General features: G+C 40.0%; 2 protein-coding genes across 2 annotated transcripts; both read left to right on the top strand.

The window, feature by feature from the left end:
• The first annotated feature begins 12,386 nt into the window (after positions 1–12,386).
• MTMR12 (myotubularin related protein 12) lies at positions 12,387–45,930 on the top strand. Its single transcript, XM_005152007.3, has 16 exons — positions 12,387–12,557; positions 21,166–21,220; positions 22,470–22,606; positions 24,287–24,359; positions 25,574–25,704; positions 26,330–26,423; positions 28,957–29,080; positions 30,194–30,269; positions 31,745–31,851; positions 33,996–34,120; positions 37,229–37,307; positions 38,906–38,976; positions 39,981–40,153; positions 40,923–41,090; positions 41,964–42,125; positions 43,135–45,930. The coding sequence occupies exons 1-16, from the start codon at positions 12,498–12,500 to the stop codon at positions 43,708–43,710; spliced, it is 2,211 nt and encodes a 736-aa protein (XP_005152064.1). The 5' UTR covers positions 12,387–12,497; the 3' UTR covers positions 43,711–45,930.
• A 17,259-nt stretch (positions 45,931–63,189) lies between these two features.
• Positions 63,190–101,065, top strand: GOLPH3 (golgi phosphoprotein 3). Its single transcript, XM_005152008.4, has 4 exons — positions 63,190–63,641; positions 86,057–86,188; positions 94,709–94,823; positions 98,003–101,065. The coding sequence occupies exons 1-4, from the start codon at positions 63,429–63,431 to the stop codon at positions 98,425–98,427; spliced, it is 885 nt and encodes a 294-aa protein (XP_005152065.1). The 5' UTR covers positions 63,190–63,428; the 3' UTR covers positions 98,428–101,065.
• Positions 101,066–102,180: the final 1,115 nt, after the last annotated feature.

The raw sequence follows: 102,180 nt of genomic DNA, 5'->3' as shown, positions 1-102,180 counted from the left end.
CTCTGTGTTATATCTCAAAACCCCAGATAACACAGTTATCATACACAAAAGAGAAATACGCACAGCAAGGATTTTCCCCTCAGTTCTCGCCTTAGAGGCACAGTTTTTGAAAATATAAGCTGTTCTGTTTTGAAGCTTTTTGAATCTCCAACTTGTCTGTCTAGTTTATTAATGTCCTGTGTGTGAGCAGTGTTGGTTTCACATGGATTTCAGTACAGGGGTGTTGCTAGAACTTGATGTTTTTGGACGCAGTGTGTCGGCTTCTTGCCCTTTTATGAAATTCTAAATTCAGCCCTATAGGATGAGAGGGGTTCATTTGCCACTTCTATTTTTAGACCAATTTCACTACTCAGAAGTGATTTAATAGTACTTAAAATTGATATACCTCGCAAATTTCTGAGAGTTGGAATCTAATTCAAATATTCCTGCAGCAATTTGTATGTGTATTTATAGTTTTTGATGCTGGTTGAATATCCACTGATCATTGGTCTGTTAAGTATTCACACTTATCCTGGGCTCAGCTGAAACCATGACAACACTAAGCCAAGTTCATTTCTTTATTAAAAAATTAAGACTTGTTTGGACTACCCAAATGGATTTTAATAGCATAGCATTAATAATAGAAGGGGAAAATAAAGCAGGCACAATTTGCAGTCCGGTTTTTTTCCACTTACATTGTAGGTTTACAAAGTACAGTGATAGATTCAGCAAAAACAGATGTTTTCCTTCTGTTTGTTGTGGTTTGGTTTTTTTTTTCTTTGACAGCTGTAGGCCAAAGAGCTTTCGACCCAAAGGCTAGTAGATTAAATGTCTCCTGAGAAATTCCCCTATAAATTTTCTCAAGAGCATCTTTTCCGTTCACTGTGGTATTTCTCAGCCTTCTTAAAATGAAACAGATACCTGGTCTTTTGGGGGTGAATTAAAATCCCAGGAGTGTCATCTATAGGGTTGTCAAAATGGTTTTAATTTATGTCCAATTGAAAATCAGGTTTCTTTCTGTAAATATATGTTAATTTGAATTCTCACACTTTGTTCCACTTTCTCATACGAATTAACGAAAAGGGCCATAGTACTGAGAGAAACTTGATGTTCTTTATTGAACCACTTCCAGATGTTTTACTATGCATTTTAAGAAATGCTGCCCTAATAATAATTGGCAAGTGTAAAGTTCCTGGTAGGGTGAGGATCATTGTCTGTCAAGGGTGCATGATGGTAACAGTGCACATTTTAATATTTAACATATCCTTACCACATCTGTGTTAGCAAGGGTGATTGTTAACAGTCATCTTCTTTAATTATTACATGTGTTTTCATGAACTATTTTGCAAAGCCATGGTCATTAGTCTTTATCCTGAAGCCAGTGATTCATGTATTGCAAGGTAGTTGAAAGCCTGTCATCTTCTAGAGGCTCAGCCTAGCTTAAATTCTTGCACATAATATTCTACATCAGTCCTATTTCAGATTGATAACTTAAATCCAGAGAAACACAGAATGGGGTTTTGAAGTTTCCTGTATTTAAAAATCTAAGATTGCAGAATGCAAAAGCTGACAAAGAGAAATCACATTCTCTACAGTAAAAGGTTACTCTAGAACAGTAGTAGTAGACGAAAAGCCTCGATTCTACATAGAATCACAAACCTTGCATGTTATATAAGCTTTTTATTTTCTGCATGTTGTATCATGTTCATATTAATTGTATGCATAAATGATTAGGAAGTTCTGTACAGAATATATCAGACAGCCTTATCACAGACTTCTAGCACACACTTAAATTTGCCAGTAATTTGCTGGTTGTACAAGTTAATGTTTTTTTACTGAGACATTAAGCTGAGCTGCATTGCTGACAATGCAAGTCAGAACCATGTGGGAGAGATGAAGGTGCCTGGGGTGAAGGGGTTTATTGTCATTTTTCATGCTTCCATGGTACATACTGCTCCAGAAGGGGACGGTAACTTCAGTGTGTTTTGTAAGTGGAGAGGGAATAGAGTAGACTATTCCCATTGGAAGGGACCTACAACAGTTACCTAGTCCAACTGCCTGACCACTTCAGGCCTGACCAAAAGTTAAAGCTTGTTGTTAAGGGCATTGTCCAAATGTCAAACACTGACAGCCTTGGGGCATCAACCACCTCTCCAGGAAACCTCTTCCACTGTTTGACCTCCCTGTTGGTAAGAAAATGCTTCCTGATATCCAGTCTGAACCTCTCCTGGTGCAGCTTTGAACCATACCCATGTGTCCTGTGACTGGGTACCAGGGAGCAGAGCTCAGGGCCTTTCTCTTCCCCTCCTTAGGAAGCTATAGGAGATCAAAGGGGTCACCCCTCAGCCTCCTCCAAACTAGACAAGCCCAGAGCCCTCAGCCACTCCTCACAGGACATTTCCTTCCAGTCCTGTCACCAGCTCTGTTGCTCCTCTGGACACATTCAAGACCTTCACATCCTTTTTAATGGTGGGTCCCAGCACTGCCCAAAGTGCTCCAGGTGAGGCTGCACCAATGCTGAATACAGTGGGAGAATCAGCCCTGCTGACCAACTGGTGATGCTGTGTCTGATGCACCCTGGGATGGGGTTTGCTCTCTTGGCACACACTGCTGACTCACGGAGAACCTGCCGACCTGCAAGGCTGCTTTCCACTCTTCTCCTAATCTGTGCTTACGCCCAGCATTATTCCATCCTAGGTGCAAAATCCAGCATTTGGACTTGTTAAATTTCATCTCATTAATGATTTCCCATTGCTCCAATCTATCTAGATCTCTCTGCAAGGCATCTTGTCCCTCAAGAGGGTTAACAGCACCTCCCCATTTGGTATCTTCAGCAGACTTGCTAATGGCGCATTCAACTCATGCGTACAGATTGGTGATAAATATATCGAACACAACAATGTGTACATGACTTTCCCCTTATTTCTCATACTGAGCTACTATATTTCTGTGGTATCAAGCATGTCAGCAAACATTTTCTTTCCCAAATGCATTGTTTCCAATGCATCTTGTTTGAAGTCCATTATAATTTTGGTGGTTTTCTGCAGAACAAGGACACACATGTTTTAGCAGGAAAGCATCTGCTTTTCCCAGCCTTTCTCACTTTGATAGTCAATCACTTCAACAGATGCATTTTTCCAGTGAAAAGAAATAGGTTTAGCGTGAAGATTAAGGAGAAGAAATGAAAACAAAAGTCATTTACAAAAACCAAAAATAGTGATATCAGAAGAACAGAGCTGATTAAATGGGTCCAACTGAAGAAATAAATGAGGAAGGCCATTAGAGATCTAAAAACTAAAGCTAAATTAATAAGGGAAGAAAAGGGACATGATGTAGTAATACAGTCAACTAGAAACTACAAGAATAGTGCAAGAAAATTAAAAGAAAGGCTCTATTTGATACAGAGAAGACTCAATCCAGTATGTGCTTTGCCACACATGAAACAAAACTGCTCCACAATAACACAGAAGAAATAAGGCAGTGCCAGCTGATGGAGGGGGTTGAGACTAAAATGGTTAGAGGCAGATGGGCTGAAGTGTTAATAAATGTTATGTGAAATGTCACTGCAAATGGGCTCGGAGGAATGGTGAAGGGAAAGATTAAGAGAACAGACTGAACTTCCATCCTACTTCACAGACAAAAGAGTGCATCTAGTGTCTGTGCCTTGCTCCCGTGCATGTGCTCCATCCCTAGCAGTGTTCAAGGCCAGGCTGGGCAGCATGGTCTAGTGTGAGGTGTCCCTGCCCATGGTAGGGGTTAGAACTGGGTGATCTTAAGGTCCTTTCCAACCCAAACTGTTCTATGATTCTATGTGAATGAAGAGGAAGGTGTTTGACAGGGTGTGACGACACTTCTCCAGACACCTGGAAATCAAAATGAATGCTGCACGGCCCATAGAAATGTGCTGTTTCAGGCAGAAAATCAACAGACCCATCTGGGCTGATACTTGCATCTCTGTGTGCTCACAGCAGAAGTGTGCGCTGTGTCATCAGCAACAACTCCCATCTGGAAAGGCAGAGTTCCCTTTCACCTTGCTGTCACAAGCACGAAGTCAAAATTGTGATGTTTCAGCCACTTCAGCTTTCTATTGCCAAAGAATGCACTTTAATACGATTTTGAGACAAATAAATACAAAAGATGCAGCAAAGTTGCCATGGCAGCAAAATCCTGTGTAAAATCTCTGCATAAGAAGAGAGCATTGATTAGAAACAATATCAGGAGTACCTCATGAATAAATTAGAAGCAAGTACTTCTGGGGGTAAAGAAATAGAACATTTCAGAGTAGGCACAGGAGAAGGGAGAAGAGAGATTCAATTTGTCCCAAGTCACTGGAGGGCTGCAAAGAAGAAATGAGCTATGGAAGCTCTGTGAGGTAGGGATTCCCTCTGAGGAAGGCAACCTGAGAAGGAGGTTGTAAAGGAAGACCTGGTTAAGGTGTGTTAAAGACTGTATATGGGAAATACTTGAGAACAGGAGGAGAGGAACATTTCAGATGCAATTTTTGTGTGAGGAGATCGTGTGCCTTCTTGCTTTCTTGCTTCCATTTCTTAGGAATCTTCTCGCAGCTGCTGCCAAGGGTGATTTCAGGACAATAGAATCAGGATCAGCATTCCTCATATGGCAGTGGTAAATCATAAACCAGGATGCTGGATGCTTGAAATAATGTCCCCAGCATGTTCTCCAGCGTATCCAAAAGCATAAGATGTGCCAATTTATAAACAATGTGACCGGTTCAGAACTCCTATTACAAGGGTAGCTAGGGCTGAAGAGTTTCCCAAGGAGCAGTGAAGTAGAATGAGAGAAAACAGACCTGAAAGCCAAGGGCTTGGAACAGAGTCCATACAAAAAACATCCACTACCCCCTGCTGGTTTATATATTGTCCCTGAGGAATAATCCTGCTACAAATGTCACCCACGCACCAGAAAAGAACAGAAGATTTAAAATAACTTATTTCCTTGGAAAAGCCTCCTGGAGTTCTGGAAGTGTAGGCGAGTTCTGGAGTCCCCGAGATAAATGCTTCCAAATACCCACCCAACACCCAGGCATGCCAAATTCCCATGCACACATCAGCGTGAATACGTCTCAATTCTAGAAAGTTTGGTCAAGAAACTTTCCAAAGGCCTGGAGCTGAAAACCACAGCAATTCTGGAGAGAACTCTTCTAGCAAATCAAAGGCAGTTGCTAACAGGGAAGAATATGTGGGTTTCTGAGATTTCCTTTACGAGATCTGCTGCTGAAGTTTGCTGCTTCAAAGGTTCCTTTGTCTTAGTCAAATAAAGGTTTACCTTGCTTAGACAAAGGCTTTTTTGAAGTCATGTTTGTGTTTTACTATTAATTTCTGCTAAAGACCATGTAGCTTTCCTTAAGGAGTAGGTTTGTGCCTGTTTCTTGAATTATCTGGGCTGGATTTTTTAGTTACAGCAGCTGTATGGGAGTTGGGGCAACAGCATGAGCATTAAGCTGAATGGCTTCTCTCAATACCCGGCATCTATGATCCATGACTCACACATGCATTTTTCATTAGGAAATCAAAGCCGAGAGTATGTCAAGGGCCTGGTAGGCAGAGTAGAACAAGCACATTTTTTACTGCAGTCATGTGCTAGATACAATTTTCACTGCTAAAGGAAAGAATAAAAGCAACAGCACAACACTAACAAAACCTTCAAGTCTCTATATGTACTTCACAAAGAGAATAGGCTACTGTTTAGTCCTAATACCGAGTATTCCTCTCTATGGATATGCTAGAAGCTGCCTGTCCTGCTGTACCCTGTGACTCTGATGCTGGATGGTTCTCCTGACTTCTCCCAGAGCAGAAGCCCTCATGCTCAGTAGGAAAGAACAGCTATTTAACTACATGGACCAGATTCCCATTTGGTGATGGGTAGCCCATGGGCTTTCTATCTACACCATCCTTATAGACATTACACGTGCAGAAAGAATCAGGGCTACCCAAGTAACTCCAGCAAAGACCCCTTGGCAGCTTTTTCCACCATCAGTTTAGGGTCTGGCATCCAAACTGGGAGATGAATGTTGCTCTTTTCTTCCCAGAGGTTCATTCCAAGACAGAGGAGTCAATTTGAGCTCTTTGATATCAGGAGGACCATACAGCTATTTATCATTATTTTGTTTTGTAAGAGCTGATGACCCTTAGCACCTCCATTTGGGCTGCAGGTTGAGAACTGGAGCTGAGAGGCAAACCTTGGTTGAATTTTGCCTCACATCAGCCATGGTACAAGCTTTATCCTGATAAGGATGGGCTTTGGCTCACCCTTTGGGTGCTGTTAAGGAGAAAAATTTCTCCAGCCTGAACTAATTTGGATTCACAGCCTTTTGGGGAATAAAAGGAAGAGGTTCACCACACAACAAAGAAGTCTTTGTGTGCTCACAAATAAGTAATTGTGTTTGCTTTCAAGAGAGCTAAAAAAAGGTGGGGAATTTCCCTGTCTCTTGTGTTCTTGTTTCTGACACCTATGCTTCCTTGAATGAGTAGTGTTAGTTACTCACTTCCTCTTCTCCCACTTGTAGCTAAGAAAATGAGGTGCTATTATTTGCTATTAGATGTGATATGCCTTGTTCCCTCAATTTTCACAGCCCTCATAGCAATACTTTGTTTTCCATCCTCAGGTTTAAACTATGTAATTACCAACTGCATCTCTATGACTCAAGTAAACACCCTGTTTTGGGGTGTGTTCTCAGCAGTTACTGCCTCTGTCCTACTCAACATTATGTGCATGTTAATTCAGTCCTGCACTCTTCTGCGTTCATGCCCCAAATGACAGATCAACCCTCCTGGTAAGATGTGGGATGCCCCATGACCTTTCTACAACCTTTTACTATGTACATTATCACTTGATCAAGATTTAAACTTTCCATTTGCTCATTAGCTCCAGGAGGCCCTTGTGGAACAAAACCACTTAGAAGGTAGAAACACAATTGCAGTAGTCTGTATTGCTACCCCTGAAGGAACTGCTGTTTGCCATCTGAGTCACTAACTGGCCACACTGGACCTCCTAAATGGCTTTACTTAAGAAATAAAATGCATCTGTTCATCCACCTTCAGGGAGGAACTGGGCACATTGTGGTCCAGGACTGGTGAATAGGATACTGCAGGAGTCAAAGGTGGAGGTTTCAGCTGAGGACAACTAGTGTAGAGCTGCTTCTCCTTTATTGGGGGAGATTCACACAAAACCTCCTCAAAGAAACCAGGTTCTCACAATAATGAATAGGAAAATGCTGAAAAAAATGGAACACAATACAATCAGTAAAGAAAGAATACTGCAACAACGATAAAAGATGAAAATTCATACAGAACGGCATTACACAATCCCTGACCATATACTTAGTAAATGAGAATTAAAACAAATGGTTATATTCCACAGCTCTAAATATTACCTGTTGTTCACTATGAAGGTGCCAGACTATAAAGGATGAAATCCAAACCAAGTTTGGAAATTAACTCTCAAAGGACACCTGAAAGTACTTGGAGATGAAAATGTCAATGTGAATCCACTGCTAAAACCATCATCTTGGAGCCCTTCTTTTATGTTCTTTTTTTTTTTCTTAATAGAATACTTTTAATTTGCATAAAGCTAATACATGACTTTTAGTAAGAAATTACCTTAACCTGTGTAAAGCAGAGATAGCTGTGGGCTGTTTATAAGCAGGCTGATTTGCAATACCTTCCCCAAAGGACACTGCAGTACGTTCCTAATCTCCAGTGCTCTTCGGTACATTTCAGTAACCTGACTTCCAGCTTCATCTTAACTCTTCTCCATTTCTTGCATACTGATTTCAGCTGCTTTAAGGTGGTCCCATACTGTTTAATATACTAAGCCCTAAAGTCAACAATAGAAAGAGGGAGTATCAGACCCCACAGACATGGCCAATTTCTGTATACTTGGGCTAAATACAAGACTTCTGGGACACATCCTACTTTTGGAGCAAGCATGGCCAACTGTGATGCTCTGGGAAGTGCCAGACTAATTATGCATATGCTAGAGAAATACTCAGATTTCTGCTCCTAAAGGCAATTGTTATTATAATGCCCAAACAAATGTAAAAAGAAAAAGAGTAATCTTCAAAATATACCCAGGTAGCTTTTTCTGGATAAAAAGAGAGGAAACATTGACAAATGGTAATTTTGTGGGATTCTCTTTCCAGCTGCTATTTCAAAATCTTTACTTGTCTTACCACTGGAAGTGCATTTACTAAAAGCAGCCCCCAGACCTAGATCCAGCCATGATGAGAGGTTGAAGGGGGAGCACAGCCACATTCCTGCCAGTGATTTACCACCCTGGAATGGAAGCTCTGCACACATTGGTGCCTTTGCAGGTCTTCAGCATGTCAAAGACTTCCTTTATATCCTTCAAAAAGAGGAAATAGGGAGTAGAAATTCATATGTAGGCATGCAACTTTGCTCAGTGCTCAGGAATGGCTTTTAATACTTTAACTCTTTACTCCTGCCCAACCTACACCAGAGCATCCACAGTGATCTGCAACCTGTGCCCACCCAAGCACCCCTGGGACTCTCCAAGGCACTGAGGTTTACACAGCCCTGGGGTCAGAAAACCTGAAATGCGGTACAAGGCTGTGTTCAGTGATCTTTGCCAGCTGTGCTGCAGATACTGCCTGGGATAATGCCTTATCCAGGCTACTCACTTCCCAGAGCCAAAGCAAGCCTGGAGCGTAGGACTGCCACAGTGTAAAATAAGAGGTACAACTTGTAGTTAAGAAGATCCCTGAAAGCCAACTGATAGGAAAGCTGTGAGCAGCTCCTTTTGTGGCTCACCTGCACAGGTTCCCACAGAGCCTGGGCACAGCTGAGAATTCAGCCCAAAGAATTGCTCAAATTAATGGCATGTAGGTTTTTAAACAAAGCAATCTCTGTTCATGGGAACAGTAGAGCTGCTCTGTGAGTTCCCTTCCTGCAGGTGGCTTTAAAGGTAAATGCTGTAATTACAGTTTTAGAAGAAAAGGCAACATATCACTGAAACGCCATGTTCTGTACCCACCACAGACAAACTAGCACTTGACCTTTAAAATGCTTTACTCTTCTACATTTGCATGACTGTCATTGACATACATCTAAAATTGAAAAAATGAAATTACATAATTTTATAAGTTCACTTTTTTTTTCCTTTATAATGGACAGAAAGTCATTGGCAGCATGGAACAAGACTTCCTATGTAGAAGTAACATGGAAAGATAAATCCTGTTACTGCATCATCCCAGGAACTTCAGTTTGTTGCAGAAATGATTTTTAAGATAGTCTTTATTAGTGAAGAGAACTATCCTGAATGATACAGCATTGAACCATCCTATTTCCTCATGGGGATGGGGCAATTCACAGAACACTGCAAAGTAAATATGCTGGAGGGAGGGAGCATGTGAAAATAACAGAGAAGTTAATATACAGATCAATATATATTAACAGTAGATGGCTATAGGGGGAGTGTAAAGACAAGGCAGGGAAGGAGGACAATCAGAAAGGCCAACTCTAGCCCTGCCAAGCCAATTTCCTGAGTGCCCTGAGCACTGAGCAGTCTCTTGAGGCTGTTTCTGAACAAGTTTATTTGGGTACCCCTCTGACCTTCATCATCTCCCTGTTTCTGCATGGGGATCCACACAGGTTGGGTGTCTGGGCTGAAGTTGGCTTCTGTGAGTACTCCTCACAGTTAAAAGAGAAAGGGAGAAAGTTGCACAGGGGTATTTCTGAGGAAAGGACAAGATCACCAAAGCCCCTGGTGCTCTGTGATGCATTGGGGCACAGTGTCTGGGTTGCAGCTGCCCTCTTCAGATGCAAATGCACTTTTCTGAAGTAACTCAGACGTTAGATAGCTTTATTTGGTCCCTTCCAGGAAAGATGAACATGCTGACAAAGTGAGGACCTGAACCTGACCCCCAGATTACAGGAAAAAGGCTTCAAATCCCTTCAGCAATGGGTTCAACCTGGCACATTTGGCAGCCTGGGGAGCAAATCCTAGGAAGGAGCACCCCCTGTTCATTATTAGGGACTATGCAGACATTCTGCTGATGCAGAATAGCATTTTCATTCCAGTTTTTTTGGATGTAGAGCTTTTTTTGATGAGATGTTGAAGAATGAATTCCCATGTGCTATGTGGGAATGAAAGCTCCTTTTGCACTTCCCATTGGAGTCAAGACTTTGGCTTGGTGTCAAAACATCCCTTCTTCTTTGATACATGCTATGCCAGTAAGTAACTTATAATAAGTATAATATGCGCCAGTAAGCAATATATAATATATACAGTAAGTAATACAATCTGCTGTAAACTTCAGAGTGTGCTTAGAGGTAATTCTGCTATTGTCACAGTAAATTCAGACACTTGGAAAGACTTTTTTTTAATAGAGATATTCTCTTTCTTTGTGTATTTATACTACACTAGGGTGTACAGAGATGCCGTCCAAGTCTTCCCCTCACCCTAGATTTACTTTTGACCTATGCAGCTGAGGCCAGATGCTGTGTAGGGGGAAGATGTGGAAGCAGCTGTGGGGTGAAACATGAGAGCTCTACTGCATAGGATCCCACACCAGGGCTGCCTTTGTTGTAAAATTACTGATGAAACCCAATCTCTGAGTTTTCCTTCAGGCTGAAGGTGGCTCATTCCGAAGGACATCTCTTTGCTTGAGTTTGAGACTGAAAACAAGGAAATCGATTTATTCCTGATTCAAAGCAGTCATTCTACTTTTATAAATGCTGTCCTGTGACTCCAAGTACCTGTTTTTCCTTGTCCTTTAGTTTTCCTCAGTTTGGGTTTGGAACGAGGTTAATAAAACAAAGTATTACAACAAAAAAGGGGAGGTGGAAGGTAATACAAAATGTGCTTATCATTAATATTTGAAGGAGCCATTGATTTCCACCGCCTGTGGTTTACTGACATTTGTAAAGTATGTTTTATTTTTGTAAAAGTATTTGCATAAGGTCTACCCTGTAAGCAAATTGTCTCCTGGCCTACCATTCATCATTCAAATTGCTGGGTAGTCCTGCTGCAGTGCTGCAGGCAGCTTACAATATTTGCATTGTTCTGTAGCCACATAAAAATTAAGCTTTCTAAAGTAACCTAGATACCTGGTAAACCTGGTGTTTATTTACAGTGCTGATTACACAGTGTCCAAAAACCACATTCCAGGGAAGTCACGTCTGTGACACTTTAATAGACATCAGGCAGAGGACTTCTTGGGGAGTATCAGCAGGCAGGTTTTAGAGAATTATTCCCTGGAGAGCTCACTACATGTAATTTTCCTCACACCTCTCCTAATGTTGCTAAAACTCAGCATCTCAGTGCTTTATGTGGATTTTACTTAACACTGAGTTTTCACCTGAGCATGTGTCGGTACAAGATGGGTGCTCTGCAGCTAAGCAAGAATCATGGAATCCTAGCATGGTTTGGGTAGGAAGGGACCTTAAAGCTCATCCAGTCCCAACCCTCTGCCATGGATATAGACACCTGCCACACCACCAGGTTACTCGAAGCCCCATCCAGCCTGGCCCTGAACACTGCCAGGGATGGGGCAGCCACAGCCTCTCTGGGCAGCCTGAGCCAGTGCCTCAGTACCCTCACATTAAGAACATTTAACCTAAATCTTTTTCACCTTAAAACAATTCCCCTTTACTCTTTTTCTACAGGTCCTTGTCCAAAGCCCCCTCTCCAGCTTTCTTGTAGCTCCTTTAGGCACTGGAGCTGCTCTAAGGTCTCCCCTTAAGTAGCCTTCTCTTCTCCAGGCTGAACCAGCTCTCTCAGCCTGGCTCCAGAGCAGAGCTGCTCCAGCCCTCGCAGCATCTTTGTGGCCTCCTCTGGACTCACTCAAGCAGGTCCATGCCCTTCCTGCGCTGCGCGTCCCAGAGCCGAACACAATGCTCGAGGTGGGGTCTCAGCAGAGCAGAGTACGGGGGCAGAACCACCTCCCTTGACCTGAGCTCGCTCCAGCCTAGCACTCAGTTGGTTTCTGGGACGCGGGCGCACACTGCTAGCTCATGTTCCCACCCCTGACACATACAGGGACACCTTCCCCTGGACCAGGATGCCGGAAGCCGCAGGTGACATTGGGACACCTCCACAGGTGCTCCCTGGAGCGAGCGCATCCATCGGGTGCGCAGCGCAGACCTCGCTGTGCTCGGACACCGCGGGGACGGCACAGCCCTATTGCGGCGGGGGTACGGAAAACAGCGCCCCCAGCGGCCGGGGCCGCGCCCCTGCCAGCCCCCCTTTCCTCCGGCCACTGTCCCGCCTCCTCCGGGCACTCCCTCTCTAGGCCAATAAGAGCAGAGCGCGCTTATGACTGACAGCTACTCTGCCCAATAAGAATGGGGCGGCTGGGCGGTGGAGCCTAGAATGGCCGGCGGCCGCGGAGGAGCGGGCAGGCACTGGGCTGTGGGCGGGGTCAGTTACGTGCGCCGGATACCACCGCCCGCGCTGCTGTGGACCCCTGAGGAGAGGCACTGGGGAACGGTGGCGGTGCTGCCGCGAGCTCCGCGGGCGGACGGCAGGCGGCCGGAGCCATGTTGGGCAGCGGTGCCAGGGCGGCCAAGCCCTCCTTCGTGTCCTACATCAGCCCTGAGGTGAGGGGTCGGAGGGACTTGCGCGGCAGCCCTGAAGGAGGCGGGCGGTGGCGGCTCCTGAGGGGTGCCGGGAGGGAAGGGGCCGCGGGTGAGGAGAGGAGGGCGCGGAGCTGTCAAGTTGCCTCAGCCCCGACGGGTCCTCCGTGCCCAGGCAGAGGTCCCGTCAGGGCCGCGGGAGCTGCCGTGAGCGGCCGGGCTGGGCGGGGGGAGCTGCCGGGTATGCAGCGGGAGTTTTCCATGGGGAGTTGTGAAGAGCTGCTTGGGACGGGACGGGAATGTGGTTGGAGCAGGGCTGGTGTGAGCGTTGTTTGGTGTGCTGTTTACCCAGGAGCGAAGGGGAAGCGTCTTGTTTCTCCGGAAAGCTTAAAAGATGTATTCGGCAAGTCATGTGTAAGCTGGTTGTTTTTATGGTAGTTCACTTGAATAGTTTTGGTAAGCAGCGACCACATGTCATCGTGACTGTTCATCTTGTAAGGTGGCACTCTCCAAACCTGTTTTTCTTAATGTGCCTTAACATCACTTCATGCCCAGTGTGTGCTCTGTGTAAAAGTCCTCGTTTTCACTAAAGCCCTGCGTGTCTTTCTTTAACGGCTCGATGCTGAACTCTTGGCTGTGCATACCGTTCCCACTGTTCTTCCTGTTGTCCTTTCACTTATTTATTGAAACTTACATTGGCAGTTTGACTAAAGTGGTTTTGGACTCGATTTATTGAGGTCATGTTGTTAGCAGATGGTATTAGATCAGTATTGTTACTCAGGATTCCTCCATTCTTATTCCTGGCAAACAGCTGTTTTCTGGGAAGACAAATCTGCATGAAAACTTAACATTTGTGGGGTTGTTTTTAATCCCCTTCCTAGTTATTTGTAGTCTGTGTTAAACTGGTTCTTCTTAGTTGTTCAGTTCTCTTGACAGCCTCCTAATGGGGAGATTTTGGCTATCTTGTTGACTAGCACAGTTTGTCACTGATAGGACCTTGAAGAACCTGAGGCTTTTGTTTTTCACCGAGTCTGAAATAACAGTGTAGAGTTGTTTTATCTGTAGTCAGCTATGTTGTTTAAAACTTATGTCCTTTGATAGCAGCTCTGGTTTTATATGTTGTTCAGGCCTGGTGACTTGTTTCTAGTTTACTTTAAAAGTTCTCTATCTTCCTTGCATTTCCCAGTGAAAATGAATGTAAAATGATAGCTACAAGTATTTCTGGAGTCAGCAGACATAGTTCTGTGTGAAGTCAGACTTTCACCTTAAGAAAGTACATTGCACAAGTATGCAAAAATATATGTGCTCAAGGGACTTAATTTTGTGAAAGTAAGAACTTCTGTTGTTGATCTTACTAAAAAAGACTTCACCATTTAAACAGACTGGAGGATTAAAGCTTGCTGTGAAAAATGTCCAGTGGGAAAAGGTACAAATATATGTGTAGAGCAGTAAGATACTGAATAATGGAGAACTTTAACTTGATTGTAACTTCAGTAATGTATCTCTTCAAATATGGTGGTGATGGCTGCTGGAGGAATAAGAAGGGTATTTAGTGTTGGAAGATGAAGCTTGTAGTGAAATGTCCTGATGCAGTAGAGCTTGCAGTCATTCACTCTGTATGTGTTCATGCTTCTTTTAACAGTCTCCTTTATACACTTAAATTTAAGAATTTCATGGGCTCTTGCAGTAGAAGCTTTGAAATACAGATCTGACTTCTACCACAGAATTGGTGTCTCTCTTGCACCTTCAAAAGCCAGGTGAAACTGAGGGCTGATGACAATAACAAGTAAAGCATGTTTAAGTCTTTTCTCTGTTGGGTGTTGTTCCCTTTTTGACAGCCTATGACTGCCTTAATGGGGTGGTTACAGAAAGCTGAAGACCAGTGGTTTTTATGAGGATTAAAACCAAAGCTTTAGATGTGTGATGAAACCTGTGAGGCTACTTGGGGATCTGGAAGAAGCATGTTGGTTAGATATCCTAAAATAAACAGAAGTGAGCATCTCTTAAGGAACTGTATTCTGTAGGCACCTAAGAAAATTAACTTTTTGAACACAAATTTCCTGCGCATGTTACCTTTCTTGTAGCTGAGTTTTAAAATTTCAGCAAGACTAATGGAACAGTGGAGATACTTAATGTGTTACATGGAATGTAGTTTGGTCAATCGGGAACTTTCATCAGGATAGGGTAACTCCCAGGTGCTTGGGGAGGATTATAGGAGACAGGTATGTTCAGTGTGATGCTTCCTCTATTAGACTCTGTAAGAATGTGAGAAACAGCAGTTCAGGAACATAATGAGCTTGAGGCTACACCTAAATAGTATCTGTGTTAATGGTCGGTGAAATTATGGAGCCTTGCCTCAAATCTGTTTATACTTCTGAGCTGCAGCAAGTTTTTCTCTGCAGTACAGAGTAATATTCCACTGTTGCACTGTAGTCCTCATTGCTTGCAACTTCCAGATTCTTTGGGCTTGTCTTTGTTTGCTTGGAAAGTTGCTTGAGACCTTAAACTGCTGCTTCTAGGTTAGGGGAGCCCTAGAATAAGAAAATGGATCAGGCAGAGCTGAGTTTTGTTCTAACTCCATTTTCTGTTCATCATAAGATACCTGATGGGATGGGATACATGAGGGACACATGAGGTAATGCTCAGAAAAATAAAACCAAGTTAGCTTCAAGCTGTTGTTGGGATTTGTTTGATTATGAGAAGAAACAGGAACTCTATTCATATTAGTACAGGCAAGATGGAAGTAAGGAGTGAATGGAAAAATGCTGTTTGTTAAAAGAACGAAGTAATTTCTGCTGTGAAACACCAGAATGTCTGGAAAAGCAGTGTTTTTGACATCTCACTAAGTAGAACCTAGTTATGCTCTGTTACATGGAACCACAGATCAATCAGTGGTCTGTTGAGAGCAACACTGTAGGATGTTGATATTAATGACACACTTCCGCTCAGGACAGACTTGGCTACCCTGCAGGAAGTGGGGTGAATGCTAGGCTAGAAAGTCAATGTTTTGACATGTCTGATCACAGACTAGGGATATTTGTCTGTAGAGGCATAGAAACAAGAACCAGTGAATTACTTCATGATTTCTAGCTCTTAATATTTCAAAACTGAAAGCATTTACAAGGCAAACAAGCTGGATGATATTTTCCTTAAAATTTTTAATTTGAGTAAAATATAGATATTAAACTTGATTTGAAGATTAGTGCTACTTTGTGCATGCATCCTTAAGAGTTAAATCCTTCATGTTAATTCTTATAGGATATTAGTTCTTGTATTAGCCCTTAATAAAAATTTGTTCCGCTTCATGCTGTTGTCCCTGAAACCTGGAGTACACCTCAGGCTGCTGAGTTGCAAGGGTAACTTTCATACCTCTTGTGCTTTGTCTCTTAAACTGGATATTGCTGTTAGCTCATAACCGCTGAATTCTTGCTTGTGAATCTTGGTGTTCTGTAGTGATCACTTTTAAAATGGGATGATGCCCCTCCTAAATTGGAGTGATGGAACTGAAGGATGACATAAGGAGTAGGAGTTACCAGGGCAGACAGCTGGGCTCAGGACTGACATGGGGGAAGCTGGGCATTGATGTCAGAGGAGATGGACAGTACAATGTGAGGAAAGAGGAAAGGTAAAAGATGAAACAGACATGGAAAACATGTGCTATGATCTAGCGGACTATTGGATAATGGAGCTGTGAAAGGAAGGAAAACAGATTATTTTTAGTACTTTAATGGAAGTGTAGTAAGTATCTCCTCTGGGTTATATGACCCAACATGGGATTAGGCTTGTTTGACCAAGACAGAATCTTTCAGAAAATATGAAGACTGTATTGTAGTTTGTTTCTGAATACAAACTGTATGCTAGGCATACACACAGGTATTTCCTCTTTTACATAAAATTCCAGTGGAACTGTTAGACAGAAGCTTGATTTATTTTACTCATTAATACTTTATTTGCTTGTAGGAGCACTACAACCAACTTGCAAAGATTTCAGTCTGCAGTTTGACTTTTACAACAGACAAAGATAAATGTATGGTTAAGAAAGCTATCTCAGACCTCTGTTGCCTTTCAGTGAAGTATAAGTAAAAAAGAAATGAATGTTCACAGTAAACCTCACCATGGTGTAGAGCTTCCCAATGCAGATATTTCTTGTGGAAAACTGTATAACAATATTAAAATAGCCTGTGTTCTCATAACACTGCTGTTTGCTGTCTGCCTTGAAAGAATGTGTTTCAGACAGCACTCTTGATATGAAGAAGAGATAACTTGTTCCTTCACTACTTGAATCTGATAAGCAATGTTTTTTTTCCCCCAGTATGTTTACTAAAAATCTGGTTTTTATTGTTGGAATTACCTCTAGCACAAATGTCCAGCTATGACTAAGTGATGAGGTGGGTTCAGAGTTTACAGCATATGGTTTGCTGCAGCAGACTGTATCCATGGGCTCCCTGATGAGAGTGGTGAGCAACACCCCAGCATCAATAGACCTATATACCTCTTCTGTAATACTGATTAAAAAAAAAATCCTCTGAAAAGATCTGGATTTGGCATCCAGGGAATGTTTTCCACTTTTTACTCATTTTGTGGCTACAGTTGTTTACCTCCTTGTGGAGTGGGAGGTGAGAAACTGCTCTCAATTGCGGTAAGGCTCTAGGACAAAAAACAGGACTCATTTGAGATCCCTCTCCTGCCCTGACTTTCAAGACCCTTTTAATATAGCTTAACTGCCACTTGACCTGACTGCATTTAACTTCATGATGTTTCACAAGTGGTGGCTCTCTAAGGCTTCAGCACTTGGGGAAGACAAATCTCCCGAGACAGACTTGGGGAATATATTTTAGCTCCTCTAAATATATTTTTGGGGTAGAGCTGAATGTAGTCTCTGGGTATTGGAAACTGTTATTCCCTGTACTCAGGTAAAAGCCAAGAAGAAGAGGTTTTCCTTTAAGAAAACACTGCCTTTATTGAACCAGAGATCTGTAAGAACCATGGTGTCTCCCTTCCCTGGCAATTGCAGGTTTCATAGTGCAATTAGCTGATGTTCATAGAATCCTAGCATGGTTTGGATTGGAAGGGACAGTGAGTTCATCCAGTTCCAACCTTCTGCCATGGATATAGACACTTTCCACAAGACCAGGTTGCTCCAAGCCCCTGTGTTCAACATGGCCTTGAACACTGTCAGGGATGGGGCAGCCACAGCTTCTCTGGGCAGCCTGTGCCAGGGCCTCAGCACCCTTCACAGTAAAGAACTTCTTAATATTTAACCTAAATCTCCCCTCTTTCAGTTTAAAGCCATTATCCCTTGTCTGTCTCTACAGACTTGTAAAAAGTCCCTCTCCAGGTTTCTTATAGCCCCTTCAGGCATTGGAAGCTGCTTTAAGGTCTTCTCGAAGCCTTCTCTTTTCCAGGCTGAACAAGCCAAACTCTGTCTCCTTACCTGAGGTGCTCCAGCCCTCACAGCATCTTCATGCCTTTTCTGGATTCAGGCAGGCAGGTCCATAATTTATTGGGTCCCCAGAACTGAATTTAGTACTCCAGGTGAGGTATGAGAATGGTGTAAAGTTGGCTTGAACTAACAAGAATGGTGCATTATGAAATAGTATGGTTTGACACATCATCAGCCTGCAATTTTGGTATGATTTGGTACTCTGTACTGTTACAGTTGATAGTAATGGGGTGTTGCTCTATTGCCTACTACTGTTTGACAGCCTGTAAATAGGAATGTAGAATAAGCTAAGTGCACAACTGCGAAGTATTTCTGAGAAAGAGTTTTGTAAAACCTTTGCAAAGTTGAGGTTTTTCTTTCTATAACTTCAGAGGCAATCCAAAATCCAAATTTTCATCATTTGTGTGGTGTCATATTCATATCTGCTTTTAGTTGTTGACTGTTAGTGGTGCTTCCTGTGTTGTATCTTCAGTAAGAAGTGCCAAGATGCTGCTTGAGGCATTCAGAACAGAGAAGCTACAGATGAATTATCTAGAGATGTGTGTGGCTTTCATTTGGTCATGCATGGAAAGCACTTGCATGCTTAACTTCAGCAAATAGTCAGAGGGTGACCTTTCCTGAGGTCTGAGTAGATTTAATGGCTTGTGGAAAGGGACAGACTTGCTTCTGCTGCTTCCCTTTCTTTTGTTTCTGTGCTCATCTGACCTGTTGATGAGCCAATTCTGCTAACAATAGGCAATAACAAAACCAAATGTAGCACAAGGACAGATTTTTCCAGCTGATTTTACAAATGGAATTACCTCACCATGTAGTCAGACAAGGGTGAGTGAGTACAAACTGTGGCTGAATAAAGGAGTCTTGAGGATGCATTTTAGTATCTGCTGGCTCTTAATCTGAATATCTGTGTTCCCCCCAAACTGAAATCTATTAGAACAATAAGGTTGAAACACAGTGGAATTTTTAGCTAAGTTTACAAGTTTCCACACAGCTTGCACCAAATCAGGGCAAGTTAGCAACTTTTCTTCATGAAGATCTCTGCCTTCTTTTTTTTAAAAAACAGCAAATGCAAAATGCGACATTAGTGACATTAGTAGAATTTAATGTATTTTAATATCTTCCCTTGGAAAATGAGCAGCATGGATTCTTCGGCAATGTTCATGGCTCACATTCTGGCTATTCAAAGTGCATATTTATGAGTCATTTAAAATACAGTTTCATTACAGGAACATAAATGCTAACTTTCAAACAGAAGTATTCTGGAGTCTTGGCTTTTGGAAGCTGTCATATGTTATAGGAATTATGCATATAGTAAGCACTTCAAGGTCTGTGGGGTTTTGTCAACACGGAGTGAAACTGGATATTACAAGCTGATCTCTGTTTGACTGAGGTCTCTATGCTGCTGCTATGAGATTTAGTTAAACTTCTAATTCCTTTCAGAAGATAATCAATTTAGCTTGTAAGCAACTTGTTCAACATTATTTGCCTCTGTGATATCAGCTATAGAAGCTTCATTGTATTTTAACAAAGGGATGTAAGCTCAAAGAACTTACTTGGAGTAAAAGTATTTTTCCCTCAGGTCTTACCTACCAATGCTGCATAAACTGGTACTCATGGCAATAAGTACAAACATTCAAGCAGTATGTACACATAAGCAGTAGTTATTACATGCCTTATATCTTCTGAAGTGAAAGTTACTGGAAAAGCACCTAGTTAGCATACTGCTTTACTGTTCTCTAGCAATGATTGTTAGCAAACAGTTTGTGAGCAAATAGTGTTACGTTTAGTTGCACAAAAATAGTGAAAGAAGAAGGCATACCAATAAAGGCAGTAGTAAATCCAGTTTAGCTTAGAACTTTGGTTTTACTTAGAGCTTCCAGTGGTGAAGAGGCAGTGATAAACCTGCATGTATTTCTTTGAAGGCAGCAGTGTTCAGCTTGAGCCATGTTTTCATAGTAGTTTATTTGGCTGCCAAGCATGAACTTTGATTAAAATTCACAATATCCAAACTTTGAAGTCCAAGGTAGTAAACTGTGTCGGTTTCTGCCTTAGCTGCCAGCTGTAGTTACAGATTTCTTTCTTCACACTACCCCCTCTTTCATTTTATAACCTTTGCCTCTTTCCAACCTGTCTTGAATGTTTCTGCTGTTCTTATGACGTGGTTTCCTGGTGGTTTTAGTTTTGCTATGCAGCCTGCAAGCTTTGTTTTGGGTCTTCTGAGTGATGGAGAGCAAGTGTTTATATGAATGGGAAAGGGGAATTATTTTTATGCTCACAAAAGCCTTTGTTTCCTTGCATTTAATCCAGCAAACCTGTTATTGCTTATGTCTCCTTTCTTTTCTTGATTTGCAGTATCTGAATCTCAGTATTGATGGCAAACTAAAATTACTGTACTTACTGCTGTGGCCCCAAGGGGGCTTCCAGTTAACTAATAGTTTTCCAGAAAGACTTCAATGCATGTAAAGGCATTACTAGACTTGGAGAAGGAAGTTCTGAACTGTCTGAGCAGGAAGGGTGTAACATGTCCTTTACTTTAATAATCTTTCAGCTGGAGATTATAGCTCAACTATCAGTGCCTTAAGACTAGAATAAGTGGTACTGAGAACTTAGGTTTGTTTTGTGGAATGTGTGTCCAAACTAAAGGATATCCTGTGCTGGTTTTACCTCTTGACTCTGAGATTCTGAAATACCTTTCCCTATAATCTTGATAACTTTTGTACTTTGACAGCAATAATATATGTAAGAAAATAAAAAACAGATAGTGAAAGATGAAGCTTGAAAAACTGTGAAGGATACCTTAGAAACAAATACTAAGTGTGGAAAAGCTTAAGAACAAACTGTGGGTACTAAGTTTATTCTTATGTGTGCTGAGAGAATTTAAGAATTACTGGGAATGCTTTATTTCTGTCAGTTACTTCCACACATAATGCATTTCCTATTTATGTGCACAGCTACATGTAACTGACACTGTGGTTATCAAACTACTGACTTCATTGTTTAGGTAGTAGTCTACTGATCTGTAGTGGAAGGAACACATTGTGAAATTATTTCCTTAATTTAGGAAGTTTTTCCTTTGTTTTAGTTTGTTTAGTTTCTAGAATATGAGGAATTTAAGCGGGAAGATGCTATTATGTTCAGCATGTGTTGAAGGCACAATCTTTGCAAAGCAATAATTACTTTTTCTCTCTTTAGGAAGTACACATAAAGGAACCCATAGAAAAAGAAGTAAATCCTCACTTATTACCAGGTAATACTATATATTGTAGTATTACAATTAAAGAATAAAAAATCAATCATGTAAACAGTATTTAAATATTTCAATGTCTGCAGCAAACACCTAAGTGACATCAGTGTCCCAGGCAGTAAAACAGAAGGTTTGATGTAACATGGGTTACACCATAGGGTGGTGTTTCAATGTGAGTTGAAACACATGGGTCAAAATGTTTCAAGTATCTGTATCTACATACATGTTGAAAAACTATAGATTTCAGTGTTTGAGTAAAGCATTTTCAAGTAAGTTGCATATGGAGAACTGTCTATACTTCAGTTAGCCCTGTTCTTAGAAGATAAATTTGGGTGGTTTTGTGTTTTGTGGGATGTTTTTGGATACTGAAGGCCAGTAACTAGTGAAAGCTTACTTTCTAGTTGCTTTGCTTTCACTATGGGTTACTTAAACTTTTTGATGTGTCATTCACTGTTAAGTTTTTTTGTTTTGGTTTGTTTTTTTTTCTAATTTACAATTCTTTCTTTTAAAAAATGTTTTCAAAGATCAGGAAAGATAATGTTACTAAGATAAAATACAAGTAAAAGTTTAGAACAAGCTAGTATTGTTATGTTGTTTGGTTTGTTTTGTTTTGTAATGGGAAAGACCAAGAGACTGTCTGATTATACCTCCTAGAATCTGGTTTTAATTTCTTAAAATTGAAGTTCACTTCCTGTTAACTTAAAGATTAGAACTGCAGACTTGTGTTTGAGGAATTTAAAATAGCCCCGGGACATGTAAAATAAGCAATATTTCCAGTCAAAGCTATGAAAAACTAACTGTGATAAAGTTGTAATAATAAAATCAAATGTTTCAGCATTCTTAGAGCTTAACAGTAAGAAAAATTGGAACAGTTCTAAACTTGTTTGACTGTATAAACTCCTCTTGGTGGGGTTTGGGTTTTTCTGAGTACACACTCATATGGCTGGTCTTTGCAACTCCATGTATTGCTCTCCTACCACTTAGAGCAGTCCATGGTAGAGGTATTTCTGGTTACAGAACTAAGTGCGTGCAGCTGAATGGTGTTCAGTCCATCTTGAGTAATACTAATAACCTGGAAGGCTTTCAAGGTACAGATTCCAAGAGCTGTCTCTTAATCTTTTTGTGTAACAGTGATGGAATATTTTCTCATATAAGAAGCTGTGAGGAAGTTAGCGCTAAATTTAAGGTAACAGTTTAAATAATTCAATTGTAAATGTCAGTTATGTTTCATGTCAGTGTTTCTTTTGTACAGGTGAACTGCTGCTTTGTGAGGCAAGCACAGTATATAAATATATACAAGAAGATGGCTCAAACCGTGGCACCTATGGAAAACTTGTGTGCACAAACTTCAAGATTGCTTTCCTTGATGATTCTGCTTCAGATGATAATGTAGGAGGACAAGTCTTCTAATTATGACCAAACAGGCTCTGAAGACATGTAGTGTCTCTGACTAAATATTCCTTATATAAGGATACAGAATGAATATAGCTCTTTAAAACAGTTTTAATGGGTGCAGATTAATTTTAATGGCCTGCATCTGCTTGATCTGTGCAGATCTTTCCTCAAACTATAATAACTATTTAACTAAGAACAGTGCAAGCCTGTATTAGGCATATTTTATATAACTCTTTGTATCTTATGCATTGGTAATTTTGTGAAGATTAAGTTAAAAGAATGGATTGTTTTGAAAAGTAACGGTTTATTTAAACCTGATTTCTGATTGCTTGTCTAGTGCAAATTGCAGAAGTGTGAATGTTGTACAATATGTGTCTGAGTTTAGGCTACATCTGCAGAACCATTTCAGGGCTACACAAGACTCAGTAAACTCTTACTCAATGGAAATGCTCTATTTAACTGTTTGTGTGGCTCAGTAAAGCTCTAAATTATTCCATCCAAAGTCAGCAGTTGACTGCAAAAATTTAAAAATCAGATACTGTTAACCTGTCAAACATTAAAAAAGTTTAAAAGTTTCCAAGTCTTAGAAGTGAGTTAAATGTTGTTTCATTTAGGTGCTCAAAGAGAGCAGTCAAAGGGGACTGGTAATGCCACACCTTTTTTTGATGTACTGAAGTATCTGAAACAGATATCTTGACAATGAAGAGGAAGGTGATTTGATTGTAGTTGGAAGTTTCTTGAGGTAAAATTTCAGGGAGATTAAATGTTACACTGTGGCTTCTGCAGCCAGATACAGATTTTTGGACCTGCAGAGCCTTTTCCACACATCACATGAGATTTGTGCTAAAGTCAATAGTAAAGTCAACCATGGTAATTTCTGTTCCATCACTAACTTTAAATCTTGGGTTTATAGCATGTTAAGTCAACTGTATTTCACTTAACAGAAGTTTGGTATTAACTGTCTGATTCAGAGTGCTACAGATGCGGAAATATCTTGAATGTGGTTAACTCTGTTCACAGTTGTCTCCATGTAAAGTGTAATTTGCTGATGTAGTGTACATCAACCTTCTGGTAATAATACATACATAACTATAATAGATAATGTAGCAATGTTTAATTGTGGCATCACTCAAATGTCATTTTTAAACTCTGAACTCATGGAATTTTGAAAGTGAGTGGAGCCCCAGATCACTTAGCTTGCAAAATAGTAGGTAAAATAATTTACCCAGTCATAAATCTGGCTGTTATGGTATAATATTCTTGGGATACTTGTTCTTTGAAGAGGATTTCTATTTCCTGCCAGCTTCCCATAGCAAGGAAACTTGTCATAAAAAGGCTTGCATTACATCAGGTTACTTTATTTCCTGTTTACTGCCTTGATTCTAGTTTGAAAAGCAACTCTCAATAGAAATTTGTGCTTTGAAGCTATTTGAAAAGTTAAACTCTACATTTCAGCATGTCTGAGACAAAAACTGGATCTGCAGTTTGTAAACTATGCCTATGTGTAACCTGCATCTGTTGGTATTTTAACAACTGTTCTTTAGTGTTCTGCCTTAACAGCTTGTAAAATAAGTAGTTCTGACATTAAAATATGTTCTGAACACATTATGCACTTGTGTTAAGGTGCTACTGCTTAGTATTATGACATTTCTAACAACCTTTTTCATGTTCTAGGAGCCGCAATTTAAGAATAAGATTGTAGGAGAAAATGACATAACCCTTCAATGTGTAGATCAAATCTATGGAGGTAAGTCAGCTTTCTCCTCTTGTTTTAAAGTGCCTCAGACTTCTAAGTGTCTTGTAGTGTTGTACTCTTTGTATGTGTACTTCCTTATTAGAAATCTGATAGAGTGAACACTGCAGGGACCAGGATTGGGTAGTCTAGTAAAGAGAGATGCAGACATATTTGACAAAATGACAGAGATATAGAAGAAATTATCCCTAATACATTCTTAAAGCTACATTTTTATTATCTTGTCGGGATAGACAAAACTATACCTTCAAAATGCCATGCTTCGAAGAAGAGTGTACTGTGGAAAGTCTCTGATTAAGGTTGGCACACAAGGATCTTCCAGTGTGTTGACTAATCCTATAAGCATGGAGATGTTAATTTCATTTGAGCAATAGCACTGCAGAGAAGTACAGATAGCAAATTCCCAAACAATGTTTTGTTTGTTTAAAAGAGCTTTGTTTTATGAGATTCATGGTGTCTTCAAAATAGCAAATAAAATAGAAAATGAGGTTTTAATTTATAATTAAATTGGTGAATGTTTTGCAGCAGGGTTTACAGGTATGTCTGTATTGCTAAAACAAGCTAAATGACAATGGGGCTGGTCATTTGTAAATAGTAGCAAAGGCTTTATTGAGAAGCCTGACATTGGACAGGTGTCAGAGTATTTAGAGTATGTATGAATGATGGTGTGGATTTGTGAAGGAGTGGTCTAGGGATTGACTGGTGAAAACTGGTTATAAGACACTGTTTAATCTTGTATACAGTGGCCTAGCTGGCAGCAGTTGAAGTTCTGAAATTATATATTCTCAAACAGAAGTGAACAAAGGGCTCTCCTGGGGGCTTACTTTGTGTTGGCTTAAAAAAATAAGTGCTTTTTAGGAACATGGAAAGATCTCAGTTTGTCATTCCTTTGGGTAGAACTAGTAAAATACGTTCTTTGTGCATCCCAGAGCTTTGAACTTACTATACAGGCAGGATGTGAACAGAAATAATCAGCAGCTGGCTTGCTGCAAATTTGTTTTCTACCTTGCAGGAAGTACCTTGAGTTGGTTTAAGAAAAATAAAGTATATTAGCACGGAGCTTGTTGGTGTGTGTTATAGGGTGCTTGTTTTTACTTGTTAACACTTGTGTTTGAATTAGTTTCTTTCAGAATTTGAAGAGTCAAGCAGGATTAGCTTTATCAGCAGATAATCTTTCTGGTATTTACTTAAACTTTTTAATTTTGCAGTTTATGATGAGAAAAAGAAACTTCTAACTGGACAACTGAGAAAATACCCAGAGAAGTTAATTATCTACTGCAAAGACCTTAGGGTATTTAATTTCTGCCTGAGATTCACAAAAGAAGAGGAAGTGAAAAGAGTAAGTGTAGTAACTTAATTTTTCTTTCTTAAGCTTGGTGTTGAGCATTTAGTTGTGGGGTGAGGGAAGGATGAAATTCATTGAGAGATCCATTAACGTGTTTTCTGATCATTCCCTATTGAGAGAGGAAAAAAAAAGACTGATTTCTAGCTGACCTTCTTCATTAAAGATTGATATGTATAGCAGCTAAAGATTGGATGCGCTGGCTTATTGAAGAAAATGGGAGTACTATATGAAATCAACTCAGGCAAATTTGTAAAGCTGTGCTTTGTGGTATATAACCTTATTATTTTTAGACTTCAGCATTTTTCATGTGAAAACAGTTAGTTTCCTGATAACTGAAGTTCTTTTGACAGGTTAATTTGAGCTTCAAACTAGAAGTCTACTGCCTGTGTTTAAATAATGATCATTTTGGAAGTTAAACATGTTTAATAATACATGCTGTTAAGCCACATAGGTATAGTATCTTGCAGGCAATGGAGAAAGTTTTCTAAAAATCAATTTTCAGCTGTTGGGAGTAGAACCCATTGAACAGTTTTGTTTAAAACTGGACTGGTAAAAAATGGTTTTTTTATGTTGATAGTCTTGCTCTGGTTTTGGGTGCTAATTTTTGGTCCTTTCCTAGATTGTCAGTGGTATACTTCACCATAGCCAGACTCCTAAGCTGCTTAAACGCTTGTTTCTGTTCTCTTATGCATCAGCTGCCCCAAAAAACACAGGTAAATATTTTTTGTATTTTTTATTTGTCTTTGTTGCATACTGTTAGTTCCTTAAGCAGTCTGGGGTGCTTAGTAGCTGAGTTTGTGTCTCTGCTCTGCTGGCAGATGGCCCTGAGAAGATTGATTTTTCTGTTGCTATACATTGTTAGATGTGCTGCTAAAAATCTCTTAATTTCTACTGTTGGTTTCTGTGTTCTTCAACATAGTTACACAGAAAATTTCCAAGCAAGAGTAGCATCACTGGACTGAAAGCTTACATATGTGCAAATGTGTTTCATGTGCCTCTGACTAAAGTCAGAGCTTCTTTCTCATCTAGGAAATATTTTGCGTATTTTATCAGTGTGGGTTTTTTTCTTACTATTGAAGTGAACCAAATGTCTTGCTCTTAATTCTTTAATTATTACATTTTCAGTGTCATCTGACAAAGTATTTCCCTTTTGCTTGTACTTACAAGTGATCTGCTTCTCCTAGGCAACTGCAAAAAAAAAGCACATAGGTTTGCATAGCAAGATTTCATTAGACATTTGACTTCCTCTTATAGCTAACTTATTACATAATCTTCCCACTTGATCAGTCTTGGCTGAGTAGTATAGTAAGCTGCAAAATTCAAGATAAAAAGTTGTCAGTGCACTTTCTAGCATTTCAAAGTTCAGATTTCAGCTGAAGTAATAGCAATATGTTGAATTAAGAACCTGTTTCGTAATTCACTAGGAACACCTATTCCTTTCACAAAGGGAAGTTTTGATGTACCCAAATTATTAATCAGACACTTATAAAAATATGTCAAGGGATTACAGGACCATTGAGGTTAAAATAAATGTGTGGAGATCATGTAGTCATGTTCCTGTCCATCTGCACCACTTTGGAGTAGGTTTAACTGTGGCAAACTTGCCAAGAAATGTTTAGTTGAGTTTTGAACACCTCCAAGGACAGAGGCTCCACAACTTCTCCAGACATCCTGTTTCATTATTTGACTGTCCTCACAATGAGACAGCTTATGTTTAAATGGGATTTGCTGTACTTCAGGTTGTGCACAATGCCTTTTGTCATGTCATTGAGTACAACTGGATCTAGATCAATCTTCTTTATTCTTCTCCCCTGCTTACACCCCTAGTCAGGTGTTTATACACACTGAAAAAATTTCTTGGCCCTCTGTGCCCTTGCTAAGCCTTCTCTCCTCCAGGCTGAATGATCATAGGTCTCAGTCTTTCCTTGTATCAGGTGCTTCCAGCCCTTTGATGATAATGGGCTTACTCTGTACTTGGTCCAGCAAAGTCTGTGCCTGTCTTGTACTGGGGAGCCCAGCCCTGGACACAGCACTTCAGGCAAGGTCTCACTAGTGCTGATTTGAGAACAAAAATCACCTCATTCAGCCTGTAGGCAATGGTTTTCCTAATGCAAGCCAAGAATTCATCGTCTGCCTTTGCTGCATGGGCATATTGCTGGTTCAGGTAGTTCCTGCAGTCTTCATCTGTAACTGGCTTTCGGTTTGAACTACAAATGTCAGAAAGACTGTAAGCTTTTCCAGGTATAGAGTAAGTAAATGTGGGAGAAGCCTAGTCTTAATGTCATTGAAGTGTTGTGCCAAAATTCTTTCATATTTGAATAACTTTCTTCAGTAATGATTGCCTAGTTTCACTCTTTATGAAGTTGTTACAGGACAAACCAAGTAGACTTTAGAAAGTGGGGTTTATACCTTTTAAGGCCTGATACTCTTAAAATCTTAAGTTGTCCCTTAGAGCTCATTAATAATACTTGGTTTCCAGCTATAAATTTTTCACCTACTATATCTTGTTGAGGTGGAAAGTTTCAACTTGCCATTGTACCTTCTGTGGAAATTTTAACTCTGTTTGGTATTTCTGTGTTAGCTGATGTTGCAGTAAACTTAATTATGATGGGTGTCTAAAACAATTGCACTTACTCCATAAATTATATGGCTATTATACAAGATCTGAAGCGAAATCAACCTGCTGTTGTTAATTCTTGCTGAGGTGGCTAAATGGAAATACAGAAATTCTCAGCTGAAATGATTGAGACTTAAATTGCTATAGTCAATTTTCTTATCAAGTGCCTGAAATGTTCTATTCAGTGCAAAATTCCTATCCATGATAAAAGAATGAACTTTAAATGAAATGCAATACCTGAATTGCAGAAGGGCTTTTGGTATGATTACTAATTCTACATTTAAGTCTATGTTATTAGATTAGATGCCAGTCAGCTGCACTAGTATACAGGGGCATTTGCTGCTTATTATCCTGGCTTTTAGGCTGGAAGTGAGGACAGCCTCAACTGTATTGAAGTTCTCTAAGAACAGTAAGAGAAACTGTTCCTGAATTTTTTAGTTAAAGTGGTATTTGACAGAAAGATAAGCTGTTAAAGAACAGACAGAAGCAGTGTGTTACACAAAGGTGTTTTGGCTTGGGTTTCTGTAATAAGAGATCTTGCTTGCTTCCCTTAATGAAAACTAACTACTTGATATAGGAATGCTTTCTTTTTAAAGTTCCTGATAAAGTTAACATTATATGTCTGATAGATGGAAGAAACCAAACTGTAATGTTTGATACTCTGGAGGACTGGCGTGATGAATTGGAGAGGACCAAAGGGAATGTGAAATACAAAGTAGTGACTACCAATGAAGGATACAGAGTCTCTGAAAAGTAAGCTTGCCCCCATTAATTGTGAGCTTTGGACAGAGGTCTTATTAAGACTTGAAAAAATCAGTGCTACTTTTGAGCATTATACAATTGTTTAGGGTTTTTTTTCTTTTAGGATCTGATTTCCATTTTTGATTTATGGGACACTTTTGATTTGGGACCTGAGGAGATGATCTTACACAACCTGTCTTACAGCAGGGTTAACTTCAACATCAAGTCAGGCTACTCAGGAATAGAAAATACGTAGGTTTGATACCTAAACTTCTGTCCTACTTACTGGTTAGGATGACATTTTCTCAGTCATGTACCTTTACTATGATAAAATTTTAAGTTAGATGCACTTGAGACTTTCTGTTTTAGCTGTGGGACTGAGTGGGGGAAAAATGGTTTAAAGCATGTCTGCAGAATGTGCTGGTGGAAGTTGTGTTGCCTTTGGTAGAAGGTTAGAGATGTATGCTTCTACCAGTTCAGCTAAGTAGCGTCTGTTTGTGAACCTATTAGAATGTATACAAGGTTTTGTGTACTCCTGTTTAATAGTCTGATCCTGAAAGGCTACAAATACCTTGGAAATAATGACCAATTTTCAATGGAGTCTTAAATATTTATTCTAGAGTTGTCTTGAGAGACCCAAGCTGAGGTTAAGTACTTATCTTTGTTTCTTTTTGGGCCTTGAACATTAATAGTGTTGATATTGGAAATTCATAATAAAATTACATTCTTTTAGTTGTGATGTGAACGGCTTAGAAGGCATGGAAACAGAACTAGTTCTCTAATACTAAAAAAGGAATCTTTTTGAAAAACCAAGTGACAGAACTGAGGTGGTATTAACAACCAATGTTACAATTAAATGTAGGACTTAATTGCAGGCATGGGAAGACTGCAGTTAAGCAGGTAATGTTGCAGTGAAAATAATGAAGAGCTCAAGACTGGAAGAAACCTTATCAAGCTGAAAGTAAAGGGAGGGTGTTGAGGGCAATATAATTATATTGTAGGAAAGATTATTGTAGCAGTAAGGTGAATATATAATTAACGTGGGCTAGAGCACTCTTCATCAGTGAAATGAACTTTGAGGTTCTTTGTTCAGTTCTTAAGTGCAAAAATCTTCTGTTTTCTTAGGCTACCTTTGTATTTTGTTGTTCCCATATGTGTTTCTGAAGAGAGTATCTTGAAGTATGAAGGCAGAGGCATTCCTGTAAGTATATATGTGTGGCTGAGGGTAAGAAATCTTATTGAGAAGACAAAATTCCAACTAGCATTTTAGATGTTGGTACATATTATTTTCAAAACTTGTTTTTTACAGCTCACACATATACCTAGTCATCTATGGAAAAGGAAGCAGATGGTGGAAGAAGTACTCAAAGTAGTCTGTATTCTCTTAAGCAGTACAAAACATATGTATGGTTCACAGTGTACATTTACTTACAGATGTCTAATGTCCTATAGTCTACACATACTAGTAGTCTTTCTATCCATCAGCCTGTTTTTCATTAGAGTGATTATTGATTGGCATCTACCTGGGTCAGGATGTAGGGCTTCAAATGCTGTTTGAATACTGAGGTGAAGACCATGCATGTACAGGTAATGCTGAATGCTTCTAGTTGCGTAGCTTGGGTGATAAGTACTGTGGCTGTGATGATGCATCACTTTTTCAAAGCCAAGTTGCCTAATTGAAAAACTAGTTCTACCAGTTTCAACAGAAAATTAAGTTAAATATATTGTTTTGCACCTCATAGCAGACTGGCTTTGCCTTTCTGCCTTGTACCAGAGTTCAAGAACCAGTAAAGCAGAGTAGATAGAAACAAGGAGCAAAGTATCTTCACTTATGAGGGCTTACATTAGTTGTGGCATGTCCATCAAATTTGCCAAGGAAAACAATGTTTTCTTCATGCTTTTAAATTAATTGGCCCATGGAGTAGATAGTGATGTACTGTTCTGCTGAAGGTGTCCTTCAGATAGTGAAACTCAAAATAGTTTGATTCACTTATTCTCAGTAGTCAGCCAGGCAAATTACAGTAGCTGTTACACAGAAATTGAAGTGATTCTTTAACTGCATTTTGTGTTCATGGGATCATAGAGTAGTTTGGGTTCGAAGGGACCTTTAAAGGCTGTCTAGTAATACCTGTAATTATGCAATCTTGTTCAGTTGTAAAAAGTCCAATATCTTATTTGCTGTGCCTAGATGACCCCTTACGCATGACTCATGTGGAAAAGCATGACAGTGTATTTGTTCTGAGTTATCTCAAGGCTGAATTATAAGAAAAACACAACTATATCTATGTGGAGAAACTGATGGCTAATACCCAAAAGCTGTCTTGCTATGGCCTACCTTTTACATAATTTGGCCATAAATGTTGTGATCAATTTTGTTTTTTCCTATGAGAGCAGTAGAGGAAGTAATGTTCTGCTATAATCTGACACTGTGTGTTTACCTGTTCATGTATAAAGCTTAACTTAAAACTTCCAAGTGATAACACCATACTGAGGCATGCCTCTATTGAGGCATGGTGCAGATGTAACAGTTTGCTTCTATTAATGAGTTCACTGAATACACCAAAAATTCAATGAAACACAGCGTAGAGAAATTTCTTGTCATCATTTGTCACTTAGGAAGTGCTTTGTACAGAGCAATTTACCAATTTGCATCACCTGCTCAATGTTTTTCTGCAGATCTGGTGTTGGTCTTGCCATAACGGTGCTGCTCTTCTCAAAATGTCTGCATTTCCCAAAGAACAGGATGACATCGCTTCACAAACACAAAAAGCCTTCTTGGATGGGTCAGTAATAGCTATTCTGTCCACAACACTTTGCTTGGTATGGACCTTGCTTCTCTTTTTCCGTATATGCTATATCTTTAAGCTTGCACGCATCAGGAAACAAGTTCTAAATGTAAAAGTAGTGTTCTATAGTGGAGTGGGTTTAATCCCTTGGCCTGACAGCATCTGTCAGTTGTGCAGGACTGTGCCATCACTGACAGCTTTGTGGAAATACATATTAGATGAATATATGTACAAACTATGGTGTATTGTTAGGTAAAGCAGCACCAAAGCCTATGGTTCTTAAGTACAGCTAATGTTTCATTAGCTGATGGGCTGAATTGTGTCTGCAAGTAAGAGAAGTGTAGACCCCATCTCTAAACATGGATTTGCAAGCTGAGTTTTAAGTTTCTCTGAACTCTGCTATCTTATGAGAACTAGATTCATGTTCTTAAATAACTTTAAAATGACCTAAAATGACTGAGACAATCTAACAGCTCACTGCTGCTACTTTCAGATGTGATGACAGACAGCAGTTTGATTCAGCTGAGGTAGTGAGCTGAATTAGCTCAGCAGTTTGAGAAATGCCAAAGTTAACATAAGGGCAGGAGCATAGCTGCCTGGCTGAGTTACTGCAAGAACAAAAGATGGCTTTTTTCCTCTGCTCTCTCCAACCTGTTGAGTGTCCTTGAGAAAACTTCTCTTCTTGCAGCAAGCTGTTAGATCAGGCTAGTATGTACAATTTTTACTGCTTCACTGCTATCTCCATTCTCCTCATAGGTGAAGAACCCATTAATTGCGTAGAACTAACAGAAAATAGCTGATTAGGCTTTTAAAATCTTTCATTTACAAAATTAATTATACTTTCATGGGAAAGGCTTTTGACCCTTCCTGCATTTGCTTTCCAATTTCTCCTCTGAAATGGAGAAGTTTACATGAGTTACAAGTCTTCTTAATGCTCTTTCATAATGTGAAAGTAAGTAAAACTATCAGTAGGCTGTAACAAGGTATCAACTGGTATTTTGATCCCTTGTCTGGGGCCATCTGAACTTGGGACATTATTGGTGGTTTTCTTTGCTATGGAGTACTGGTGGTTAACCACTAGTGCTTAAAAATTTATCTACAGATTGTCTGAAAGGGTGTGCTAACATGCCATTGTGATAGTGGTCTGAACCAGGCACATGGCATATGTTTACAATTAATGGCTTTTTATTGAAAAAGCTGTTCAGAGCCAGATCTTTTAGCACAAACTGCTTCATCATGGAACAAGTATTGTGATTGACAAATGATTGCTTTTTCTTAATTCTCTTATCTGATGCATCTTCCGGTAGGTCTAGTAAAATGCATTTCTGATATGGACCCTGTAGTTCTCACTTTAAGCAGGTTACTGTGCTGCAACAAACAGAAAACAAAGTACTTTGTTGTGTCATAGCAATGCCTGCAAGGCTTCACTTCTGAACCATGAGCTAAGGCAGCTTTTCCCAAATCTTGACAATAGAAAGCCAGTATGACAACAGGTATTTACTAAGCTGATGTTCACCTGAGCTCAAGAGAGTGAATGAGAGGGGATGTTCTGGCTCCAAAGCAAAGCTTCATCTAGCCTGCTATTTTTTCCCTCTCCCTCTAGGGAAAAAAATATCAGATATGCAGGGAAGTTCAAGGCAGGTATACTGTCTGGAGTCCAAATTGTTTTTTCTTTCTTTTACTTGTGTGTTTTGTTAGCAGACCTAGCAGCTAGGTATCAGAATGTAAGTGGTTGGTAAAAGTCTAGAAAAATAGTGTCTGCTAGGAGGTTTGGGTGTTTCTATTCATTCTTTCTTTCTGGATTCATCTCTAAACAGCCTGTTAGTAATTTTAGTGTTATTCAGTGAAGACAATACTAAAGAAGCAGTAGTAAAAAACAAGTAATGCTTGTAATATTCATAATTGCACAAATCTTTTATCAGTGGGACAGTTAAGAGCAGCGAAACTTGTCAGAAGCTTGTACACAAACTTCCAGCCAGTATTTAAAAATGCTTGAAGGCCATTAACTTTCCAAGTGTATATCCTTTGGTATTCAGCTTTTTCCCAGAACATGCCCGTTACCTTTGTCTTCAGTAATAATAGTTGGTACACTGTTTGGCTTGTGAAGCAGGTGGCTTTAATCTCTTAATGATTTGATTTAGAATCTATAAGACAATTAGCAAACCTCCCTATGAACTCCTGAAGATGGATGACTTGTCAAGCAGCCTTCCCTCTCTGCAAGATATCCAGACAGCATACACAAAATTTAAACAACTGTTTTTGATAGGTAAGTCGACCTTTAAAGTAGTTTTTTTTGTCTCTAAAGTGACTTAGATGCAAAGCATAACAAGCATGTTTTATGTCTTACGGATGCAGTCCTTGTCTTGATTGGTGTCTTGATGGTGGTTAAAACCAGATTTTTAAATATAACTGAGGACTGTGCTTGTGACTGGCATGTTAGGAGGTTTGTAATTCTTAGAGTTAGTACCTCTCGCTAAGCAGTCACAGTATCTGCAAGAGTGACTGGACTTTAAATGGTAATTGGAATACACCAGCTGGATCAAAATTTATGGGTGAGTTTTTTTCAGTCCTGTGTGGTCTGTTGAAGTTAAGTTGAAGTGTGAATCTTTTAAGCCTTTGTACCATGTCAAGAGATGAGTCGGAATGCAAATTTATTTTTGTACTAGCTTTTGTTACAAAGTAGTCAGGTCACAAAATGTGAAGCAGATCTTACTTTAAGATTGTCACTGTAGGACTGAAATGTGGCTACTGTAAATAGTAAGTCTACTTGAAGTTAAAGTGAGAGTTGTGAAAGTGTAAGCTAGGCTTTTGGACATTTTTATGAGACTCTTTAACTATACTGCTGTCATGAAATAGTACTTCAGCTTCACCTCTGGGCATGAAAAAACCTCCACAAATGTTGCAGCTGTGCATGTGCCACTGGATCATTTTGGACAGTGGGTCCTCTATAAGACAATGAAGGTCAATGTTGCAATAGCATCTAGGGGCATGTGGAACACTGGGGCAGTTCACCTGTGGCTGTTGAAGTGGGATGTAACTGAAGTGATCATCATTGAGGAACTGTGTATTTGTAGCATAGCCTATAGGCAATAACCAAGTCCTGATGGTTTTATACATGGAATTTAGCTGGCAAGTTGACATAATTGCAAACAAATGGTTCCTGGCAAATATGTAGTGAAACTCTGATCGTTTAGCTCTGGGAACCCCAACATGAGAAGGATGTGGAGCTGTTGGAGTGAGTCCAGAGGGGGCCACAAAGGTGTTCTGAGAGCTGGAGCACCTTTTCTGTGAAGGCATGCTGAAAGAGTTGGGCTTCTTCAACATGGAGAAGAGACTACTCTGCAGAGACCTTCAAGCAGCTTCAAGTTCCTAAAATGGGTCAACAAGAAATGTGGAGAAGAGCATGTAGTGATAGGACAAGGGGGAATGGCTACAGGATGGAATGGAAACAGCGTAGGTTTAGATTAGATATTAGGAAGATTAGGAAGAAAGTCTTTACAGTGAGGCACTGACATAGGTTGCCCAGAGTGGGCTGTGGCTGCCCCATCCCTGACAGTGCTCAAGGCCAGGCTGGACGGGACTTGGAGCAACCTGATCTAGTGGCAGGTGTCCCTGCCTTTGACAAGGGGGGGTGGAACTAGATGATAACTTTGTGGTCTATTCCAAGCTAAGCCATTCTATTCTTCTATAAACTTCCAATATAACTTCACTTTCCTAAAAACATACCTAAACTGAAGTTTCAGTTATAAAAATTCTCATTAAGCAAAGTAGAAACCACAGTAGCATAGCTGATTGCAAGAGGATTTTGATGGGAACAGCTTGGATCCTCTTAAATTGCTCCTTTTATTTGAAATATGGCAAAGGCAGATGCTGGTTTTGCTAGACTGCTCACAAGTCTCAGTGTATGCCACTTGCCACATACTTAGAGACTTTGAACACTTCAGTTCTCAAATCCTTGTGGAATATTTCTTCATGATCCTACAAGATAGGGAGGAAGGGAAAGCTTGCTCTCTATTGTGAGGTTATTAGCAAAATACCTTGAGTAAGAGATAAAACAAGCTGCAAGTGTTTTGTTGTGCCTTTAAAAAGAAGTTCCCATTTTGGCTTGGGGATAACTTTGTTGGGGGGAGGGAGAACTGCCAGACCAAGCAGTTGTTTCTAGAGGCCTTCATACACATTATTGAGTCTAGTTGTGGCTCAGTGTGACAGAACAAAATGAACAGGCAGCCACACTTAATCTGTTGGTTTTGTGGAGAGCTAGTTTCTCTGGTCAGGGTGAAATGAATTGGGGAAAGAGATAATTTTGTTTTTTTCCTTTAAATGTGTGATGAGCAGAAGCAAGAGCAGGCATGAAGGTAGAACAGCTACAGGAACAAAATGGATATATGCCTGTGCACTTGAGGATTGTAGATGCAAGCTGCAGAAAAGGCAGAAATGAGTATGTATGTGCTGGAATTAAACATTGAAAGAGTACAGAGAGACACTGGGAAGTGAAAAGTTACACAGAAACATGCAGAATTGAATCCATCAGGGGTAGAATAGGGAAGAAGGGGAGTGTGGTGTACCTCAGTTGTTCCTCAATAGCAGAACTGTCTTGACCTTCAGGGCTTCGGGGTTTGTGCCTTATACAGGAAAGGTAGTCTGTTCTGGTTTTAACTGACCATATCAGCTTGAGCTTTCCAATTTCTGAATACTGGCTTTGATGGGAGGGGGAAAGGGGGAGCAGGGAGGGAGGGCAATAGAGATTTAGGTTGCATTTAAAAAGCTACAGAAGAGCTAGTGAAGTTCATTAGAGTTTAATGATTTTGTGGTTTTGTATTTGGCCTCTTTATCCTAGTTATTCCCTTCTTGATGTATTTTAGTGCCTCTTCAGCTGCAGTGAAAACTGTTTAAAACCTTTTTTTGGGTAGTCTTTCATACCACAAATTTGTGTAACCTTCTAAACTCCGTTTGTGTTTCTGACTGTAATGGTAATGACTTTCAAAATCCAGCCTCCTTATGTTAAGGTTTACACAGATCATGCTTAAGAGTCAAGGCAACTGGAATGTGGAAGAGCCATCACCTCCTATTAAACTTATTTTCTTTCCGTTTCCCATTTTGTCAACAGACTGATTTACTTGATTTGGTTGCTGTGAGCCTATAGCATACTTTCTACAAAAGCCTATGGTTCTATAAAACTTTACTGGTGTTTGTAGAGCTACTTCACTTCCTCATTTAGTTATAAGGTGTTTATGTACCAGTGATTAGAATTTACTGACTCCTTAGTATTGATTGTTTCATAGCAGTTCATAATGGAAGAGTAATACAATGGATGGCTGTTTATTAGCACTGCACGGGTGAACAAACCAATTTTTTTGTTGTTGCTGTTTTTCAGATAACAGTACAGACTTCTGGGCAACTGATGTGAAATGGTTTTCATTACTGGAAAGCACAAACTGGCTAGAGATAATCAGGTTTGCTATATCTAATTTCTTGGGTTTCAAATTGTTAAGTACACTTGTGGGTTTTCTAGCTAATTTCTTGAAATATGATTACACTCTTCACCTCCAATAGAAATGAAATTTAGGACAAATTTATAATCCCGTTTAAGTACCAAGTTTTACAACTTGAGATAGTATTTTTACAGTGCAGGTTTGTCCTAAGCCTCCACACTAAAAAACTTGAAGCAGCAAATAATTCCAATTACAACTCTTTCAGCATACCTATTAAAACTATAGGTCCAGTAATTTCCCTCCCACATTTAGTCACTTTCTTTTCAAACTGAAGAATGTTGTTTGTTTCCAGCATGAAACCTATTCTGTGTCTCTGACTAGCTTTGCCATTCTTCTCTGTGCTCTCTGCTTCTGTAATATCCTTTAGGACAGGATGAACTGCAGTATTCAAGATGTTAGCCCACCAAAGCCTTACAAAATTACAATTGTTCTCAGTTTTGTCCCCTTCACCTGATCCTTCCTCAGGTTCTTTTTTCTCTTCTCAGCAGTCCACAGTGAGTAAGTGTTGGAATGGTGTTGGCTAACTTAAGGCTTGGTACAGTGGAATGTTGAGGGGCTTTGTTTTCAGTTTTACTTTGTGTTTGCTCCATTGTCTGCTAGTTTATTCTCTGATAAGCTGTTAGCATGAAGTGCTTCTGCAGTCAGCTTCAGTTCTTTCTAGTCTTAATAGCAGTCAATACTAATAATTATTCATTCCTTAATCCAAAATATAATGTATGTTGAATGAGAGGTTCTTGTGAAGATCATAGGTAGAGAAATGCACTGACATAACCAAGATTAAAAGCAGCACAACTTCCAATCCTTACACTGTTTTGATACTGATCATTTTCATACTTGGACCCAGTTGCTTCCTGGATCTGGCTCTTCGTGGCTCTTGCACTTAGCAGGAGTGCCTTCTCAGCTATTCTGGAGGCTAGAATAAGGAATTTGACAACTCCAGACTCAGGAAATAAACTGTCAGCTTTTGTTAGTGACCTAAGCATTTGCAAGAATCCTAATTTGTGTATAAAGTTTTGCTGAAAATAACCAACTTTATGAAGAGTTAAATCTAGAAACCAACAGCATTGGATCTAGTTTTGCGTGATCTTTAACTCCACTTGGTCTTCCTTGTTAGCGGTAATCTCTGAATAAATTTTATCTGTATGTTTACAAGATGTGATTGCTGATACTTCCCTCTCTGCCTCTTAAAACCATACTGTGTGAGTAATGTAGTATGTAGTGGATTACAACAGAAGTGTGGCGATGTATCTTTCCAGGATAGAGATTTGGCTCTTGGCAACTGTAATACTTTAGTGCATGTGTGTAACGGCTGCTATTGATTCAGCAGAAAGTATTGTATTACAAATGTACAACTTGAAATGCATGACCAGTTGCCAAACAAAGATACCTCTTGAACTGTTAAGTCTCAAGAGCAAACTTTCTTCATTTGCAAAAGTTGAGAATGGTTTTGTTGTTTTAAGGGACTGGTCAAGTTTCTAACCCCTTTTAGGAGAAGCTAATGTAAGAAACCTAATTGGAAAAATGTCATGGAAAAATTCACTTTATTTGTACCACAACAGGCGAGTTTTGAAGAAAGCAATAGAAGTTGCTGAGTGTCTGGAAAGACAGCAGACAAATGTTCTCCTTATAGGTAAGAATTCAGTGAGATTAACGTATATTTTTTTAATTTATTTTTATTTTCTTTAGCTTAAGCTGTAAGCTTACAAATGGTAAAGGCTGGTAAAATTCATAGAGTACTCGAAGTACTAGACACTTAAATCTTTCACCCTCCTGGAAATGCTTTCTGTAGTTAAAGCTTGGTAAGCATGGTTACAGACTAAGAAATACATTGTGAATGACAAAGCTGCTGTTAAACTGGTAGTAGAGTCACACTACCTGTTGTTTATGCATTCCTGCTTCCTAACTTCTATTAAATGGTTCCTGCACCCTTTTGCTGTATACTAAGGTAGGGGGGGACACACATACACAAAGAACATGGAGCATGAAAATTTTCAAAAAGGATGATTTTTTATTCTAGATACACACTGAATACTATGTAGTTTATTAAAAATCCAGGGAAGAATACACTTATTGTAGACATCTTGAGCAGTTTGTTTTCTTAGATGGAGTAATAGCATGGAAAAACAAAGTCAATGTTTAACCATTAAGCTGGTTTTGGATTAGTAACTTGGTTGAGTTTTTCCCCACACACTGCTATTTGAGAAACCTAGCATGGAGAAGAGATTTCTAGCAGACACCTGAAGGGTGAAGAATGCGTGAGGCATGATTTCATGCCTTGTGAAAAGATGCGTGCAGGGTAGGAAGGGTAAGGACAGATAGCTGGCCTGGTAGCATAGGAGGGGCAGTATGTGCCTTACGGGAGACTGATGGGTATATTCAAAGTTATAGTAGTAAAACCTAGGGTTTGCAGGTTTTATTGTTGAAATATTACACTAGTTTGAGTGTACAAGAATCCTTACACTTCTACAAATTAGAAACATGGATTAACTTCTTTCTGTAACACTTGCAATAAATTGTGTGATTCTCTGACCTTGAAATACAATTTTGTTTATATGAAGCTAGCAATACTTTGCTTTCTTACACTAGTTTTAGGAATGGCTTAGTAGACAATGTGGTTTCTGTTGTCTTCTATAGAAGAGAGCGCTACTGATCTGTGCTGTGTAATCTCTAGTCTGGTTCAAGTGATGATGGATTCATACAGCAGGACAAAGTCAGGGTTTCAGAGCCTTATTCAGAAGGAGTGGGTAATTGGAGGACATGGCTTTTTGGATCGTTGTAACCACTTACATAAAAGTGACAAAGAGGAGGTATGATTTTTTTTTTTATTACTCTCCTTATTAGTTAAACATTTACTCAGAAGAAGGAGGTATTTAGATGTCAGTCCAGAACTTCCAGTTAATCTCAGGATCTTTAATTTTGTTTTCATTTATGCGTTGGTGTTTTGTACAGTGTCACTATTTCTGCTTGTTAGAGTTCAGCAGCATCTCTGTAACTAAAAGGAAGAAATGTGAGATTTCCCATTCAATCTTGGAGTCTTCAGAAAGACGTGTATCTCGCGTTAAACTGTTAAATTATACTAGTAGGGTCCATAGAAATAACTCAAAAGTGATTTCCCTATTCCTGTCAGATCTAGAGTTTAACTTTATACTGTCTTGCTAAATGTTTCAGTCTCACTTCTCCATTTTTGTTTATATTTTGGGAATGCATCAGATTGCTATACAGAATGGGCATCTAAGTGCAAACTGACTGATAGTTCTGATCAAGAATTGCCATAAACTAGTTTTGCTTTGCCAGCTTTAAAAGGTTGCATAGCAGCAGTTTTCATAGCAATTTAGTGTGTGCAAATTCAGGTTAGAAAGTGTTCCTCTTTTCTGTAAACAATTGTCCAAGTGTGTCTCGGATGATACTTTTGCAGAGTTCAGCCAAAGTTATATGCAGCAGTTCTGTAGTTAACCAGATTGCTTCCCTTAAGATTTGTGTTTGGAGACACTGAATACTATAAAATAAACAGTCTGCACAGTATAACATACGGGGTTTTTTTTTGTCTGAAACTGATGTACCATTTTCTTTATTTAGGCTCCTGTTTTTCTGCTCCTGCTAAATTGTGTTTGGCAGTTGGTACAACAGTATCCTCCAGCATTTGAGTTCACGGAAACTTACTTAACTGTCTTGTCAGACAGCCTTTATGTGCCTATTTTTAGCACTTTCTTTTTCAACTCGCAACATCAAAAAGACACTAGTGCGGTAAGTGTTTGTTACTTTATGGATGGAATGTGTTGGAGAACAGGTTTAACCAACAAGCAGGGAACACTCTAAAAACCAACCAAAATCCCTAGTAGCATGTTTTTCCATCCTTTCCCTTATTTGAAAGGTAAGGAGTCAGGTTCAGGATTTAGGGTGTTCATGATGACAAAATGAAAATAACTCAGGAATATATTACTTCTAATGTATGGGTATAGGTTCATGTTTGTTTTTATTCAGTGAAAATGGAGCTCCCTAACCTAAGAGGAATATCCTGTCCTGCAGAGTAAGTAATGTACAAAATTCTTGTATAGTATATTCTGTTGTATTCCAGAATCAGCATTTCCTGAATGTTGATATACATTTGGGCCATTCCTTTCTTAAGCCTAAGAAGCTGGAAGCAATAGGAGTATCCTCTGCAAAACTGCACAGTGACTAAAAAATGAACATTGCTGGCTTGCATATAAATAAATTGTTAATAATAAAATTTCAACTGGTAGCACTGCATAGCTGCAGTTAACTTTTTAAATGTGGAGAGGTTTTATTCCACAATGAAGTGTCTGTCCTCTGCCCAGTATTCAGAACTTTTTCCCTTCAGATTATTCATCAGATTTTCAACTGCAAAAGGTATTCTCGGTGCTGTGTAGTTGCACTGTTGAAATGAAATACCATCCGAAGTCAGAAAATGTATAGATAAACTCTGTGTCTGTACTAACTTGTATCCAATAATGTCATTCATCTATTGAATATATACCAATCATGAGTGTTGTTGCAACTCTGTGGCCTCTTCTGTAAAAAGCCAGTTTCTTAATTTTACCTTGACTTGGTCAGAATTCCTTTCCAGCAGTATTAATTGTGACCTGTTTGTTTTGGCAGAGTGGTGAAAGCCTCAAGACACAAAGCGGTCCTTTCAGATTTCTTACTGTGTGGGACTGGTCTGTGCAGTTTGACCCCAAGGCCCAGGCTTTCCTGAACAACCCTTTTTATGCAGAGAAGCCAAAACCGGATAAAAGTCAACGGAAAACTGCACGATTCAAAGTAAGATATGTGCTGCTTAACTATTTTTTTAAATTATAAATGCATTTTGCACAATTTGTATTTCAAAGGTACCCATAATGGAAGTATTGGTGCAAAGTTTTTTTTTTTTAATTTACAAAATACCTGTACACCTCACTCACTTGTGACTTAAGAATACAGTTTGCACACCCTCAGTTATAAATTACTGTTTTACAGTTAGTGCACGTAGCTGTGAACTCAGGGGGTTCTTCTTCATCCTTTAGTGCAAGTGTAGTGATAACTCATGGGACTTAACATCCAGTTGCAGTGACATGTTTGAAGTGAGTTTTTGTTGTTCCATGGAGTGTCTAACAATTACAAAGCAGGTCTGTAATTGCCTCCCTGATTTTTTTGAGTGTAATTGTGGTGTGTGTGGACTTGGAGGGGGACCACCACCCCCAAAACTGTCTAGGGTACAGATGATTATGGGTGGACCATCTCATTGCTGGAAACTAGCACAATTTCAGTAAGAAAAGTTGCTTCAGAATAGCCCCTTGTGATTGTAATATCTCTGGTTAAATTCCGTCCTGTAACAGCATTCTCAAGTGAGACACTGTCAGTATGATCTACAGTGTTAATCAGTGAACTCTTACATTGTGGGATGCAGTGAGGAATCACTGGATAAAACCTAAGTCAAGTGCTCTTTCATTTGTGTGGCTAGCTCAAACTAAATATGAAAGTCCGTAATACTTAAATGTATGCAAAGAATTCTCCTTTTTCACAGAAGAACACTTTATTCAGTCTCAGTTCATTGCCATAGTTGCAGTGCAGGGAAGGTATCTGGAAATGCTAAGTATGCTCTGAAGTATTTGGCATATCAGCCATTGAAGAATAACAGTTTTAGACTATATAGTAAAGCAGCACCTCTGTTTAAGTGACTTTGCTGCTTGTAACTATTTTCTGAATACAAGTTATGCTTTCCTTCCTCTTAAGATATGTTCTAAAGTCCCATCAGTATTTATTTCAATATATTTTTTCTTTCCTCTTAAAGCATCAGCGACAACTTTCTTTGCCACTAACACAAGCAAAAACTTCCATGAAGAGAGGATTTTTCAGGGAGGAAACTGATCACTTAATTAAAAACATTCTGGGTAAAAGAATTGGCAAGTTCATAAATTCTTCAGATGAACTTCCTAATAGTTTCAGGGAATTTTATGATAGCTGGCATAGCAAGCCTGTTGACTATCATGGTCTTCTGTTGCCTCGCATCGATGGCCCTGAAATCAAAGTCTGGGCACAACGGTATTTGCGATGGATTCCTGAAGCCCAGCTTCATGGTGGTGGTACCATAGCTACAACTGCCAAGATTTTGGACTTGATGGAGGAAGTGCAAAGCTTGCAGGAGAAAATGGATGAACAACATAGTCAAGCTGTTTCTGGAGATGTACATTCTGTACCAATGCTGAGAAATTCTGCCCGTCTGTCATCCTTGTTTCCATTTGCTTTACTTCAGAGACAGTCTATCAAACCAGCTCTACCCACCAGCACCTGGAAAGACTTGGAAGATGAAGATGACTTGGTCAAGAGGGATGATGAATTTGTTGATCTAAGTAGTGATATGTCATAAAGTGCTTAAAAATTGAAACTATGAATTGTATATGGCTGAGCTGTAAATTTTAAATGTTGGGCTGTATCTTCCTATAAGGATCTCACTCAAGCATCTGCAGCCTGGTTTTGGGGTTAAAAAAAACTAGGTTGGAAAGAACTAATTGCCATAATTAGCTGAGCATATTTTGAACTTCCATTTCACTCCAACAGTATTTATTGTGGAAACACTTTTTCAGCATAACTGTGATAAAACCAGAAGTCTAGGCTGAAGTAGCTGTATGGACACTTCATTAAAAAAATGAACAAGCAAAACCCCCATTATTTTCTGATGTAAAGGTGGAATACTAAATACATACAGCAACAGTCACTGTCTTAACATAAAACATCTTCCCCTTATGCCAAGAGTACTAGGGCTGGAATTACTGTGACTAGGAATGTAATGCATCTGCATTTCTCCTCATGTAAAATACATGGGGAAAGTGCAACTAAATATGCATTCAAAAATAAGGTTTTTACAGCTGAGGTTTTTACATAAACTAGTGTTTGTAAAACATAAAACACCAGGGGTTTTTCATCTACTGTGGCATCAGCTGAGGTCCTGTGCGTGCCAACATCTTTTCTGACAGCATTCATCTTCGGCTTGCAGCACTTCTCCTTGTGTGGTATTATAATGGCAGCTTGGCTCTCTAAGCCTGTGCATGCACTTAGCTTAAGGATCAAATGCAAGAGTTTAACTACTCATTTCAAGTCTTAACTCTGGCTGCTGTGCTATATGCCCTTGCTGCCTTGGAATATTATGTCCCAAATGTTTGCTGTTAATTGTTTAAGTGTCCTGACTGTGAGGTTCTAATTTGCTATGAGTATTTTTTCCTCCTTCTAATAGAGTGAGACTTTCATTTTGATTTTTCCCTGTTTATGCCAGTTGCCTTGGAGGCTTTCTGTAGCTTGCACTGAGACTCTCCACAGAGCAGGGAAGACTTTTTTTTCCTGTGATCCTGCAGTGAAGCTGGATTTGCAGCCTGTTGCCACTTGTCATGAGTTGGCGTTATGAATGTGGTGTTCATATCATATGAACCCTTGTATCCTGTTGCTGGATGTTGTAACAGTACCTCAGTGAAAAAAGCCATAAAGAAATGCCTGTTGACTTCTATCTACTGTGTATATGTCTATAGATAAAGTATTTTTACTGCAGATAATCGTCCTTTGTAAAGCTGAATATTAGTTGACTGTTGTTTCTATTTTGAACCCTTAAATTCTAGAGTACCCCAAGAATGGATGCAAGTCATAAAATCAGTTACACTGAAAGGCTAGTCATTGAATACTTCTAGAAATCTATGCTGGAAAACTTAGCTGGTAGAGAAACTGTTGCTTAAATTGGATCAGCTCAGTGTGATTGGGGATATTAAACTATGTTACTGCTTAATCATTTCACACTGAGTTGTGTCACTATGTATAGCAAAAATGTATCAGCGGGCCTGTAAAAGTGAATTTAACATGTTAAAATAAATGTATTAATGGGGAAAGGGGAAGAGCTTAATGCAACTATGCCAAACTGAAGCTTCTGAACTCTTGATTGCCTTAATTCTTAGTAGAGCGAGGACAATACTTGAGTTTGTAGCATTTTACTTAAACATACACTAGTACTTACTCTTTGTTCTGTGATACACACAATCTTACAGATAGCATTTGCTAGATTGGGCTGTCCAGCATATGTTCTTCAGATTTTGTTATTGTAGTTCCACTGACTCATGTATGCAATCATACTTTGTATACTGAATGAGCAATGCATTTTTATGGTGAAATAATACCATTCTAAGTTCATTTGGGTTCAAGGTTTAAACACTGCCATTAAAAAAAATAAAAGTAAATGGATTTTTCTATACTTTTGATCAAACTGTTGTAATGTTTCAGTCATGAAGATTACATATTTATATTAAAAAGCAGATGTTGGACATCTTATTTGTACATAAGTTATCAGAAATTTATATAGATGAGAAACATATATGTGGAACTAAACATGGGAACACTTCTAATGTAAAGTAAATACCATTGTTACTGTTTCTATGCACTGTGGGATTGGAAATTTACTTAATATTTTTACTCCAGGCTTCTGTTTATACCTCCAAGTTTTTACACTGAATGCAAGCTAGAAGCTTCACAGTTTTGTTTTTTTCAATACTGTCATTGCTCTCTTACAGGCTGTTTGGAGAGTATCAATAAAACATACTTTGTTCTGAAATGATAATGTGTTTTGCAAACAGTACTTTAAACTGCAGAAATGTGATAATCTGCAATGACAAGGCTTTTCTAATTATGTGCTGGATTTTTAAAGAGTGCTGTATACAGGAAGGTGTGCAGTTTTGACCAGGTTATGCTACTGGAGAGGTGCTGTTAGCTCAGAAAAGAGGAAAGTTCAGTGCAGTAGGACAGTGGTTACTAAGGTAGTCTAGGAAGTGCCTGTTGAATGTCAGTATTTGAGGCTTTAAACTCTTTATTTCAGTGTACATGGCTTCCCCATTACAGGGGGAGCACTGTGCTATCTTGGGTGTTTTCTAAAGAGAATGTTACAAGACGTTGACACACTTGCTCTTGAAGTGTCAGGCAGCAACAGCCTATACAATGGCTGTAAAGTTGCCTGGTTGTGCTGTAGCACAAGGTGTGCCTCTGCCTCACCCACATCTTCTAGAGATCAGTGTGTACTTTGGCCACTTGGCTTTGATCTAAGGCTGCATTCACTAGTGAAAATGCTCAGCTATTGATTTACACCATATTGCAGAGCAAATGTGTACTTTATAAAGGCACTTGGGGCCAACTTCACAGCCTGCTCTCTTGCTCCAGTTAAAATTTTTCCATTTTTCTCAAAGCACTCAGGTGTAACTTCAGGGGGTGGTAAAATGCTTTCTGCTGTGCATGTCTAGCAATGGATTAGTTTTGTCGCAGCAGAGATCACCTTAATTCTGATCCTTAGCTGTAAAATTCATGTGCAGTACTTATTGCCTGGTACAGTCCTGAGAAGAGCTAGGCTTTACATAAAACTAAAATAGTTTTATGTAAAACTGTTTTGGGAATTATGTGAGCTGGACTCTTATTTCCTGGGACAGGGAGGAGATGGATAAGTGGACTCTTAAGTCTGAAAAAAGCATTTGCTATACAGAACTTCATGTGCTCTTCCAGGATTAATTTACTGGTTGAGGGTGGGGTGGGAGGGACAAACACCTTCTGATGGACTCAGGCCCTTTATCTTGATTTATAGTGAAGTTAACTTGTGACACATGCTTTTTGGCAGGATGGCAGAACTCTGAGCTGGAGGAGTTACCTTGGGAAAGAGTGGACACAGAGGGTGAGGATAGCTCATGTTTCAGCTGGAGAAACATTTCTGTGGGGAGGGCACCTCCATGCTAAATAAAAAGGAGTTGAAATGGGGTTGTCCAGGCTATGTTAGGAGTATGTAGCAAAAACCACAAATAGTTGTGAATCCTGGAGAGGCTGTCTTGAGATGTAAGTTTGACTTGAAGAGTATTGGCTTTAAACTTGTTACGAAGTTTTAACCATGCCAAGGTCCTGCACCTGGGTCGGAGCAATCCCAGGCACAGCTACAGGTTGGGCAGAGAAGAGATTCAGAGCAGCCCAAGGAGAAGGACTTGGGGGTGTTGGTCAATGAAACTGAACATGAGCCAGTTCAGTGTGTGCTTGCAGCCCAGAAACCAACCGTAATCTGGGCTGCATCAAAAGGAGCGTGACCAGCAGGTTGAAGGAGGTGATCCTGCCCCTCTACTCTGCTCTCGTGAGACCTCACTTGGAGTATTGTGTGCAGTTCTGGTGTCCTCAACATAAAAAGGACACGGAACTGTTGGAACAAGTCCAGAGGAGGCCACAAGGATGATCAGGGACTGGAGCACCTCCTGTATGAAGACAGGCTGAGAAAGTTGGGGCTGTTCAGCCTGGAGAAGAGAAGGCTGCGTGGAGACGTCAGAGCAGCCTTCCAGTATCTGAAGGGGGCCTACAGGGATGCTGGGGATGGACTCTTCATTAGGGGCTGTAGTGACAGAAGAAGGGGTAATGGGTTAAAACTTAAACAGGGGAAATTTAGATCAGTTATAAGGAAAAAGTTCTTTACTGTAAGGCTGGTGAGGCACTGGAATGGGTTACCCAGGGAAGCTGTGAATGCTCCATCCCTGGCAGTGTTCAAGGCCAGGTTGGACAGAGCCTTGGGTGACATGGTTTAGTGTGAGGTGTCCCTGCCCATGGCAGGGGGGTTGGAACTAAATGATCTTAAGGTTCTTTCCAACCCTAACTATTCTATGATTCTATAAGGCTGAGAAGAGGTTAATAGGATGGCTAACATCTGGATGAGCATTTGTATGTGCTTGATGCTGCCACATTTTGGACTACTGTGAAGCCTTGTTCTCACATGGAAATCCTTCAGAGCAGTAAACGCCTCTGCTCTATTGCAGCACAATGCTCCACTGTCAGTAAGCATTTGGTCTCCCAGGTTTTTTATTTTATCAGTGCAGTAAAATAAAATAGGTACTTGCCTAAATGTTATGCCTGGATGCTCAAAGCAGGCAAATAACACATACCTATGAAGTGCATCTGTTAGTTTGTGAACAGCAGAACTGTGATTTGTTGCTGCATTGCCCTGTCTGGCCATACCGCATTTCCCTCAACTTCATCCTTTTTTTCTGGCTTTCCCTGCCCTTACTCATACCATAGCATCTTCCATCCTCCCTGCATCCACCTCCTCTCTGTCCTTAAGTCACATGCTGTACTAGCCATTAATAGGTTTGCCATTGCTACTAACATGCGGGACAAGCCAAATTCAATATATTGGCTCCTGGGGGACCAGGTAAATGGAGGTGATGTGATGTGGCCAAGCTCTACCACCTCCAGACTGTCTGTTGGTATTGAGTAACGTCTGTCAAATAAAAGCAGAGTTATCTCTCAGTTTCCAAAGCTTTGGTGGAAGCTGCGTGGTTACTAAAGAAATCAGGGTGGGAGAATGAGACTAAAATGCCTGTACCTGCAGCTAGGCATAATTCTAAACTGCAGTTTCCAAGCTGAAAACAATGCTACTCCCAAACAAGGATATCTGCTGCTATACAGTCAGATCAGGTATCCCTGTTTTCTCATAATGCAACAGTTTTCTCCATGTTGGATAATGTCTCATTTTGTGTTCTGAAATAAACTTTTCATTTTACTGTAGGGACTGTTGAGTTTCCTGGAAATCAACTGACATTTCTGTGACTTCTGAAAAGTCACTCATAATCCTTATTATTTTATTCCTGTCAGAAGAAAATTCCCAATTAAGAGCAGCTAACACAGCTGGAATTCATCTGGTTTTGCTAATTAAGTGTAGATCTTCAAATATTTTATAAATACTGGTAAGCTTTTAAGTGTCTGAGTGTTGTGGGCTTGCTAGCTATCTCACATAGTGGGATTCACTTACTTTTGTGTATCTACAGGTATTGATTTACAGTATGTTTATAGATGAATGTGATGACAGGGAAGCAAATTTTATGCAGAGGGTTTAAGTGTCATTGCTTCATGTTTTGGTGATGATGCAAGAATATATTTTAACTTCCACTATGGCTCCCAACTCAGAAATTAAACCAGCATGCTCCTCACCAAGCTCCTTAAGCTCCCAGCACAGATAAACCCAGCTTGTTTCCTACAAGCCACTTGCTGCATTTGCCATCCAGTTTCTCATCCCAAACTTTCCCCTCTGGGCTCACTCTTAAAAAGTCTTTTTTGACGTGCTTTTCTGATGGCAGTTCGTTTCCCTTTGGAAAAGATTGAGTTTATACCTGCCAGCCATACTTAGTTTTAACATGTTGTGATCTTCTGAGGTGGTGGTAATAGCTGAAAGTCAAAAAGTAAGTACTACAAGTGGCTTAACCAGTCTTTTCCAAGTGTAGGGTCCTTTGCTTCCCTGCCAGTAAGGAGCATGGCATTTCTGGAAGTTGTCCTGTAATGATATAAAAAATAATTATTTAGAATAAGTAAAATCCTCCTGCACAGCACTTTTCACATGCAAAATCTGCATCAAGGAAAAAGGGTGATAATCCCGAGCTGTGTTTTCTAATGCAGCCTGTCTCTAATGGCTTTCAGTAGTTTGCTGTACTGATGCCTGCAGTGGAGCATCATAAGCAACCAAAGAACAATCACGGTCTGTTCTCCCAGCAGGGTCTGGGTCTGGGTTACACAAGATGAGGGGCACCCACAGATGGCTGCCAACGGGGGTCAGTCCTGCTGTGTGCACTGCTCTCCCCACATTTGCTGTTAGTGTCATGTAGCTGCCAGCTGATTTGATGGAAATACGTGGTTTGCTTTTGTGGATTGGTTTTCAGATCGCTTCATTGATCCAAATCACAGCATGTTCCCCCTGCAAGGGGACACAACAATAGCAAATTGTTCGAGGGTGCTCTTTTCAATAGGCAACCCCCAGTAAGAGCAGATGAGGTGGAACCACAAGTGCAGTAAATCCAGCTCTCACACTGCTGTGTTGTTGAAAGAGGTAAACCCTGGGAACCACATCTAATGTGCAGCTAGCTGAAATGTAAATTACATGCACGGCTAGCTCCAACTATTTAACACATGGGAGAAAATTATAACCAAACCAAAAACCACAACCAAAACCAGCTTTGCTTTGTTTGAGGCTGCCCATAGAAACCTCAATTTAAAGTGATTTAAAGTGTGGCTGCAGTGAATCTTACCTGTTTGCTGCAGTAGGAAGATAAGGTAAACAAACCCAGGTACTTCAATCTACAGCCATACTGTGAAGCTCTTCAGGCCTGCAGATTTTTAGGCTGTGCTTTGGCTTGAACTGGCAGAGTTCTCAAACACCGTCCTGCTGCCTGGGCTGTGATTAGGCAGTGATTGAGTGCAGCTGTTGAAAGCAAAAATCATGTTCTGACTTGTAATCTGAAAACAACCATTGCTCAGAGAGTGATTTTGGATTCCTGATGCATTCCTGATTTTCTAAGCCTCAGGCACACATAGCTGACCTGGTTGGTTACTCCACCCCCTTTTTAGCATCTTTTACTTATCTATTTCTTGGGTTTATTTAAATTTGATGCAGGTGACGTGCTGTGTTCATATGCAGCCCATTGTCTCAGGTGTAGGAAGGAGCTCTCTCCATTCTGAGTGAGAGACTCTAATTTCCCAGTGAAAATTACCCACCTAGTGTCATTTCTAACTGACCCTTTTTATGATTCAGATTGAACCTGAACAGAATTGGTCTGGCAGAGATGATGATAAAAATGGCTAGTTACTGAAATACCGTAATAGTAAACCCATTACTTAAGTAATGGTGTTAAGTAGAGGCTCCATGAATATGTAAAGCCTCTGGAGTTCCACAGGTAATAATGGATGCTGGAAGCAGCTAAAATTACCAGGGACCCAGACTCACTTAGGCAGCAGGAAATGACAGAACATAAATGCATCTTCATCATTTTTGGGTCTTATTAAAGTAATAATAGCCCAGCTGGTGCTGGCTGCTGGCAATGTTTGGTCTAGACTGGTAGACAACATTCCCCTCTGTGATCATTTTCCTCTCAGTTATCAATATACAACCTGCTGCCTACCAGCTCCACCCTCACAAGGCACCCATCTCCCTGCTGCAATGCATACTCCAAGGGAAAAGTTGACTTAAATCTTTGCATCTGTATGAGGAGCATCATATATGGCAATTCCCCCACCAAGAAATTGCTTTTGAATAGTTAAATTCAGTTGGTTGAATAATAATTAAGTGTGCCAAAGAGGAGCCAAAAAGGTAAATTTAATCACAGGAATGACTGAAAAGGAATTCAATCCAGCTGAACTCTTTTAAGTGAGTAATGGAGAATTAGCTCATCTTCCCATGAATGAGGAGGGGGGGAAAAAACACTGTATTGGGTCTGGCAGGCTCAAAGGAGGCTGTGACCCCATGGGAAGCCTGGGCTGGAGCAGGCTCCTGGTGGGATCTGTGGCCCCATGGAGAGAGGAGCCTATGCTGGGGCAGATTTGCTTCAGGACTGCTGACTCCACAGGAGACCCACGCTGGAGCAGTCTCTTCCTGAAGGACTGCACCTCATGGAGGGACCCTCTGTTCCTGAAGGATGTACCCCATGGAAGAGACCTATGCTGGAGCAGTTCATGAAGAACTGCAGCCCATGGAAAGGGCTCACACTGAAGAAGTTCCTGGAGGACTGTCTCCTGTGGGAGGGACCCCACACCAGAGCAGGGGATGAGTGTGAGGACGAGAAAGCAGCAGGATGTGTGTGATGGGCTGACCAAAATCCCCACTCCCATCCCCCTGTGCTGTTCAGGGGGAGGAGGCAGAGAAATTAGGAGTGAGGTTGAACCAGGGAAGAAGGGAGGGGTAGGAGGAAAGCTCTAAGGTTTGTTCTTTTTTATCATTATCCTACTCTGACGTTAACTGGCAATAAATTAAATTAATTCTTCTTAAGTTTGTTTTTGCCTGTGACAGTAATTGGTGAGTGATCTCTCTCTGTCCTTTTCTTGATCTACAAGTCTTTCATCATATTCTTCTTCTCCTGGCCTGTTGAGGAGGGGCAGTGGTAGAGCTGCTTATTGGGCTCCTGACATCCAGCCAAGGCCAACCCACCACAAACAAGTAGTTGCACCCTTTAATAGCACCCATTTGGCCACATGAATTTTTGGAAAGCTTTTATGGTGGGATTTTGAGTCCTTTTAGGTATGGCTGATTTTAAAGGTGTAGAAAATGTATTTCATGCCTCTATATTAGCTTTTGTTCCTTTAATTTAACCATTGGTTTGCCAGTAGGTACCACCAGGACCCTAAACCCGCAGGAAGATCTTGCTGAGCTAAAATCACTCACTGAAGGTTGCCCTGGTCCTGCTGTGAGAAGGTACACATCGCATTAATAAGCAGGTAATCTTGGTGTGACTATCACCAAGTAGTCACTGCTGAGCTATGGAAGTCTACGCAGCCTGTCCCACACTGGAGCAGGCAACAGCTGCGTCACCACTCATCAGTAACCTTGGTGTGTCAATTCTTAGATGTATTTGGTGATGGTGAGAAGCAAGAAATGCATTGCTCTGTGCAAAACTGGTAGGAGAAGCCTCGCAAAAAGGGCTCTTGGGCGAGGCGCAGGCTGCAAGAGCGATGTTTAAAGAAACTGTCTCCAGCTGTTTGATTTATACTGTGCTCAGAGGAGTAGGGCCGCATGTTTTTGTAAATAAACCAAACTGCATCAAAGATGCTTTATTCCTAGCTGGGGTAACCTATCGGGCTCTGAGCTGGCCAACTGCCCAGGTCAAGAAAGGTCCCTTCCTGTGGAAGGGAAAGTAGCAGATGGAGCAGAATTAGGAATCTTGATTGTTTTTTAATGCTTGTCAGCTGAGCTGAAGAGACATAGCAAAAAGTCTACTTTGAAGTAACTTTATCCATGTATTTTCAAATTTCAGAGTTATTTCTGTGCAACAGTATCTTTCCAATATAGTCTTGCCAATGGAAAGTGGTAAAAATGGCATCTTCTTCAGTTTTGGTCCTCCTACATATTCCATGCCACATTTCTTGATGTTAATGGCAAAATAAAGTCCCTGCTACTGCCAGCTTGTAGTACACCTCCACAAATATAATTTGCTGAAGTTTTTGGCTCCATGGCAGTAACATAGCTGTGAGCAACATGGCCTTGTGCAGTGCCAGAACTAGTTCCTGTTGTGAACCAGGATGTTAGAAACACTTTGCACCTTGTATTAACCTTATATAAACAATGACTAGTGAACACGTATTCAAACATGACACTTGTATCTGAGGCCAATTTACAACCCTGGGGTTGCACACATACAAGTAGCGCTTTGGGTTTGGCTGCAAGATGTTTATCACTGACGGGAAGGTGCTAAGTTGGTTCCCCAGTTCCAGGCTGAGTTTGCAGCTAGGAAAACAGAGCCCAGTTGATTTAAAGAGGGAAAGTCCTAAATTTGCTTGCCAGAGTGGGACCACACGTCCAGGATAGGGAGGGAGTGCTTTCTTTGCTTTGGCAGACTGCCTGGTCCTGCTACCCTACTGTAACCAGTGAGAAATCATCTCACTGCATTTCAGCCATAGACACATTTTGGTGCTTAAAGCCAGTAAAAGCGTCTTCTGCTCATGCATTTGTTCTGCAGAAACACAAGAGTTGCATTTGCTCCTCCACTATTTAGGCTGTGAACAATGAGGCTAGTTTTAGTTTGGGGGATTTTTAAAGGATTGTTTTTCATCTCTGAAGAACTTAACTGTGTAGCGAATAGTTGCTAAGTAAAATAATTGTTTTACCCTTTGGCAAATTAAGCTGGTGCATAGATAAACCTTAGGCAAAACATTTGGTGAGAGAAGACCATGCATACCAAAGCTGGATACCCTGATACAGAGGGCTGACTCATCAGTGTGACATGGAGGTATTCAGAAGACATACAGAAGTGACATTTAGGAACAAGGTTTAGTGGTGGACTTGGTGGTTTTGGGTGAAGAGTTCAACTTGATAGTCTTAAAGGTCTTTTCCAACATACATGGTTCTGTGAAGCCTAAATTGAATCCATGAAATATGGAAAGTTCAAACATCATTTGTTGCATCTGAGCAAGAGCAGAAAGATTTATTTTTTCTTCCAAAGGTGACTTATAAATCAGAGATCTTGACTCACTGTCTGTGCAGGTGAAAGTACTAATACACTGAACAGCTTCTCTCACTCCCCACTGCACTAAGGTGTATCTGTGTTGTTTGGAGGTTCCTGGACCATGTTGGGGCCAATCTCTTAGGCTGCTGTATGTATTTCTATTAACAGTCATCAGCTGGGATTCTCCACTAAGATTTTGTTTCTAACTTCTGTCTTAATTTGTACACAGCAATAATTCAGCTGCTGATCCTTTTAAATCTCTCCTCTCTGGGGAAGTTACTAGAGTCCTGAAGGTCTAATCCTGACTTCAGCGACATAGCTTATTGTTCTGAACATCAGACCACCTCCTATAGCTGTGGGAGGCAAATTCTGGGGGGGCCCAAAAGGTAAGCTATGTTTTGTAGCTAATCCTGCAACTACCTGCATGATCATGGGAAAGTGACCTGATGGCCACTTGCCCCACACTGCTGTTATTCTAAGTGTGATGCTTTGATGCAGGCAGCTATCAATGTCCTAGCTTGAAGTTTTAATTTAGTGGTAACTGGATTGAGGAGAAAAGGAAAGCTGCTTCTGCCCTGTTCAAAGCCAAATCTGCAACAACTTAGTACCTTTAAAAAACAAAAAATATGATAATGCAAAAATAAATAGCCATCAGCAAGACAGCAGTCCATACATCTGAATAAGCTATGCAAGTACTTATTTTAAACTTTATTTCCTTTTCCTCCCAGGTATAGAACAGTATTTTGGACAGTTTTTCTTGTGCCAAGATTTTTGACTCTATTCTTGTCAGGCTCATCGGCTCTGTCATGTCCAGGCATGCAGAGGAATGTATTCAGCTACTGGTTCACTTTGGAGTCAGTGAGGCATTTGTCGAGTCCCACTTCCCCATTCAGGGTCCCTGGGACAAAAAAACAACACATCACTTTTCCAGCTATACTGTGTATTTCTGGTGCTGTTTTAGCTCTTTTTATCTTCAGGTGAAGCCCCAGATATCATTGTCTTTCTCAACCTACTTTTTAGGGAGTAAAAAATCTACCAAAGGCAGAAATATGAGCATGCTATAGATGTACAAAGCTGATTGTAAAATTATTGCTTTATCATGACTTTTCTGATAGTTCAGAAAACTATCAGAAATTTATCTATAAACTATCTACATAGAAAACTATCAGAAACTGTCAGGTTTCTGCTCTGTATGAACCCACTGTGATTGCTAGAAATACTAATATCAAAATACAAGAGACATTCTAGAATCACACACCTCTGTGTCTCATTGTTAGATACTGTGTATCATCTTTACTTAAGCCATGTGTAGTTAGTCCTGTGTTTGGTGCTACATGAGTACATAGCAGGAGTTCTTACATATTTATAAATCATTAATGAACTCCTAAATGCAATCAGTACTTAACAAAAACGTACTTATTCCACTAAAGAGCAATAAGTTTATGTTTGAATAACAGCACTTTAGCACCAAACCTATTAATAAATGTTTGAATGGAAAAGTGAAATCTCTTTAAAAGCCACCACATAGAAATGGTCTAGCAATAATATTATTTTATAATTCCTAAGGTAGATGTTGTTGCAGAGACATAACCCAGTGCAGAATTAACCCCCCAAAAATCAGTCTGCACATTTGTCTTGTTTTAACCCTAAGGAAAAATGGGGATAATACACTCAAGCTTTTGTCTTGTAGTAATGGAGATGGCCAGAATGCAGGTTAAAACAAAAGCAGCAGTGCTGGTGGAGTGCTGTGCTGCTGAGTGGGCAGTCTCACTTCTGAACTCACAGAGTTAAATGCAAGTGTGTTCCCTACAAAAAACATCTTCCGTAATTTTCTCCCTCTGACACAATCAAATCTATGTTTGGTCTCTAGTGGCTTTCGATGGCAACAGCCATGCAAGGAAGTTTACAAAAGGACAGTAAGACATAATGCTAGGACTCTCACGAAGTTTTATTATTCTGTATTTTCAAAACCAACTTTAAATGTAACATGCTAATTAGACATATTTCCATCCTTGTTTGACTCATGAATGAATTTGTGTAACCTGGAGATGTCTGCATGTTTAATCTACAAATGTTTATCAGTGGTTTTGCACCCTGGATAGAAGGTATTATGGGAGGAATTATTTGTCAGACTTAAAAAACTTCTGGCCCTCGCTGTGACGACCACCTCTTGGCTGCCACCAGAAGAACAAACTAACTAGCACAGGCAGGGTGTGCAACCTTTGCCAGGAGCAGAACAGACATTGCAATTTCTGATTTCTCAGGAACAAGGTAAGACAAAATGCAGCTTTATCTCCTTTACCACAGACCTTATAAAGGCTCAGAGATGGCTGCTGCTATCCCAGCTGCTCACACACCTTTGCTGAGTTGATATGACCACTAGTTCCTGGAACCCTTATTCTTCTCCCTAACTGACCCCATGGCTCTGCCTCACAGTTACTGTTCTAAAATTACCACTCATTACTGGATTCTCTTTGTGTGGGTCTTTGGTCATAACAAGAGTGTGTAAACCTACCAAAAGTAATTAACATCTATTCTGCACACATTTCTGAGTGACATGAGTACTCTCTATTTATATAAGAATACTGTCCTAATCACTATTTATCTTGTAAATTACAACTCTATGGAATAATTTTCTTTGCACCATCTGGCTTTATGTACTTTTTAATGAGCTGATGAGTATTTATGCACTTTTCAAGGAACAGATAGTAAAGCATTTATTACATTAAGAAATGAAATAAAGATTTTTCAAAACTGAATTTGTATAAAGTTCACTGAATTATACATTGCAAATTTTGCCCAATTACCAATGACAGTTTTGGTGGAGGCTTCACAGGACTCAGTTTTACCCAGTGGAAGGCAAGATACGTGCACATATTTCCTAGTGATGCTGGTTAAACTGCCTCAGTGTAGAAATAAAAACACAACTTCATTACAAACAGCACATTCACTGATACTTTCGTCCTTACGATTTCAGTGCTATAATTGTAATATTAATTGTAATATTAAAACAATACAGATTCCTGATACTGAACAGTATCACTCAGGTACAAGGAGAAAGATGCTATTACAATACAAAGATTTCAGGAACTAGCAATTATTTAAACTCCACCCGAGATGAGAAAATGGAAGGATCTGGAAATCCCTGAAATGAAGAAAACCTTTTTGAAATGGGCAAATGTGAATAACACCTTTGCATATCTGCCTTTGGTTTTTCTAACATGCCTGCAACTCTGTCTCTAAAAATACCACAATTTATTGGTTTTGTATATACAAAAACTAAAAGCAGCATTAAATTTTTAACTCAAACCCCTTGAAGTTAAATCTTATTACTGGTTTAGTGACTGCATCTTATTTTATAAGAGCTAGGCATTAACAGCTGGCGCTATGCTACTAAAAGTAATAATGCTCAATATTTTTGAGAAGCCTAAAAGATCCTTAAATCATCCCAAGGGGGAACCTTAAAGAGACTCATGGGAAAAAGATATATTGGCAAATTTTGATTTTGTAAACTGATAATTTAAATGATATCTAACTACTGGGCATTAAAAGCTGTCAAAGCAAGGGTTTGTTCTATGGACAGAAAAACCCATATCAGTAAGTGCTTTTCACTTAGAAAAACTTGCTACTAGTGTTGGAAAGTTCATTTCTACAAAAAACAAACAAAAAAAAATCCCAGCTGGTCTGCACAGACTAGTAAAGGATTTATTTAGTAACCAGAACAACAGTACTAGTAAAACATGCGAAGCTGAAACCAAAAGAGAATAATAAGAACAAATTTTTAAAAAGAGGGGAAAAAAACATTCCCCTGGTCCAATCACTTCATGCCCTTTTCACAAAGGTATGTAGTGACAGAACAAGGGGCATGATTTTTTACTGAAAGAAAATAGATTTAGACATTTGGAAGAAGTTCTTTACTGTGAGGGTGTGAGACACTGGCACAGGTTGCCCAGATAAGCTGTGGCTGCCCCATCTCTGGTCATCTTCAAGGCCAGGTTGGACTGGGCTTGGAGCAACCTGATCTAGGGGAAGGTGTCCCTGCATGTGGCAGGGGATTGGAACTGGATGAGCTTTAAGGTCCCTTCCAGCACAAAGCAGTCTGTGATTCTGTATTAGGCATGATTTCCAAAATCAGTTGATAATTGACTCTAGTTTCTTTCCACTTACACTACCACATATTGGTCCACCCAGTTCTCTTGTCCCATATCTTTGAGCTCCTCCTCTTGTTGTCACTCTGTAACTTTCAGCATCTGGATTCTTACTGGAAGTGAAAATCCTGTTCTTGGAGATGACACTGATAATATTGGATAGAACAAATCTCAAGACAGTTTGTACCTTCTAGTTGCTTTCTGGCATTAATGTCAGCTCTAGCACTCAAGCAGTATGCTATAAAGCAGCATGGTATTAAAGACAGTTTGACCTTAAGAAATCATATTTCCTTTAGCTCCTGGCCATTGGGTTTCCCTATGTTGTACTTAAGCTCAGTGCTCCTTCAGTAATGACACAGTATCTGCTTGTGAGGCTGCCCTGTTAATAGATCCCTGAAATGATAAGGGTAAACATGCCCTTTTTTGACTGTTGTTTTTAAGTCAGATCTTTAGGCAGATTTGGGCCACAGCTCCACCTGATACTTGTTTTCCGTGACATAACTGGGAGTGTCAAACTTTCACTGGGAAGGAATGGAAGACACAGGCAGGAATGTGAACAAGCTTGATTGGTGAAACCACAGGAAGGTGAAGCTGTACAGGAGTCAGCAGCTGCCTTCTAGAAAACAAGTGCTGCCTTCTTGCTGTCAGCTTCAAAACATTCACATGCTATTAATTGCCCCTCAAGAGCAAAATCTGCTTAGCAGTATCTTGTTATGATGCCATGACTGTAGCACTAGGATTTGCTCACTACATATTACATTTCAGAGCCTGGCACATCTGTTAGCTAGAGAATTCTTACAACTACTTGCTTTAACCAGCTGTGCATCATGCTTGTGATGTTCAAGCTGCAATACAATTGTGGATAGCTAATGGCATGTGACCTCCTGCTCAATAAAGTTACTCTTTGATTGACCTGCTGTCCTGACAGATGTTTGCAGCCAGTTTGTCAATCACTTTTTCTGCTGGTATCACTGAGGTACACCCTGTTCCCATGGTGAAGTAATCATGGCAATTGCAACCAGCACAACACAAAATAAGAACCCACAGTTCACACCTTTCCTATTTTCCCTTACATTTCAACCCCCCAGTAGCATAGTAACAGTTAAAAAAACCTAGCTACTTTGAAGATTACTGCATTTAGTAAAGATAACTTAGAGTCGTCAGCAACAGTTAATAGGAATTCTGCCAGATACAGGCTTAAGAATAAACACGTATGTGTTACAAGGTGAATTTACTGCAAAACAAAATTATTTATAGACTACAGCTTATGCTTTTGCATCATTACTTCTTCACAGAATGTTTAAAGGATTTAGAGCCTCAGCTCTCAGGCTGGATGCCACTGGGACTGGGATGGAGGGAGGAAGGGGAGTCTGTACCCAGTGACAACCCAAATGACATGACTCACATGTTGCACTGGCCAGTGCCAAATGCAGTATTGGGCATTACAGCCTTCTGAACTCCTTATAGAGCCACATATGACTCTGTAATATTTTTCAAATACAGGTTGGTACTGTAAAATAAATTGCAGCAAAGAAAGCTATGACACAATACATTAGAACCTCCTAGGTGGAGTTCTAGCAAGCTGAATGGTCCCTGCTAACATACCAACTCTCAGACATGTAGAAGGGATCAACACCAACAAAATCATGTGCTGAAATGTGTCTTTGTGATCCTCTTCATTCAGATTTTGATTTTGTCTATCAGGATTGTATTGGTGTTAAAAAAATATTTAGTAGGCTCAAAATTCAATTATATGCCTTCTTAATTTCATTCACACTGAATTTACTAGATTAGGTTCATTAGATAAAGAATCAGAACGGAAGTTAATAACGAAAAAACATATTTGTTTGAAATGACACTATTTAACTTGTGCAAACAGCTGAATTTCTAAGCCAGAAAAGTGACTGCCAAATACAAGCAACTTCATAGTGCACCTCATCCTAATAAAACTGAAATCGATCAACAAAATTGAGAATTCTTATTCACCTACAAGTGATTACATTTGATCACTTTAGTAATAAAACTCAGAAAAGTGGGCAAACCAGTAACTTAATCAGCTACTTTTTAAAAAGTGGTTTTCACAAAACTGAAAATAATGATGAGTATTTTGAGGCCCGTGATGAAAGGACCCAAACAAAGAAAATACAAACTAGTAGTTGCTGATGAACATTCCATCAGTTAAGCCTTAAAATGCATTCAGGAAAAAAAGCCAAATGTAGTTAAAATGCCATACTAGTGTTGTGGGAAGTTGACAGCTTGGGTAACAGCCCAAATTGGTACATTCTATTGATAAGAAAGGAGAAGATACTATTGCTTTGTTAAATAACCTAGGAATTAAAGGAAACTGGTGATGTGAATTTTTTGCCAACAGAAAGAAACAGGGAATTGAATGTGATACAAGGCAAATTCTAACAATGATATTACTACACTAAAAACATAAGGATTTTAAACAGTGCTTTAGAAATATGTTCAATGAATAGACTTATGTTCTGAGAAAACAGGTAAATATAATAGAGGACAAAGATTAAACACTTTCATCTAACAGTATACTTGAAGAAAAATTTAAGCAGCAGTAGTGAAGCTAGGTAATTTGCATCATTAAGCCAGGATAATTTGTATACAGGTTTTCAAAAGAGCTTTATAGAACCTCTTTCTGATCTCAATTGAGATGATGATTCTCAGTAAATCTGGGAGTGCTAAAGAACAGAAGAAAGCTAATATAGAAAGCTAGGAGAAAATAAAAGGGATGACCCAGGTTAATTACATGCCTATCATCTTGATTGTGATCCTCAGCAAAATATCCAAGTGGCTTACGCTGGTCTAAATTAATGACTATTTGTTCATAATTACTACCCATAAAAGATATTTCCAGAAAATAGATCTTGTAATGCAATTGCGGTATTACTCCTTTAGGCAAATGTCCATTTGATGAAAGAAGCAGTGATATTATATCCCTAAGCTTCAGTTAGGCATTTGACTGGCACAGCAAATCAGTTTAATTAAATATTCTAGGAATATAAAAACCGCAGAATGCCATACAGTGCCATACAGTAAAGTGGATTGTGAATAATTAACAGGTCTCAAAACACAGAAGAGGAACAATCACTGAACGCTTGTGGGAGTGATTCAGTTCCTCTGGGGATCAACTTTGTCCATCAATCAGTGAACACTTGTGTGAGTGATTCATTTCCTCTGGGGATCAATCTTGTCTGTCTGCTACTCTTTCTTACCAGTGATCTTGAAGAAGGTGCACTGAATTATCACCAAGCCACAACAGCTTGGCAACAGAATTGGGCGTGTGGGAAACAATGGAGGGTAAAGTCACTTACAAAGTGACTTGGAGCTTTTGGTGAACACGGTGCGCTTAAAAAAACCCTTAAAAATAATTATTTATATATGTATTCTGTTTGTACCTTAGATATATAGAATCATGGAATCGTAGACTGATTTGGGTTGGAAGGGACCTCAAAGCTCATCCAGTTCCAACCCCCTGCCATGGGCAGGGACACCTTCCACTAGAGCAGATTACTCCAAGCCCTGTCCAACGTGGCCTTGAACACTGCCAGGGGTGGGGCAGCCGCAGCATCTCTGGGCTCACAAGCCTCACAAAAAAACACACTATGTGGAAACATATAGCATTGATAAGTAGTTCTTTTGGGCTTTTAGTGTGCCCCAGTCAATAGGGCAAAAGTTTTGAAGAGACGCTCATTAACAGCAGAGCAGAGATACTCCATCTCCTCAGTTTGAAAAGAACGTGAGAGCTCACCTTAGCTTCACCAGTAAGTATACATACACACACATATGTATGTATACACACATTTGGTCAATAAGAAACTGAACTTGGAGTATTGTGTGCAGTTCTGGTGTCCTCAATATAAAAAGGACATGAAACTGTTAGAGCAAGTCCAGAGGAGGCCACGAGGATGATCAGGGGACTGGAGCACCTCCTGTATGAAGACAGGCTGAGAAAGTTGGGGCTGTTCAACCTGGAGAGGAGAAGGCTGCGTGGAGACCTCAGAGCAGCCTTCCAGTATCTGAAGGGGGCCTACAGGGATGCTGGTGAGGGACTATTCATTAGTGACTGTAGTGATAGGACAAGGGGTAATGGGTTAAAACTTAAACAAGGGAAGTTTAAATTGGATATAAGGAAGAAATTCTTTACTGTAAGGATGGTGAGGCACTGGAGTGGATTGCCCAGAGAAGTTGTGAATGCTCCATCCCTGGCAGTGTTCAAGGCCAGGTTGGACAGAGCCTTAGGTGACATGGTTTAGTGTGAGGTGTCCCTGCAAATGGCAGGGGAGTTGGAACTGGATGATCTTAAGGTCCTTTCCAACCCTAACTATTCTGATTCTATGATTCAATGATACATATATATATATAAATGGAGATTCCTGGAGGGAAATGTACCAGCAGTCAGACACTGTCTTGTGACTAAGAATTAAATCAAGTTGGCTTAAGGTTGTAAATAAGGCCCTTTTTAAAGAAAAAGCCCCGCTAATGTAAGAGAGTGTTACGGTACCGGCCGGCCCCTATCCCGGAGCGTTGGAACAGCCGTTCCCCACAGCCCCAGGTAGCGGCCAGTAACGGACAGAAACGGGCACAAACGGTCACCAACCGCCCGCCTCACGGCCTCTGAGCCCCGCCCCCGCCCTGCGGAGCTCCGCCCGCCCGCTGCCCTTTCCGGTGCTTCCTCCCTCCCTCTCCCGGCGCTGCCACATCCTCCGCTGACATCAGCTCGCGGCGCCATATTGGAGGAGAAGCCGCCTCCGCCAGCTCGGCCGCCGCAGGGGGGGACGCCGGCCCCCGCAGCCTCCGCCTCCCCCCTGAGCCGCTCCCCATGACTCTCCGCGGCCGGCCGCTGTCCCGGTGCGGATAGGGTGGAGGCGGCTGCGGATCCCGTCGCTTTTCCTGTCCTCTTCCCGAGCTGTCGCCTCTCCCCGCAGCGGGCCTCTGCCCTCCCGCAGCCTCCAGCCATGACTTCCCTGACCCAGCGCAGCTCCGGCCTGGTGCAGCGCCGGACCGAGGCCTCCCGCAGTGCCGCCGCCGACAAGGAGCGGGGAGCGGGGGGCGGTTCGGAGGATGAAGGCCGCCGGGACGAGTCCGGCGACGACGAGAAGGGCGACTCCAAGGAAACGCGGCTAACCCTCATGGAGGAGGTGCTGCTTCTGGGCCTCAAGGACCGTGAGGTGCGGCTGGGGCCGTGGCGGCAGGGCTGGGGCGGGACGAGTTGGGGGACGCTGGGCAGGCGCTGGCAGAGGGGGACCGGTGGTGTTGTGGGGAAGGAGGACGGGAACGGGACGGCTGAGGGGACACTGGTTATTTGGAGACTAATGGAGAGCGTTTATAGGAAAGGAGAGCCGAAGTGGTGCCGGGGTATGGGTGGGATGGCGGCAAGGGCGCTGCTAGGTGGATGCTGCTGCGGGTTTGGGGCAGAGGCGTGATGTTGCTGTGGGTAGGTGGGTGCTGGAACAGTCTCAGTGCTGTGGGGGAGATGAGGATCGGGCTTGGATTTTGGGGAAGAGGGCCCTGGCCGAGAATTTTGATTGCCCTTTGGGTGCAGGGTTTGCAGAGGAGTTCTTATATCGTAGCTTCTCAAGGAAGGCATCGTAGGGGTTGGGACAATATCGGAAACTGGAGGTGAGGACCAGGGCCTCTTGTCAGCGTTGGTGGGAGGTCTGGGTAGATGTGTGATATTTATACTCCTTCTCCCACAGTTTACCCTTGGCTCTAATATCTTGTCAACTCCTATCTATTCTGTCAGACACAACTTTCTGGTAGTTATGGGGTTCTCAGATGCTTTAGAAGCTAATCTTACATTCTGAGGCTCTAATCTTACATTCTGCTAAGACTTTCCAGGCTAAGGGCTCTAATCTTACATTCTACTAAGTCTTTCCAGGCTAATACATGTGAGCAGTGCCCTAAAATTGAGGGAGGGATATATGGCAGAAATGGGCCTTGAGTAATGAGAAGTGTGTCAAAATGAGGAAATTGCATTATTATATAATTCTGTGGTTCTACTGAATTTATAAGTTAGTTGTTATGATACTGTGGATAACAGTAATTGATGAAAGCTTACTGCTGCCAGCATGTTGGATTTTTGTTTCATCTGAAAGAGTTAATCAATATAAAAAGTGTGCACACTCACCTCTTGGGGAAACGATTTTATCTGAATTGGTGTTTTGTGAAGCATAATATGTCTTAGTTACAAGTTACAATGAATTTTATAAGCAACCTCTTTGCCTGCCTTTATTTTTTTTTTTGTGCATGTGTGGTAAGTACATTAATGAAACCAATTCATTGATTTGGGTGGAAGTCCATTAAAACTGTTCATGTTCATGAATACAGAATACTGAAGGAGGGAAGCTGGTAGGTTATGTGTTCTTTTGACAGTGTGTTGCATCTAAAATAGGTTTGCTGGTTTGGTAGTGAATAAAGAGTAGGCCTGGTTAACATTTGGGGTTTTTTTAATGCATGTGGTTATATCTGTATACATACCTGCTGCAGTAGCATATATTCTTTACTGTTAGGGTGGTGAGGTACTGGAATGGGTTGCCCAGGGAGGTAGTGAATGCTCCATCCCTGGCAGTGTTCAAGACCAGGTTGGATGAAGCCTTGGGTGATATGGTTTAGTGTGAGGTGTCCCTGCCCATGGCAGGGGGGTTGGAACTAGATGATCTTGAGGTCCTTTCCAGTCCTAACTATTCTATGATTCTGTGATTATTTCTCTCACTGGTTGTGTATTTTAGGCCATATACTTGCCATCCCATTTTTTGACATGGACCTTGCCATGGCATCCTGATAAACTCTGTAGATGTTCAGTGATATGTACTTTCAGTAGTTGAATTGAGGATTTGTGTATATGCACACTTCTCTTTCTACACACCTGAATGTTTGCAGGAAAGTAAGATGGATGTGACAAGACAGATACCTCTCAGATTGCCTAGGTAGTCTTGCCTTGAGGAAGGTGAGATAAACTGGGTGATCTTTCTGCTGGTTTTTTTCTGTTTATGGTGTGCTAAATCTGCTGAATTTGTGGGCCTTAGGCACTAAAGATTCTTTCTGCCTAGAAAGACTATATGGTGCAAGTCTTCATCATATAATCAAAAGTTAATAGTTAATATTGGGCCTAAAAATGCAGATTTGCACTGATGTGCATTAAAATTGCAAATAATCTAATATTGCTAAGTGCAGCAGTGGTGCACACTGAAGATGACCAAGTACTCCTTTGTGTGGCAAACAGAACTGAAAGCTTACAGTGGCACAGACACTTATAAATCCCTTGGGATTTTGCAGTTGAGACATCAGACAAAAAGAATGATAGTATCATCTAGGTTGGGGGGCTTATATGCAGAAACTGTAGCATGTACTGTTTTTGAATGCATCGTGAATGAATCATTAGGGTTTGTATTTTTGATTTTGGGTCTGCTTGTACCACTGCGTACAAGCTGCACTATGTAAAACACTTCCTGTTTTTTCCTTTCAAAACTGGATATAAAATGATAGACTCGTTTGCAAAGGTGATTTTTTTTTTGTTGCTCTTCATGGTTTTAATGGTAAGTAAGTAAAATTTACTTCCTTTACACATTGGAAATGCTTTTCAGAAGAGTTTTACTTGCAATAGAATTGATTTTCTGTGACATCTGTGTGAGACTTTCTCATGACAGCAAGCAGAGAAAATCAGTATAGAGTCTGTAGAGTTGTAAAACTACACAAGGTCTAAGGGAAAGGTGAAGGCAAGTGTGTGAGCTATAAGCTCAACTGAAGGCCAGTAAATTGAAAGCTGATAACATTCTTCCTGTTCATTCCACCAGGATACAATAATTTAATGTTGAGTTTTAAATAAGTACAAAATAATAATTAGAAAAAAAAAAAGGTCAAGAGTTGGCCAAAGAACATATTTCCCTAAAAACAGCTTCTCTCTCAGAAAGTCCTTGATGTAGGCATTGAACTTGGCTTTCAGGATTTGGTGTATTTTTTTTCTAAAGTTAAACACTGTTGAATATGGCATAACATCATGTAAATATACACAAAATGCCTCATGTATGGAGTGACCACATTTGTTAGTGTAGGTGGCAGTCTTTATTCTTAGGAGAGAGTGTTTCAGGCAGTGATGGATTGATGAGTTCAGTGTTTCTAGCAGATTGTCAAATACGTATCTGAAACCTGCTTTCAGGATTGTAAGCAAAACTTGAGTTGTTGCCTGATTGTTGCTGCATTATGGGGTTGGTGGTGAGAATGTCTGTTTGTCCTAGAGCACAGCACACCTGAATTCCGTTCCATTCAGTGCTTGAACACAATTAACTGTATTTGCCCATGGTTCTGAACATGGCCTTTTTTTGTAGTTTCCTTTTCTTTCTTTTTTTTTTTTTTTGTTTTCACTGTTTGGTCTAATTAAATTGTACTTGATGTATGTGTACTGTTTTTTTTCCACCAATGGTTTCTCTTCTGTTTGTGTGTTCTGTGTAAACATAACTACCTCTGTATTCCAAGGTCAAGATAGGTTATAAGGGATATATGCTGAAATATGTGCATGCTTGCATAACATGACAAATGCGTTGTCCTTGGGGGAGCAGGTAATATCCTGGAACAAAATATATTACTAGAATTCTTCAGAGAGCATCCCAAGAACACCTACACTCATTTGGAAACCCTTCAGAAACATGCCTGGGAGGGAGAGTCGTGTTCGTCCATTTAGAGTAGGCCAATACCCTGTTGCTATAGAAATAAAAAACACTCACTGAAATAAAATACTTTGCTGTATAAGGTTAAAAATAGTATTGTGGTAGGATAGGTCAAAGCCACAATAAAAAGGAGGTTATTTGGTAGAAGTACTCAAGCATCTGAGGTCATAATTCCCAAAAGAAGAGATTAGTAAATGTTAAAAGTTAGCTTATTTTAAAATTGCAAATGAGATATGAGTACGGGCCAGTTTGTTCTTTGCAGCTCTTTCAGACATCTCGTAACTCAGTCCCATAGTAAACTGAGAGGTTTCTAAGTGGCTGTGCTCTCTTAACTGATTCGTGGGGTTGTTTTTTTTGCTTTTGGGTTTGAGGTTTTTTTTTCCACTCCCTTTTGGAGTTCTGTCTTGATACATGTTAGGAATCTGTTCAAATACAGCAGTGCACACAGCTGCTTCTACAGTCTATACAATGTGCCTCAACAAAACAAATTGAAGCAGCTATTGAGACCTTGTACCTAGTAAGATAAAATATTTATTTGGTCTGTAAATAATTCCTTACTTGCTGAAAGAAAACTTATTTATGGTGTGCTGAAATAATCATCATGCACTGTGGTCTACTGCAGCAGTAAATATTTCTGGGCTTATAATTTACCCTTTTTTTGGTGAAGACTAAAATCATAGAATCATAGAATAGTTAGGGTTGGATGTCATTTGTGAGAGTGAAGTAATGTTAAATCACCTTTTAGGATACGTGAATTATGTTCTATCTTTGCTACTTATCTTTGGTCTTCAGAAACTTCCATTTATTGTTGAAGATGTAGTGTTACAGAATAGCTTTTGTCCAGATAGGTATTGTGAAGGTGTCCAGTTTAAATTTTTTGTCTTATTAAAATAAGTTGTTCGGGAGCTAGTTTACCTGCTTCAAATATGCTGTTTTGTGTGGATCAGATTAGTCATGAAGTGTAGTTTTTTTTTATTCTTATTAGAAATATGAGTGTCTGGATTTCTTAACTGAACCCTGTATTTTAGTCCTGAAGAGATTTTTCCAAAAGGTGAAATAAGAATTTTGAAAACATTCAGGGTGTGGGATGGCATTTTCCCTGATATGAAGATCAGGGAAATTATTATGCTGAAGTAGTCAAGGTTTTTTTGCCTGTGTAACAAACAGGTTTTGAAAAGTCTTCAAAATATCTTTTTATGTTTTGGTGGTTGTTATTATTATTATTATTATGTTTTTCCCCCCCCCCTTTTTTTTTCTTGTGAAAAAGTTTCGGCAACAGCCTTAATGTCAACTCAAAAGCTCCCAAGTTTTGCTGGAAAATGAGACAAATGAGTGAAACATGAAGAGGCGTCTGCTGGGAATTTGCATTTTGGTTGGAAGAATGACGTATGAATGTGTTGAAACCTTGACAAAGACATGCTTTTTCTCAAATGTTCAGGGACTAATAACAACAAAGTGTGTAATGTCTGTGGTGAAAAATTATTTCTTTCGTAGTTTTCTACCTCCTTTGTCCTTTTTTTAATTTCATGTCCATACATAAATTACATGGTAGGAGAAAATAGGAGATGTTGGAGAAGGAGTACCCCAATTCTATGTGCTACATGATGCAGTGGAGTGCCTCTTTGCTGCTGAGTAAATCCTGCTTTTGTGTTCTTTGGAGGACATGCTGATTTGAAAGCAGAGTTTTGGATACAAGTTGACTTTGTGTAGAAATGGTATTTGTATTTCCTAGTTTTGCATGCAGCTAGTGTGGCTGTCCCCACTCTTACAGCATGGCTAATCTGTAATTTAAATTATTTATACATGGGTAACTTCCAGAGTGGTTAGTCCCTTCTTTCATGTCAAGCTGCCTAGTGTAAGGCGAAGACAAACATTGTCAGAACCTTTCTAGTGATGCATCTCAGTTTTTTCAAAGTGGTCTTAAACAAATCTGTAACTCACCTTTGTCTCCCTATAGCAAGCTGCTTTTATTTAAAAAAAATAAATAAATTGTATATAAGAAGGTATTGCTCCTACTTTCTGGAATGGAAATAATCATGAAACTGAAGACTAATTGGTGTTATTTCAGGTGTTGTTTGATTCTCAAGTAGTGCAGGTACTGCATCATTTACTTCAGTTAGTTAAGCTACATGTAAGAGGGCTTCTTTGCAAGGCAGAATTGAACAAACTAAGTGTTGCAGTCAGTATATTCAAGAATTACTGTTGCTCACAGAGTAAGTAATTACTGCAACACATAGTCACTCCTGTGTTGCATCAATAATGTTATCAATAATCAATAATCAATAAATCAAAAAGGGGGAAAAGGAAGGTAATCTGGGTAAATGTGTGGCTTTGTTTCTTCTGCGTAGATAACATTCTCTATTTGTTTTCTCATAACTTTGAGTAAATTAAAAAAAAAATGGTCAACAGAAGTGTCACTTTTAACTGGGTTTTTATTGGCTTGCAAAAAGGTTTTAGATCAGTTTCAGTAATCTATTTTCTTCCAGAAATGTTCATAACATATCACAGAATGATTTCCAATATGTTTTTCAGATATAAAAATTGAAGGTTACAGATAAAATAGTGTATTACTGTGCTCTTCCTCTAAATACACTTTATATAAGGCTGGGAACACACAGGTGTGCGGTACTGTGCCTGAGCTGTTAAGTCTGTGTGCAAACCAGTATTACGCATGTCAAGTCTTTCTCGTGCCCCAACTATATGCTATACTAAGCTACCGAATTTCAATGCTTTTTTTTTTTTAATTTTTTTTTTCTCTCTTACCCTCCTACCCCCCTTATTTGTGATGGACTGTTAAGGTAACATAGTATGCCCTATAAGCAAGATCTCTGTAACTGGAGAGGTGTTACACTCATAGCTGTTTTATTATTTGTGGTATTTGTGGATGTTACAGGATTTGCTCATCACACTGGGAAGTTGTTGAGGTTTTAGCATATCTTTCTGTTGCTGATATTCTTCTAAGCACTTGTAAGCTGCTTACTGTTATATTCTTCCTAGTCATCTGCCCTTATGGTCTTACTAGATAGCATCATGTTGTATTATTTACAAATTCCTTAACTGCCAGGCTGGGTGCCTTTTGTACATGGACTGTACCACGAGGTTTCTGTTTAGCCAGTCATTCTTGTACAACACAGCACATCACATTTCCTTTTTTTACTTCACTAGATGCTTGATTTCATGTGAGCACTTCCGCATTCAGCCACAATGAGTCTCTATCGCAGGAGGAGCATTCCATACGTATCACGTTGGAATTTCAGTGTGTTCTGAGCTGAAGAGTAGAGAAGGCTGGGTTGAGGTAAATGCCAGGTAGACATTCAATCCTGATCAGTATCAATCGCTTATCACTTTCACTCAGTGGATAAAGAACTGGCTGGATGGCCGCATGCAAACACCTGTGGTCAATGGCTCGCTGTTTAGCTGGAGACCAGTAACAAGTGGTGTACCTTAGGAAATCGGTGTTGGGACAGGTCTTGTTCAACATCTTTGTCGGTGACATGGACAGTGGGATTGAGTGTGCCCTCAGCAAGTTTGCTGATGACACCAAGCTGTGTGGTTTGGTTGATATGCTGGAGGGAAAGTGTTGCCATCAAGAGGAACCTTAACATGCTTGTGAGGTGGGCTGATGCCAACCTCGTGAAGTTTAACCATGCCAAGTGCAAGGTCCTACACCTGGGTCGGAGCAATCCCAGGCACAGCTACAGGTTGGGCAGAGAAGAGATTCAGAGCAGCCCTGCTGAGAAGCACTTGGGGGTGTTGATCAATGAGAAACTTACCATGAGCTGGCAGTGTGCGCTTGCAGTCCAGAAATCCAACCGTATCGTGGGCTGCACCATAAAGAGTGTGGACAGCAGGTTGAAAGAGGTGATTTCTGCCCCTGTACTCTGCTCTTGTGAGACCTCACTTGGAGTACTGTGTGCAGTTCTGGTGTCCTCAACATAAAAAGGACATGGAACTCTTGGAGCAAGTCCAGAGGAGGCCACGAGGATGATCAGGGGACTGAAGCACCTCCCATATGAAGACAGGCTGAGAAAGTTGGGGCTGTTCAACCTGGAGAAGAGAAGGCTGCATGGAGACCTCAGAGCAGCCTTCCAGTATCTGAAGGGGGTCGATAAGGATTGTGGGGAGGGACTCTTCATTAGGGACTATAGTGACAGGACAAGGGGTAATGGGTTAAAACTTAAACAGGGGAAATTTAGATTGGATCTAAGGAGGAAGTTCTTTACTGTAAGGGTGGTGAGGTACCGTAATTGATTGCCCAAGGAAGTTGTGAATGCTCCATCCCTGGCAGTGTTCAGGGCAGCGCTGGACAGAGCCTTGGGTGATATGGTTTAGTGTGAGGAGTCCTTGCCCATGGCAGGGAGGTTGGAACTAGATGATCTTAAGGTCCTTTCCAGCCCTAACTGTTCTATGATTCTATGACTTAGAAAGGCTTAAACTACTTTGCCAGTGCTGGATATTTGAATGGGACTTACGCTTTAGCAGCATCTGCAGTCTGTGGCTGACATTTTCAGTTTATATGTTAAGGACTAAATGAAGAAACTAGTACCTTTTAATGCAAGAACAGTGCAATGAGTGAATTTTTCTTTTATCTCACTGAAAATGTTGACGTGGCATTATTGCAAGATTGTCTGTTACTTGAAAATTGTTTGCACCTGGAGAAGTGAAACAAGTAAGCAGTCTGTTCTGAAAAGAACAATCTGAAAGCAAGCTAGGGTAAGTTTAAACACCCAGAACGTGACTCTTGAAATCCATCCACATTAATGACCAAATGCAGATCTCTCAAAGTGTACAGCTCCCTAATTTGAAGTGACACAGTGCTTTACGTAATGTTTTAAATTGTGATTACTCTAGAAGACAAAGTGGAAGTTAAGGATACCTGTTGTGTTTGGGGGCAGATACAGTATTTTTATAAGCCTAGAGAAGGGAATTGTTGCCTTAGTGTTGCCTAGTTAAACTTCTGCCTATTATTTTGTCAGTTGATACTGTACCTGCTTTGTCTGTATTAGAAGGGCATACCAGATTTAGGCTTTTCTCACTTTAAGAGAAGTGTACTGAACCTGGCTGGGATAGAAGTAATTTTCTTCATAGCAGCTAGTATGGTACTATGTCTTCAGTTTTTGACCAGAACAATGTTGATAACACACCCTTGTTTTATCTCTTGCTGAACAGTGTGAGGTGTTGGGACCATGTCTGTTTCTCACTCTCTGAGTGTGTTGGGGTGCGCAAGAGGATGGGAGGGGGACAGCCAGGACAGCTGACCCCAACTGGCCAGAGGGATATCCCATGCTTTTTAGCATCATGGTCAGCAGTAAAAAAGGAGGGAAAGGCCAGGGTGGGTAGCTGGTCATTGCCTGGGAAGTGGCTGGGCACCAGTCTGCTCGTGGGAGGTGGTGAGTCAGTATTTTGCATCACTTAGTTTTGTTTTGGCTATTTTACTTTTCCTAGTTTCTCCTCCCATCCTGCTGGGAGAAGATTGGAGGAGCGGTTATGTGGGACTCAGCTGCCAGCCAGGGTCAGCCCACCATTAGGAGATGCTAAATATGTGCATGGGTTGTGGTGTAAGCTTCTGGTTGTTAGATCTAGGCAGGATGCAAGCTATAGTTGCTTACTGCTGTGGGAAGACTTGGGAGTTTTTAAACTGAAATATTTGGTGTGTAGGATTTAAGCACTTCTAGTTAAACATTTTCAAATAATTGTCTGATTTTATACTCAGGGACAGTAGCTGGTACTGTGTAAATCAGTTTGCAGTTTATGGAATAAATAAATATCATTATTTTGCACCAAGTATGGAGAATAGAGAATGGACCCTGGTGGAACCTGGCTTTGCAAGAGCCATGCAAATATTTGAAGTCATTATCTGCATGTGTATACACTTAATCATGCTGGAAGCTAGGCTCCTAAGTTTCTCTTTTCATTCCTAAATGAACAGTCAGACTCTCAAGTGTTGATTTGTTCAGGGGTCTTATATGAGTTCAGCAGCGTGCATGTGTTAATTCCTCCTCTTCAGCAAAGTTAGGCTTTATAATTATCTTCATTTTCGTGAAGAGATATGTCTATGCAATATATGTCTGTGCACATGCTTAAAAAGCTGGGGAATAGCATTTGACTTGAGCATTTTCAGAAGTCAACAACAGTTGCTGTTAAGTGCAGTGGCAGGTTAATCAAATACCTGACAAGTTTCTTATCAACAGTACTGTACTTTGTAGAATATGTATGATTGCTTTCCTAAAGTATTTCTAGTGTTTTGCAGTCAGACACTTCAGAGATTTTCCTCACTAACTTATCTTCTATTTAAAATTAGACTGCAACTTATGTTCCAGCAAAATGGTTAATGATTTCAGTTGCATCAAAAGAGGAAATCAAGAGGGACTGCAGTCAGACATCAAAGTTCTCACTTCATAGTGTTCCAATAATAAACACCTCTGCACGCTGCTTTTCTTTCTTAAATAGATACTAATTTTCAAAAATTCTGTCTGTATCATTAGATGTTACAGTGATTACAAGTAGATGTTACAAACTTCTGTATTGAGGTGGTGGCTTACTTGAAAGGTGAGATTTGCAGCCAAGAGCTTCCTAGGTACAGGTTGACATGACCCTTAATCTAGTGTGAAGAGAAAGAAGAGGAATCCAGTTTATTTGCATTGCAGATGACTTGAAGAAAGAAAAACCTTGACATGTGAGACAATTCAGGGTATTCATCTGGCAGATGTTTTACTTGACTGTCTTCAATGTTGACAATTTCTGGGCATGTTGTTTTTATCTTTTTATAACTATTTTTGAGGGGCTAACTGGTAAAAGGGATGAATGTGTCCTAAAGTTTTGTCTTCAGAAATTCTTTCTTTTTTTTTTTTTTTTTTCCAATTATGTAGGTAGATAGAACTGTTATTTCTTGACTGGATCTCAAATTCCTTTGTAGCCATTTAAGGGGGTACCTGAAAAAAACAAATCTCTTAGTTTTGGTTATTACAAATATATCTATATAGTATATACAATAGGTACATTCTCTGAATGCATTCCTGTTGGGTGAAGCTGGATCATGTCTCTAAGCAGGTATGTCTTGAAACAGATTGGTCTACAGAAGCATTGAAAATCTTCTGTAATCTGGCAGATAGGAGATGTGAAAACCATTCTCCAAGGAAGATGTAAGGTTTGTCTTTTATAATTTTCTAGATAATAATAAATTTTACTGAATCTTATTGCTGCCAAAACCAAAAATCAGTTTTGCATTTTGGGGTTCCTTGTCTTAGAACCTAAACATGAGAAACAACTTTTCTGAGGCTGTTCTCAGCATCATTTTTGTATGCTAGAATTGTGGAGGCTTTTCTTTTCTCTTGTCTTACAGGTCCACAGAAGAGGGAAGATATTGAAACTATTATTGAAGACATACTTAAACAAGACCCTAACCTTGAACATTATATTTTCAGCTGAGTGTGAATAGGTTGGGTAGGACCATAGATTTGGCGGTTCCTTGCCAAAGGAGGTTGATTTGAGTCTTGACAGAGCACGCTGTCAGAGAAGCCAAATGTTGTTTGATGTTTTAATCTGTTTGACATTTTGCAGTACTGTAGTGTCATGAAGTATAAGATTTTCTTAGAGGTAAAAAAAATCAATGGCTATTAGGCTTAATAAGTTGATATGTATAGAATGTATTTTAGAAAGTAATGGAGGTCATTAAAGCACATTCACATTATGACCATGTCAGCTTTCTGTGTGGAAGATCTACTCACAGCTGCAGCTTCTGTGTTGTGGTTACACTTGTCTCCAGGTAGATTAAATTGCAGTCTAACCCTAACCTGCATTAGAAAGAACAGGTCTTTTTGATCTTGTGAAGGTGAAAATTGATTAGTTCATATAAGATACCACTTGTGAGAACAGCCTGATTTTTACCATGAGGATTCGAGTAATTTTGGACATTCTAGCCTGTCTTTGAATGTTGCAATGAAGCTTTTCCTTTGGTTGTTGATCTCTAGTGTTTGTATTTCCCCACACCTTTTTATAAGTATGTTTAGTTATGCTGGTAAGAAGACTTCTAATTGATTCTCACTGGAGTTTAGGATGCTTTATATGTTTATAATCTGTCTAAAGTTACTAAAGCTGAATCAGTGTTTTATGGAAATCTGTGCATGGACCTAGTTGAAGAGGAACAAATGCTGGCTGGCTGCACAAGCGGGCTTCAAATTATCAAAATAAATAGGCACTTCCGGTTGTATTAACCGGCTCTTCTATTTGTCTTTGAGAACTTGGAAACATTGTGGATTTTTTTATTTTTAATTTTGTGTTCATTTTTACAAGACCTGTTTGCTTGGTTTTATATTGAGAAGTTTCTTGCAACAGTATGCTGGAAATAGAACGGAGATACACTTTTTCTAAAGTGTACTTTATTTCTCATATAAGAATTTCCTGCTCTGAAAAAGGATGTGGTTGAATTAGACATATGTTGCATCAATCTTGCTGACTTCCACACATTTCAGGAGATTCAGAAATTGTATTAATTGTTCCTTATAGAGTGATGTTCCTAAATAAAATACTGATTTTTAAAGGTTTTCTAATCTAACAGATCCACAAACTTGTTACAGTAACTCAGTTACTGACTTTGATCTGCCTGAGATTTCTGTAAATATTTACATTACCACAAAGAAGATACTTAGGTACCCTTAACAATAGCAGGTAATTTTTCTTTCAGCTGAAGGGATAGGAACCATGTACAGATATCAGAAGCTGATGCTGACTTATGCTTCTTTGTCTTCTCCTATCATGTCTGCTGGTGTCTCCATTTAATTGTATGACTTTACATGACTATCCAAGAGAACATAGTGTTTCTGTTGCAGAAGAATACTGATGACAGATACATTTGAAATTCATAAAATAAAGCTTTTGGGTCAACAGAAAAGATTTAAATTCTATGCTAAAACATAATTAATAATAAACTTTCATTACCCTTTCTATATACATGCTGCTTTTATTTTGTGGTTTTCCTCTTTGCATTTGGGAACAGTTTTAAGGATGTGTTGTAGATGTTCTTTAGGTGATCCTGGTTGCTTTCAAAAAGTCAATTAGTAGTCGTAGAGAGACCATATAAAGGAAACAGTGTATTAAGATGGTTCTCTTTTTTTTTTGTTTTTGGAATATGATAGTCATGCTTCTCAGTCTGCTACAACTCATCATTAAAATCAAAATACTTTAAAACAGTGTCATCAACAGTTGTAGCTGTGAAGCAGATTAAAGTTGTGAAGCTGCTTGCAACAGATTGTTATGGTGGAAATAGGATGCAAGAAAGAAGCAGCCATCTTTGACATGAAAACTGGCAGATCAAAATTGCTACTAACTTTAAACCTGCTGCAGTGCACCTGGATACTGTATGCTGTTAATTCCTTTCCCCTCTGCCCTCTTCAGCTGTCTTTCTACAGATCATAAAATGACTGCTTCAGAGAGGAGCACCTTGACTTAAAAAGTGAGAGATTTGTTGCAATTGTCATTAAGTCCATTATGAAATACAACTTGCCACAGCCCACATTTCAAGATAAGTTGTCTCTGCCTGCCTTTTGCTGTGTCAAATGGGTGACAGATGGTGATTTTGGATTATATTCTTTGTGCTTGGTGTTGGCTAATAATAGGCTAGTAGGCACCTCTGAGAATTGGAAAGGGATGCTGTTGATGTCCTGTCAGATTTGAAAAGTATCCTTCACATCCATGATGATGAGGGTAGTCATTACTGAGGTCCAAAATGGGGACCTGAAGATAGGGATGAATATAATACATGATACCCTAAGCTGTAGGCATTTTATATTTTCTGAGCAGACTGTGCTCATGAGTGGTTTCAGTACAGGTAGCCCAATAATGCATGCACTTGTGGTTAAACTTCCTAAATTGCTATCAGCCCACCTCACAAGCGTGTCAAGGTTCCTCTGGATGGCATTCCTTCCCTTCAGCATATCATCTGAATGCCACAGCTTGGTGTCATCGGCAGACTTGCTGAGTGTGCACTCAATCCCACTGTCCCTGTCACCGACTAAGATGTTGAACAAGACCGGTTCCTGCGCTGATTTCCTGAGGGACACCACTCGTTACTGGTCTCCAGCTGGACACTGAGCATTGGCCATAACTTCTTGCATGCAGTCATCCAGCCAGTTCTTTATCCACTGAGTGGGTTATCTATCAGATTGATGTCTCTCCAATCAATCAGACAAGGATGTTGTTTGGGACATTGTCAAACACTTTGCACAATTCCAGGTAGATGACGTCAACTGCTCCACCCCTGTCCATTGATTCTGTAGCCCCCTCATAGGAGGCCACCAAATTGGTCAGGCAGAATTTCCCCTTAGTGAACCCATGCTGGCTGTCACCAAGCACCTTGTTTTTCATGTGCCCTAGCATGCCTTCCAGGAGAATCTGCTCCAAGATTTTGCTAGGCACAGAGATGAGACTGGCTGGTATGTAGTTCCCTGGGTCATCCATTTTCCCCTTCTTGAAAATGGGGGTTATATTTCCCTTTTCCCAGTCATTGGGAACTTCACCTGACTGCCATGATTTTTCAAATATGATGGACAGTAGCTCCTTCAGGACCTGCAGATGGGTTTCGTCAGGTCCCATGAACTTGCACATGTTCAGGTTCTTAAGATGGTCTTGACCCAGATCCTCTCCTGCAGTGGGCCTAGGGTCTTCATTTTTATAGTCCCTGCCTCTGCCTTCCAAGACTTGGGTGGTGTGCTCAGAGCATTTGCCAGTGAAGACTGAGGCAAAGAAGCCATTAAGAACCTCAGCAGTCTCCAAATGAAGGGTAGCCAGTTCTCCTGATAGCTTCCAGAGGGAGCCTACATTGTCCCTAGTCTGTCTTTTATTCTCTAGGTACCTATAGGTATGTATGGGTTTAGCTGTGGCAGTCAATTTTTGTTTCTTAGTAGCTGGTGCAGCACTGTGGTTTGATTTTCAGCTTGGGAACAAAGCTAATAACACCTATGTTTTTAGTTGTTGCTAAGTAATGTTTACTCTGACTAAGGACTTTGTGAGTCTCATACTCTGCCAGTGAGGAGGGGAGGCCGGGAGGAAGCAGAAACAGGACACCTGACCCAGGCTAGCCGAAGAGGTATTCCATACCACAGCATGTCATACCTGGGGAGGTGACTGGGAAGGGCTTGCTCTCTTCTGGATCAGGCTTGTTTTGACAGGTGGTATCATATTCAATTACCTTGTTATTTCTCTTATCATTATTATTATAGGTGGTAGCAGCAGTGGTTTGTGTTATACCTTAGTTAAAAAGTTCTTATCTCAACCTGTGGGAGTTACTTTCTTTCAATTCTCCTCCCCATCCCTCCAGGAATGGGGAGAGAGGGGGTGGAAGGGGGGAGGGGAGTGAAACCAAGAAGCTGGGGGTGTGAGAGAGAGTCTGTGGTTGCATTTAAACCCAGGCAAATCCCTTCCTATTTTCTTTCACATCCATTGCTAGATTTAATATTAACTGGGCCTTAGCTTTCCTAACCTGGTCCCTAGCTTCCCAGACAACATCCTTGTATTCTTCCCAGGACGTCTGTCCTTGCTTCTGCCTTTTATAAGCCTCTTTTTTCCCTTGAAGTTTCCTGAGCAGCTACTTATTCATCCAAGGACATATCCTGGCCCTGCTGCTGCACTTCCTTCTAGTCAGGATGCAGCACTCCTGGGCTTGTAGCAGATGATCTCTGAATAGCAGTCAACAGTCTTGGGCTGCTCTGCCCTATAGGGCTATATCGCATGGAACCTTGCTAAGCAGGTTCCTGAGGAGCCCAAAGTCTGCTCTCTTGAAGTGCAGGGCAGTGAGCTTGCTGCACGCTCTTCTCACTGTCCTGAGGATCTTGAACTTGACCACTTCAAGACTGCTGCAGCCAAGGCTGCCCTGGAGCGTCACATTTCCAACGAGCCCTTCCCTGTTGGTGAGCACCAGGTCAAGCATGGCACCTCTCCTCGTCGGCTCCTTTGTTGCCTGCAGAAGGAAGTTGTGTTCCACACAACTGAGGAACCTCCTGGATTGCTTGTGCCGGGCCGTACTGTCTCCCCAACAGATACTGGTGGTTGATGTCTCCCATGAGGACAAGGGCCTGTGAGTGTGAGGCTGTTCCTATCTGTCTATAGAGCACTGAATCCACAGAGTCCTCTTGATCGGATGGTCTGTAACAGATCCCCACAATAATGTCTCCCATCGCTGTTCTCCCTTTAACCCTGACCCACAGACTCTCTGTTAACTGCTCACCTGTCCCCAGACTGAGTTCCATACTCTCCAGCCTATTCCTAACATAAATAGCAACTCCCCCTTCCTGTCTGCTGGGCCTGTCTTTTCTAAAGAGCCTGTAACCTTACATTCCAGCACTCCAGTCATAGGAGCCATCCCACCATGTTTCTGTGATGCCTATTATACCCCCATAGATGTGTGCACATCTCTAATTCCTCTTGTTTGTTCCCCATGCTATGGGTGTTTGTATAGAGGCATCTGAGCTGAGCTGCAAATGAAGCCGGCTCATTGGCTGGAGCGGCTGGAATATCTGCATTGCTCTGAGCATTTATTATAGGTGCTGGCAACTGACTGTGAAGAAAAATAACTGAATTTATGTTTACAAAATATGGGTCTCTTTCTCAGTATTGAGGTGCCTGCTCAAAGTAAGCACACAGGTGTATGCTTTGTGACACATGCTATGTAAATATTAGAAATAGGATCCTTGCTAATTGTGTTAAGCAACATGAAAATCAGTCTCACACATAACATTTATACTAGCAGACTACTCAATTTATTTTGCCCAATCCTGGAAATGACCTAAACTGACTTTCAAAGTTGTTTGTGTGGGTTTTGTTTGTTTGGTTTGTTTTCTTCTCCCAAGTTCTGCATTTGCTTTAGTTAGTCCATCTCGGGCTATACATCTGTTGACAAGTGTTTCTTCTTATTCCCATCTTATTAGTAGGACTGAATTTTGTATTTTCCATAGGTCTCCACAATATATTTTTATTACACTGGCATGTAAATTTGGTCAGGGTGACTAAATGAACCTGGATATAATTGCCCTCAGTAACTTCCTGTGATACCAGCAAGCACAGAATATTTTCCAGCATGTTTGTCATCTGTGATTTCTGAGTACATAACATAAAAATAGTCTGCCACATTTTGGAAAGTATAGATAGCAAGGAAGAAACCTGTGTTTGGGAAAGCAAGGCACTTGTCTGTTTATAAACAAAACAGTAGTTTCCTGCCTCAGAACTTTTATACCTGTTGCTATTACCAACACAGTGTTTGAATACCATCCATATAGAAGTAATAAAAGTAATAACAAACTCAGCAGAGTTCAGGAAGTATGGTTTTTTTTCTACCTTTCACCATCCAAGTAGATCTGATTGAATTTTTTCCCTCTGAAATATTCTTCTAATGGAAAACAGGCTACCTGTAAATTCAGAATTTACTGTTTCCTAAAGTGAAAGCTTTCTTTAACCTATATTGTGCCTCCTGGCTAACAAACCCTCAAGTTAGGGGTTCTGTGTCTTCTTGATAGACCATCAGATCAAAGCTAATACTTTAAAAATCTGAAGAGGCTGTTATTAGTGTTTATCTTGGCTTCCTGTTACATCTCAAGCTGGCCATCTCCCCTCCTGATGGGGCTACCCATCAGAAAAGGATTAAACCAACATTTTGTCTCTCCTATCTCTACATGAAGTTTCAGAAATTGTGTTCTTTACCAATTTTTGAGGTGTTTGTTTGTATCTTCCATAAATTAAGAACTTGGAATTTTGGGAGAAAAACAATTCAGGGGTTTGGGTAGCTGTAGTGACTTTTTTCTTTCAGAAGGTGTAGATTATTTCCATTTGGCTACCATAGATCTTTTGATTCTAAGTAGAGGGTGCTAGGTGAGGGCTTAAGGGGTGTTACTAAGCCTGAATGTAAATGAAAAGGCTTTTACCAAGATAAGTGTAGACTGGGTAGTGTTATATCCATTATTCCAGGGAAACTCTGCTGTTGTGGTTCTTCATAAATGTAAACTGAGCCTGAGTCAGGGCTGTTGTAACCCTCAGTTATCTATTATGCCTTATAATGCTTTTTTGAAAGAGAAAACTTAAACAGCAGAGGTTTAGATTGGATATAAGGAAGAAATTCTTTACTGTTAGGGTGGTGAGGTGCTGGAATGGATTGCCTAGGGAGGTTGTGAATGCTCCATCTCTGGCAGTGTTCAAGACCAGGCTGGTTGAAGCCTTGGGTGACATGGTTTAATGTGAGATGTCCCTGCCCATGTCAGGGGGGTTGGAACTGGGTGATCTTAAGGTCCTTTCCAACCCTAACTATTCTATGATTCTATGATTTCCATTAGCCATGGCTCTGTGGTCTGCAAAGTAATCTGTAATAGCCTGAGACTCCCTGGGTTGTATCAGGGAATGCATTGGCAGCTACGATCTACAGAATATTGTACAGCACAATGTAAACAGGTGGCCTTAACCAAGTAAGTTAAACACAGAATTTTTATTTCTCTTAGTATCATGAGTGTATCTTGAAGACTCAGGCTTGGAACTCTGCAAGTGTTTATTTTCTTTTGAATCTGGGAGATTTCAGTGGATTTTTCGTTCTTTTCTGGTCTGTGCAGGTATAGTGCTACTGACACCTATTCTGAGTTAACTGAAGAATCAGAGAGAACGTATATTTCTGTAGTGGGGAGAGATTTTTAGTAACTCTTATGTACTAAAAGATTACCTGATCTTCTGTGAGTCTTTTTTTAGTCACTCTAATCCATTAAAGATTTGTTCTTCATTTGTTCCTCAAGAAATATTTTGAGGTAATGTTCATAAATGTGAAATGGCATCAGCTGTATAGAGTGCTTCAATAAAATATTTCAATATCCACCAAATTCTGAATGCTGTTGTATTGTGTATGTGTTGTCTCTCTGTAATTTGTCCATCTACCTGTGGCTTTATTATAGCATACACAGATGATCCCAGTAGGTTTTTCAAAGCTGGGTGATAATTTTTGAGTTGCTGAATGACATTATTTATTTGTCTATGTAGGAGTTTTCGTAATTTTCATCAGTCTGTAGACACACTTTTTGTCAGTCCTAGGACCCTTTTCCATTTTAAGTATAGCTTTGTGAAGTTTGAGAACCAGGGACCTGGAGGCAAACTGGAAAGTATGTTTTTAGGGAATAATATGAATTAAAGTTTGCACTGTTTTATATACAGGTATGAGCTGGGGTATTCCTTCACTAAGTAGGAGGAAGCTGCAAGAGCTTGTGCTTTGCTCAGCAGAGCTAGAGCCAGCATATTTGTAAGGATTAGTTGTTTGTACATCTGTATATCATACAGTTTTGTCCCTCTCGGAGCAGAGACAGGAGTAAGATGGCTGCTCACTGTAAGGAGCATAAATACTTTGTTGTCTTGTTGGCACCATCTCTGTGAACAGATCTAAGGAAATCCATGAGGGCCACAAATTCAAATCTTTATAAATCTCAAAGTGATAAATTACTGTATTGTATGTCACAGTAAGATGAGGTGGGGAAGGGTGCTGCTGTACCAGGGGAAGTGTCACAGTTTGACAGAAAAGTGCAGCTAAAGAGGCAAGGAAAAAGCAGAGAGTGGAGGATAAGGTAGGTTGGGTAACACCCCGAGGTATAGGGCAATCATTAGGAGATGGACTGTAGTGAGAGTTTCAGGTGAATAATGGCCAGCTGAACTGGAAGACTTGTGTGAGTTGGAGATCAAATAAAGGGAATGGGAAGAGGAGAAAGTGAGTAAATGCTGCTGGAGGTGGTGGGAGAGAACTGGTGGGAGAGAAATGGCCTAATGAACACAGATTTTTGGATAACTTAGTCTAAGCACAAAGTGGATTTTTGTTACAGCTCTATGCTTTGCCATACCTGAGTGGAAAGTCTGAGCTTTCAAAGTTAATATGGTAACAAGTTTCTGTTACAGACTGTTCTAATTTACCTTTATGCTTGTCTAGCAAATTAGTTTTTACCTGAAAATTTTTAGGTCAGCTTTGACATAAAATACTTTTGTGCTGTGTTTGTGTAAATAAACATGTCAGTTGTAAGTATTCTTTTGATCTTTGAATCAATGTACTGTTAAGATTTGTCTTGCAAGCTATTAATAGCTTGAAGTGCTGTTGTAGTGCAATTGCTGTCAGATAAAAATAACTCTGTGCCTTGTGAGATCTTTTTTTTTCTTTTCCTGATGCTTAGCAACTTTAATGATACAAGTATTTCATTGAGGTACAATGTTTATGTAATTATAAACGACTTGCAGGAAGAAGGGTAAAGTAAAATTATTTGGTATTTTGTTTGTGAGAAAACTAGGGCTGTTTGAGAGCATTAAATAGTGGAATGACTTGCATCTATAAATAGTGGTCTTTGATCTTCAATTTAAGTGTTCTGAGGCTGTTAGGTATTTGGAATAACGGTGAGAACAGTGTTAAATGGTCAAGCTAAAATCCTGTCTTGTTCCGTAACCTGTAATGACCAATGAGTAACCTGTTCAGGGAATGGTGTGCACAGGATGACAAATCCTCCATCAGTGTACACTGACTTCAACTGTCTGGGAGCTTTCAAAGCCATGTGTGGTTTACAGATCCATAGCTGTCTGTCAGACTTTGTTATCAATCTGCTGTGAGTTTAGCTTTTTTTTAAAGGGTATTTTAAAAAACTTTTGCTTTCATGGAAAACCAGTTGAAACATAGAAAAGAAATTGGCCCCTTACTTTTCTAATCGCTGAGCTAGGTTCATTTAGCACATTTTAGACCTTGTTTGTGGGAAAAGGCAATTGTTTCCTATGCAGATAGTACATTATTTATGCTCCCTCTCTGTGTATTATTCTCTCTACTTCTTTTGCTCATTTTTTGCACTGTCTGTAACCTCCTTAATAGTAGTTCTATAATGCTGAGTGTTACTGTTCCTCTTGTGCACTTTATTATAGTTATGCTGTATGCCATTTAAATTGAGTGTCAAGAAGCTGTTTACACTATTGAAGATAAATGTCTGCTTCTATTCATTTTCAGTCATACCAAGAAGTTTGAGTTAATTTAAAGGATGATTTAGTTAGACTGTTACGGGCTTAACTGACCTTCTGTGAAGGTTCCTTCAGTTGTCTGAGGTCTTTGCAGTAAGTGCCAAAAACAATTGGTCCATCTGCCTGAATTATCTGGAAAGATCAGTTTAACGGATTGAAAAATGGTCAGGATGACACCAGCTGTTCTAAAGCATCTGCTTTCTCACTATGATCATGGCAGTGTAATTGAAATACAGTGTTCCTTCTCTAGTGGTTCACCTGCAAACTTCTTACCTGTTGGGGTGGTGGTGGTGGGGAAACGTATACATTCTCATGCCTTTGATGTCATCTAACCCAGTAGAACAAGCAGTTCCATTTACAAAAAATACAGTCTTTTTGAGCTGCTTTTCAGGATCACTTCATTAAAAGCTATTGGATGGCTGTGCAGTCTCCATCACTGGAAGTTTTCAAGACTTGCCTGAATAGAACCCTGAGCAACATGACATGGCTTAATAGCTGAACCTGCTTGCAGCAGGAGGTTGGACTAGAGATCTCCTATGGTCCTTTCCAACCTGAGTTAATCTGTCATCTTCTATTTCTCTGCAACTCACTATGAAAAGAAATTAAATTTTCATTACTGAAAGGAAAAAATAGCACTTCTGTTGTTTGCATAATTATAAAACTTTTTTCTTTTGTGAATAGAAAGAACAGAAAGAAGTTGATAATTGTTCCATGGATATAACTTTGTGCAGTAGATTTTTAGTTTATATATTTTGATTTCAAAAATTAATTATGTAAAGAGACTATTTAATTAGAAATAGTGGAATGTAGGAGTCTCTTTTTTTGTTTGTTTTTATTTTTTTACCTTCCCCATCAAGCAAATATTGCTTCTTATCTTGTGTGGTTTTCAGCCAAGAAATGTCTGGTGCTAACCAAAATCTTAATTTACAGGAGGGCTGATTTATGAGAGTAGCTGTTGCTTGCAAAGCATCAGCTCTGATTAGAAGACTGATTAAATAACTTGAAATGTCTTTCCAACCTTTTATTTATGACCTTTTAAGCAAATATCTGACTTTTTTCAGTCGTTTTTCAGAAGTATTGGTCATCTGTGTAGTACAGGCCTTGAAAACAGCTAAGTGCTATACAGAAATAAGTATTCTCGTGTTCCTGGAAATCTGTATTTAATGGCATGCATTAGTTAGGGACTGATTTGTAAGTTCAGTGGATTTCAGATGCGTGCATCTTGTGTATCTATGTTGGCAGAATAGAATAAAACTGCATTGCTGGATGCCACATGATTTGTAGAATAAATGTTTTGCTTTTTTTGCAGTCTGTATAAGAATAATGGGTGTTGAGTTTTAAAAATATGTTTTCAAAGGATTTAAATAACAAAATAGCTTTTCCAGCTAGTTGCTTGAAAACTTTTTTTTGTGTTTTGGTTTACTATATTCAAGCTAAAAAATGGGTTCTCTGCTTTGTACTGATTGCCACATTTGTGTTTCCAGTACACTCCATATTTTACTTAATATCTATTTTCAGCTTATTATTACTTTATCAGTGCCATATTGTCTATAGATGTAATATCATATTAAAATCTCTCAGGAAACTCAGATAAGCCTGTGTGGTGCAGGTAATGCCAAATGCTTGGTGTCTTAAAGGTAGTAAGGTTAGTTTGTCTATGTGTAAACTACACTTTGTATCTTGTAGTTGTTGGTATCTTGCCATTTCATTTTGTATCACTTCCCTGAGGTTTCCATGTTTCCTCAAAGAGCAAAAAACTTAAGTGTCTAACAGGGGATGAGTCTATTTCTCTTTCAGGAAAGGTGGTTGTGATGTTACTTCAGACCTGCATGAAGGCAGGAGAACTGCTTAGAGAATGCAGTATGCCTCATTTTCTGTTTCCTTTGTGGAGATGGAGATATCTTACTGTCTTTCATTCTTCACAGGGTTACACGTCATTCTGGAATGACTGTATCTCCTCAGGATTGCGTGGTTGTATGTTAATTGAATTGGCACTGCGAGGGCGTCTTCAGCTAGAGGCTTGTGGAATGAGGCGCAAAAGTCTACTAACAAGAAAGGTAAGTGGAAGAAAATAATCACAGTTGCTTTCATATCATGCTTAAGGAAGTACGGGACCTGTAAATTACATTGGTTGTAAGACTTCTTATTTTCTTTACGTGGGCATAGGGATCCTGAAGTGACATAAGTTAGATGCACAGAGTTAAGTGTTTCAGTGGTGAGCTGACATGTCTTCAATACTTGTTCTCTGCTTCTGTTTGTTCTCTTGATGTGTTCCTGCAACCATTGGGAATCTTGTACAGATACTTGACAATGGGTCTGGTCAGGGTGCTGAGAGCCAGTACCACTGTTTGTGATACCACTGCTGAAGGAAGTGGCTTATGCAAGGTTGGTGAGGTGTGGGCTAGAGCTGAGAAGAATGGCTTACAGCATGCCAGCTGTATCCTTCAAGCCACCAGTTTATTGTGGTGAACACGATGTTGCAGTTTGTGCACGGGAACGGAAGTAAACTAACTTTATACCTTGGGCCCCCAGAAAACAAAATTCTACCTACTTTGAGCATGAGTGGTGTATTAAATATGTTGTACCACTCGCTGGCCTTTTGAGATGGCCAAATTTTTAAGGTCCTGTATTAGCTGAAGACTTGAGGCCTTAATTTATTACTTTTGCTGATGGATTTTTCCTTTGTACGAAATGTGCAAAGTCAGAGTGTCAGAAGAATTTTACTTCATCAGCATTAGAGGATACTTTGATTACAAGATTAATGAAAACATGGTCAAATGTTGTCTATCCATGATAGATAAATCCTCTTTTATGGCACTTTTCCCTGTCAATATTATCTTTTGCTAGGTTTTTTTAAAGTAAAGCTTACAGATTCCCCAACCTTCTCCCAGCTTCATCCTCTTGAATCTAACCTCTGTTCAGACAAGCAGCTCCTACTTCTTTTAGCTCCATTTAAAGCATACTCAGCATTAATTAGTTTGCATACTTGTTTTTCTCCAAAACTCTTGGCTTTGTAGGCATATAGCAATGTTTTTAGTATTTTTTTGTTGTTGTAAACACTGTCAGCTCTATCAACCTGAAATTTCAATTATGAGGTGTTTTTTGCTAATTTGTTTTGAAAATGGCAGATTAACTTGTGCCTATCTACAATAGAGAATGCAAGCAAGTTTTTTTTTGCAGTGTTTTATGTGGTTTTGTTGGTTTGGAGGTGGGTGGTATGTTTTTTGTCATGGTGGTTTTAATTTTTTTGGGGGGGTTGGGTTTTTTTTTTTTTTTAATTTTAATTTTTGGTAAATTTTATCTTGTTGTTTTGGGGGTGGGTAAGTATGTTTGTTTTCTCCTCCCCTTCTCTTAATTAAGCTACCCAATGGTAAAGGTTTTGTTCTTTCTTCTGCTGTAAGGCAATTGAAGTTTCTTTTTGCAGGCAGGAGGATTCTGTGAAAAAAACTTTAAAATTTAAATGAAGATTGGTTTCTGCTCAAGTGATCCTTGCAAATAAAATCCCTAACTGGTGATATATTTGAGATTTCTTCTCCTGCACCAGCTTTCAGTTTAGAAATTATTTTTATGAAAGATTCGTATAGTTTTGTGTCTTATTTTAAGTTTTGTGTTAACATAAAATTTCAGTCTTGTTTCTGTGTTTGCTGGATTTAGGTGCCTTAACTCTACCAAGTGTCTTCCTTGACTCCCTTTTGCAGGCTTTGCTCCCTCTGCCCTCACCTTATGCTGTGCATTAAATACTGTGCTTAGTGCGTGGAATGAGCTGTCCAGTGCATCCAGGGTTGTGATTCATGGCAGTACCATTTTTTATACATTGTGTCATCCAGATTAGCTCTTCTTCATCCTCATGCCAGGTCCATCTTTCAATTTTGTGGGAAGGTAAAACTTCCTAAAAACTCAAAACCTTGATTTGTGAATCAAAACCCTGTATCTTCAAGCCGTGATCTGAAGGGAGGAGTTTAGTTTTCAGTCACTTTAGCCTGTGTTGTAGTTGAGAAGGGTAGTACTGTCTTTGCAAAGAGACTTACTGGAGTCTCTCTTAGATTGTTACTAGCATTTTTGCAGCCTTGTCATGTAACCCCTCTAGCTGAAAACTAATTAACTTCCTCAATCAGCTTATTTTTTACTTTAGTTGCTTTCTTGATCTTGTCATCAGGTGTGGCACAAGTGAGACTGCTGGCACAAGCAGTAAGATGAGCTCAAGAAGAGGGCAGAACTGGTTCTTTGGACAGTAGTATGGATTTGTGACCAGCTAACTGTGGCCTTGCTCATACAGCTGATTGAAAAGATTGCTAGATACAATGATTTGCACTTGAAATCCTAAATTGGGTAGATCTTTGATAATTTTTGCAGTTTTTAAGACGGAACTTCAGGATGGATCAAGCTATGTTAAATTCATGCTTGAATGCCATAGGGAGACAAATGAGACAATATGATGTACTTCATGTTGCAGCATCCGCTTAAATTTGGGTTAAGGGTATATAATCACTCCATCATTTTGGAGTTCTATATACTGGTATCAGCTTTAGAAATAAATATTTAAATGTTGAGGTTTATGTATAAATAAAGTAATTTCTAGGACTGATGGTTATTGAAGATAGAAAATAGTACTCTCTGCTGCCCTACAACCTCAGAAAGAAACCCAAGCCATTAGAGTTCTTAAAAGAAATGACACCAAATCTTTGGCAGATTAACTTCAGTATTTTACAGTTAACAATTCTGAGTTATTAATTTATGAGTGAATTTTTGTTTTAAAACTGGATTATGAAGTTTACTTAAAAATCAACACAAGAAGTGCTTAATCTTGAACATTGCTTAATTATAAAGCTGCATTTTGGAAAATGCAAATCAAGTATCCTGTATAATTGAAATTTCCTCATCAGCTGGATGCAAGGCAAATCTAGTACAAAATACACCACTGAGAAACTGGAATAAATAAAGACTTTTTGCAGTAAGGCTGCAACCACCCTCTCTGAAGAGCCAGGATCTTAGGTTCTTTCTCTGCCTTGCCTCCTCTGTTAAAGATAGTAAAACATTCTCCCTTGTGGATCTTCAAACTTCTGTGGTGATTTAATTCACAAGATCCCTAACCCACTCAATTTCCTGCTGCTCTTGTGCTGTCACAACTCTGAAGAGTTAGCCAAGCTTATTCACCAGTTAATCCTTCAAGAAAGAGCAGATCCATGAAGATAGGAGGGATGTGGCTAGTTTTCCATGGTTGCTTGACTCCATGTGTTGGGAAGGGATTAGAGGAATAATATTGAAGTGTGAACCACTTTTTACTTTCTGTTGGAGTACAAAGAAGAATTTGTCCCATGAACAGTCAGTGTAACAGAGAAGTGAGAAGAATCATTAAATCATAGACTGGCTTGGGTTGGAAGGGACCTTAAAGCTCATCCAGTTCCAACCCCCTGCCATGGGCAGGGACACCTTACACTAGAGCAGCTTGCTCCAAGCCCCTGTGTCCAACCTGGCCTTGAACACTGCCAGGAATGGGGCATCCATAGCTTCTCTGGGCACCCTGTGCCAGCACCTCACCACCCTCACAGGTAAGAATTTCTTCCTGATGTCTAGTCTAAATCTCCCCTCTGTCAGCTTAAACCCATCCCACCTTGTCCTGTCACTACAGGCCCTTGTAAAAGCTCCTGTCCAGATGTCTTGTAGTCTCCTTTAGGCACTGGAGCTGCTCTAAGGTTTCCCCAGCGCATTCTCCAGGCTGAACCACCCCAGGTCTCTCAGACTGTCCTCAAAGGAGAGGTGCTTCTGCCCTCAGATCATTTTGCTGGCCTCCTGGACTCACTCGAGCAGGGAAGAAATAATGCTGTATGCCTGGCTGCAGAGAGCTGTAAACTTGGAGGCAAAATTGTGCATTGTGGCTTCACGAGAGCTTATGGAGTCCTGACTGAGTTGAATAGGAGAGTCTTTGTTCCTTACAGCTCCTTCCTTTAGATGGCTCTATGTTTTGGCTCATACTGTTGCAGTGCATTATATTCAGGCTAGCTTTTTAAATTTTTTTGCAGTGGCAGAAAAAAGCATCTTAACCTTAAATAAGGAAGGCTGTTTTCTAAACTTTTTTAAAAAACCCGTATAGAATCATAGAATAGTTAGGATTGGATAGGACCTCAAGATCATCTAGTTCCAACCCCCCTGCCATGGGCAGGGACACCTCACACTAAACCAGATCACCCAAGGCTTCATCCAACCCTTCTTGAATACTGCCAGGGATGGAGCATTCACAGCTTCCCTGGGCAACCCATTCCAGTGCCTCACCACCCTCACAGTAAAGAATTTCTTCCTTATATCAAATCTAAACCTCTGCTGTTTAAGTTTCAACCCATTACCCCTTGTCCTATCACTACAGTCCCTAATGAATAGTCCCTCACCAGCATCCCTGTAGGCCCCCTTCAGATACTGGAAGGCTGCTCTGAGGTCTCCATGCAGCCTTCTCTTCTCCAGGCTGAACAGCCCCAACTTTCTCAGGCTGTCTTCATATGGGAGGTGCTCCAGTCCCCTCATCATCCTCGTCGCCTTCTCTGGACTTGTTCCAACAGTTCCATGTCCTTTTTATGTTGAGGGCACCAGAAGTGCACACAATACTCCAAGTGAGGTCTCACAAGAGCAGAGTAGAGGGGCAGGATCACCTCCTTCGACCTGCTGGTCATGCTCCTTTTGATGCAGCCCAGGATACGGTTGGCTTTCTGGGCTGTAAGCACACACTGAAGCTGGCTCGTGTTCATTTTCTCATTGACCAACACCCCCAAGTCCTTCTCCGCAGGACTACCACGAATTTTCTTTTTGCCCAACCTGTAGCTGTGCCTGGGATTGCTCTGACCCAGGTGTAGGACCTTGCACTTGTCATGGTTAAACTTCATGAGGTTGGCATCAGCCCACCTCACAAGTGTGTCAAGGTCCCTCTTGATGGCATTTCTTCCCTCTAGCCTATCAACCGAACCACACAGCTTGGTGTCATCGGCAAACTTGCTAAGGGCACACTCAATTCTATTGTCCATGTCAGCGACAAAGATATTAAGACCGGTCCCAACACCCATCCCTGAGGGACACCACTCGTTACTGATCTCCAGCCGGACATTGAACCATTGACCACAACTCTTTGAGTGCGACCATCCAGCCAGTTCTTTATCCACCGAGTGGTCCACCTATCAAATTGATGACACTCCAATTTAGAGACAAGGATGTCATGTGGGACAGTGTCAAATGCTTTGCACAAGTCCAGGTAGATGATGTCAACTGCTCCACCCCTGTCCATCACTTTTGTAGCCCCGTCATAGAAGGCCACCAAATTGGTCAGGCAGGATTTTCCCCTAGTGAAGCCATGCTGGCTGTCACCAAGCACATTTCTCTTTTTCATGTGCCTTAGCAAGCCTTCCAGGAGAATCTGCTCCAAGATTTTGCTAGGCACAGAGATGAGACTGACTGGTCTGTAATTCCCTGGGTCATCCATTTTCCCCTTCTTGAAAATGGGGGTTATATTTCCCTTTTTCCAGTCATCAGGAACTTCACCTCTCTGCCATGATTTTTCAAATATGATGGCCAGTGGCTTTGCAACTTCATTTGGCAGCTCCTTCAGGACCCGTGGATGGATTTCATCAGGTCCCATGGACTTGCATAAGTTCAGGTTTTTAAGATAATCTCAAACCAGATCCTTTTCTACAGTGGGCCTGGGGTCTTCATTCTCACAGTCCCCGCATCTGCCTTCCAAGACTCGGGTGCTGCGGTCAGAGCCTTTGCCAGTGAAGACGAGGCAAAGAAGCCATTCAGAACTTCAGCCTTCTCCAAGTCCTCTGTAGCCACTTCTCTCAAAAGTTTCCGGAGGGGGCCTACATTGTCCTTAGTCTGTCTTTTAGCCGCTACATACCTATAAAATCCCTTCCTATTATCTTTAACATCCCTTGCCAAGTTTAGCTCCAATTGGGCCTTAGCTTTCCTAACCTGGTCCCTAACTACCCTGACAACATCCCTCTATTCATCCCAGGCCACCTGTCCTTGTTTCCACCTTTTATAAGCCTCTTTTTTCCCTTGAAGTTTCCTGAGCAGCTACTTATTCATCCAAGGACATATCCTGGCCCTGCTGCTGCACTTCCTTCTAGTCGGGATGCAGCACTCCTGGGCTTGTAGCAGGTGATCCCTGAATAGCAGTCAACAGTCTTGGACTGCTCTGCCCTATAGGGCTATATCCCATGGAACCTTTCTAAGCAGGTTCCTGAAGAGCCCAAAGTCTGCTCTCTTGAAGTGCAGGGCAGTGAGCTTGCTGCACGCTCTTCTCACTGTCCTGAGGATCTTGAACTTGACCACTTCAAGATTGCTGCAGCCAAGGCTGCCCTGGAGCGTCACATTTCCAACGAGCCCTTCCCTGTTGGTGAGCACGAGGTCAAGCAGGGCACCTCTCCTCGTCGGCTCCTTTGTTGCTTGCAGAAGGAAGTTGTCTTCCACACAGTCGAGAAACCTCCTGGATTGCTTGTGCTGGGCTGTACCGTTGCCCCAACAGATGTCAGGGTGGTTGAAGTCCCCCATGAGAACAAGGGCCTGTGAGCGTGAGGCTTTTCCTATTTGTCTGTAGAGTTCTTCATCCACAGGTTCCTCTTGATCAGGCGGTCTGTAACATATCCCCACAGTAATGTGTCCCATCACCGATTTCCCCTTAACCCTGATATCCTAAACTTAAAAACATTTTTTTGTCTCTTCATTGAGGTTTGTTTTGGTGGTTGGTGAGTTTGTTTTGTGGGTTTTATTTTGTTTTGTATTTTTAAAAATAGTAATAAGGAAGGTAAGAAAGGTGATTTCATATCTTGCCTGTTAATGTGAAATGGTGAGCAGTAGGTTGCTGGTTGCAACAGGCTGGAGTGATCCACTGTAATGAAGATTACTTTAATAAGACACTTCAGAGAAACTAAAATACTGCTGCAAAGTCAGTTTTGAAAAGAAGAAATTATAGATAAGTTGGGTGGGTTTATGCTAATTTTTTTGGCTAATTATTAAAGGAGTATCTGACAGGTGGCTATTAATAGCCACAATCTAGCAGCTTAAAAACCCAACTTGAAGCATACTCCTGTATAATTAGCAGACACTTCAAAACAGAATCTTGATATAAAACTGCAAGACGTGATACCATTACTTGTACTTAATAGAGGTTTTGAGTGATGCTGTGGTGGAAGCTTATAAATCAGGAAGATAAACATGCACTGGTTTTGTGTTTTTTAAAAAAGGAGTTGCCTGGATTAAAATGTATTTGTGTTCTTAAAACCAGACATCCAAGGGTTATGGTTGAAGTGATCTCCAGCTCCCCAAAATGGAGACCTGCATAGTATCTCAAGAGACCATTTAATCTTGATGCAGTAAGGGGTAGTGAGGTTTCTCTGTTTTTCCCTAGCAGATGTTTAGGCTTAAAATTCTTCATTGAATGGAATTCAGCAGCTCCCTGTCTGCTTAACAGTTTAATTTGCCTGTTGAAGCTTCTGACAGTACATCTTGCTCTTCTGTATTTCCAGAAAAAGCTGGTATCTTTTATTTTTTCCTGAAATAGGCTTTATAAAATACTCTCTGATACTTTCTTTGTAAAAAAAACCTTATATGCTTTTGGTTTAGATCTAAACAAACTTTGCCCTTTGTTGCCATCATTGTGGACCGGTCCATTCTTGCTGATTTTTAATAAAAATCTTATTTTCTCTGCTTTATATATACCATCTAAATTGGAAATAATTTTCCAGCTATGACCTCTTAGGTATTCACAGAGATCTCTTCACCAATTTTCATTTCATCTCCATGACCTTTCACATCTCTCAGTTTGGGATCATCTTGCCAGTATTAAAGCTGTCTTAATATTGCAGCTCATTTCAGTGTCATCTCAGACCCTATGAAAATGTTCTGCACTGTACTGTTTTTTAGTAAGGATGACTAGAACTACAGAACAGAACTAATGTGATGTATTTCTAAAGGACACTTAAAGCTTTTCCAGGACGCCTGACTACACACAAAAAAAGCACTTTCTCTTGCTTCTTCTCTTATATATTGTTATTTTTTTTGTCAGTTGCCTGTTACCATTTTACCTGATGCTTTTAAAGTGCTAATATGTAATTGTTTAACTGCACTATTTTGAATAAATTGTCTTGAAGCAGTAAAATAGACTGCTATCAGAGAGCAGTTCTAACACTATAGTTAGTAACTTTATTTTGGGGAGGAAGTGAATGCCCTGGCTGGGTTAGTGGAGGATCTTGCTTAAAGATTAATCATTAGGCATGTTATTAATGCTATGGGGTTAAGGTTAATTTAAGTTATAGATAACCTATAGATAACCTATAAATAAAGCTGTATTAAGGCATAGCTTTCTAATTAAAATCCTAGACGTAAATTGGGGTTCTATTTTTCAACAGATAGGTGGTTTGATTTTTTGTTTTTTGTTTGGGTCTTTTTTTTAAGTTCTTAAGAGATGATTCCTTTTTTTTAAGATTTCTTAAGTTTTGACAGCAGATAGATGATTTTTATTTTTTCCCCTCAGGTTTTATTGGTGAATGTTTGTAGTATATGAATGAAGTCAAAATACTGTTTTATTCTTTTCGTAGGTGATTTGCAAGTCAGATGCTCCTACAGGGGATGTTCTGCTTGATGAAGCTCTGAAACACATAAAAGAGACGCAACCTCCTGAAACAGTACAAAATTGGATTGAACTGCTTAGTGGTAAGCCTTAGACATAATGTATTTGCTTTTTTGCCCCCAATAAAGGTAATTATCTAGCATCACTAGAGCTTATACTATAAGGTTTTGGGGGAGAAAGTATGCAAAAAAGTTAATTAGTGTGTTCTCTGGGGTAGTCTCTTGTTGATTGTAGCCTGTAATCAAATATAAGTAACTGTTGCTTTTGACTTGGTACAGAAGGGATCTATACAGAAGTGTCAGAGGACATATCAACTCTTTGGAAGAGGTGCCTTCTGCTGTTTCTGAAGTAAATCGGTACTGCACCCTGGAGATATAACTACCTTTCTCTGTAATTGGAAATCAGGGTTAGTGGAAGTTTGGAGTATAGGTGTATGGATTCAGTGTTCAGATCTTTTTGATAAAGAAAGGAGATAAAGAGATTGCCACACGGATGTGAAAATTGAGGATTATTTGGCCAGCAATCACAAAGAAACAGAGTCAGGAGCTCTATTTTTTCATTAAGTGAATAAATTTAATAAATATTTTCAATTAGATGTTTCTTGTTGTTTGAAACAAAGTCTTCAAGATGAGTACTTCGCATAAAGCACTTTCTGCACAGCTTGTAAGTTGTAGAAAAAAAAACAACAAAACAAAAGAAATATCAGTTAGATTTAATTTTTACAATTACAGGTAACATTTTTTTCATATATTCATTCATTTATTGAATCCTCAGGATGCATAAATTAAACTGAAATTAATAATGACCATCTTCTAACATGCAGTGCTTTTACTTGGTTTGGGGTATTTTTTTTGTTTCTGTAGCCTGAATTCATCACCAGGGTTTGTTTTTACAAAACACAGCAGCTTCCTTGGACTATAGCAGAACTGTACTTCAGCTGAGCCAACATTACAGGAGAAAAACACACTGTTTTGTCAACATCATGACTGGGAAGTTGGGGTGGGGCGTGGCTAATGATGCTTGAAGTTGTTTGAATCTGTTGCTTGCAACAGCTGATAAGTAAGAATATGAAACATGAACGAATTTCTCCATCTTTCTCTGCTTGCTTGTTTTCATTATGTTCTTCCCATTCATCCTGTACCACAAACAGCCTTCCTTGCACATCATCCAGTTCAGACTCCTGTCCTTGCCATCCCTCCCTTCTTGCTCACTGTCAGGCAGAGGGGAGACAGGAAAACAAAGCAGTCCTTGTCAGTAGGGGGCATGGCTGCTGTACAGCCTGGCAGTTCAGTTCTTGCTCAGCTCTCTCTCACTTTAACAGCCTGCAAAACCAATTCATTTTTCTTGTCCCAAATACATAATTTGTGCTGACATTTCACCTTCTCAGTGCAGAGCACATCAAGTTAGGACTGATTTAAAAAAGGTCAACTAATGAATGAACAATGTTGTATGTTTTCTTTGAGCTAAGCTGTTTCTCTGACCCTGCCAGAGTTTTGGCTCTGGGAAAATGGTTATTGTCAGTGTGGTGACCAACGCTTGGATCAGACATTTTTACTTACATATTGTTATTACTAGTTCTTGGATGGAATTATAGTTCTTTGTATTTCCCATGGTTTAGAGGACTGCCCTTTGAAGAGAAGTATTGTTGTGTTTTGTTAGGTTTTATTTTATTATAAACTTTTTTCTTTAGGGCCTGATCCTTGAAAATAGCTACTCCCATTGTAATTACTAGCAATGTGAAGAATGTGGCTTGAAGTTACAGTAAATATGATTTCAAAGCCATCGTGGAAATGTTAATGTGGACATGTAAGGTCATGTTTGCCAGGCTGATGTTGTTTTTAAGATAGCTTCTAAGGAAAGAAAGTGTAGGGCATACAGCAGCCTGGATCAAAATGTCGGGTCTTCTGTAGACGTAACAAACATCTGCCTGCATAAGCAAGTGTCGGTGTAATTGAGGAGATTGGTCACAAGGTGTCAGCACAGTACTGATTTTTATTGCCGTACAGCGACATCCACCTCATAAACGTAGACACGTATAGGAAATAGCCTTTGCCCTTTGAAACGCTGTAAGGAAACTGCTGTTTAGTGTGTGTGTGTGTGTGTGTGTGTGATTAATTCATAGTCAAGCTGGGGAATCATATTCAATGAGTGTAGGCCCTACACGGGACTTGTGTAGTTGGCATGGGTGGGTTTTCTGCCTTTCACTATAAACTTGGTATCACCTAATTTGTTTACTTAAGTGGCTGTTACTTGGATACAGCATATGTCACCCTCCATCACAAGAGGAGAAATCTTAAAATAGTCTGTGGGTATTAATTATTGTTGTTGTTATACCAATGAATTTTTTAAAAGCTTTCTGATACAGAAACAGGTTGATACAGAAATTTGTGTCACACTTACGGAAAACTCCCATTTGTATAAGAAATAAGTACTGCTGTTTTTTCTCTGACCACTTAATATGTGTAGACTCTTATATCAGGAGGAGATTTTAATACTTATGGTAATACTTTATTGGCTGGACCTAAAATTTTAACTTCAGTAAAGTCTTAAACAAAGGTGAATTTCTCAGTGCTTAACAGTTCTAGCTTTATCGGCAGCTGTTGATGCTGACTTGGTGCTTTTTAAATTCCCTCTTCTACCCACACGCAGTCATGCACTCTAAAGAGCCCAGTTCTCCTGCCTTGACAAAAATCATTAGAAATAATTTTTATAGAAATACTAAATTCCCTGCCTGATGTGCTTGTATGTACAAACTGCTCACACTCTCACAGTGCATGGTTACTGTTTCACCTGGTGAGGGCAGAAACAGAGAGAATGAAAACTTGAAGAAATGAAGAAATGCACTGGGTAGGTCTGTATTAGCTTGCCTCTGTGGCAGTAGGAAAGGCAATGGAACTACTTCCAGTCTCTGAAATGGTAAAAGGGTGGAAGTAAACAAATGTACAAGATTGGAGAAAATGTTTATTATTAAACTCTTTCTTTGTGTCTGGTTTGGGTTTTGCTTATTTGGGGGTTTTTACTGTATACTTCAAATGTACACTGAAGTTCCTCCAAGGAAGCTCTTACATTTTCTGTCTCTGTGTCTGTATCTGGGTAGGTCTGATTGGAGAAATGGTGACATTGGCACAGTATCTTAGTGTAATGATTAGCTATATAAGTTTGACAGCTCATTGTCCACCACAGGGGGGGAAGGTGGGGAATTCACTCTGACAGTGCAGCTTAGACTTCATGTGACTGTTGGGTATTTCGCTTGTCTTTTTAGGTGAAACATGGAACCCACTGAAGTTGCACTACCAACTACGAAATGTCCGTGAACGGTTAGCTAAGAATCTAGTGGAAAAAGGTGTACTGACAACAGAGAAACAGAACTTCCTCCTTTTTGACATGACCACACACCCTCTCACCAACAACAATATCAAACAGCGCCTCATCAAGAAGGTTCAGGAAGCAGTTCTTGATAAATGGGTGAATGACCCTCACCGCATGGACAAGCGCTTGCTGGCACTTGTTTACTTAGCCCATGCTTCAGATGTTCTGGAGAACGCTTTTGCCCCCCTTTTGGATGAGCAGTATGATCTAGCCACAAAGAGAGTGCGGCAGCTTCTGGATTTAGACCCTGAGGTTGAATGTATGAAAGCCAACACGAATGAGGTTCTGTGGGCTGTTGTAGCAGCTTTCACTAAGTAACTGCATTCAGACTGAAGTGTTCTCTCTTTCATGTAAACCAATTGTTTAGTCTTCTATTGACTCTTCATGTTTTCTGTAATTTGTACCTTCTCACATGATGAATCGGCTTTTGTTTAATGGGAATTATAAGCGGTGTATTCCCTCCTTCTCTGTGTATCTGTATGCAGGAATCTGCTGGTACAAGAGACTCTCCTGTTTAAAAACAACAGAAAAAGGTTTTACTGCCATATTGGCATTCCATTTCCTATTCAGTTTGAGTTATCTGAAATGCTTCATTTAATCTAGTTTTCATCTTATTGTTACTGAAGTGGTTTAAATCACCAAAGCTCCATGTTGAAGTGTCTTTCAGGACATTTTGTACACAGATGTCATTTCAATTATATCTAGCAAAACTACTTTAAAAGCAGAAATGCCATTAAGCAGCTTTGTCAATAGTTCTTGTAAAATGCCCCATTAATTTTACTTTTTATGTAAGTCTCTTGTGTACTTCTAATTAGAATGATAGCTGAGTCATAAGGCTAGTATGGAAAGGTCCAGTTGTTTCATAAACCAGTTTTGGGATGGGATACATTCCATTATATTGTATATATAGTTCAAATTGTATATTAACAATTGCCCCATCTTAGTATTTTGCAAGATCTACTTAGTTGTACACCTGGTGCCCCTTATTTGCTGTCAGCCATTGCCATTCAATGGAAAGAGAGGCCTCCTGTAAAGAGCATGTATGTGAAAGCTGTTTGTTTCCAATATCTGCAGAGTTTGCCATCCAGGTATTCTCAGTCTATGCATTGCCTTTGATAATTAAGTGTACGGAAAGAGACTGCTTTCTGTCATTGTTTGTACTTTGTTTTGTTGTTTCTTCTCCCTCCTTTATGGAAGAGTGACCAGTACAATTCTTGAGTGCAGTTTTTTATTTCGTACACAAATTAATGTTTGTCTCTTAAATCGCATAATCTATTTTACACTCTAAAGGCAAAAATTCAGTCCTATCAGTTGTTGCATGTAAACAGCAAATAATAACTGCAGTTCAGACAATTAAGATTTCTGTCACTGGACGCTCTGCTATACTTTGATTTTTTTTTTAATTTTTTTTTTTACATACAATTATGCTGATTAGCACACTACTGTAAAAAATATATATAACTCTGGCTTTTTAAAATTTACTGCCTCTTTGCTAATCCTTGTTTTTCCATCGGTTTCACAGTGTAAATATTGAAAAACTTAAGCAACAATTTACAATTCTTTTTTTTTTCCCTCATAACAATGCAGATTTATAGTGGGGCTTACAGGTGTTTAGAAACTTTTTTGGTTAATATTCAGAGCAAGAATACTAGATGGTGTATAACTGTAGAGTAGAAATTTAAGGGTTCCCTTAATCTGTATACTAGCTTTTTACCTGCAGTAAATAAACTATGATCTTGAAAGTGCCTGAAACAGAGCAAGCATGTCACTTTTATTTTTTTGTTGCTAATTAGAAAGGTTTTATTGCTTAACTGAAAGCTTTAGTTAATATCCTTCTTATTAGAAAGGGAGAGTTTATATTAAATAGATCAAACTGACATAATCGGCAGTGTCACTCGGATCTGCAGGATTCGTGGCTGAGACAGACCGAGTTAGCGTGGGAGTGTGCAGCTGTGCCTGCCGTAGGTAGACCTTATCTGTCTTAAGCACAACTCTACAGCCTCATCTGTGACTGGAATTCCAATTTTGCACTTCATTTTCAATCATTTAGGTGCTTAAGTAGTTGACTTTAAAATACAACTTAAATTCATCATACCATTAAATTCATACATAACCTTTTTTAATAAAGGTTTTTAAAATATGGTCCTTAACATTTAATGGCACACTGTTCTTTCAGTTCTTAAGTGCTGTTTCCTTAAAAAAATGAAGTTAAAATATATTGTAAGATATTTAAAACTCTGGTTTACAAATAAAAAGACAAGTGTTCTCTCAGTTGTAAGATGCTGTGTTTAACTTTGAGGAGCTTGGGCATGAACTTTGGATGTTTTCTTTTAAACATTTTAAAATGCAGTTGGTTTAAGTGGAGGAAAAATGAAAGTTGCCATGTTGATCTTACATTTGACAGCATAGAGAATACTTTCTGTACTTGCTAGTATATGCTAACTCACTGCTTTCATTGTCTCTCCTGTGATCTGTTTTCTCCTTTTCTGTTGCTCTTTGAAAGGAGAGAAAAATAATTAGGTGGAAAGGTCAGAAATATAGTGGAGTTTTCAGGAGCAAGTTAAGTGTACAGAACTTCTAAAATGACTTTGAAAATCTAAGATAATTGAAACATGCTTCAGAGTGAAAGTATCTTTTTAGTAGTTCCTTTTCTGTCTTCTCATCTTCGTTCTGTGAGTCTTTTCCATATTCTGTCTGTTTCAGTTTAGGTTGTAGAGGATGTTGGTATTTTGTCACCCTTACAACCAGCATGGTTTAGAATAAGTTACCTTTTAATGCCCCTCAGAAAGAAGATTTGGGGATTTTTATTTTATTTTTTCGTGTAGAAGATAACTGCCTACAGTATTTATCAGCTTTATTTTACTTTAAGACAGAACCTCTGTCTGTGATGGGGATAGTTTGTACTGGGTGTTATAAAATAACTGATGTAAGTAATAAAGATTTTTGTGAAGAGCAACAGTGTCTTTTGCTAGACCACCTGGTATAAGCATGGATGTTCAGGGGAAATAGATGAGCTTTTCCAGTCTTAAGTCCTATGATGTACTTAAAAAAACCCAAAGCCTCACGAGCATTACCAGACCATATACCCAAGAAGGAAAGGTAAGTTTGGTAGTTTAACAGGAACTGCCTTCATTGGTATTTCAGGTTCTAATTACATGGTTAAACATACAAGACTGCTTTGTTCTGCTGAGATTCAGGTACCCTTCTTCCTATTAGCTGCTATTGCAGCTCGCTGAGAGCTGGTTTTAAGACAGTTTTGTCTGCTCCAAGTCCTCAGCTCTCAATGGCTGCTTGAAATAAATACTGCTATCCAAAGCCTGAACTTGAACGTGTGCCTCAAGGAAGAACATAGATTATTCAGGGATGCATTCTTTTAAAACAAACTTTCAAGGTAATGTCAACATCAGGATTTTGAAAGTTAAATCCCGAGGCAGTACATATATATGCAGTTTTACAGTCCTTGAGATTTACATCCTGCTCTCCTGTGTTTTTAGGATGATGTTACAGTGGTCCGATACAGGATGCTAATGAAACCTGTGTGCCATACACAATGCTTGTGAGGCAAAAATGGCATAAATTGCCTATCAAAGGCTGGTGACTGAGTGCTCATGTATTCATGTCCATTTTTCCTACAAAGTGAAGATATGTATAAACTAACATGTTCTCTGTGAACTGGACTGAATCTGTACTGAAAAGAAATAAAGCACCCTTTGAAGCTACGAGCTGCAGGTGGTTACTGCGTATTGCATGCATGCAATAGAATCACAGAATCATAGAACAGTTAGGGTTGGAAAGGACCTTCAGATCACCCAGTTCCAACTCCCCTGCCATGGGCAGGGACACCTCTCACTAAACTGTGTCACCCAAGGCTTCGTCCGACCTAGCCTTGAACACTGCCAGGGATGGAGCATTCACAACCTCCCTGGGCAACCCATTCCAGTACCTCACCAGTCACCACACACCTCAGTAAAGAATTTCTTCCTTATATCCAATCTAAACCTCTGCTGTTTAAGTTTCAACCCATTACCCCTTGTCCTATCACTACAGTCCCTAATGAATAGTCCCTCCCCA

The sequence above is a fragment of the Melopsittacus undulatus genome, chromosome Z, assembly GCF_012275295.1.
Source record: "Melopsittacus undulatus isolate bMelUnd1 chromosome Z, bMelUnd1.mat.Z, whole genome shotgun sequence".
NCBI classification, from domain to species: domain Eukaryota; kingdom Metazoa; phylum Chordata; class Aves; order Psittaciformes; family Psittaculidae; genus Melopsittacus; species Melopsittacus undulatus.
This window is presented reverse-complemented; position numbering and strand designations above follow the sequence as displayed.

Coding starts and splice junctions, on each gene's coding strand:
- MTMR12 (XM_005152007.3), top strand. CDS start 12,498: ATGTTGGGCAGCGGTGCCAGGGCGGCCAAGCCCTCCTTCGTGTCCTAC. Junction 24,360..25,573: donor TGTAGATCAAATCTATGGAG/GTAAGTCAGCTT, acceptor TTAATTTTGCAG/TTTATGATGAGAAAAAGAAA. Junction 31,852..33,995: donor CAAAAAGCCTTCTTGGATGG/GTCAGTAATAGC, acceptor GATTTGATTTAG/AATCTATAAGACAATTAGCA.
- GOLPH3 (XM_005152008.4), top strand. CDS start 63,429: ATGACTTCCCTGACCCAGCGCAGCTCCGGCCTGGTGCAGCGCCGGACC. Junction 63,642..86,056: donor TGGGCCTCAAGGACCGTGAG/GTGCGGCTGGGG, acceptor CATTCTTCACAG/GGTTACACGTCATTCTGGAA. Junction 86,189..94,708: donor AAAGTCTACTAACAAGAAAG/GTAAGTGGAAGA, acceptor TTCTTTTCGTAG/GTGATTTGCAAGTCAGATGC.